The 134,016-nt window shown below is 44.5% G+C and overlaps 7 protein-coding genes across 8 annotated transcripts in view; 5 read left to right on the forward strand and 2 right to left on the reverse strand.

Moving 5' to 3' along the window:
* Window positions 1-330, forward strand: part of LOC117052024 (phospholipase A2 inhibitor subunit gamma B-like) — a 22,657-nt gene extending 22,327 nt beyond the window's left edge. Inside the window, exon 7 of the mRNA XM_033158751.1 lies at window positions 1-330. This exon is cut by the window's left edge and continues 28 nt beyond it. Within this exon, the coding sequence (XP_033014642.1) occupies window positions 1-181 (181 nt within the window). The 3' untranslated portion in view covers window positions 182-330.
* A 10,526-nt stretch (window positions 331-10,856) lies between these two features.
* LOC117051660 (phospholipase A2 inhibitor and Ly6/PLAUR domain-containing protein-like) lies at window positions 10,857-20,584 on the forward strand. The gene is made up of 4 exons (XM_033158237.1): window positions 10,857-11,060; window positions 15,849-15,945; window positions 17,234-17,350; window positions 20,217-20,584. Exons 2-4 carry the CDS (start codon window positions 15,897-15,899, stop codon window positions 20,405-20,407), a joined length of 357 nt encoding a protein of 118 aa, XP_033014128.1. The 5' UTR covers window positions 10,857-11,060; window positions 15,849-15,896; the 3' UTR covers window positions 20,408-20,584.
* Window positions 20,585-33,928: 13,344 nt separating this feature from the next.
* LOC117051659 (phospholipase A2 inhibitor and Ly6/PLAUR domain-containing protein-like) lies at window positions 33,929-45,086 on the forward strand. Its single transcript, XM_033158236.1, has 6 exons — window positions 33,929-34,064; window positions 35,239-35,331; window positions 37,551-37,667; window positions 42,207-42,359; window positions 43,505-43,645; window positions 44,743-45,086. The coding sequence occupies exons 2-6, from the start codon at window positions 35,283-35,285 to the stop codon at window positions 44,880-44,882; spliced, it is 600 nt and encodes a 199-aa protein (XP_033014127.1). The 5' UTR covers window positions 33,929-34,064; window positions 35,239-35,282; the 3' UTR covers window positions 44,883-45,086.
* A 3,295-nt stretch (window positions 45,087-48,381) lies between these two features.
* On the reverse strand, window positions 48,382-57,483 carry LOC117051658 (phospholipase A2 inhibitor and Ly6/PLAUR domain-containing protein-like). Of its 2 annotated transcripts, XM_033158233.1 has the most exons (6): window positions 57,418-57,483; window positions 56,443-56,535; window positions 54,432-54,542; window positions 52,958-53,110; window positions 51,621-51,764; window positions 48,382-48,726 (listed from the first exon to the last, which is right to left on the reverse strand). In XM_033158233.1, the coding sequence occupies exons 2-6, from the start codon at window positions 56,489-56,491 to the stop codon at window positions 48,584-48,586; spliced, it is 600 nt and encodes a 199-aa protein (XP_033014124.1). In that variant the 5' UTR covers window positions 56,492-56,535; window positions 57,418-57,483; the 3' UTR covers window positions 48,382-48,583. The 2 variants fall into 2 exon arrangements, with proteins under 2 accessions (XP_033014124.1, XP_033014126.1); XM_033158235.1 differs by lacking the exon at window positions 56,443-56,535 and having other exon boundaries at window positions 57,418-57,477.
* Window positions 57,484-88,421: 30,938 nt separating this feature from the next.
* On the forward strand, window positions 88,422-96,384 carry LOC117052025 (phospholipase A2 inhibitor and Ly6/PLAUR domain-containing protein-like). Its single transcript, XM_033158752.1, has 4 exons — window positions 88,422-88,482; window positions 92,529-92,672; window positions 94,587-94,748; window positions 96,106-96,384. Exons 1-4 carry the CDS (start codon window positions 88,422-88,424, stop codon window positions 96,321-96,323), a joined length of 585 nt encoding a protein of 194 aa, XP_033014643.1. The 3' UTR covers window positions 96,324-96,384.
* Window positions 96,385-115,107: 18,723 nt separating this feature from the next.
* On the forward strand, window positions 115,108-119,949 carry LOC117052026 (phospholipase A2 inhibitor and Ly6/PLAUR domain-containing protein-like). The gene is made up of 5 exons (XM_033158753.1): window positions 115,108-115,132; window positions 116,056-116,172; window positions 117,515-117,661; window positions 118,475-118,618; window positions 119,894-119,949. The coding sequence occupies exons 1-5, from the start codon at window positions 115,108-115,110 to the stop codon at window positions 119,947-119,949; spliced, it is 489 nt and encodes a 162-aa protein (XP_033014644.1).
* Window positions 119,950-123,005: 3,056 nt separating this feature from the next.
* Window positions 123,006-132,790, reverse strand: LOC117052027 (phospholipase A2 inhibitor subunit gamma B-like). Its single transcript, XM_033158754.1, has 6 exons — window positions 132,649-132,790; window positions 131,870-131,986; window positions 131,471-131,677; window positions 129,604-129,774; window positions 128,321-128,510; window positions 123,006-123,379 (listed from the first exon to the last, which is right to left on the reverse strand). Exons 1-5 carry the CDS (start codon window positions 132,695-132,697, stop codon window positions 128,362-128,364), a joined length of 693 nt encoding a protein of 230 aa, XP_033014645.1. The 5' UTR covers window positions 132,698-132,790; the 3' UTR covers window positions 123,006-123,379; window positions 128,321-128,361.
* Between the last annotated feature and the right edge of the window lie 1,226 nt (window positions 132,791-134,016).

Below are 134,016 nucleotides of genomic sequence, written 5' to 3' on the forward strand. Positions count from 1 at the left end.
GGGCTGCACTACAAAGTACACCTGTGCGGCAATAGAAAGTGAAACCACAAATTTCCGTCCCATGTCCTCTGAAGCTGTCCAGGTGGCTGAATGCACACCGGACCCTAATAGGGGATCTCGATCCTCCGGCCTCCTCCTGCCAATCTTTTCTGGGCTCCTGCTGCTGAAGATCATCTCGTGAAAGGGACCTGCATGGGATTCCATCTCCTCTGCATTCATTTATGCCTGTCTTTTATCCACTCGCCACTTTCTCTGAATGCAGTTTAACCTTTCCAGGAGGAATTCTCTGTTTTCCTCAGTGAAAATAAACACCAGGCGTAACAACAGTGACATGTGAACGTGTGGTATTATTAACAACAACAACAATAGTACACAAACATTTCTTTCTAACTCTAACTCAAAAGGTCCACAAACCACGGCAGAATAAAACAGCAGACAAGGCAACCCAAGCTTTCACAATGGTGCAGAAATCTCAATTAAGATCAGTACTTAAGAGTGAATGCATAAAATCAATGCAGGTCCTTGAAGTCTAACCTGAAGGTTGCCAGAGCATAGGCAGAAATTATGGGCTCTAATTCCCAGCGGGTCCTGGTAAGGCTGGGAAAATCTCTTCTCTGAAATAATGAAAAGCCACTAGATGGAGTGGTAGTGTAAAATCCAGTGCTCTTTAAAGGGCTTTAAAAGGCCATTCTCAGCCCAGCAAAGCTCAGTCACCCAGGATCCTTTTTCCAATTCATGGAGAGCTCCACTTGCCAACGAGCCCCATGTAATGCACCTTAATGGATGCTGCTGCAGTGACTCATTCCTCAGCAATGCTTTCCTGGGACTTGAGTTGCATTATCGTTGTTTTGCTGAATAAAAGTAATGGATTTCAGGAGGAAAGTGAGAGGAAATTCAGAGCCCGCACATGAATCAATTGATTTTTGGTGTTATGAGGGCGCGGGGCGGTTTGGTGCCACAATTAGGGACAGGTGAAATCTTCCAGTTTTAGTCTGCCTCAAGTTCTCATTTTTTCCAGTCTTTAACATTTCCACATCAAGTTTCATTTTTGAAAAAGAAGCAGCCATCATGGAGACAGGCCAGATTAATGTGGAATTGTAGCAAAATGAATTTAAAGGCAGGCTGGTCCCAGTTTAAAGTGCCGAAGGAGACCCTTATAGAGCCCTGAATTTTTGGAACCAGGGTAGTTGAAGGTGCAACTCCATCCGTATTGCAGCAGCCCCTAAGCTGTGGAACCTGAAAGCATAGGGCTTTCAGCTGTGGTCTAAACCACTGAGCCTCTTGGGCTTGCCGATCGGAAGGTTGGCGGTTCGAATCCCCGTGATGCAGTGAGCTACCGTAGCACTGTCCCAGCTTCTGCCAACCTAGCAGTTTGAAAGCATGCCAGTGCAAGTAGATAAATAGGTACCGCTGCAGTAAGAAGGTAAACGGTGTTTCCATGTGCTCTGGCTTCTACCACAGTGTCCCGTTGCCCCAGAAGCAGTCTTGTCATGCTGGCCACGTGACCCGGAAAGCTGTCTGCGGACAAACGCTGGATCCCTCAGTCTGAAAGCAAGATGAGTGCCACAACCCCATAGTCGCCTTTGACTGGACTTAACCGTCCAGGGGTCCTTTGCCTTTTTACACACACACACACACACACACACACACCAGAATAGTGTCCCAAATTTCATTCGTGTGCATGCACACTTCTTCAGATACACTGAAACAGAAGTGTATCTGAAGAAGTGTGCATGCACACGAAAGCTCATACCAGGAACAAACTCAGTTGGTCTCTAAGGTGCTACTAGAAAGAATTTTCGATTTTGTTTTGACTATGGCAGACCAACACGGCTACCCACCTGTAACCCAAATTTCATTGCTTTTCTCCCACGATTCTTTGAGTTAATAGGACTGCAAATGGATTTTATTTCTTCCTGGAAACAATTAGCCTGGAAATGAGTACTAAATTTCCACTCTATTCTGTTAGATTTCTGATAGTGGCTTTTATGGTATGCGAAAGCTGAAACATAACACATAAATTACAACAGCTAAGGAAAATCAGGGGTGCAGAACAAACTGCCTTGTGAATGCAGCTCTTGTCTCATTGCTGAACACGTGTTGTTGTTGTTTTTAAATAAAAAGGCGTGATTAACACTGGCGACTTTTTGCCTCCTCCCCTCCAACCACCACCACCACCACTGGCATTCAGTCCCTGATCTGGATCTGGACCACAGTGAATGGGCACAGCTAACACATGCACTAGGAATCCCCTCCTGATATCCCTACTGCAGGGATAGGGAACTTGTGGCACTACAGATGTTGTTTGACTCCCATAAGCCTCGGTCAGCAGATTCAATGGTCGTGGATGATGGGAGCAAGAACTCAATGGCAGCCAGAGTGCCACAGGTTTCTCAAAGCTGCTGTGCCCTCAAAAGAGGAGAGGGAGAACAAAAGTGAACCACACAGGCTCCTGGGATAGCTCAGTTGGCAGCGCATGGGACTCTTAATCTCAGGGTCATGGGTTCGAGCCCCACGTTGGGTAAAAGATTCCTGCATTGCAAGGGGTTGGACTAGATGGCACTCATAGTCCCTTCCAGGCCCTTGCAGAGCCAGGCAGAGGCCTGGGCCAGGTAGATAATGTGGCCCCCCTTTTTTTACCCTGGGGATTTTTTTTTTTTAAAAATCATATTTATTGATTTTCCAATATATATTTCCAATTACCAATCAAATTAAAATCCAAATTAATTATACAATTCCCAATTAAAACAATTCCAATTATGCCAAATTTTTATACTTTATGGACTTCCCATGTCTCGGACTCAGGAGCGATTTTCACATCTCTTTCAGTTGCATTCACAGTCCAATACTATCACAGCCTCTGATATATGCCAGCAAGCAGACACGATTATAAAAGTAATGTTTCTGTATGGATAAAGTCATTCTCATTCCAAATGTCACATTCCGGATGGCGCCATCTTCTCCTCCTCCTTCTTACAAATCAAACTTCTTCATACAGCAATCTCCACCCGTGCACATTCCAACCACACCTTTCCAGGAGAGCCAGACACCTCGTAAATTCCACTATCAATTGTCCATCAAAGCTGGCTTCTCCCTTTGAAGTGGTGTTCAGCTTCACGGGCTCTCCTCAACAATCAACAATCTTTGCTGCGCCATTACCAGCCGGAAGTCCTCCATTGCTATTAAATCATTCCAAATCTTGTTTCAAGTCCATACAGTTTGTTTATGTAAGGTCCAATTCTATCTAATTCACTCTCAGTCTTTAAAGTCTGCTTGCTATTTCCCTGTGAAAGTGGATTTTCTGGGGGAGGTTTCGCCCGTGTTAAGTAAGATATTGAGGCAAAACAAACGAAAGGTCCAGAGCTTCCCCCCCTTCTTCTCCCTCTTTCACATACCGATGTGAAGTCCACGTCTTCTTCCAGTTTTCATTCTTAACCGCTCAGGGCTGCAGTTAGCAACATTCTTCCCACTCCTTTGTCCGAGGCATGCCCAAAACCTTTAGCCAAATTTATATTTCCAGTTCTGGGGGTCGTGCATGAACGGGGCCGGCTTCCAGGAGCTCTATCCACACGAGCCCTATGCGCCCAGGCCCCCCCACTCGGTCCCGAAGGATCAAAGTGGGTTGAGGGGCATTCGCGGGCGAGGCAGCCCTCCCCATCATCCCAGGGAGGTAGGGAGGCTGCTTTACTCCCATCGCAGCCGCCAAATTAACTCGTGATGGTTAGCAGAGGTGGTACGGTCAGCCATTCTCCCGCTGTGCCCGCCGGAAGTCCTTTTTTACCCTGGGGATTTTTACCCTGGGGATTTCAAGGCTTGAACCATATCTGCATATAAAGGCAAAATGGAAAATATAGATAAACAATAGTGCTTTTTAAAAATACCTAGGGAAAAGGGTTATTTTAAGTATTTACATTTAAATAATGGTGAGCGATTGTGAATATGCTGACCGAGGCCCCCTTTGGAATCGGAGGCCTGGGCCAAGTGGCCCATATGACCCCCCCCCTCTGTTTGGGCCTGGTCCCTTCCAACTCTACAACTCTATGATTATATCACCCTTTCATCTACTCCAGCTCCAGCCAACACTTCTTGAAATTACTGTTCGTTCCATTTTTAAAGGATTTCATTTAAAGTTCCTGTTTTCTCTTAGAACATTGCTGCATACTTTTTCTAGTAAGAGAGTTTGCTTCACTGCAGAAAGAGAAACTGTTGGGTAAGAGAGGGAGATAATGTCTTCAAACTTTTTTTGTAGTAGCATTCATTTGGTTCACCATTCATCACCATGCTGGCTCTTAGGGGACTCTTCTTCTTCTCCTCTGTGCTTCTAGCGACAGGTAAACTCAAAACTATCTTGGGAATTGGGTTGTTCTGCTGTGAACAGTTCAGCAGAACCAGATCCAAGCTAGCATCGTACAGGGAGGCTTTTCAATGCAAAGAATTAAAGCATATTCCCCAAGGCGGCGGAAGGATGCCGTTCTTAGCAACATTTAAATTGTTAGCAATGATTCTTCTTAATTTTTTCAGACAATTTTAATAAGGTTGTGCAAGTCACCTGCAATTTGCTGGCCCAAGACGTTTCTTGGGCTGGCCCAAGACATTTTGACACTTGAGGAAAACCACAAAATGGCATCCCCCCAGATAGTGGCGGAGCTTCATGCTCCGGCACCGGGGGGTGGTGGTGGTGGAAAGCAGGCGGGGGCAGGGCTGGCGCATGCTCCGGGCCCGTCCTGGGGTGGGGTGCGCTGCCTGCGGGGGTGGGGCACCCAGCACTGGTGGGGGGCAGCCACGATGGCACCCGGCTGGGAGCACACTGCCAGGGGCGGTGCGCTCCCCCCGCACTCCTCTTCCTCCGCTAGTGCCCCCAGAGAAGAAGGGTGAGGGAAGAAGATCTACATCAGAAGGGTGGAATAAAGATCTACACTGGGATCTACAGCCCCTGTGAATCCTGCAGCCTGAGCCAGTCATTTCACCTTGCCTCCTGGGTGGGCTGGCCCTGGATTCAGCAATCTGGATCCAACGGGACCTGGACCAGACTTTATATTTGAATCAGGGCCTTTGCACATTCCTAATGCTTTAAAAACCACAACTAAACATGTGGTTATTGGTGAGGGGAGAGGGGGAAAGGGGATATGCAGATAATGTCTCTTGTCTGAAATATTTCCTTCTTCCCTTCTTCCCACCCAGTTCTGTCTCTCCCTATTTTGATAGCTCTGGAATATTCCAGGCGGATGTTGTGTCCGGAAGGAATCAGCCCAAATTATCCTGATATGGTTCAGGGACCTGGAATTTGTCCGGACTAGATGCGGTGCTAGTTTTTATGTCCTTTTTTAGAATTTTAAAATCTGTCATTTGTGGTTTTTTTAAATATAAAAAATGTGTTTGACACCCTCGGCTCCTTGGGGAGAAAGGATGAGAGATGGATTTAAATAAAAAGCTACAAGGAGGAGGACATCTGCTTGCTTAAGGCAAGTGCAGAACTGGAAGGTACCTAGTCAAACTTTCTTGTGTAAGAGAACCTCCTGCCCTCCAATTGTCCATGCTGTGAAGACCGTTCAAAGTAAGCTCAGGGGCTGAGCTCTAACGCCAGTGTTGCCCTGGAGCCTGGCAACATTTTCTCTCTGCTCCCTTGTTGCTAAGCCAGATACATTTATCAGGCCACACATCTAGTCTTGGATGTGGTGCCTAATATAGAAAGATCCCAATGAAAAAAGCAAAGAGAAGGCCATTTGTGTCTCCTACTGCCTGGCCTTAATGTCAAGGCTCTACAGCCCTATCTGTAAGGAGCCATGTCAGAAAAAGGACTCAAAACAGTACTGGAACTTCCATTAGTAAATTAAAGTAAAGGAATGGTGCAAATTTTCCAAATGTATTTAGTTTACTGCATACAAATGGCCCACTACTGAATTTTGTTTCAGCATAGAATCTACTGAGCCCTGGGTTCTGCAAAAATAGCCACAAGTGGCACACAGGTGCATTTCAAGCGGCGTTTGCCTACTTCCCCATCTGCTTTCCCCTTGTGAAACCTTTCCTCTCCCTTCCTCCAGAGGCCTTTCCTGTTTTGCAATGTGAGACTTGCAATGCCACCGGCATCAGCTGCACTGGCAAGAAGGAGACTTGTAGGGCTGATCAACACCTCTGTTTTGTCCTTTTAAGGAATGTGACAATAGGTGGGTAAGAGAGGTCATCAGCCAGTCCAGGCTGGAAAACAGGTCAAAGTTTTGCATGAGCTGTGTGCCCAGAGCGGGGAGGAGGGGCCTAGTGATCAACTTATAGGAGAAATTGCATATGGTACTGGGAGCAGTGACTCCTCCTCTCACCTTTACCTTTTGCTTTTCATGTGCAGGAAGGAACATTGTGCATTTCATTAGTAAGGGCTGCACCGCCAACTGTCAGCTTCCAAAGGACACTATATCTTGGGCTAGCAGTGTAGATTCGAAGATAGACTGCAACAACAAGGCTGCTCCTTCTTCTGGGTCTTTCTTCCTGGCTACTTTTGGATTTCTGCTGATTAAAGTTCTCTTGTAAATAATTCTTCATCATGATTTAGCAGTGAATAAAGGCCTCCTTGTTGTTTTCCTGTGACCTTCTCTGGATCCATTTTTCCCACCTGTCTGTATTTACATTGTGACGATTTTGCTGTGCATTGATGCTGTGATTTTGGTGCTGTTTTGTTGGGTTGTTTGACTTTCACTGTGACACATTGTTCTTTTCTCTCATTTTGTTCCATCCTTCATGCTTTTAAATTCTGAAACAATGTGAGAACTGAAACACAACTATCCAAAATTCACGCTTCCCTGAATTTTGCAATGTGGTGTGTACATGTGGACAAAAATGCATATACTATGGTAAAGTGTGCATAAGAATGCACCTGTTAAGGGAAGATCATGTGCAGAAATTCATTATATCAGGGGAAATGGCTTTGCAAAAATGTTCACTTCGGAGCATCTACTAGGCCTGAAAATTTCATCTATCTATCTATCTATCTATCTATCTATCTATCTATCTATCTATCTATCATCATAATCTATCTATCATCTATCTATCTAAGGTATGGACACATCAACCTCTATGGTGAATGAGGATGTATAAAGCTCAATTTTTCCAAAATGGGATTTGTGGCTAGTTCTCATGCCTAATTTAAAAGCACAAACAAATATGATTTTTTTTTTTTTGGTATTGATTAATTTTTAAAATTCAGATTAATATGGAAACAGGGTGGAACATAGTTATGAATGAAGTCATGCAAAACTGACATGGGAGAAAAACCGATCCATCTCAACAAATACTGTATGAAGCTGCAGTTTGAGGGACTAATGGTGTTACCATAAATCAGGAATGGAGAACCTGTGGTCCTCCCAATGGAGTTGGACTTCAGCTCCCATCAGTCCTGGCCAATATTGCCAATGGTCAGGAATGAGTTGTAGTCCAGCTATGTCTGGAGGGCTACAGTTTCCTCCCTGTTGCTGTAAATGTTTTGGAAATGGCACAGACTAGATCGCTCTGCAAATTATATTCTTTTCCATTTGGAATCCCTCCAGCTTTTTATTGCATTCAGAGACTGAATAACCTTCAATTAAGAGAAGAGTACATTGTGCTCAGTTGAAGTACATTAACAGAACTGCTATCCTGCCAAATCAGTGCTTATTGAAAATGTGCTATAATATAAGGATAAGGATGAGCACTGGAAGACAGATCAAAACTGTATTTGGTGGGGTGGGTGGGGAGAAGCAATGAAAGTATTGGTTGCTCTGGATAGAATCTAAGAGATGTTTGAACTTGACAATGTTCTTTAAATTTCCCTGTAAGTTCTACTGATTGGTTTCATTAAGCAATGTGTTAATTGAATTACACGCTCAAGTTCTGCCAGCTGCAATTCTGGATGCATGTTGCAAAAGGCCTTGAGGGGCAAAGATCTAGCACCTTTCCCCTCACTCAGGAATGGGGAGTAGGTTGGGTCCCTTCACAACCTCATGTGATAGACCTCAAGCAGTAGGTGAAAAAAGTCCACCTTGCCCCATATATTCCTGCTTGGCATCTGTAATACCCAATAGGAACACTGCTGCATCCTGAGCGCCCAAGGGGCCTATGCTCAGTGTGTACTTGAAACTAGGCTTTTAGTGTTACAGCTTCTAGTGGGACTTATAGTACAGTGGCACCTTGGTTCTCAAACTTAATCCATTCCGGCAGTCTGTTCCAAAACCTAAGCGTTCCAAAACCAAGGTGTGCTTTCCCATAGAAAGTAATGCAAAATGGATTAATCTGTTCCAGACTTTTAAAAAACAACCCCTAAAACAGCAATTTAACATGAATTTTACTATCTAACGAGACCATTGATCCATAGAATGAAAGCAATAAACAATTTACTGCAGTCACACAATCAATCAATCAATCAATCAACCAGTAGCTGAACTGGGTTACACACAGCCACAAAAACAAAACAAAAAGAGCCGCAAAAACAAAAAGGCAAAATAAATAGCAAAAACAGACAGACCTCAGCGTAACACTCAAAACAGAAGTGTGACACTCAAATCAGAAGCGTAACACTCAAATCGGAGCACGTTCGGTTTCCGAAAAAGGTTCGCAAACCGGCACACTTACTTCTGGGTTTGCAGTGTTTGGGTTCCAAGTTGTTTGAGTACCAAGGTGTTTGAACCAAGGTACCACTGTATCTGTTTTGATAGATAGCCTACATGTGTGTATGTGTAACTGTGTGTGAAAGGATATTGTCAGGGGAATTTGCTTACTCAAGACTGTATTCACCGTTATAAGCTTTCATTGTACTAGCCCACTCCCCCCCCCCCTGGATGCCCCCTGGGTGGTGCTGGAATGATCCTGGAAGCATAAATAAAGAAGAGAAGAAGAAAAATGAAAACCATCCGTGCATGTTTCATTTGTTGTGTAATGACGCACACCGCTGGGTCAGGCACCATTGCAGGATGGCAACAATGCTTCCCCTAGATCTGGTGGTTGTGCTGGAGGTGAAGCATTTTCCTGGGCTTGGTTGAACCCATTTTGGCTTCATCCAGGCCTTAGAAGTGGCTTGCACCATACTCCATTACACCATAACATCCTTCATTTAGTTGGTTGGTTTCACATTTTTTGCTCTAGCTGACATCTGTCAGTTTTGTCAGTTCTTTCTTATCTTGTGTACAAAGACATTTTCCTCCAACACTCCTTCTATCTCTGATTGATTATCAGGTTGTTTTGCCTTATCATGTGCCCTCACTCTCTCAGCTCAAACCTATTATCTCTGCTCTCAATGCACACCAATATAGTGTTGCACACTTCCCCAGCCTCAAAGTGATGTGAGATCCCCGGAATTCCAGGCATTTACCCAGGATTTGGTTTCCTTGAAATGAGAGCAACAGAGGTACACAGAGACTTGTCTGTTCTGTGCTGGGTTCAAAAGCTGAGTTTGGTGCTTCCCTGGGAACGTAACGGGGAGGACTGTTAATGCTGTGAGCCCCTCCATCCTCATGTTATGAGTTTGGGAGTGCCAGACCCGACCCCCAAATTCCTGCATCCAGTAGGAGTTTGAATTTAATCAATGCTTGGAATCTTAATCTGAGTGCCAGACAGGGATTTTTGTGCATGTTAAAATATAAGGCAGGGCAACTTCCTGAGTTCAGGAAATTGTCTGGGAGAAGAGCCATTAAGTGAACAAAAGGAAGGTAATGGGTGATTAACAAAGAAAAGTCTTGGTGCCAGACGGCAGTTGGGTGTGAGCCCCTCCTTCAACTGAAAGTTAGTCAGCCAGAAGACAATGCCAGAGTTTGGAGGGTTGGGTTTGCAGTGGTGGTTATATGACTTAGGGGAAGGAGGTTGCAGTTGGTAAAATGCGGCAAGCTGGTGAGGGAGAGAGCATGATGGCAGATTTCTTTTTGCATCCAAGGCTGCAGCAATTGGAGAAACCAGAACTTTTTGGAGTGTTTAATGCTGTGAGCCTCCCAATCACAGGCTCAGGTTGCATACATGCATGAACAAAGCATTAGAAAGACACCACAGTCTCTGTTGTGGCTCATTCCCAAAAGGAAACACAAACTCTAGGCAAGTACTTGGGACCCCTGGAATCTTGCACCGCTCAGAGATTGGAGTGGTGTGTAACACACATTATATATGTGTGTAAATAGAACCATATATCCTCAAGATACCACAGTCTCTATTCATCTTCATTCCAAGGAAAGCAGACAGCTGGGTAAGCACCCCCCCCCCAAGTCTCTAGGAGCTCATAGTCTGGAGTGCGTGCAACAATTTTCTCTCTCTGCAAGACACAGCCAATAAAGGAAGGGGCAGAGCCCATTATTGCTGGATCCAGTAATACATGCATGCCTATCCACCATCAATCCTGGTGGGCACTGGAGGAATAAATCACACACACACACCCCGATGAGGAGGTCAGGTAGACAGATAGTTGCTTTTAAAACAACCCAAGGTTTTAGCTAAATTGAATTGGCACGCGGTACTGTGGCCAGTGCCAAAAACAATTTGAAAACAGACCACTTCAGGAAGTCTTTTGTAGTTAGCAGTAAGCGGCGGTGAAGTGGGAGGCTCTTTCTCTCATGAACTGCAGAACCAAAATAATAAAAAATAAAAATGCAGCAGCCTCTGCACTGGCATTTTGGAAAGGATCCCAAGCTGGGTCTAGGCTGGGGAGGATGGGCATTGCTTTTGCATGTCTCCCAACATTTTCTCTGCTGTGTCCAAACCTCGACACTGCATTGGAGGTTTCCTGGAGTTGCTTAGCATCTCACCAGAATAGAGGAACACACAGCTTCCTCACTTAGGCCTTTTTTGTTGTTGTTGAGAAGCTTCATTGATACCGCCCTCATTTGGCCTGAGTCAATTTGATGGGGAGCAGGGACAGGGTGGAGGGCGGAGCAGCTGGTGTGTTGCTCCTCCCCCTTTCTGGGGAAGAAAAATACTTCTCTCCTTTATTCTGCAAAACATTCTCAGCTGCATCAGACAGTGGGAGGAGACCTTGGTGTAATCAAGGATTCCAAAGAAGCTCAGCTCCCAGCTCTGGACAACGTTTGGAATTGGCTTTGCCTCCTTCATAGCTGCTGGTGAGTACTTTAGACTGCTTGGTATGGAAGACTTTAGGGACTAAGGTGGGGTGGGTGGCTTCCAAGCCTTCCTGAAAATTCACCACATGCTACCATTAAAACCTATCTTCCTCTCCAGATTGCCCTCTCATCTAGCGTAGGAATAAGCAAGCTGTAGCACTTTCCAATTAGCAAATTGTTTAGCATCTCCCTGCTAATATATGAAAGCAGGAACAGCAGTGGTGATGTGTTGAGTGAAAACATATTAGCTTGGTCTCTGGTATAGCTTGTTGACTGGCACCTGTTAGCTACTGAACACACCCCAGCTGTTTGGGTGGGGCTGGAAAGAAGGGACTCTCCTTCCTTGGAGCTTTTTAAGCAGAGGTTGGAAGACCATCTGTCATAGATGTTTTAGCCAAGATTCCTGCATTGCAGGGGGTTGGGTACCTTCTAGGTCTAAGATTCTATGATTCCATGAATGGGCAGATACATTATTTTTTCCATGAAGGCTCACAACAAAGTGGTTGTGGCTGAATAGCAGAGCACCTGCTTTGTATGCCCCAAAGTCCCAGGTTCAATCCCTGGTATCTCCTCTGCTGGATAATCAAATACTTAAAAGGGTCTAATTAGTACCTCTGCTGATAATTCAGTTCATGATTGCCCAAACCCTGTGGAGCTGCTGTCAGTCAGTGTAGACAACACTGATCTAGGTGGACCAAAGGTCTGACTCAACATGAGGCAGCTTCCTATCCAAATCCAGTTGTAGGCTTTTGCATTTGGTTTGCAAGAAAAAAAGGGAGATCCCTCATTTGCTTCCAAGTGAATGCTGTTGCTTTTTAAAGGGGTAGATGACATTGTTTTACAGGCTGGTGTGGGGAGTTGCCAGCTCCCCGTTGCTCATCATGCACAGTTGGGAGTTTGTTCTATTAAAAAAAAAGAAATGCTGTAAGTTTCCAGCAGTCTCTGTGCACGAGGAGAAAATGAAACAATCTTGCACAGAAGACTGGCCTCGGAGAAGATGCAGGATGCGAAACATTCTTTGAGTTTCTGAATGATAATTGGAACGGAGTCTGTGGCTCGACTGGCTGTTTGTGAGGGTGGAAGAAAATGTGAAGGGCTGGGGAAAGAGAGGAGACAAAATTGCTGCTTGCAACCATGTTGGGGAACTTCCAAATACAGAGAGTTTTAATTCATAACCATATTTATATAGGAACCTTATGGGTGTCTGACCAGACTTTGGGGGGCCATGATATCTGGGGCAACACAAATCCGAGGTTCGAAATCTGGGAGTGACATGACATCATTTCAACACACAACTTTGGCCTCCTGGTGCATCTCAGCATTTGACTATTGGGGAGCCTGACCTTTCTGGTCTCTTCTAAGCAATCCCATCCAAGGTCCTTCCTCTCCCACCCAGGCCTCTTTTTTACTGATTGATGCCTGGATAAAGTGAGGGAGGAAAGAGCCATTTTACCCATTACGCAGAATGAGGTTTCTGACTGAGGTTGGAGCATGGCAGCTGGGGCGTGGCTGTGTGTGTGTGTGAGTTCCCCACTCCCTCATTCAGCTCAATTGTGGGTGCCCTCGGGGCTAGTCACTATCTCTCACGACAACCTACTTGCAGGGTTGTTGTGAGGATAAATTGGACAGAAATCACACGTGCTGCTGCCTTGAGCTCCTTGAAGGAAAGGGATGCATGTGTTGTTATTTTTTTTTAAAAAAGTGAATTTACTATCTCCCCTAACATGAAAACAAACCCACAAGGAGGATAGGCGAAAGCACCACCCATGCAGGAGACTTGCGGACAAGGGTGAAATAGTTCTGCGAAGCCCCTTCTCAGACAGAGCTGGCTCGTTGATAGGCATGGCACAAGGGAAAGAGCCACATAAAGTATAGAATGCAGCCTGTAAATCAGTGATGTGGTGGGAAGATACCATTTCACACTGAGGGGGCACATTCCCTTTTAGGCAACCTTCCAGGGGCCATGTGATCATGTTGGGTGAGGGCTCACACAGCCATGAGCAGTGCCATCAATGTGAGATTGAAGGGTGTGGCTTGGGGAAAGTCCCAAGGGCCAGAGAGAGAGAGACATGGAGAGCCAGCTGCATTTGACCCCCCCCCCTGGATGTGAGATTCCCCATCCTTGCTGTAAATCTACTGGGGGTGGTAATCATAGCACAAAGAAGATAGCAGTGAAGGCACAAGCAGTGTTCATCAATAGAAACAACCTTTTTTTAATATTTCTACATTTCAAGAACGTATTTATGGGAAAGCTTCATACTGGGGGGGGGCGGAGATTTAGGACAATAGTGCTAAAGCTCCCCCACCCTGACGGACCTCCTGAAAATTATTGGGGGTCTCAGCATACTACTTAATAAACTACTTTTGTCCCACAGATGGAAGGACATGCATGATTCATACTTCAATACCTTTCTAATGTGACGGATGTGGGTGTGTTTGTGAGCCAGGTTCTAGGAAGGCAGGACGGGGCAGAAATATTCTTGGCTCTTCGGCAGCCTTTTTTGTGCACTGCCTGAATGAAAGCTTGCAAGACCACAGTTTTAGGAGCAGTGTATTGTAGTGGTTAGAGCATTGCAGTGGGACTTGGGAGGTGCCCTTGATGTATCACAGCCTTGAACTCTTTGGAGGAAACAGGGGTTATACAAATAATAACAATCAAGCAAACCTCTGGCGTAGGATAGCCACACACTGGAAAAACTGGGCACCTTCCCCTTAATAAATGAATGGTCATCTCTAGAAGGGAGTAGGAGAGAGCGAAAACCATGGTTGCTTGGACAGAACCTTGTGCAGAGTTTGGGGACTCATCCTCCCTGATCATTGGCCATGATGGCAGGGGATGCTGGGAACTGGAGTCCAACATCGTCTAGAGCAGAGTTTCCCAAACTTAGGTCTCCAGCTGTTTTTGAACTACAACTCCCATCATCCCTAGCTAGCAGGACCTGTGGTCAGGGATGATGGGAACTGTAGTTCAAAAACAGCTGGAGAATCAAGTTTGGGAAACCCTGTTCTAGAGCAAGCATAGGCAAACTCGCCCTCCAGATGTTTTGGGACTACAACTCCCATCATCCCTAGCTAACATCTGGAGGGCCGAGTTTGCCTATGCCTGTTCTAGAGGGTCACAGGTTTCCCAGTCTAGGTCTCAGATCCAGTGTAGAATTTGGAGCAGGGGTGTCAACTTGAATAAAATATGGGGGGCAGGTAAGGCTCACCTCGCATAATCAATCACATGATGCACCACACACACATCATTTGAATGGCAATGCCTATCAACTTTGAGGGAGGATGGCCCTGTCAAATATTTGGGGGGGGGGCGGGGCTGAAGGGATCTCGGTCCCTAGGAGTTGGCTCTGGAGAGAGGTAGGTATAGCAGACCTTGACCTTCATGTGTTACGGATGTAGCCAGAGATGGTAGCCGAGGGGCAAAAATCACAGCAGTTCAGAGTTGATGGAGTCCTTAGACCTCAGTCCTGTTTCTAGCAGGGCTAGGCAAGGCCGAGGGAAGCTTTTTGCACCCAAGGGCTGCATTCTCTCCTGGGCAACCTCCCGTGGGCAACATATCAGTGATGGGTGTGGCAGAGGCAAAAGTAGCCAGAGCAATAAATGGGTTGTTGTTTTTGCCTTTGTACAGTAGACTACTTTCGACACACATTCACACACACACAGAGAACGAACTTCCTCTTATTTTAATTAACTAATGTCTTTCTGGAGGAGAGCTTCCCCCCCCTCCATTAAACCTCACTGCAGTGCTTCAGAGAGTGGTTTGGCAACCACTCCCTAAACAGCTTGCCTAGGCCGCCTGCCACCGCCATGGCTTTCTTGCCCACTTTCCTGCTGTTCTGTCATCACACTGAAGTTGGCCACCTACTTATGTCCCCGTGAACTGCCTTTTTACACACACACACACACACACACACACACACACACACACACACACACCTGATTCATTTTTTACCCACACTGTCATAAACTCTATACAAATGAGAGGTTGAGAGGTGCTTTCATTAGCTCAAAAACATACTGCTTTATATATCATTGATATTCATTGTTCCAGAACAGAATGAAAAATGCCAACCATTCCAGAAAGTTCATAGAATCGGAGAATTGGAAGATTCCCCAATGGTCATCTAGTCCAACCCCCCTTCAATGCAGGAATCTAAATGTAACAGGAATTTGCTTGCTTCTGAAATATGTCACCTTCACCATTAATGAAAGCACAAAAAACAATGTGCAGACTTATTCAGTTCATTTCTACTTGATTAGCATCTCCTTCCTCAGAAGTTTTTAAGCAGAGGTTGGGTGGCCATCTGTCATGGATACTTTAGCCAAGATTACTGCATTGCAGGGGGTTGAACTAGATGACTCTTGAGGTCCCTTCCAACTCTACAATTCTATAATTCTATGACATTGTTTTCCATAGTGAGGAACCTCTGAATAGGCTTTCCAATTCTGGAAGATCAGGGATTGTATTTGAGGAAAGGTGGACATGCCATATTTTTCCATCTATAAGATGCCCCCATGTATAAGACGCCCCCTATTTTTGGGGACTCAGATTTAAGAAAATGTGGGGAGATGGCCCCATGTATAAGACGCTCCCTAATTTTTGACATTATTTTAAAGGAAAAAACTTAGTCTTATACATGGAAAAATGCAGTATATATCAGCCAGCATAAGGACTTTGTAGCCATTCAGGGTTTTTCTGGTGCTTTTCAGTGACATCTTCAACTTCCTTCCTTAGAAATGTGCCTGCTCCCCCAATGAATGTCTTTTGTGTCATATTTTCTTTTGCAGACATTTTGGTCCAGGGAACGTCTTTCCTCAAACAGACTTTCCATCACCATGCAGGCTGCCCTGGGACTCCTCCTCTTTTCAGTGCTTCTTGCTGGAGGTAATTAGAGATTGGAGAGATATTCAGTCCATTTTCATGAAAACCAGCCCAATTTCAACTTCACAACACAATGTATGAACCAAACAGACCTAGCTTTCAAAATTTGACTGCGTGGGTCGCCACCCTCCACAATAAAAAAATCAGAGCATTGTAGAGTTGGAGGGAACAACAAGGATCATCTAGCCCAGTGTTTTCCAACCTTTTTCCAACTGTGGCCCCCTTCCAACCTTGTTTTCTTCCTGTGCCCCCCATGGGGATAGTCAAAGGGGGCAGGGGGTAGCAGCACCCCAATAAGTAATATATGAGAGAATTTTAAAAAGCAAGTGGTCCTCACTAACCTGGTGCAAAAAGATTTTGTCATCCAGAGGAGCCCTGGCTGCCTAGATAAAACACTATAGCCCCACATACCCTTATCTGGGAGTAGGGCCCAGTGAACTCAGTGCGGCTTTCTTCTGAGTAGACACTTAGTTATTTCCTAGATGCAAGTCAGCAGCACCAGATGACCCTGCAGGGGTGGATTATTCTGCTGTTCCTCTGAATGGGAAGAAGAAGAAAAATGAGCAATTTTTAGGGCATCATAATGTCTGCCATAATAATGTATGTATGTATTATGCACATACATAATAATGTATGTACTGGGTTGTTTTCCTGGAGGAGGGCTGGGATTACCATAGTAATCCCATAGTAAGATTACCATAGAAGGGACGTGGGTGGTGCTGTGTTCTAAACCACTGAGCCTAGGGCTTGCCGCTCAGAAGGTCGCCGGTTCAAATCCCCGCAATGGGATGAGCTCCTGTTGCTCAGTCCCAGCTCCTGCCCACCTAGCAGTTCAAAAGCACACCAGTGCAAGTAGATAAATAGGTACTACTCTGGTGGGAAGGTAAACAACGTTTCCGTGCGCTGCTCTGGTTCACCAGAAGCAGCTTAGTCATGCTGGCCACATGACTCAGAAGCTGTCTGTGGACAAACACTGGCTCCCACGCCTATAGAGCGAGATGAGCGCCGCAACCCCAGAGTCGTCTGTGACTGGACCTAATGGTCAGGGGTATCTTTACCTTTACCTTTAAGATTACCATACAGGATTTTATTATATTTTAGTGCAAATTAAAGACTTACCCCATTTCATTCCTAGTGGTGAGAAGAGGGGAAAGAACTAAAATATGTGAATGGTTTAGAGGGCACAGCATAATGCCATCACTCATCTCCCATCAAAATGCAGTTAATTGCTCAGTTGTGTTATCATTTGTGGCTTTATTTTACACACACCCTTTTTATTCCCTTTCCCCAGCTAGCTCTTTGGACTGTGAAGTATGCAACAATAACGCTAAAACTTGCACTGGGCAAAAGGTGACTTGTGACGATAAGAATGATGTCTGCTTACATATGGTGACAGAAACCACAGGCGGTAAGTGAGAGGGAGCCTAAGTCTTTCTCAGCCAATGGTAACACTGAGCTGTGCATTATCCTCGGGAATATATAAAGTGGCCTAGTGGGTGTAGCGATGGTTAAATGCAGGGAATCTATGGTCATCCAGATGTTCCTGAATTCGAACACCCAGCACCCCTTACCTTCAACCATGCTGGCTGAGGGTGATGGGAGCCTCAACAATACTTGTAAGGCCACACCTTCCCCATCAGTGAAGAAAGGACCACTGTGTGGTGGGTCCACCAATGTCTGGAAGGGCACTGACATATATGGATTCAAGTTTGGCTCACCTGCGTTTTGCTTCAAAGACATGTGCAATTTTATTTTTGAACATAGGAGGCTGCCTTATATCAAATCAGACCTTTGGTCTATCTACATCAGTATTGTCTGCACTGAGTGGCAGCAGTTATCCAGGGTTTCAGGTAGAGCTGTCTGCCAGCCTGTAAGGTTCTCGGTTAGTTGCTCATGAGTAAGCAGCCAGGACTCCGCTGTTTCCTTTAATGATTTTATTGTGCAAACTATATACAGTGCAGAGCTAAAAAGTTCATGTCTGTATCAAGCAGTGTCAGAATCCAGGAATGGCCCCTTCCAGTTCTGACCCCAACAAAAGAGTTTTAGTATACGAAAACCCTGCCTTCCATCCTTTCGTTTCACCCCACGACGTCTTTGGGGCAACAGAAATTGCGTTCCCCTTGTATCGCTCTCGGGACTGGGGGAATGTTGGGTCTCTCTTGCATCCCCAGAGCCTCTATTCCCTTTCCCCTGTGAACGCTCCTCCTCCTCACTGGACGTCTCGCCGCTCTTTTCGCTACCAGAGGAGGTGCTGGTGGGATTGGGGCTCCCTGTAGCATCCGGATAGCCCTTCCACCACCTTGTGCTGCATTGGGGACAGTTCCCTGACACAGCCCTACCTGGAGAAACAAGGGATTGAACCTGGGGCCTTCAGCATGCCAAGCAGATGCGCTACGGCCCTTCCCTGGGGGAAGAGGAAAATTTCAGAGCAAACTTTTCAAATGAAAAAAGAATTTGGAGAGAGAGGAAGGGGCTTATAATTGTAGTGGGGGCTTCTTTCCTCCTTTCTTTTTCTTTTTTCAGTTTAAAATTTTTAGTTTCAAAGTTTCAAAAAACCAAACAATTTTACACACACACACACACACACACACTTACATTAAGCCATATTCCATATCTGTACATTTATGGGGTTCCCTGAACCCCAGGACTTCTCCCCACCCCTCCCTTGGCTTCCAAAATTTATCTTGCTTTTTCACTGCATCTAATTACATTTCCAGATAGTCCATCATTATTCATTCTTATTTTGATGGGGTTCTTTCTTCTTTCCATCCCTGGGCAAATAACATTCTTGGCTTCTTTCCTCCTTTCATTACTGCTATCATGATCATTCTTACCATTCCCCCCCCCCTTGGTGGTGTAGGAGCAGAGATTTGGCTAATGCCACAGTTGTTCTGCTTTCCCGCAGAACTCTGCCTTTTGCTGCTGACAGCTTGAATGACACTTAAACGAAAAGAAAAGACAAGAAAGAGAAACCCCCCCCTTCCCCTTTGTCACGTTTGCAGTCAGTCTCCCCAACTGCAGACTCATTCCACACAAACACATAAAATGGAACTGGCACCTGTGAATGGGGAGTGATCCACAGCCATTAATAGCTGGAATTGATGTGGAAACATTTTCCCCACCCCATGACCACAAAGAAAGTACTGTAATGCACTTAAGGATCCTTTTATGGGATATTTATTAGCAACCTTTAGGGTCAACCCTTCTCAAACTTGCTTCCAGTAAGATGTCTCAATGCGCAATGCACCATCAATTTCAAATCCCAAAACAACAGCGCACATCTTAAATTTGCCCCATATGGGAAAGTTGCACAGTCCATAGTTAAATTCTGGGATTTGCTTCCATGATGCAGTAATGGCTACCAACTGGGACAGCTGCCCCATTTAAAGGGGGGTTAAGAAAATGCATTGTGCATCCAGCTTTCCACGGCTACTAGATATGAGATATATCTATTACCTCCAGTGTCAGAGACAGCATGCATCTGAATATCAGTTGCTGAGGACAACATGTTGGGAAAGTGCTGTTGCATCCATATCTTGCTTCTGGTCTACCCGTAGGAATCTGATTGGCCATGCCAGGAACACAAGGAAGGACTTTGGCTTCATCCAGCGGGATCCTTCTTCTGTTCTTACAATAAAAACAAGATTGATTTTGAAAAACCCATAACCAGCAGCAATATGACAGAAACACCCAACCCAATCTCAAAGTGGCCGGCTCACCCATGAGGCAAGGTGAAGTGACAGCCTCAGGCAGCAGACTCCACATGGGCAGCAGATCTGGCCTCTAAGGAATGCATCATCTGCTGTTGCCGCCACAGTGGTGTGTTTCTTGGAGGCTGGTTTTGCCGTCTCCCCAGCAGCCCCCTCCCAATGCCGCCTCTGCAGATGCCCATTGGTGAATAGGAGGCACTGCTGGTTTCCTCCTGCTCTTGTTCCTGATGTAGATCTTCTCTCACACCTTCTTCCCTGGCTGGGGGTGGGGGACACTACTGCCATTTTGTGGTTTGCCTCAGGTGGCACAATGTCTGTATGTCCCTGTTTTTAGAAACATCCTGAGGAGCCTTTGCCATAAATTCACACAAACACCATCATATCTTGCTGTGAGTAGAATAACATGTGTTCTTATGATTATTTCGTGCGACTCTGATTTTGTTTGCTGCCTTGAGCATGCTACTGAAAAGGATGGATGCCAATGGCATGGAAATGTATTGTCTGGGCCATAATGGCTCGGAACATTGATTCTGTGGATAACCCATCTTTCTTTTCTACATCCAGGGGGGTTCCGCGTCAATAAGAAGTGTGAGAAGAAGGCTGTGTGTGATTCTTTAACAAACCTGAAAGGGAAGCCTGCAACTGGTCAATATACAGGAGTAATTAATGAAGTTGTGTGTAGCAAGGCCCCTTCATCTTATGCATCGCTCCTCCTGGCCCTCTCTGGGCTCCTGCTGAAGAACGTCCTCTTCTAATGGACCACGTGCAGCAGCTCAGCATGAAACAACACTTCCACCGCTTTATTTGCTCGCATGCCATCTTCGTTGAACTTGCTCCTTTGGCTTTCCAACTGTTTTTGTCCTCCTGTATGATTGGCTGAATGGAAATGAATAAAAAAATGATACCGGGAGGGAGAAAAGAGTACCTAAAAACACCCTCTGTCTGCTTCTGTTCATTTGGGGATGAGGGGTAGGTGAGGAAGGAATTCCCCCCACCATTCACACTGGCTAGCTCAAGGCTTGTCAGTGTGACACCCTCCAGATGTACCACACCATCTGGGCTAGGGAATAACTGGCCCATCAGCCTAATTGGGACTGCTCCTTGCCCCTTCAAATGGTCCACAAGGCCATTTTGTTTTCTTTTTCTTTAAAAACCGTGCCCACCTGTCAGTCAGGTGACATTGCCTTTCAATCATCCTGGCCATCTGCTATTGACACTGATGATTTGTGCCTCACTGTGGTGTTTACTGGGCAAGTAGAGCTTCAGTCACTGCATTCGGTAGGGCTTTTGTTCTTCCTTTTTTTCTTATTTCTTCATTTGAAATACAGTCGTACGTTGTGTTACGAACACTGCATGTTGCGTTTGTCACAGGTTATGAACGCGCCGAACCTGGAAGTACCAGAACGGGTTACTTCCGGGTTCAGCAGTTCACGCATGTGTAGACACACAAAATGACATCATGCGCATGTGCAGAAGCGCCAAATCGTGTCGCACACATGCACAGATGCGGCGCTTCAGGTTGCGGACCTTTCAGGTTACGAACGGGGCTCCGGAACGGATCCTGTTCATAACCAGAGGTACCACTGTAGATGCATCCATTGCTAAGGTTGTTGTTGTTTAGTCATTTAGTCGTGTCCGACTCTTTGTGATCCCATGGACCTGAACATGCCAGGCACTCCTGTCTTCCACTGCCTCCCGCAGTTTGGTCAAACTCATGTTAGTAGCTTCGAGAACACTGTCCAACCATCTCACCCTCTGTCATCCCCTTCTCCTTGTGCCCTCAATCTTTCCTAACATCAGGGTCTTTTCCAGGGAGTCTTCTCTTCTCATGAGGTGGCCAAAGTATTGGAGCCTCAGCTTCAGGATCTGTCCTTCCAGTGAGCACTCAGGACTGATTTCCTTAAGAATGGATAGGTTTGATCTTTTTGCAGTCCGTGGGACTCTCAAGAGTCTCCTCCAGCACCATAATTTGAAAGCATCAATTCTTCAGTGATCAGCCTTCTTTATGGTCCAGCTCTCACTTCCATACATCACTACGGGGAAAACAATAGCTTTAACTATACGGACCTTTCTTGGCAAAGTGATGTCTCTGCTTTTTAAGATGCTGTCTAGCTTTGTCATCACTTTTCTTCCAAGAAGCAGACAATTCCACACCCTCTTCCTTCTTCCCATCTCAGGCCAGGAAAGGTCTTTGGAGAAGCAGTACAGGGGAGAAGATGCTGTCTTTGGATAGTTCTTTTTATTTGAAAGCAGCTCTGGTGGAACTCCACTCAGTTAAAACTGACATTTGTGTGTGTTCGTGTCTACATCTGCTAAAGACACAGCAGCACTCAAGTTGTGACTGAATTGTAGTGATTTGGTCCACATTCACACCATACATTGAAAAGCACTATGAGATCACACAGCTTCTCTTAAGAGGGCTGAAGGTTGTTAGGAGACCCCAATTCCTTTTAGAGAGCTATAATTTTCAGAGTTCTCCAGGAGGAGGGATTGATTGTTAAACTATGGGTCTCCTGAAAATTCTCAGCACCTGTAACAAACTTCTTTTCCCAGGATGCTTTTGGGGGAGGATGTGACTGTTTAAAGTGATACCTTTGTGCTTTAAATGTATGGTGTGAATGTGACCTTAATGAAGAGGTTTAGTTTAAAACACTTCCTGATTCTTTGTCAATTGTTGCCACTGCAACCTGATCTCAGCTAACAGCAGCAGTCCTATTATTTTGAAGCAGATTCCTCTCTCATAGAATCATAGAGTTGGAAGCGACCACAAGGGCCATCCAGTCCAACCCCCTGCCAAGCAGGAAACACCATCAAAGCATTCCTGACAGATGGCTCTCTATTCTGTAACAGGAGCTCAAGGCTAAATGGGAGGTTAGGAATGGGGCTTTATATATATTTTTGTATCACAACCCTGGTGTGAAATTCCATGTTGCGGCTAGATTCTGATTTAAACAGAGGCACTGTTTGATTTATTTTTATTTTTTTAACCTTTCCTCTGTTCCTGATGCATTTGGCAACAACTGGATTTTCTTATTTAATTGATTTAATCTAACAGAATTTATATACTGCTGGATAGTAAGAAAAACTTCACAAAAATACAAAATAAAAATTTAAAATTATTAATAAAACCAGGTATTTAAGAAATATTCAAAAGATGATTGAAATCAACAGAAGCTAAAATGAAATAAAACACATGTAACTTCTGCTTGCCTAAACAAGAAATCATGAGAGTTGAACGGTACAATTCAGACCATTTAGCCCAACCCACTACACAATGGCTCTATAATGAAAGATACAGTTACAGGAACTTAGCAAAGTGTCATCTGGCCTCTGCTTGAAGAGTCCCAAAGCTCCCAGGGCAGTCGATTCCCCTTCCTTAGCCTTTGGAAACATGGTGATGATAAGCCCATGGTGGAGTCTGGAGGAAGAAGGTTTGGCAATAGTTTGCAGCATTCAGCAAGTGCAAGTTTCGTCATCCAGGACCACGGACAGCTCCAAGGGAAGAGACAATTTGTGCTCTGTGTTAACTGAGCCATTATATATGTGAGCCTCCAGAAGTTGGGCTATTTTGCTGTGAAAACCAAGATGTCACTGCCTCCTTTCTACATACAGAAAATCCAGTTAGACTTCAGCACTGACAATGGGAAACATTTCCCCACAATTGTATCTGCTGCCACGTCTATCATCTGCTGCCTAAGGCTACATTCACACCATAAATTAAAAGCAGTAGGATACCAATTTACACAGTAATGACTTCCCCTGAAGAATTCTGGGAGCTGTTGTATGGGAAGGGTGTTGAGAGTTGTTAGGCGACACCCCCCCCCCATTCCTCTCTCAAAGCTGTAATTCTGAGCATTCCCTGGGGAAAGAGATTGATTGTTAAATTACTCTGAGAATGGTAACTCTGTAAGGGGAATAGGGGCCTCCTAATAACTCTTAGAAGCCTTAGCAAATAACAGCTCTCAGAATTGCTTGGGGGAAGCCATGATTGTGCAAAGTGGTATCAGAATGCATTCAATTGATGGTGTGAATAACCTATTAGTTAGTTTCACTTGCCATTGGCTCTGGGTCCACCTGCTGTGGGACACCCTGCCTCCAGCCCCACCAGTCCCAATGGGGACCAGTCACCACTATTAAAATGTTAATTGAACTGAACTTAACGTAACCCCCGTCCCTAGTTATAGTCACCGTTGTGCCTAGTTCTATTAATTTTAGGGGAGACAAGCAAGGAAGGAACTTTCTCCACCAATCTATTTGGTTAGGCACACAAGGTGAAACATGTTTGCATGCATTTTTGCAAGTTGAGGATATCTCCAGGAATCCATGACCCCCTGGAGGAAAACTCAGATAAAAAATGACCACATAAGGAGATGCAATCTCAAGTGCAAGGAGAGACAGTAATGGTTCTGGGTCTGCTGGAACTGGCATAGCAATTACACTTGGCTGTTTCCTTAGGTGGGTCATCTGAAGTTACAGGAAAGAGCTGGCAGGTTCTACATCTGATTTAAAAAGCTCATTTCAAGCAATTTCCATGTGCTTGAATGAGAACAAAAGAAAAGCCCAGCTAGATCAGGCCAAAGGGTTTTGATTCCAGCCTCCTTCTCCCACAATGGTCAAACAGATGCATTATACATGAGCAGAATGTCATTCTCCCACTCATGAACCCCAGAAGCCGCTATTCATAGAGGAGTTGCTCTAGCCCCTTGATAATTTTTGTTGGCCTTTTCTACACCTTTTGCAGTTCTACAACTTCAGTTTGTGGGTACAGTGACCAGAACTGAACATAGTATTCCCAGTATGGCTGCACCATAGATTTGCATAGAGGTACTGCTAGCGGAGAGGTAGCTCCTTCTGGGGTAGTTTGTCTATCTTTGCTCCCCACCCTGCATTCAGCTCTCACTTATGACTCCTAGAAGCTGTCAGCATGTGACAGTGGCTACACCACCGGGAAATGGCTTTAACTAAAAGCTAAAACCAGGGGTCAGCAACCTAAGGCCCATGGGCTGGAAGCGGCCTGCGGAGGTCATTTGACCGGCCCATGAGCCGCCCCCAAACCAAGCTGCCCACTCGCATGCTGCACTAAACTGGTGCAGCATGGCGTGGAGACTTGCTTCAGTGGGGCCGGAAATCGCATGCAGACACAGATGCCGACAACCATGGTTGTGCATGCGCAGATGCCGAAAATTGTGGGTGTGCACGCTCATGCACAATCCAGCGCATGGAGGGATCTCCACAGGACCGATCTGGCCCAGGCAAGATAAACTTTGCTGACCCTTGGCTAAAACAGGTGAAGGTAGGCAATGTTGGGAAAACACCCTGGGGGGGGGGCCCTGCAAGCCCCCGAAACTCTGAGCGTCCTCTGATGTTGCAGATGTGATTTACAACAATCTTATCTGCAGCATCGGAGGAGTGAAATTGCTAACATCCAATGGGTCTCAAACCCTTGGTGAGTTAGGGACTCACCCTGCAAGTGAAGACAGGCTCTGGTGGACTGAGTGGATGAGACCAATAGTGGGTCCAATGGTCAAGAAGGCAGTTTCTGCACATGCTGTAAGAGGGAAGTGGAGGGCAAACAGGGCTTGTCAACCTGGGAAGGTAGCCTATCTGAGAGAAGAAAAACTCTGATCCTAAACCTCCACTGCCTTGTGGAATATCTTCAGGAGAAGAAAAGGCTAAGGAGTAAACCCTACACAAATCCAGAGTGGAGTCCCTTGTGCCCCTCCTTCCAGCAAGTCCTGCAGTCAAGCTGGTGCCAAAAGTATTGCTCTGCTTTCTTTTACACCACATCAGCATGGTCGCCTAGACAGCTCAGGACCTCCATTTACACTGCCCAGGCTTGCACCCTGAGGAGGTCACTTCAGTGCTGCTAACACAGCAGTTTGACTTCACTGCCAGAGGCACACTCCATTGTCTCCCGAGGCAGAGGAATGCCAACAACTCTGATGTTAGTAGTTTTGTTTTTGGTTCCTTTCCTGATGATTCCCAGAAGGGAATCTGCCCTTTTCACAGCAGCCACACAGTCTGATTATACCAATAATCAGCTGATTATACCAAAAGTCAGCTGATTATACCAACCCAGCCAGGTCAAATCCTGCTTATTGACCCACCTTGTGACTCAGGTGTGGGTTTCAGAGCTTCACAGCAAAGGCTAACATCCGTGATGAAAGAGGATGTGGAAAGACATTGCCTGCCAATATACCCAACCTCACCCAGATACAATTTCCTAATCTATTTCTTCTCAACGAAAGCATATTTGCTGCAACAGGTTTGTGGTGTGTTTCCCAAGTTCCTCAGATGAGAGAGGACTTTTGTACTTGTTTATACTGAATTGTCTACTTCCTCTTCTTGGTTCTTCTTCTTCTTCTTGGTTCTTCTTGGTTCTTCTTCCTTCTTCTTCTTTCTTCTTCTTCCTCCTCCTTCTTCTTCTTCCTTCTTCTTCCTTCTTCTTCTTCTTCTTCTTCTTCTTCTTCTTCTTCTTCTTCTTCTTCTTCTCCTCCTCCTCCTCCTCCTCCTCCTCCTTCTCCTCCTCCTCCTCCTCCTCCTCCTCCTCCTCCAGATCAACCACTCTCTCAACCTGGGAGATAGTAGGTTGGAAAGATAGTAGGGTGGAGGTGAGGAGAGCATAGCTTCAGCAAGGAATCACTTAGCAAGAAACTGCTCAGGTTGATTTTGCAAGCTTTTATAGCAGGCAGCCCCACAGGACTGCCTCTCCAGGATGACCTGGTTTTCACCAACAACTGGTATTTCAGAAGCATTGCTGGCTCCGACCATGGAGGCAGAGCATAGCTATAATGGCTAGTAGCCTCCAATAGCCGTTTCCTCCACTAATTTGTCTAATCCTCTTCGAAAGCCAACTAGGTAGGTGGCCATCACTGACTCCTGTGGGTTCAGTTCAGTTTTGTGGGGTGGGCTCCATCCTGATGGCCACAGAAGGCTCCTTGTTTGTATCATGTATTCAGATGGCCACCTTCCAGGGCGATCAATGCAGTGGATTAAGGATATAAAGAAGCCCATAGAAAAGGTATCAAAATCAAGATGTTGAGTCCCAATTAGGCAATTGTATGCATACAAGGTTGCACCAACCAGAGTGGTCAGATTACATTTGCTGCGTAGAACAAGGATCCATTTGTTCCAGTGCAAAGGGCAAATATTTCCCAAGATTTTCAATAGCCAACCATTATACTTCTTTCTCGGTTAATTATTTCCTTCTCCCACTCCATGCCAAAACACTTCAAAGGCAACCCATACAGGAAGCCAAGCAGTCCATGTATTGGACAGGAAGGAGGTGGGTGCCTGGGATGTATGTATGTGTAGGTGTTAAGGATGCACACACACCCCTTGACCCAACCTGAGTTGACTTGGGGAACACCCGACCTGGTCCAAGGGGCAGAGCTAATGCTGAACTGGGTTTTGTAAGCCCTTTTTAAACGTATGAGATGCTGAATCACCTTCCACCGTCAGCCAAGAGCAGGAGGCTTCCATCCTGCTGGTGTCTGCTTCCTGAGAGCATTATCTGAGGGGAACATGCTAGCAAAGAAGACCCCTGCAGATTTCCTGCCCCATACTCCATCCCCCGACAGCCCTGAGACATTCTGTGCTTCCTAGCCCAATGCAATAAAGCACACCTGTTGTGGTTGGGGATATCTATTACTTGGTCAGAACAGCAGCAGCTGCTGGGGAACCCATCAAAAGTAGAGTCCACAGGCCTATAAATCACACAGGCTTATACAGAGGCATTTCCTCACCTTAGCTTTGCACAGGCATAGAAATTAAGTCCTGTAACAAACAAGAGGCTACAGTTGGGTAACCAGGGGCGCCAACTTGGGTCCCAGGTTATGGGTGCCCAGTGCACACGGCATGACAGGTTCCGAGGTCTTGCAAGGCCTCAGATGTGACTTCCAGTGCTTTGTAGGGCACCAGAAGTCATGTGAGAGGCTCTGCAGTGTCGGTGCTGAGCACCCACAACAATTTTTTGTGGCTGCCTGGGCCCCCAGGGCCCTCTATAGTTGGCACCCCTGTAGGTAACGGAGCAATAACTTTATCAGAAGAGTGAAAGTAACACCATAGGCATGGGCTGGAGGAAGAGCAAGGCCATAGATTCAACTGTCAGTGTCAGCAAATTCCTTCACACTTCTTCACAGACATCCTAGCTCTTTTACAGCATCCTTTCGTTTATTATTCTCTTCACATTTATTTTTACTGAATATGCCTCTTAGGCTATCTATCAATAGATAGGCATATCAATAAGTTTTTCATCATGGGAACATGCTGGCAAAGCAGACCCCATGGACCAGAGCACGCCAGGCACTCCTGTCTTCCACTGCCTCCCGCAGTTTGGTCAGACTCATGTTGGTAGCTTCGAGAACACTGTCCAGCCATCTCGTCCTCTGTCGTCCTCTTCTCCTTGTGCCCTCAATCTTTCCCAACACCAGGGTCTTTTCCTTTTTTTAAAAAAAAAAGAAAATTTATTAAATTTTAGCAATAAAACACACACAAAATACAAAATACAACAACAAAACTACAAAACTACAAAAAATACAAAAAACTTAACAAATAAACACTTATTTAACTTTCCTTATTTTATTCCTAACATTGTTTGGGGACCTCCTCACACCCTCTCTTCTGCGTTCATTTCTAATCTTCTTTAGTAACTTTATAACATTGTAAAATCTTCTTTCTCATCAAATCTTAATCTTTATAAACAATCATCATTTAACTTTAATCTTAATCCTAATAAAAACAAACATATCATATCTCTAACTACTTCTTATATCCTATCTTAATCTTACTTCTGGCATTACTGTAGCCTTATATATCCACTGATTCCAATTTCAAATGTCTATCTTTTCACGTCATTTCAAATAGTCTTTGAATTTCTTCCAATCCTCCTGCACCGTTTCTTCCCTCTGGTCTCGGAGTTTCGCGGTCAGTTCTGCAAGTTCCATATATTCAATCAACTTCATCTGCCAATCTTCCACTGTTGGTAATTCTTCAGTTTTCCAGTTTTTGGCTATTAAAATCCTGGCTGCTGTTGTGGCATACATAAAGAATGTTCTATCTTTGTTGGAGATTTCATAGTTGGTCATGCCCAGGAGAAAGGCCTCTGGTTTCTTACTAAATGTGTTTTTCAACACCTTTTTAAGCTCATTATAAATCTTCTCCCAGAAGTCCTTTACCTTTGGGCACGCCCACCACATATGAAAGAAGGTACCTTCTACTTGCTTACACTTCCAGTATTTATTACACAAACCATGATACATCTTAGCTAACATCTGTAAATCATTTTCATAACATTTTCCCTCAATACATTGCATGCAGTAAACTTAGTACCTTCCCTCCACAGTCTCTCCCAATCCTCCAACATTTGTTGTTGTTGTTGTTGTTTAGTTGTTTAGTCGTGTCTGACTCTTCATGACCCCATGGACCAGAGCTTGCCAGGCACTCCTGTCTTCCACTGCCTCCCACAGTTTGGTCAGACTCATGTTGTTAGCTTCGAGAACACTGTCCAACCACCTCGTCCTCTGTCATCCCCTTCTCCTTGTGCCCTCAATCTTTCCCAACATCAGGGTCTTTTCCAGGGAGTCTTCTCTTCTCATGAGGTGGCCAAAGTACTGGAGCCTCACCTTCAGGATCTGTCCTTCCAGTGAGCACTCCGGGCTGATTTCCATAAGAATGGATAGGGTTGATCTTCTTGCAGTTCATGGGACTCTCAAGAGTCTCCTCCAGCACCATGGCCTCCTTTAATTTACAGTGTCCACAGTTAACCATGGCTTATTACTGCTTTGCCACAGATTCTTGTTTATTAAAAAGTATTGTTTACATATTCACACTGAGCACAGGTGCAAGCTGCCTCTACACATGGATAGATGTCGTTTGAAAGAGTATACACTTGTTGATTTGTGCAGCTCAGTTGCTGTGTCCATGGGTACATACACTGCACACTCATTAAGCGTTTCACGTTAATAACTGTGTGAGTGTACAGCTCAGCTGTTTGTGTACACATGTTCACAGATTGTACATTTGTTGAAAGTAACACATGAACCTTTGTTCCGGTTATTGAGTTGCACCATACTTCCGCTGGTGGTGCAATCTGGTTTGAAGGGCATAACAAAAGCAGCCAAACCACCCTCTGTGAATTATAGAGGTGAACGGAATAAAAAATGCTGTATTTTCTAATTTTTAATCAGCAATAATCCACGAATCATAGTTGAAGTCTTAGAAAAAGGACAGCACCAGGACAGCACTTTATGAAAGGAAAATATTCAGATAAAATGTTCTGGAACAACGAGGTTTAAAACAAATGTTCAAAAGCACACAGTGATGGGGCTTGATGGAGTCCACCAGGAATCACAATCCAGGTTGGCACCGCCACCAAGAAGGCCCTGAGTCATGTTACTGCCTACTGCACCTCTGGACCACGAACATTACCAAAATCCCTAAGGAATTAGAAATTAGAAATATCATTTAAAACCATGCATACTTTCCCTCCATAGCATAAACAGTGTATTACTATACGGATTGGTTTTGAACATACCCTTGTCAGATCTTTAACAATACCATAATATTAAAAACTCTGTAGACACATTATTCTGTTCCAATACAGTCATATGAACTGGGGGACACCACAATAATTAATGTGTTATGACTTCTCCATTGTAGGCTTTTATTCTCCCAAAGTCTATCAATAGTTTTTTGCCAAGCAGTAATGAGGTCTACTTTGAGTGGGAGATTTAAGGAAAGAAATAGTAATGGGGGGAAGCATCATCATCCTAACTGTTGCCATCTTTCGCAAGCGTTAAGATTTTCTTTGAGCTGATCTTTCCTGGAATGTCCGGACTCCTGTCATTAAATTATCATGATGGCATTTTGCAAGCTTTTCTAAATCTTGCATTATTTATATACCCAAATACTTTTTAGGGGAATCTTTCACAGGCCATTTAGAGCAACTTGCCATTCTGTTCACATTTCTATCAACGATGCCCCAGATTCTATCCACGGTCAGGAACAGCTCAAAATATTTCACGGAGGACAAGGTCACAAAGATATACACCCCGTTCCACGTACCATATTCAGTCAGATTGGCAGCTGAATTTCCCTTCAGCACTGCCAACAGAATATTTTCCTCCAGTAAATCTACAACACAGAGGGAGTTAGTTTAGGGGGCTCAGAGGGAATGGCGTGTCTCTGTTGTGGGGGGAGGGAAGCTGCTGCTTCCACCCCACTCCCCAGTATTCATAATCTGCCACCATTCACCACTTTAGGCAGTTGTCCAGTGGTATAGGATAGCCTGTCCTTGGGATCTGCAAGTTGGGCTGCATATGCACAGTGCTGTCAAGTATCCCGTTTTCCCCGGGAATCTCCCTTATTTCAAGCAGTTTCCCGCTGCCTTCCCTTATTTTTTATATCCCTTTAATTTCCCGTTTTTTCAAAGGAAGCAGCTCCTCTCCCTCCCCCTGCTGGCCAGGGACTAGGAAGACCTCACCTCCTTGCAGCCTCAAAGCAAGCGGGAGCCATTTCCCGCGCTTACAGGGGGGTGTATTTGACCCCCTGCACCAGCCCCTATCACCTGCCGCCGAGCCCCTCAGCTAGACAATAGGGTTAGCTGGGGGAGGGAGCCTGGTTGCCTTTGAAAATGGGCGGCTGGTGCTTTGAAACGTTACAATACGACGGAGCGGCGCACGCTTTGTATCTTTTTATCCAGAGCTCGCTGAGCAGCCGAGGCATCGTAGCGCACGGGCAGCGTTTCCAAAATACAGTAAGCCTACTGCGCGCGTTCACACCAGTGCCACCCACTTTTGCTTCTGGCTCCGCCCACCACTGCCATGTGACTGTCCCTGGGATAGGTGAGGCTGCTGATCCCTTATTTTCAAATCCGAAACTTGACAGCTATGGATATGCACAGCTATAAAAAATGGTCTGAAAATGATCTTAAAAAACCCGTATTATAGCACAAAATGTAAAATTCCGATTTCAGTTCTACAGCACCATCTGGTGTCACATCTAAAACACTTTTAACTAATGTCCTCGCTCTGAGAAAGACTTCCATCTGAAATCTTGCCACTGGCATTCAACCTTTGCAAACCCAGGACTCACTTTTAGCCCAAACATGCAGGGGTGGGGGTGGGGGTGGGAAGCACATTTTAAGCTTTTAGCACCTATTTGTACGATGCTTGTGGAGACCAACAGCAGGGCCAGTACTGAGCTAGAGAGGCCCTTGGTGTGATTCAGCTCCCTATGGCTGTCTGGTCAAGCTACTGGCTGGTGCCCAGTGTCATTTTTTAAAGCTCATACGGGTTGTTTGCATTCACAGTTGGTTGTGGGTTGATAATAGTGCTTAAAAAACAACTTAGAGATGGAAAGAAGATAAAGTACCTACCAGAGAAGAATGGCAGATCAAGTTGATGGATTATGCTGAAATGGCTAAAAATTACTGGACGAATCAGAAATCAGGAAGACCAAATTTTTTAAATAAGGAATGGGGAAAATTTATAACTTATCATAAAGACCACTTGTCATAAACTACAATATCACTTGTAGTTTAATGGTGAATTTTGGATACAATGGAGAGATAAAAGATTTGGATTATCATAAAAGATGCAGGAGGAAATGATTAGCAGTAGGACCCACAAAGAGGATGAGGGAATGCCAATAGATTCCTTGGAATCTAGTTTTTATGTTGTATGTTGGATATGTGACTGCAAAATTTTAATGTGAAAAACCAAATGAATAAATTTAATAATAATATTAACAAATAACAATTTAGAAAGTGGAGGACATTACAGAGGCAACAATGAATGGGGCATAAAGGAGGACCTTGCAGGGGCAACAATGGATGGGTCATCCCCACCCCTCACCCCCCACTATTCAGAACAGGAGATCCTCAAAGTCAGAAGCTCTACTCTCAACCTCTAGGACAGGGGTCTGCAACCTTTAAGACAAAAAGAGCCACTTGGACCCGTTTCCGAAGAGAAAAAAACAACTGGGAGCCACAAAACCATTGCAGCCCACAAAAATATAAACACCCAGAAGCTCATAGCACAATTTAGACAGGTAATGAAGAGCAGGTAATGAAGGCAAAATGGCAAAATATCATGAAACGCTCCCCCCCCCCCAGCCAAACAACAAGCACTGTATTAAAGGAACCGTCCGAACGCCTGACGCTGCAGGGGCAAATCTAGAAGGGGAAATCCAACTCCCCAGAATACTTCCGCCCCATGAACAGCACAAATGCAACCCTAAAAGTTTAGCAAACTTATGCAAAAGCACACAGCATGCACATTGCCCCAATCACTATTGGCCAGCAGAGGGGCTGGGCAAGGCAGCTGAGAGGGGCTGAAGCAGGGGGCTGATCATGTCCCCCCTGCAGGCGCGGGGAAACATTCCTTCAGAATGGATAAAACCCTTCTTTCAGTCCATGGGACTCCCGCTTCTGGGGGGGGGGCAGGGGGCTTCTAGGGGGGCTGCTGCCCCCTCCTGCCCCCCCGTCGGTACGCCCATACTCGGGTGCGCCACGCTGCTTAAGGGAAGTCTCCTGCGCGCCCCCGAAACAGAGCCCGGGACCGGTCGTCCCCTGAGCTTTTTCCCGCGCCCATCTCATCCCGTTGGGCCGCCCTTAGCTGAACAGCCGGGCTTCCTTTTCCTTCCCAGACTGCCACGTGTCCTGGAGCCGGGCCCTTCCACTTTTTAAAAAGAGGGCTTCCCCCTCGCCCACCGCCCGCCGCCCCTGGCCCAGCCCGCAGCTGCCTCCTTACTTCGTCGAGTCGTCGCGCCTCGTCGAATCGCAGCAGCCGGCAGCTCCACCAGTAGCAGCCAAACACAAGCGCCGGGACAGGCGCCAAGGAGGGAAGTTGCTGCGGTCTGCTGCTGCGCCTGCGCTGGCACGAAACGAGGCACGCATGAGCAGCACAGCCGCCAGCAAGGCAGAGAAGTGGGTGGGCGCAGGCGGGCCAGCAGCGCGGCGCAGCACCCCCTACATTTCGGCGCTAAACGCACCGGCCCTGCCCAGAGCCGCGGCAAAGGTGCAAAAGAACCGCATGCAGCTCCGGAGCCGCGGGTTGCAGACTCCCACTCTAGGATGTACTTCCTCCTTCTCACTTGTCCTCTGACTTTCTAAAGCCGATAAGAAGTCACAAGAGCGACCTCTCTGCCTTCATTATTTGCCCTTCTTGTGCCAAGCTGTTGGCTGGCTTCCTTTTGTTTGCAGAATGGGGAGAGGATTGTGGGAGAAAGAGGAGAAAGCACAATCCTGTATTATTTCTGTGGGTGTTGTAAAAAAACAAACAAACCCTCCAGCAACATGGTATATAAGACTCCTATATTAGTGACAGATAAGGCAGGAGAAAAACAGAAAGCAAATTCTACAATTCGGAGCAGCTGTTCCCCAGAACAGAAAAAGCAGCTCAAGATATTTGGGTGAGTTCCTTGGTCTTTATCCTGCCTTGTCTTTAGCTAGAGTCCTTCTTCAACTCTATGGATATAAACTCTCCAATGTATTTAGTAACCCCAGTATCTGTCTTGCAATGTACAACATGTGCTGGTATATATTAGTTGGCACAGAAATTTACAGTGGTACCTTGGTTTGTGAACTTAATCCATTCCGGAAGTCCATTCTTAAACCAAAGTGTTCTTAAACCAACGCAACACATGCTTTCCCATAGCAACGGGGGACTCAATTTACAAATGGAACACACTCAACAGGAAGCGAAACATGTTCTTATTCCAAGGCAAAGTTCACAAACCAAAACACCTACTTCTGGGTTTGCAGCGTTCTTAATCCAAGTTGTTCATAAACTAAGCTGTTCTTAAACCAAGGTACCACTGTACTCTGTATCTGTGTCTTTTTTTAAAAAAAAATCTGATTGGCATTTGAATCACTCTATGCTTTTTATGCTTTGATATATGCTCTGGGTTCTGAGTCACTTTGTATAAATGAATTTCTGTTCTCTCATTCATTATAATGGGGAATCTAGACATAGCTAGAACTCCTCTCTCTCATTTGGCCAAAGTGAATCCTGTTTGCAGACACAGGAGCCACCTTGATCTATAAATTTTTAAATCTTCTGTCAGAACTGGATGCAATTAGCAGGCATGACCACCCCTTCAGAGGGGATGGAACGTGGGAAATTTCAGAATGATAGCTGTGGCCTTTACCATTTTGGGGTGTGGGTTGTTGTTGTTTAGCAGTTTAGTCATGTCCGACTCTTCATGATCCCATGGACCAGAGTACACCAGGCACATCTGTCTTCTGCTGCCTCCCACAGTTTAGTCAAATTCATATTGGTAGTTTTGAGAACATTGTCCAACCATCTCGTCCTCTGTCGTCCCCTTTTCCTTGTGCCCTCCATCTTTCCCAACATCAGGGTCTTTTCCAGGGAGTCTTTTCTTCTCATGAGGTGGCCAAAGTATTGGAACCTCAGCTTCAGGATCTGTCCTTCCAGTGAGCACTCCTGGCTGATTTCCTTAAGAATGGATAGGTTAGATCTTCTTGCAGTGGGTGGGTAAAATAGGATAAAAAAGGAGGGGGAGAATCACAGACTCTAAACATGATATCTAATAAACAGTTCATTGAATGTTGATATCATTACAGATACACCAGTCTCGCTGTCTCTTCTGTGATCTTTCCCCATCAACATGCAGGCACTCCTGGGATTTTTGCTCTTCTCAGTTTTAATACAGACAGGTCAGTAGAGCCTGGGAAGCACTCCTGTGGGAAATACTGTAGCTCCATTGGCAGGAGAAAATTATTTTCCATTCCCTGGCAGATAGTTTAAAAACTTTGCAAAACAGACTTAAACTGGGTCAGATAGGCAAATCTATCAATTTAGGTTCCTCTCAGTTTCTCACTTTCCCCATCTTAATTTGAATTCTACACATTTCCACATCAGCCAGCAATTGTAATTATTTTTAAGAAGTCTTCAAGGATACACCAGCATTTTGGAATGAAATATGTTTTGCTGTGCACCCCCCAAAGCAGTCACCCTACTGTAATGCATTTTTGTATGTTCTTTTCAGTAACCTGTGCATTTTTAATACACACTTAACCCCAGTACATGCGTCTTTACACACAGTACTTGGCCAGAGAACAGCATTACAAAATTCAGACAAGTACAGATTTCGGCGGATGGTGATGTTTCAGTTCACAAGTCATTTCAGAAAGTGCCAATTTGGGAGGTTCATTTTGAAATGTGAACTGAATTGGTTGTCTCCCCAATCCCTATGCTGACATCACATTCCATTCTGAATATGTAGTCCATCCCTTTTGCTAATGAGCTATAGGAACTGCAATTCTGCAAAGGGAGTTAGATTTCTAAGAGAAAGAATTCTCAGCAACCCCACCAAACTGCGTTCCCTAAGATTCTGGGTTTGAAGCCACAGAACTTTAACTGTTTATTATTTTGGGTATACTGTTGTTTTTTTATTGAAACAGTTTATATACTGCTTAGCTGCAATAATCTCTAAGCAGTTTAAAAAGATGCAATACAAACAATAAAAAATCAGTTAAAAGTAGATCAAACTTCAACTAAAACACCTGTTGTAACAACAACAACAAGTTTTCAACAGGCAGCAGAGGTTCAGCAGGGAGAGAGCCTCTCTGACCTCAGCCGAAAGGGATTTCCATAAAATTAGGTCCTTGACATCCAGTCCTCAGTTCCTGGTGGATCTGAGCCATGCAGCTGAGCCATAGGGAACCACTAACAGTGCCTCCCCTGAAGATTTAAGTGATCAGGCAGGAATACGGGGAATTAGGCAGTCCTTGAAGTCTCCTGGGGTGGACCTACACAAAGGAAAAAACCACTGTAAATAAGTCAGAAATTAAACTGTTATAACAAAACAAAAGAAAAAACCCTATGTAAAAACAGGATAGAAAATTTGTTTGCTCTCTGGTTCCATCTGGTGTTGCATGTTTATAATGCATTCAAAGCATTGTTGTTTTGACTAATGTAGCTGAGTCCCTAGACCAGTGATGGCTAAACTTGGCCCTCCAGCTGTTTTGGGACTACAACTCCCATCATCCCTAGCTAACAGGACCAGTGGTCAGGGAGGATGGGAACTGTAGTCCCAAAACAACTGGAGGGCCAAGTTTGGCCATCACTGCCCTAGACCCAAATTGTTACGGTGCTTGTAAAGGAACACAATAACCTTGAAGCTGACCCAATAGCATATGGACAGCCCCTGCCTACTTTTCAGCGCCAGAGTTATGTGCTGGTGATAGTCTGTCCCATACCTGTGGTCACACCTTGCCTTGTGAATGCATGAAGGTTCATGTTGCTGAAGGAAGTAATGAAGAGGCATGGCAGCATAGCTGTCAAGTTTCGGATTTGAAAATAAGGGATCAGCAGTCTCACCTCTCCCGGGGACAGTCACAGGGCAGTGGTGGGGGGAGCAGCAATGTAAACTCCAAGCAGGCTCGGGCTCAGAGCAAAAAGGAGGGCAGCCAGCAAAGAGGAGGGCAGCCATGTGCTCCGCGTGATGGAGCCCCATCGTCTTCTTGTCTGATCCCATCAAAACAGGACAGGAAGCAGCAGCTGCTCAAAGGCAGCCAGGCTCCGCCTGCCAGCTAACCCTATTGGCTGGCTGAGGGGCTCGGTGGCAACGGACAGGGGCTGATGCAGGGGGAGGAATACACCCCCCTGTAAGCACGGGAAATGGCTCCCACTTGCTTTGAGGGCTGAGGCTTTTCTCTCCAAGTAGGTGAGGTCTTTCCACCCAGTCCCTGGCCAGCAGGGGAGGAGCTGCTTCCATTAAAAACGGGAAATTTAAGGGAAATAAAAAATAAGGGAGAGCAGCGGGAAACTGCTTGAAATAAGGGAGAATCCCGGGGAAAACGGGATACTTGACAGCACTGCATGGCAGACCCATGCAAATGGGTATGACACTGTGTCACTTTCCCTCCACCAGGCACTTCTCTGGAATGTGAAGTCTGCAGTGGTCTTGGCAGCAGCTGTGCCAGCAGGATGAAGAACTGTGATGCTGGCCAAGACACCTGTGTCATTGCCTACACTGAAACCTCATTAGGTTGGTCGTCTGAGACAGACAAGTCCAGAAATGCCTCCTTGCAGCGAGGGTGGGCAGGGGAAATTGTTGTGCTCCCAGATATCTACAGCCTCTGTCAAGCCTACAGCTCAAATGAAAAGCAAGAGCTTTGCACACTTACAGCAAAGCAAGGACTTAATTTGCTCATTCAGAACAAGAGTTTGACAGCAACCAGCCTTATGCCTTTGGCATGACAGATCCAGGGACAGAACACAAAAATAGCATGACTCCTAACAGCTAATAGTTGGCAAGAGAAAGAGAAGGGATGCTTGTGTTTGTGTACCCCTATATACATAAAAATATACGGCTGTTGTCATGCTGCAGTTTGCTGGGAGGGGAGGAAGAGGGGAGGAAGAGGGACTTAAGGCAACTTGGGACTTGGAGTGAGTTGTGGGGCAGGTAGGCATGGGTGGTGTGAAAATGGAACAGGGGTTTAGTCAGATGTGGTGGAAGGGTGGTGTCAGGATGCTGTCAGCAGCCCCAGGCTGGTTGCCCAGGAAAGTATAAAGACAAGGAAAAGTTTCTTTCAGTCCTTTTTTATTTCAAACTTTACAGATAAAGGCTGTAGAACCCAGCATCTTGGATAATGGCATTGTCCCAAGTGAATCTCTACTCCCCCATCTCTCCCACTTCCTCATTCATCACCTCTATGGGTGCTGCTAAGTGCCCTCTGTCTCCGAGCTCTTTGCTCTCCTAGTTTTAAGGATCTCCGGGTTCTGAGAGATGGTGGGTCTGGAATGCTTTCTAGTGACAACATGTCAGCCAGCTGCTGCTCTGGGTCTGCCTGTCCCTCCTCTCTCATTATTTCCCAACTTTCCCCCACATCTGCCTCTGAGCTGTGACCTCCGGAAACCACTGTTGTAAATCTAGGCTGACTTTCTTTTTCTCCTCCCTGGAAGGGTCAGGATGGGGATGCGGTCTTTACTATTCCTCCTCCTCTGCCCAGTCCCTGACAGGTGGTTATCAAAGAGATAGGTGAGGTTGATGAGCAGATCAAGCAGGGGCAGCAGTCTTGAGTGTGTGCATGTATAAAAATTGAGGTACCAATATTCATATCTTGAAAGAAGAAAAAGAAGAACAAGAAAAAGAATGGTGCTGATAAGCTTTGAATCTGGACTTCCAGTTGGGAGCCATAGTGATCAGTCGGGGGAATTTCGCTCCAAGATTCCCTGATGCGGCAAGGGGGAGGGGAACCTGCAACCATGCTGCGGACCCCCGAAGAACCCCAGGAAGAGCGTCCTGGGGGCATGGAGATCCGGCGGGTGCTTTTAACGTCTCCCCTGCTCCCAGGTAAGCTCTAATAAGAGCTGCCGAGAGTGAGCGAGCTGGGACACGGAGCACTGTGGATCCAGCAGCTACCCTTGCTGCGTGAAGCTGTGACTGCTGATTGCCAGGAGTGCTCAATTTCTCCGATAAATTTGGATTGGAATAATTCGAACTGTGAGTAAAAAAAGTAGAATCATAGAACCATAGAGTTGGAAGAGACCACAAGAGCCATCCAGTCCAAACCCCTGCCAAGCAGGAAACACCATCAAAGCATTCCTGACAGATGGCTCTCAAGCCTCCACTTAAAGACCTCCAAAGAAGGAGACTCCACCACACTCCTTGGCAGCAAATTCCACTGTCAAACAGCTCTTACTGTCAGGAGGTTCTTCCTAATGTTTAGGTGAAACATTATAGTTATAGTTTTATAGTTTGAATCCATTGCCCCGTGTCCGCTTCTCTGGAGCAGCAGAAAACAACCTTTGTCCCTCCTCTATATGACATCCTTTTATATATTTGAACGTGGCTATCATATCACCCCTTAACCTCTTCTCCAGGCTAAACATACCCAGCTCCCTAAGCTGTTCCTCATAAGGCATCGTTTCCAGGCCTTGGACCATTTTGTTTGCCCTCCTCTGGACACGTTCCAGCTTGTCAGTATCCTTCTTGAACTGTGGTGCCCAGAACTGGACACAGTATTCCAGGTGAGGTCTGACCAGAGCGGAATACAGTGGTACTATTACTTCCCTTGATCTAGACGCTATACTCCTATTGATGCAGCCCAGAATTACATTGGCTTTTTTAGCTGCTTCATCACACTGTTGACTCATGTCAAGTTTATGGTCTACCAAGACTCCTAGATCCTTTTCACATGTACTCAAGCCAGGAGTCACCCATCCTGTATTTGTGCCTTTCATATTTTTTTGCCCAAGTGTAGTACTTTACATTTCTCCCTGTTAAAATTCATCTTGTTTGCTTTGGCCCAGTTCTCTAATCTGTTAAGGTCATTTTGAAGTGCTTGGCAGGGGGTTGGACTGGATGGCCCTTGTGGTCTCTTCCAACTCTATGATTCTATGATTCTATGAAGTGTGATCCTGTCCTCTGGGGTATTAGCCACCCCTCCCAATTTGGTGTCATCTGCAAACTTGATCAGGATGCCCTCAAGCCCATCATCCAAGTCATTGATAAAGATGTTGAATAAGACTGGGCCCAAGACAGAACCCTGTGGCACCCCACTAGTCACTTCTCTCCAGGATGAAGATGAGCCGTTAATGAGTACTGACCGAACCTGCTTTTAATCTCTCTAGCAAGCCTGAGTTCATTCTGTGCTTTAGCTTTTCTGACTTTGTCTCTACACGTGCTGGCTATTTGTTTGAATTCCTCTCTGGTAATTTCCCCCTTTTTCCATTTTTTGTACATACATATCCCTTTTAAATCTTAAATCAGTTAAAAGTTCTTTAGATAGCCACCCTGGCTTCTTTAGGCACCTTCCATGTTTTCGTCTCATTGGTACTGCTTGAAGTTGTGCTTTTAATATCTCCCTTTTAACAAACTCCCATCCATCATGAACTCCCTTCCCTTTTAGTATTACTGACCATGGGATCACACCCAGCATTTCCCTAAATTTTCTGAAGTCGGCTTTCTTAAAGTCTAGAATTTGAGTCTTAGTATTAATTTGAAGTCTTGGAATTAATTTGAAAGAAGTAAGGGATTTAAAATTATGGAGGTCGGTCCCTTAAGGTTGAAACTTAAGGAACAGTGCAACAGTGTAGTCAAGGCTGTTGCGACAAGTCCTGGAAAAAAGGAAAACTTCTGTGACTGTTTCCCCAAAAAGGGGGGAAGAGAGCAAAGACTTAATTATTGTAAATCTGGATTTGGAAAAGAGTTACCCTTTCTTTCTGAGGTCTTGAAAAATTTAGCAAGAAATTTGGACATTATGGTGGTTGTGATACAGTATAACGGATTGTTTTGACTACAAAGTTGTTTTTTGACCTTGAAAATGACAAAGAAAAGATGGTCCCATGCTTAAAAAAAAAGACTTTGGAATTGCTACAAGAGATGGAACAGACTCAGAGAGCTTCGAATCAGATGGCAGTGCCAGCTCCAGAAGAACTTCAGGAATCGGAGGGAAAAGAGAAATAAATAAAATCAGCCATAGACTTTTTGTTAAGTGGAGTACAATCAAAAACAGGAAGGAGTGATGTGGTACTTAACTCAGAAGGACTAGTTCGCAAAGATGAAGATACAGAGGAAGGAATTCTTAAAGTTGATTTGCTAACAGTTTGGATTGCACCACGCAAAGATGTTGTTTTGAGAAACAGTACACTGCAAAAGAAGAGAAGAGAACGGCAACCAGTATTGACTGACTGTCGGGCTCAGGAACTTGTGAGGGTTGGAGTGGGATAAAATGGATATACTTTGATTTGTTTCCCCCTCTATAATTGGTTTTACGACTGGATCTGGACTTTGGCATTAATGAAGATTATGTTAAAAAAAATTAGGATAGAGGTGGTAAAAATAGCTAAAATTTTTGAGACCGGAGGAAGGGAAGGGTGCAAAAAGAAGAAATTTAGGGTTAGAAAATTAGATTGAAATAAGGGAAATTTATAAGGATTTAGGAAAGTTTCAGAAGAAACTAAAAGCTGAGGTATAGAAAATAAAAGGAGCTAGCTTAAGTGGAAAGAGGATTGGTAAAATAAGAAGGAAAATGATTTTAGTGCTATATGATTTTGTGAAAAAGGGTAAGGAATTAGAAAGAGAAATGTATTATTGGGATAAAAATAGATATGTCTATGAATTTGGAAAGCTGAGAAAGAGAATAGATAATGGATTCAACAGGAGTGGGCCTGAGGAAGTCAACGGGAAAATGAACTTGAGGAAAGGATGAATATCTGGCCTACAGTAATGGACCAGGCCTAAGCAATGATCCTCAGTATATTAATTATTGTTAAATGTGAAATGTTAATTGTCTTTCCCGGTGAGAGAGGGGAGTAAAAATTTGCTTCTCCCAGTGAGAGGGGGGGAAGGATGAAAATTTAACGAAATTGTAAAGTGCTTAAAATTGTTAAAATTAATTTTAAAAATTGGGGGGGGGAAGAATCTGGAGGATCTTGTCCTGCCTAAACACCTGTAGGAACAACCCAGATGATCCCCCCCCCCCAGAGTAACTTCTACCAAGCTATACAAAGCTAATTTGCACAGGCATAGGATGAGAATAGTGTAGCTTTCTAAGCAAATCCCATTTTTCTTCCTGTGCAGGTGAAGCAAAAACACAGTCAGTCTCAAAGAGCTGTGCATCCTCAAGTGTCTGCAACAGCCCCCCAACGTACATGAATTTTGGGCAGGGGAAGTACATTCGGTCCCACATCACCTGTTGCGCGGGAGATGCTTGCAGGACAGTATCTCCTCAACGTAAGTATCCATGAGTTGCCAGTGATCATACAACTTGGAAAGATCTTCTGTCCCTTTTAAACAGATGTGGGGAACTGGACGTGACCAGTGGGCCATATTCTTATCTCCCCTACCCTGCTGTGGGCCAAATAATTATAAATAATTATGGCCAGACTCATGGTGTAGTCCACAGGGGCATCCCTGGGGCAAGTTATCAGTGCCCACGTAGCCCAGTGGTGTAGTGCAGGGATGGGGGGGGGGTTGTGGCCCCAGGCACATTTTGGGGAGGGGGTGTGACCTATGCTCCTATGTTGTCTGGAGATGTATCTCAGAAGTAGAGCAATTGCTTTGGATGCAAAAGATTCCAGGTTTGATCTCTGACATTTCCAGTTAGGTTTGGGAAAGTCTCCTGTCTCAAACCCTGGATAGCCACTGATTGGCAATATAGACATTATGAAGCTAGATGGACCAATGGCCCGATTCAGTTTAACATAGCTTCCTATGGTCTTCCATGTTTATGTGTTATGTTGGTGGGAAAACAAGCAGCTAATAAAACTCTTTTAAAATTCACGATATGTCTGCACAGGGCTGCACCATCAGAAATTTGGAAGCCATATTCAGTACTTTTGTTTTTAAATTGATTTTTATTAAGTTTTCAAAGATTTTAACAAATCGACATCCCATTCTCCCCTCCCTGGTTTGTTCCTATTCTTGGTTGCTGCCTTATACTTGTTACCAACCCACCTAATACCATCTTACCATTTTTTGTTTTATTTTTTCCGCCACTCATATATCAAATCTTGCTTGTGACTTCATATCACTATAATACTTCATCAGATCTCCCCCCCCCCCAAGGCCTCCAGTTTTCCATAGAAAGTTCATCATTTTTATCTCTTCGTTTTATGGTCACCATAGTCAGTACTTAGTGATGTTTTCCGAATGTCTTCATGGGCAGCCCCATATGTTTGTAACTTCCCATGTTTGTAACTTCCTACATTCGTAACTTTAAAATCCAGCAAGAAAATTAGATGTGAGAATTGGAAGTATCCACACATGTGTGCTGCCTCTAGTGGGGAAAGGAGGTAGTAGCTGAATTGTGTCAGCTGCCAACTTTGCTTTGCCTAACCAGCTGACCGTTTACCATTTCCCTCTCTATATGGTTTCAGTGCCACCAGCATTAAACAAACCTAATGGCAAACAATGCCCAGGCTGCTATTCTTTCTTACCTGGTGGTTGTGAAACAGAGACCGTGGATTGCATTGGAACTGAGGACTACTGCCTTGAAATGGAGGAGAAAGTCACATATGGTAATTCTGAATTGCAGGTCTGCGAGTGGAGATTAGCTGGAGTCCCTGGTCAAACTGCTTCAATGGTTACCTGCTAGTTCTGTCTGTAAAGCATAAGACTCTTAATCTCGGGGTTGTGGGTTTGAGCCCCATGTTGGGCAAAATATTCCTGCATTGCAGGGGATGACCCTTGTGGTCTCTTCCAACTCTACGATTCTAAGTCAATTATTTGAGGTCAGCTACAAAAAGCAACAAACGCCCCTTCATCAGATGCCCAATGTGTTATCTTTCGTTGCAACTACACACATTGGAGGGGGTGGGGAATACAAACAGTGAAGTCAAAAGGAAAGACAATGACCTTATTAAAAGTGACCATGAAACAGACATGGAGTGGAAATAGTTCATCTGCTCATCCCAAATTTCTGGGCAGGAATCGGGATCTTGTGTACCTCCTGGTGTTAAGAACATATAAGAATAGGCACTGCTGAATCAGGCCAAATGCCCATCTACTCCAGCATCCTGTTCTCAGAGTAGCCAACCAGATGCCTATGGGAAGCCCACAAGAGGGACATGAGCAGAACAGCATTCTCCCTGCTTGTGATTCCAAGCAAGCAGTTTTCAAAGCCTTACTGCCTCCAACAGTGGAGGTAGAACATAGCCTTTGTGGCTAGTCACCGTATATAGCCTTGTCCTCCATGAATTTGTCTAATCCTCTTTTAAAGCCATCAAATTTGTTGGCCATCACATCCTCTTGTGGGAACAAATTCCATAGTTTAACTAAGCACAGTACTTTTTTTTTTTGGCCACAAGGTTGGACCACACTTCCCACCATCCCTGACCATTGGCCATGTTGGTTGGGGCTAACGAAAGTTGGGGTCCAGCAACACCTGGAGGGCCACAGAATCTCAGATCCTGGGCTGGTGTTTTCTATCCTTTCATCCCTTGGTTGGTTTAGGATAAATTTCCTTGTATATTCAGTCTACTGGGTTTTGAACAAGGCTTCCATTGACATGGATAGGAAATAGCTACCATTGTGAGGCCATATTACTTCTCTATCCCTCTTTCTCTCCCGCTCTCTGTTTAGCTCTTTCTCCTGACCCTGAACTTTTTGTTTCCGGGTAAATTCACCTTCCACGTCATCATGAATGGCTGTGCTTCCCAACCCGCCTGTGCTGCGAAAGTGGGCAAATCGGCTACTGCAGGGGTTTATTCTGATATTACGAAAGCTGAGTGCACACCAGCTCCCATTTCAGCTTGAATGACTTCCTCATCAGCCACCTGACTTCCTCCTCACTATTGATTCTTATTAGAGATTGTGTTATATTCTTCCCGTACTAGGTGGCAAGGATGTCGTGCCTTCGGCACATGTAAAGATTTTTATAGATGTATTTAGATTGTATGTGTTGTATTGTGTTGGTCAGTGCAGCCCCACCTACTGGCCAGAAAGAATATTGCAACGGATGGCAGTTGCTGGCAGAGGTGTATGAGGGGAGGGAGGTTCCATTTGGTGAGAGAGCCTGAGGTATTTCTGTTACATGTTTTCCATCTGTGGAATTGCATCGTTGTTTTATCCAATACTTGTCCAATACGAATTAGAACAATAAATATTAATTATCCGGACATCGGTCTTAAATGATCTGGAATAGACTTGAAGAGTGTTACAGTTCAATAGAAGCTATAGAGAGTGTACTATTTAAAAGACTTGATAGCATTCCTAAGATACCTGCTAAAGCATACCAGAAACTCAGAGAATTGAGCGATTTACTAATGGAATTTCAAGTAGCTAAATCTGAAGGAGACTTATCTGGGCTTGCATTTTTCGACACAGCCAGAGGTGTCAACCCCATTGTAGAAAAGCTACCTTACAACCTGCAAGAGCAATGGATTGCACATGGTTCTAAATTCAAGAGAAAACACAACGTTCCATACCCTCCTTTTTCTGTTTTCATGGATTTTGTGAACCAGCAAGCTAAGATGAGAGATGATCGCAGTTTTGATTTTTTGCTGTCATGGGTTATTCCCCACGGACTTAGCAAGCACCCAATAACAGTACACAAAACTAACATGAACCCTCCAGATTCTCTTTTCAGGTCTGCCAACTCTTCTCTCATGGAGGCAAGAATTAAGGATCCTGGTAAACAGTGTCCCCTACACCACAAGCCTCACCCTCTGCAGAATTGTAGAACCTTCAGAGAGAAGCCTTTAGAAGAACGCAAGGCCTTCCTGAAGCAGAACAACATTTGCTACAAGTGCTGCTCAGCCTTTCGCTTCACTAAGGATTGCAAGGTCAGTGTGCAATGTCTTTAATCAAAGACAAGAGGGTTTACCTGCATGTCAAGCTGCACACGTCACCCGATACTGTAGTGAGGACAGAACAAAGGATATTGCTTCTAAGAAGATAAGAAGAGCCCCACTGAATTAGAACAAAAGCCTAGGGAGATGCCACAAGTTGTTCCCTCTGTGTTTGCAATCTTCTCTAACGTAATTTCCTCCCAACGAAGACATTGACTGCTGCTTTGTGATGACCAATAAAAGCAAGTTAAAGAGCAATGCAAGATAATTTCTCTCTCTGTACACCTCAGTCAGTTTTATATAGGGAAGTCCATTTCCGACCAGCTGCACGGATATTCCTCATGGCCTTTTTTATTACAGTGATGTACCTTCTTGGTTGGCTTTGGGTAGTACAACCTAAGGCATTGACTATCATTTAACACAAACTATAGCTTCATAGAGGCAGTGGCATAGGAAGCCGCTTGGGCACCCGGAGCGGCAAGCACAACTTGCACCCGGGGGTGGGGTGTCATTATGTAGAGCGCATGTGCAGCGTCATGACGTACGATGCATGTGTTGCTACATAGTAACACTGCGCATGCGCGCTACGTAGTGGGTTGCTGGCAGCGGTGCCGGCAAGCCGCAAGCAAGCCGCGGAACGAGGCTTTTTACTGGATGGTGGGGCAACGCTGTAGGCTTGGGGGCACGCTCAGTGTCACCCCCAGGGTGTCACCCAGGGCGGCCCACCCCATCACACCCCCTTGCTCCACCCCTGCATAGGGGTCCCTTGAAAGTGGACTGTCTGCACCAATCAGCTGATGGACACTGATAATGAGCCCTTCTGAGGTTGCCATCTGGCTTCATAATGATGGCAAGTGCTACTATGATTCATTGTGCTAGAGACATGGGTCATAATATAGAAACAGAATCATGGGGGAAACTGTGGAAATCAGATTTGGAATTCACAGGTGGCACCTAACCAAACAAATTGGCAAAGATGCATAAATAAAAATCAGGTATTTGCTGGAAATGTAAAGAAACAGAAGGCACATTTGGAGGTGTAGAGTAGCCAAGGGTTTCTGGGAAATGATTTATAATGAGAGAGTGCGCCGCCTGCACTCTCTCCCAGAGTGAAAGAGATACAGGATCCCATTTAAATTTCCCTGCTAGTACTGGTAGATCATGCCTGTGGTGGTTCCTTCCTGGCTCAGTTCCAGCTTTGATCTCCTAATTTGGACGTTTCGTCTTCCTGCCCCCTCTCATCAGAGGCTGGCGTGGGCGTCGTCCTCGCTATTTATGGAAAGGCAACAAGCAGGCATCGTAGAAATGCCTTATTTATAACCTGCCTGCCTGTTTTTCTTCTCTCTCTGCGCCACCCTGTCCCTTTCCATCCTCCTCTTCATCCCCTCCAAAAAACATAGGACATAAATATAAGCTCAGGATCCAGACCCATGCAGATACCTTCCCCGTTATTCCCTGATCCTTTTTAAAAATGGCTTTGTGTGCTTTATTCACTCCCTCTCTCATAATAAATAAATTAATAAATAAGCGCAAGGATTTGGGGGCAGGCAAGCAAGAGCTTGTCCTCGTTTGCACAAGCCGCACCTGCGTGCTGGTGGTGCAGATGGAAGCAGCAGAGAAATGGGATGGGGTGGATGAGGGGAGATTTCCCCCGGGGGAGCGCCCGGACGCCCCGGACGCATGGGGGCGCCGGAAGGATCGCCGCGCCATGGCGGCAGATGTGCATGAGACGCTCCCTGCGAGGAGCGGTCGCTGTGCCCAGGCGACCCCGCGCCCTGCATTTCTCTCCTCGCTGTCGGGATCCTGGCCCCGAAGAGGCAGCTGCGCTCCGGCTCGACGGCATCGTCGAGAGGTGCAGGGACGGACAGGTGCGCCTCTCCATCACCCCCACCTCCCGCTAACGCAGGCTTTGGCGGGGGGGGGGGGCGCCAGAAGGTGGTTCGCCTAGGGCGCAAGAAGCCCTAGCGCCGGTCCTGGTGCCAACTGAAGACGATTGGCAGTTGAAACTCATGGAATATGCCGAATTAACAAGTCTAAGTAGTAAAATTAGAGATCAAGATGATACTGTGTTTAAGGAGGATTGGAAAAATGTTTGTAGATTATTATTATTTAAATGTAAACAAGCTAAAACGCAAGTAGGTTTGGTGTAAGAACAGCAGTAAAATACATGTCTGAGAATACTTTGGAGGACATAATGTACAGAGGAACTATAATATGCCGCAATATTAGAAAATGTGGGGAAACCATGGATGGGGAGAGGGGAAGTCGAATACAAACTGAATGTTAATTGGAAAAAGTTGTATAATTCTTTTTTATTTTCCTTTGAAAAATCTCTCTATATAAAAAAGCATAATGATGTCAAGTGATTGACAGATGGGTGGCCCTGCCCACTTGTCACTTGACACCTGGAGGACCACAGGATTCCCCATCTCTGCTCCAGCTGAACAAGGGGACATTTTTCATATAAGTTATGATTTATTTGTTTCACTCAAAGAGGGGATCATTCTACCCCTGGGAGGTAGAAATCATTTTTGGATGAAGTTGCAGATAAGTGATACATAGGTGTTTAAGCAGGATCCACCCTCAAGCAGCAGCACACAGGTGGATCAGAATAGGTTCTTCAGTGGCAGAAGCCCCCAAATCCTAAGAAGGCAGCTGATGAAGTCATCATTCTGGCCGTGAGGCTGGCACACATTCAGCTTTTGTGACGCGAGAGTAAAAGCCTGATACGGTGGTTTCACCTAGTTTTAAACCATCACAAAACCCTTTAGTGGCACAGCCCTTCTGAACAACGTTGATGATGACAGTTCCTGGATATGGGAGACAATATGTATTCGATGAGTCCTGGATTCCACGAACAACTGCCATCTCTGCCCAAGTCCCAAGACATTTTCCATCCCTTGCACTATAAGAATTTGCAGGCGTGGTTTGGCCCATAGGATTATCACAGGCTCTCTTTCTTTCTCTTACGTTTCATGGCCACTTGACCACACCTCTGGAATCTGTCACCTGGTGTTGCTGTTATTGATGTCTTCCACTTTGTGTAGCAAAGGGTAATTAAAGAGTCTATTAACAGCAATCCTATAATGTACGTGTCTGCTCAGAAGAAAGCCTTATTGAGTTCAGCGGGAATTAGTCCCAGATGTATTTACAGCATTGCAGCATAACAGTGAAAAGAAAAAAAAACCAGACCAAAATAAGTCTATATATACTTATCAATGTAGCTGGCTTTAGACTACGTGATCCCCATGTAGCCATTTTCTGAAATCAAGTGGGTCTTCTGCATCTTTATGGTGAAAATACATCTTTATAAAGTGTATTCTATATATATAAAAATTCTGTGAACCGTCCTGAGACCTCTGGGTATAGGGTGGTATATAAATTCTAACAACAACAACAACAACAACACGCCAAGTCAGTTGCTAAAGGATCCCTGACACCCCCTTCCAATTCTCTTTTTTTTTTTTATAAGAATTTATTGACCTTTTTCTTATAACAACATATACCCACACCCACACCTACAATTAAACAAATACAAAACAAATACATTGATAAAACAAATACAAACAGTGTCAAGTTTTCTTGTTGCATCTTTTCTTTAAAAAGAAAATTTCTATTTCCATATCTTGACCATTGACTTCCCCTGCCCTTTCTCCTTCGAGTTCATATCCTTAATCTATTTTATAACCATTTCTCCTGAAATTCAAATTCAATTATATAGTTACACACAATTATATATTCAACATTTAACTAACAATGCATCATCGTAGTAATATCTCATCATAATTCTTCTTCCATTGAAATCTTCACCAATCATTTATATCATATCTATCTCTTCTATCCTTTAAACTGCTGCTAATAACATAGTAACTCAAAATATCTCCTTTCATATTCAAACAAAAAATAAAACAGAAAGATTGTTGACAGTATTCACCCTCCGATTTCAAAATTCCATGACAGGCTACTTCAAATTTTACTTAGTGTTTCACCCCACACCCCCTCTGTCCATTATTCTTCTCCTGGTGGCCTCAACACTGAATTTCCCTGTGGCTTCCCTCTCCAAGCGTCCACAGATCCAGGCACAGTCCAAAACTCTCCTTGCCACGAGCTCCAGGATGTCCATCTCGTCGTCTCTCAGCTTCTCCGGTTCTTTGTAGCATTCCTTTTCTTCTTGTAAAAACCATAATTCTCTGTCCCTGGCCCCCGAGCTCACACCTCGGGGACTGGATATAACAAATCTTACCGTCGCCTTGGGACTGCCACCCCCAAAAGGCGAGTTTCTTCTCCGAAGTAGCTCACTCATTTCTCTCCATCTTCCCAGACACCCTCTCAGCTCTTTGGCAAGACTTTCTTCCAAAGTGTTAAAAGTTTTAAAAGCCTCCTCTGTGGGCAATTGGTTCTCTTTCAGACCCCCACACAAGACTTTGACTTTCCTGTACAGCAGTTCCACCTTCAAAGCAGTGAGCCTCTGTTCGTCCGTTAGTCCAGAGTTCAGTACCAGTTCAAGGACGAAGCCCAGCATACTGGTAGAGGGGGAGGAAGTGGGTATCAAATTTCTACTCCTGCCTCTCTGTTCATCGCCATTTTCCTAAACTGGAGCGCAGATACCGCAACTTTAAATGGAGATATTTTCCACTAATTTACTTCCCAAGAAAAAAGTTTGCCAGTCTCATGTATCAATTTTAAGCACATTGTAGCAGTCCTGTAGCAGCAGTTGCTCAAATTGGTTAGCTTCTTTAACTCGAAGGGAAGAAGGCAGGCTGCCTTTCTCCTTCCCCCCGGATCGTTCCAAAAGCTCGATTTCTGGTCAAATTAGTTACTCACGACCACCGGGTTCCTTTGGCTCCATTCTTCAAAGGTAGAACTAAGACGCTCACCGCGGGCTTTGTCGCCGCATTTGCATCCCGGTTGGGGCATATCCCCGTAAGCCCGGCTCCGTTGTCCCTTCACCCCCACTCCCCCTTTACAGGGGGGGCAAGGGAAGGGTTCGGAGCCTCCGTGGGCGCAGCCGGGGAGCCCAGGGTGCGGGACGCTCTTCCCGCACCCCAACCGGAGCCCCGCTTTGCGGTTGCGGGGCTCCTAACCCCCGGGATGGATCGGGCGCCTCGCAGCCGAAGCAGCCCCGACCACCCGCTATGGCGTCGCCAGCCGGAAGTCCACCCCCTTCCAATTCTCATGTATTTTACATATACTACAAGAGATGCCCATATCCACTGAGTCTTTGCTCTATAATTTACTTAACCTAATGAGTAATTCAGTTCAGTAACCTAATAAGTAAGGAAGGATATCTCAGTGGATAGAGAATGAGACTCTTGACCTTAGGGTTGTGGGTTTGGGCCCCACGTTGGGTAAAAGATTCCTGCGTTGCAGTGGGGTTGGACTAGATGACCCTCATGGTCCCTTCCAACTCTACAGTTCTATGATTCTGTGGCTTCTTTAGCCTCAGAGAGTGTATGTGGCATGAGCTCACTGAATAGGAAAGATAAATGTTTTGGAGGGGGAGAAATCAGAGGCAAACTGTTGAGAGGGCTATGTAGCACCATGTAGTACTGACTCCACCAATGTATTTTATGCATATTTTTATGTACATGCAACTGATTCCATCAGTTGCTTTTCACCCTGCATTTCAGTTTGCCTGAAGAGAATAGATGTAGGACATTGACTCTCCTTCAATGGCACATTGTGTATGTGAAATTGGAATTACCATAAGAAACTGTCACAGCCATTTCAAGACAGTCATTCTGTGGTCCAACGCAGTCCACCGTCTCATTGGGATTGCAAACACCGGAAAGCAAAGAATAGCAGGCTGGGCACTGCTTCCCATTGGGTTGGTTGATGCGTGGAGGCACTGAAACCAATTAGTAAAAACTCATTGGTTGGGAGAGTGAAGCAAGCAAGGAAACTGATGCAGAGGAGAACATAGTTTTGAACTAGCAGTCCTCTATTTTACTAGGAAGTTGTAATAGTCACACACCCACACCCCAAATGTCAAAGGGATGGCATGATGGATTCTGAGAAGGTGGCAGAACAGGCGAAGGAATGAATATCCTCACCAACTGCTGATGGCACCACTTTTCCAGAAGCCCCGGTGCATGAGGAATCCATAATTTCTGGAGAGTATGCAAATCCCTATTCCTCCCTCATTCACGAGTGCAAAGGGAAAATTTCTACATCTTCTCCTTCTGAATTCTGAGCACAATTCAAAGTGTTGGTGCTGACCTTTAAAGCCCTAAATGGCATTGGTCCTGTATACCTGAAGGAGGATCTCCAGCCCCATCATTCAGCCCAGACACTGAAGACCTCCTGGCAGATCCCTTACTGCGAGAATTCATTTCACATTGTTCTGAATGGAGTTAATTGTTTCCTATCCTGTACTGGTGTTAATTAACCCCAAACTACCAAGTTGATAGTTTTAGCACCTTTGTAAAGGATTATTAAGCTTGTTTTGTATACGTTCCAGCTCTAACTGAATTGCCAACATCTATAGGTAAAGGTAAAGGGACCCCTGACCATTAGGTCCAGTCGTGTCTGACTCTTGAGGTTGCGGCGCTCATCTCGCGTTAGTGGCCGAGGGAGCCGGTGTACAGCTTCCGGGTCATGTGGCCAGCATGACAAAGCCGCTTCTGGTGAACCAAAGCAGCACACGGAAATGCCGTTTACCTTCCCGCCGGAGCGGTACCTATTTATCTACTTGCAATTTGACGTGCTTTTGAACTGCTAGGTGGGCAGGAGCTGGGACCGAGCAACAGGAGCTCACCCCGTCACGGGGATTCGAACCGCTGACCTTCTGATCAGCAAGCCCTTGGCTCTGTGGTTTAACCCACAGTGCCACCCGCGTCCCGCCAACACCTATACCTATACTTAATGCATTCATTTCCCTCTGACCTCCCTGTTTATTATCTCCACCATATGTTAAGGGTAGCACAAGTTGAGTGCTTAATGTATACAACAACAAGACATTGTGCATATTCACCAGGCCACCTCACCCTTCACCTCAGGAAGTACAATTTCTTGGGCTAGCCCTGGTGAAGTATGCCTTACCTTGAGGAGTTACAGTTTTGCAGGCATCCCCTACACAGCAAGCGATTCCTGTCCTTAGTTCTTGCCCTTGCCCAAAGTTGAGGAGTTGTGTTCTGTCTTTGCAGATGTTGGAGGATTCACAGCTTTTAGCTATTATCTGAGCTTGCATTCCACCTGCAGGGGTGGAATGAAGGATAAATGGTTAGGTTTTGCCTCTGCTAGTTTCCTTAGCCAGAAAATCCCAAACCCAGTTCTAATTTTAAAAGAAGATGTAAAACTCTCCTATATTTAATGCATTCACTACAACTATTTACAAGGTTCATTTCCAAGCTCAAGAGGGCTTAAAACTACAGCTAAAACAATTTAAGACACCAAAAATAGGGGATGTAGCTATCGTGGTTAGGAACCATTGTTAGATGAGGATAAGGCTATCATTCACTGCTAGACACATGAGAAGTGTGTTGCTGCATTGAGATTCTGATTGCAAGCTTTCCATGGGCATTTGGTTAGCAATGGTGAGAACAGAGTGCTAGACAAGATGGTCTTTTGGCCTGATCTGATAGTGCTCTACTTAGGTTCTTTTTTCTCCCCATAAGATTTTTATTAAAGCTTTTTCATAGTACAATGCAATTAAAGAAACTAATCTAAAGAAAAACAACTTCAGAGAAAGTTACAGGTAGGTAGCCATGTTGATCTGCCATAGTCGAAACAAAATAAAAAAATTCATTCCAGTAGCACCTTAGAGACCAACTAAATTTGTTATTGGTATGAGCTTTCGTGTGCATGTATCTGAAGAAGTGTGCATGCACACGAAAGCTCATACCAATAACAAACTTAGTTGGTCTCTAAGGTGCTACTGGAATGATTTTTTAAAATATTTTGTTTCAACATCAGAGAAAGAAAGAGATAAGAAAATGCAGAGTCATCTCTTAAAGGTATTTCTTATTCCTTGTCTCACACCGAAAATGGTGGACCCTTCCAGCTCTCACCGGGGAGCTTTCCTTTCTTCTCCCAGTCTCTCATGTGGGGAAGTGTTTCCTTCTTTGCCTCTTACTCAAGGTCCTTCCATCCAGGCCTCCACCACCTTCATGTGTGAGTAATCCTTGGACCCCAATAATGGCCCAGATCAAAGGATACCAACAGAAAGCAAAACAAAAGGAGAGACACAAGAAAGAAGATTAAAAAGAAGGGGGGAGGAGGAGAAGAAAAGAATAGAAAGGGGAAAGGAGAAACAGAGAAAAATAAAAGGACTTCCTATTTTTCATCTTTCAGTTGCATAAAAGAAATTATTCACTCTAGCCTGACATCCATCTGTTCTGCTTTCTTAAGTTCTTAATGCTTGCCAGGGGGATAAAAGCTTCACACAATTTTTAAAAAAGTTGCTTTTAGAATTGTACCATATGACTTGCCATCTTTGGTACTGCTGCTGCTGCTGAGTAAATATAGGGCTGGCTAAACTATTCACAGGCTCAGATTTGTGGTCCTTTTCACTCACCTACAGTGGTTTCAGATACAGAGATGGCGCAGGTGTCATTGTCACAGGTCTCCATGGGGCCAGAACAGCTGTTGCCACTGCCCATACAAACTTCACACTTCAAAGAAGCACCTGGAAAAGGGCAAACAGTTCATGCCATTCAGGAGGGTAGTAGCAAATTCAGAAGTGCAACCTCACATTTACGCCCCTTCTAAGAATGTACAACCTTCTATGTCCATCAACCTCACCAAGAAACTTGCACATGTACAGACTGACACAAGTCCATCAACCTTCTATGTTTATACAATAATCTTACAACAATGCAACATTTTTTAAAGGGACCCATGACAATGATCAATGCAGAGCTCCAGGTGTTCCCTTTCAGCTGTGTCTACTATTTTCTGTGTACACCTATGGGCAAATGATTTGGAGTGCTCCTGTATCTTTTTTTAAATATAGTGACTTAAGTGGTCTTGAAGTTGCACTGTATGTAACAGAACTTGCACACCATTCTCTTGAAATTAAAGCACCATGTGTTTAGGGTGTTCATAAATGCTTAGCTTTGGAGCGGACAAAACAACTCCTCTTCAGTTTTCTTCCCATGTGCCTTCTCCAGAGTGACCCTAGGAGCCTGTCCTCTGTGGCTGACAGAATAGAGGCAGAACAGAGCAGGACTATTACTTTCCTTGATGCAGCCTAGAATAACATTAGATTTTTTTGATGCTGCATCACACGGCTGATTTGTGTTAAACTTGTGGTCCACCAAGACCCTTAGACCCTTTTCACATGTACTACTAGTAAGCTAGGTATCCCCCATCTTATATCTATGCAGCTGGTTCTTCCTGTCTATGTACAGAACCTTACATTTGTCCCTATTGCAATTCATTTTGTTAGTTTGTTAAGGAAATTTTGAATCCTGATTCTATCTTCTCCGTCATTAGCTACCCCTCCCAGTTTGGTGTCACCTGCAAATTTGATGAGCATCCCCTCAATTCCTTCATCCAAGTCATTTATAGAGATGTTGAACTACAATGGGCCCAAGACAGACCCCTATGACACCCCACTTGTCACTTTCCCCCAGGATGACAAGTAACCATTAATGAGTACTCTTTGGGTTCGGTCAGTCAACCAGCTACAAATCCACCTAATAGTTACTTCATTCAGCCCACATTTCACCAACTACCTGCTGGTGGAAAGGCAACAAGGAGGATCAGCTACCGAGAAGGCCCTCTCCTGAGTTCCTAGCAAGCATGCCCTTCCATTTGAATGAGAGAACTGGTCCTACCCCCTCTTTGAAGGGGACCAGATTCAATTGTGGGGCTTGCATCAACATATCCAGTACTACAGTGACCTCCCTCTTGGTTGGTAGCTGGTGAGAAAGGATCTAGCACTAGGATGGAGTGTGTGGTCCTTCAGCCTCTTATCAGGCTGAGTCAGCATGGCTGGAGAACCTCAGGTTTCTACCCCTGCATATGTAAAATTCTCCCTTCCCCATCACACAGGAGCTATACTGGTTCCCATAAGAAGAAGAGTTTGGATCTGATATCCCACTTCATCACTACAAGGAGTCTCAAAGTGGCTAACATTCTCCTTTCCCTTCTTTCCCCACAACAAACACTCTGTGAGGTGAGTGGGGCTGAGAGACTTCAGAGAAGTGTGACTAGCCCATGTGGAGGAGCAGAAACGCGAACCCGGTTCAGCAGATTACGAGACTACCTCTCTTAACCACTACACCACACTGGTAACACCAGATGGCATGACCACAGGAGCATTCCTAACCTTCTGTGATGGGAGAGAAATTTGCTTCAGCTCACTTAAAAAAAATTAAAAATTAAAATGCAAGCCTTCTTCATTCATCACAATACACAAACTGAAACAACTACCCTTCAGCATTTGCACATCTCCAAATGCTGCGATGCAGTTTCAAAAGAGTGCATACAAAAATGCAAGCATAAAAATGGAAGAAACTGAAATGGACACATTCAGAACTTGGGAAAAACTGAAACCGACAGATTCTCCCATCCTTACTTACCTGTGGTCACAAGCAGAAAGCCGATGGACAGTCCCAGCAGGAACTTCATGGTGAGGCCAAATGCAGGTAAGTAGCTTCAGAAACAAACTGCCCCTGTAATGTAATTTGTTAGGTGGTGAAATATTCCGAATTTAACAAGCTTGGGGGGGGGCAGGCTGGGGAGCACACTCTCAAGTTACATATCTCTGCACCTAAAAAAATCACACACACACACACACACACACAAACACACACACACAAATACTTCCCCCCCCCAGTGGAAAATAAAGCAATTCTCATTTCAATGGATACAAGTGTTGTATAGTGGTTAGAATGTTGGACTATGAATGCGGAGATCCATGTTGATATCTGCTCTCTGTCATGAAATGTGCTAGGTGACCTTGGGACAGCCACCTTCTCTCAGCCTAACCTACCTCACAGCGTTGATGAATGGGGAAAATTGGGATGGGAAGAGATTTATGTGCACCTCCTTGTGCTCCTTTGGTGAACGACATGGTATACATGTGATTCAGAAACAATAATATCAAAGCATGTCCCTTTCATTACAGAGGGTTTGGGGGTTTTTTATCCACAGAAGGCTGCATGACTTGTCTAAATTCCACCAGATACAGAAGTAACATAAAAGCATAAGAAGAACATCAGGTTTCAAAGGCACAGCTAGTCCAGCATCCTGATCTCACTGTTAGATATTTACAATGCCTGAACAAGGCTAAATTAGATCAAACTGGGCAGATGACCTAGAGTTGTGTTCAACTAAGCATAGACACATTGAAATCTATGAACCTACATTTGCCATGCCCATTAACCTCAATGGGTCTACTCTGAGTAGGACCAACATTGAATGCCACCTCCAAACTCCAAGGTTCCATTCTACTTGGATGCTACCTTGATGGGCTTTCATATTAGATACAAATTTCGTAAGCTTAAGTTCAAGGATCGGACTAAGGACATATCAGAGGATGATGGTGGCCTTACCGAGAGTTCTCAGGTGTTGTCAAGATGGTGTCTGTAGGAAGAGGAAGAAAAGGCAGGCTTCGGATGTTTTCCTCTGTGTTTTCATTTGTTGCTCTCTTTATAAACAAGAATTTGAGGACATGTTTCCTAAGCTCCTCCTTCTTTTACAGATTTCTGAATCCCATTCCTTCAGTTTCTGGGCCGGTGTCCTTTCACTTCCCTATTTTGGTAGTGCTGAGAATCAATTAAAAAAACTTGTAGCCCAATCCTTCCTTTAGCCATTCAGCATCCGAAGTAAATTTGCCTTTGAAAGCCATCTAAGCTACAGGTAGCAATGGATGCATCTGCCAATTTCAATATCTCTTCTTTTCTTTTTTTCATTCTAAAGGTCAGTTTTCTAATTTTTCATCTCTCTCTCTCTCTCTCTCTCTCTCTCTCTCTCTCTCTCTCTCTTAAAAAAGAAGTCCTTGTGAACCTATATCAACATTTTAGTGCAAAATTCTCCCAAAATACACATTTGTATTAGCTTAACACACATATTTTTTGCAAAGCCTTGTTCCGCAATATGATGCACTTCTGCCTGCTTTTAATTATTTACTGAATTCCTTAATTGGCAGAGCCTCTAATTTTGTTATATTTCAAAAATGGAACCTTTCCCCCTATCCAATAAATTGTGTTGAGACTTCTTTCAGGGTTTGGGGGCAATTTGGGTTTCTGTGTTTTCTGCTATAGATTTCAGTGTTTTCAGGTCATATTTTTTTTAACCCACTGCATGACTCGGGTAGGAGCTTCAGTGTTGCGCAATGAGAGAGAATAGGGAAATGAATTATGCAAAGGCATATTTTTTTTGCCAATTTAAGTAGACCTCATCCAGATGCAGGGTCAGCACTGGTTGTCCTCAACAAAAATAGATTTGTTTTCAAGTATCTTACTTCCTCTTCTGATTTTCTTTTTAAATAGTTAGAACATTAGATGAACCCGCTGGATCTGGTCAAAAATGGCCAACCAGGTCAAGCATCCTGTTCTCTTCTCTGCCCTCCAGAAATTCCCAGCAACTGATCTTCGGAGACATATTGCCTCTGACAGGGGAGGTAGAGCATAGCCATTATGGCTGGTAGGCATTGGTAGCCATGCCCTCCATGGTTGTGCATGAAGGAAGACCTTGCAGGTCTTCGGAGAGGTCATGTGCCTCAAGCAGCAAAGGGAATTTAAGAACACAGGCCATTGGTTCCTCTAGTTCAGGGACGTCCAACGCCCAAGAGACTGTGATCTACTCACAGAATTAAAAAAAACCTGGCAGTGATCTATCACTTGGGGGGGGGGGTGTTTCAGGTCGAAGTTGTTGAGCTTTTTTAGGGAGGAAAGCCCCGTTTTTGAGAGGAAGATGTCAAAATTGAGTAAAGGGGAAGGGGCAAAAGTCGCTCAACAAAAGAGCAATAAGGAAAGAATGTACCTCACAGCAAAAACTCTGTCTTCCGTTCCAAAGATTAGGCGAAAATGGAGGATGGGGCAAGGGGGCGGGGCAGGATGCTCTTGTGACACCACAAAGGAAAAGGAGCCAGCAATTGACCACGATCAACCAGAACCTCCCAGGGATCGACCAGTCGTTCCCAATTGAGATGTTGGACACCCCTGCTCTAGTTAAATGTGTTCTACGCTGATTGCAAAGCAGATGCTCTACCACTGAGTTGAGGAACTTCCATACTGGGCAGGGTAAATCCAACATAAGGCAGTCTTCTTTTTAATTTATTAATTTATTTGGTTTTTCAGATTAAAATTTTACAGCCACATATCCAACATACAACATAAAAACAAGATTCCATGGAATTTCTTGGACTTCCCTCCTCCCCTTTGTGGGTCCTATTGTTAATCATTTCCTCCTGCACCTTTGATGATAATGCAAATCTTTTACATCTCCATTGTGTCCAAAATTCACCATTAAACTACAAGTGATATTCCAACCCTACTAACGATTTTAACTGTTTACAATGGTTTTTAAGATAAGTTATAAATTTTCCCCATTCCTTATTAAAATTTTGGTCTTCCTGATTTCTGATTCTACTGGTCATTTTTGCCATTTTGGCATAATCCATCAACTTGGTCTGCCATTCTTCTCTGGTAGGGACTTAATCTTCTTTCCATCTCTGGGCCATTGACATCCACGCAGCTGTGGTCACATACATAGTCTTTTCTGCTCCCTTTGGATTTCGGCACCTAGAATTCCTAAAAGGAAGGCTCTGGGTTTTTGTTTAGAAAAAGGTTATTTTAAACATTTTTTTCCCAGCTCATTATATATCATTTCCCAAAATTATTTTACTACCTTACATTTCCGCTACATATGATAAAAAGTGCCTTCTTTTTCCTTACCTTTCCAGCATACTTTGACCCCCTTTTATACATTTTTGCTAGGATAAGGCAGTCTTCAACACACCCAGGTTTAGTTGTATATACCACAGTCCAGAAAATAAAATTGGAGCTGGAGGGCTGGCTTTCTCCACTGGGCCTCAAACTTGGGATCATTGATGCAGACAATGCCAGCAACATTATAGGCACATGGTAAAAGTTGCAACATGTAGGGTGCATTGCCTGCTATCTTCTAATTGCCTGCTATCTTCTATATGTAGCATGATGGCACTAAATGGTTGCTAGTGCCATCATGCTAGCAACCATTGATAGACTTATCCTCTATGAATTTGTGCAATTCTCTTTTAAAGCCATTTAAATTGGTGGCTATCACTGCCTCCTGTCAGAGTGAGTGCCATAGTTCAACTATGTGCATTGTGAAGGACTTTATTTTATCTGTCCTAAATTTTCTGTCATTCAGCTTTCAAGACCACTCGTGTACCCCATATGCCCCAGCAGACCATTGTTTGCGAATCAAAATCCTATTTTATTGCTCTGTTCTTTTTCTGTTGGCAACGCTTCCTGGAAGCAAGAAAACTACTTGCTCAGTAATTTCACTGAATTTCGCTGTCAGCAATTTGGTTATTTTTTCCTGCTTAGTGTTTTGTTTGATATAGTACAATTTTCATACATGACAACTTTTTCATATCATGTCCACCACTTCCCCATTATCCCCCCCCCCCACTTTTTGGTGGTGGTGGTGGTGGTGTGTGTATGTGTTGCACATTTAGTACAATCAATAAACATTATCAGTCATATAGACTCAGATATTTTGTTTGCTACTGGGTTAGGGGCAAAAAGGTGTCTGTAATTACTTCAGGCTAACAGAGGAACAGGGTGCAGTTTCAAGCTTCTTGCCTTCAACAACATAATTGTGCAAACTGCTTGGAGATGTATTTATTTTTGACTAAGTGGTCTATACATTTTGTTAAATAAAGATTGTTCAGATATTTTTTTTGCTTGACAAAAAAGCAGGATCATCTAACCCCCCCCCCCCATTCCAGAAGCATAGTTATTGAAACCCAGGCAGCATTCACTCCAAACATTTAATGCACTATGATACCACTTTGAACAGTCACAGCTTCCCACAAAGAATCGTGGGAGCTGTAGTTTGTTAAGGGTGCTAAGAGTTGTCAGGTGACCTCCTATTCCCCTCTCAGAGTTGCCTGTGAGGAGGGATTGATTGTTAAATTTCTGTTCCCCACCTTGACTTTCTGAAATAATGTGAGAACAGAAACACAGTCGTTCTTTGAAATTTTCACTTTACCAAATTTTGTGATGCAGTTCTTCAATTAAAGGATGTTTACAAAATTGCAAAACGTGAGCATCAAAATGAATCAATTAGTGAAAATTAATAAATTAGTGATAATCACATGCAGAAATGCATTATATTCTGTAGGGTGTGTGCTTGCAAAATTTTGTACATTAGTACAAAGTGCATATGAAAAGATGTTTATAAGGAGGAATTTGTACAAAGGTGCTGGTGAATTTTCACGAGGATTTAATTACAAATTGGTGCAATATGCGGAGAACTGAACAGAAGATTGGGAACATGAGAAATCGAGAGAACCCCAAGGGACACATCTATCCATTTCTACCTTTGCGGCCTAGGGCCCTCGTATTTATGGGATCACCTCTCCTGGTATGCTCCGCAGAGGACCTTAAGGTCCATGAATAACCATAGTTTAGTGGTCCCGGACCTTAAGGAATTCAGACTGTCCTCCACCAGGGCCAAGGCCTTTTCAGTGATCGCTCCGACCTGGTGGAGTGCTCTGTCCCACAAGACTAGGGCCCTACAGGACTTAACCTCCTTCCGCCGGGCCTGTAAGACAGAGCTATTCTGCCTGGCCTTTAATCTGAACTCAGCTTGATCCTTTATTTCCCTTCTCTCCCCCCTCCCCGTTTTATGAAGATTACCCACTCTGGGACCCCACAGCTAATTATCCCCTGGCCTTCTAGCTGGCCCAAGTAGGACTAATTTAGCCAGCTAGCCCTGGTGACTATATAATGTTTATTGGATGGATTTTCCCCAAATTGATTTTTGCACTTTGAATTTTATTGTTATTCATGCTTTTATATTATATTTTATTTTATGCTGCTTTTATATTGTATTACAATTAAGTGTTTTAAATTTGTTGTTAGCCGCCCTGAGCCCAGGTTACTGAATCGGGAAGGGCGGGGTATAAATAAAAATTTAATTAATAATACCTGTACTGTAGGGTGGGCTGAAATTACAGAAATGCATGATGCCTGTAATCAATATTAACCTACAGTAGTTTTGAAATAAAGGCACCTATTAACTCTTCTTTGGTTCCACCATTTGTAAGGCAGTGGCGCAACTCTATTCAATACTGGTGATAGCAGGCAAATTCTGATGGAGACAAGATGATTGTTGATTGTCATACAACCTCCCCACAAGGAAATTAGAATGGATGCTCCAAAGTGGTTTAATAGTCCATCCTTCTTCCCAGGAAATTCTGGAAGATTCAGCCCTGTTTGGGGGAATGGAGCCTCCTAACAACTCTCCAAACCTTTAATAAACAACAGCTCCCATAATTCCTTGTGGGAAGTCACTACTGTTTCAAGTGGTATCATAGTGCTTTAAATTATGCTGTGCAGACTCTGTTAGCCCAGCAATGGAAAGAGGGTACAACTCCGACCAAAGAAGAGTGGCAGACAAAACTGATGAACTATGCTGAGAGTATGGAAGTGAGAGCTGGACCATAAAGAAGGCTGATCGCCAAAGAATTGATGCTTTTGAATTATGGTGTGGGAGGAGACTCTTGAGAGTCCCACGAACTGCAGGAAGATCAAACCTATCCATTCTTAAGGAAATCAGCCCGGAGTGCTCATTGGAAGGACAGATCCTGAAGCTGAGGCTCCAATAATTTGGCCACCTCATGAGAAGAGAAGACTCCCTGGAAAAGACTCTGATTTTGGGAAAGATTGAGGGCACAAGGAGAAGGGGACATCAGAGGACGAGATGGTTGACAGTGTTCTCGAAGCCACTAACATGAATTTGACCAAACTGCCGGAGGCAGTGGAAGACAGGAGTGCCTGGCATGCTCTGGTCCATGGGGTCATGAAGAGTCGGACACGACTAAATAACTAATAACAACATACCGAGATGGCAAAACTTACAGGAATAATTAGACACCAGGAAGAGGAAGTCTTTAGTAAAGAATGGGGAAAGTTTATAACTTATTTGTATTGTAAACAATTACATACATGGTAGGATTGACAGAAAACTTGTAGTAAAAATTAGAACTATGGATTAACAAAGGATTTATAAAACTAGAGTTATGAAAGAGATGCAGAGGGGGAAATCATTACATTAAAATCCAAAATGGGGGGGAGAGGGAAGTCAAAAGGGATTCTATGTTTATGTATTTAATTCATTTTTTATGAAAAATAGAAAATGCAAAAATAAAATTTATATGTTTTAAAAATCAAATGTAGGGTGTGAAAGTAGCCTAAATCACACTGCCGCAGAGCAGTCCTCATTCTAGGATGTGGGCGACCCTTAGGCAAGGTTTCCTAAGTCAGGGCCCCCACACTCTTGCCAAGGCATTGCATGCCCACTTACTTGCCCTTTCTTTTTGGGCCCAATCTATGCCCATTGGTGTCTGGCACTCCCTGGTACGGAGCCCAACAAGAGGTGGAGCCAGAACCAATGCCCAGCGAGACTAATTCTCATTTTCTCCCACTATCCTCCTTGCTGCTATGCTCTACAAGGGAAACCCTGAGCTTAAGCGGGGGGGGGGGGGAGAGAAGCTGACAGCCAGTGCCACCCCCTGCACTGGTTGTAAGGTATGAGGGCAGGCAGGAGGAGAGTTGACTAAGGCCAGAGTGAACCCCTTATTTCATCCTATGAATTCTGTTCCTGTTCAGTGAGTGAAGCAATATTGCTCCATTACATCAATGAGGGGCATAATTCAGAAGCCAAACAAGAAAGGAAGTATCTGAAGAAGTGTGCATGCACACGAAAGCTCATACCAAGAACAAACTCAGTTGGTCTCTAAGGTGCTACTGGAAAGAATTTTTTTTATTTTGTTTCGACTATGGCAGACCAACACGGCTACCTACCTGTAACAAGAAAGGAAAGGATACATGCATACATACATACATACATACATACAAGGACCTCCCCAACACACACACACATATTGGGGTTTCCCCCCTGTGGTCTTTGGTTCTGATTAGGTAAAGGTAAACGACCATTAGGTCCAGTCGTGGACAACTCTGGGGTTGTGGCACTCATCTCGCTTTACTGGCCAAGGGAGCTGGCGTACAGCTTCCGGGTCATGTGGCCAGCATGACTAAGCCGCTTCTGTCGAAACCAGAGCAGCGCACGGAAATGCCATTTACCGCCGGAGCGGTACCTTTTTATCTTCTTGCACTTTGACGTGCTTTCAAACTGCTAGGTTGGCAGGAGCAGGGACCGAGCAACAGGAGCTCACCCCATCACGGGGATTCAAACCGCTGACCTTCTGATCAGCAAGGCTATGAAGTGGAATCTGAGAGGGGAAAATCATCCTCTCCATGGAGAATCTTTTAAGGTAAGATGATTCTCTGTGGTGGGTACATGGGTGGGTTCCTCTTCTGGCATCTTGCTCCAGAAGCCTCTCAAATCTTCTCTATGCAGAATAGTAGAGTAGATACAAGGTGGGAAACCTCCAGCCTGGGTTGAAGTGCAGCCTGCTGGATCTCTATTTCCTCATCAGCCATACTACTTCTCTCTATGACACGCATCTTCCTTGAGGTATGTTTTGGCCTTGCTTGACTGTATCCTTGACCTCCAATAATGCCTCGTGTTCACCTGGTTAGAGCACAGAGAAGGGTGTGTGGGAATGTGTAGAAACTAACCTGCTGTACAAGTTGAAATCTGCATTCCTTGTTCTGACCACTTTTGGCTCTGCCCCCTCGCTTGCCTCTGGCATGTGGCCCCTAATATATTGCTCAGAGGAGAATGTGGCCCTTGGTGGAAATGTTCCCCACTCCTGGAGTGAAGTATTTGAGTTGGATTTTAATCTGAGCTGGAGAAGAATTCAGGGGTCTAAAAGGCTTGCATCTCACAAGTAGACTTTAAAAAAAACTATTTTTCTGTACTTGAGGAAGATTACAGATACTCCTGGAGAATAATTTTACATGGTATGAAACATGGGCACACCCTTCCTGCTTTAAGATAAAAGAACCTTGTTAAATTATTGTTTTTATTGTTCACTATCTGCTTTGGGAATGTGGTTTATTGAGGCTATCAATGACCAAAGTAAATAAATTCAAGCTTATGTCACTTACAGCAACTTAACCACACCTCCATAGGTTTAACTCTTCCTGAAAAACATGGATCTGAAGCTTAACTCTTACAAGGAAAAGTGCTAGGAAGAAGCTCTGGAATTTATTGTTTATCGTGTTCTGTTCGTGTTCTCATCCTTTGCATGTGGCATTACCAGGAACATAAAATTTTATTGCATTGTGATAATACAGGATTATTATATTATTCATCCTGCAATGTGTCTCATTTCCTGAAATGGAGTCATAAAACAGTATTTGAGATTAAAGGTCAGCCCTTTTACTTGCAGCGAGCAGCAACTGGTTAGCCATATCTATCTTAATCTCCCTGGCGTGGGCCTCCTGGAAACTTAATTAGGGAGCTGGGAGAACCTCCCACTGTCTACTGCAGATAACATCTGCCCCTGGATTAATCCATCTCACTCTGGCTAGGCAATCTTGGATGTGGTAAAACTGTCAGTCATGGTGCATGGGAAATTTTGTTCTCAGAATCCCCATGAACTGATTGATAAGTGAGAGATACCGTATTTTTCGTGCCATAGGACGCTTCGGACCATAGGGCGCACCTCGTTTTTAGAGGAGGAAACAAGGAAAAAAAATATTTTTCTGGTTTTCCTCCTCTAAAACCCATGGTTTTTTTTTTGAGAATCAGCTCAAAGTTTTACAGCTTTTTTTTTGCAAAGGATCAGTTCAGATTTGTGCAGCTTTTGCAAACAAACCAGTAAGCACCAGTACAAACCAGTACAGACCAGTAAGCACCAGTAGAAGCCAGTACGCACCAGCAAGTAATAGGAAGCAAGAGGAAAGCAAACCAGTAGAAACCAGTAAGCACCAGTACAAACCAGTACAGACCAGTAAGCACCAGTACAAACCAGTACGCACCAGCAAGCAATAGGAAGCAAGAGGAACACAAACCAGTATAAACCAGTAAGCACCAGTACAAACCAGTACAGACCAGTAAGCACCAGTACAAACCAGTACGCACCAGCAAGCAATAGGAAGCAAGAGGAACACAAACCAGTACAAACCAATAAGCACCAGTACAAACCAGTACAGACCAGTAAGCACCAGTACAAACCAGTACGCACCAGCAAGCAATAGGAAGCAAGAGGAACACAAACCAGTACAAACCAGTAAGCACCAGTACAAACCAGTACAGACCAGTAAGCACCAGTAGAAACCAGTATGCACCAGCAAGCAATAGGAAGCAAGAGGAACACAAACCAGTACAAACCAGTAAGCACCAGTACAAACCAGTACGGACCAGTAAGCGCCAGTAGAAACCAGTACGCACCAGCAAGCAAGAGGAAGCAAGAGGAAAGCGAACCAGTACAAACCAGTAAGCACCAGTACAAACCAGTACAGACCAGTAAGCACCAGTACAAACCAGTACAGACCAGTAAGCACCAGCAAGTAATAGAAAGCAAGAGGAAAGCAAACCAGTACAAACCAGAAAGCACCAGTACAAACCAGTACAGACCAGTAAGCACCAGCAAGCAATAGGAAGCAAGAGGAAAGCGAACCAGTACAAACCAGAAAGCACCAGTACAAACCAGTACAGACCAGTAAGCACCAGCAGGTAATAGGAAACAAGAGGAAAGTAAACCAGTACAAACCAGTAAGCACCAGTACAAACCAGTACAGACCAGTAAGCTCCAGCAAGTAATAGAAAGCAAGAGGAAAGCAAACCAGTACAAACCAGTAAGCACCAGTAGGTAATAGGAAGCAAGAAGAAAGCAAACCAGTAAGGACCAGCAAGTAATAGAAAGTAAGAGGAAAAGTAACAGAAAGCCCCAAATGGCTGAAAAACTCAATTTCCCAGGATCCTCAGCACTTGCAAAGGAACTACTATGCAAAGGGCCTAGGCGGGGCAGGAAGGGAGCTAGCTCCCTTATCTCCCTCCCAGATCTCCTGCAATCAGCTGTTGAGCGGGTTCTTTTCAACACTCTCTTTCCCTCTTGTTAGCCTTTAGCTCTTTCTAAAACAGAAAAAGCAGGATCTGCCTTTCCTCCCTGGGCAATTTGGCTCCAGGGACCATGCATTCGCTCCATAAGACGCACAGACATTTCCCCTTACTTTTCAGGAGGAAAAAAGTGCGTCTTATGGAGCAAAAAATACGGTAAGTGGTGTAACCAGAAGGCTGAAAAAGTGCTCACCAGGGCAGCTTATCTCAAAGGCCCTCTGTGGCAATCTCCCTCTGTAAAGGTAGGAGTGAGGTGTATATATATAGTGTCTGGAGAAAGTGTCTGGAGGGAGGTGCAACTTTTTTAAAACAGCAACAACAACAACAAACCAATTCTGAATATAAATATATAGCACCCCCATGTTAGGTGGCTGGAGAGAAACCAAAATCCTCTTCTATGTTCCATGACTTGCATTTTTTTTAAAAATCAAAGTGTGCCTAGATCAGGGGTTGGCAAGGTTTACCTCGCCTGGGCCAGTTCACTTGTATGGAGATTGTTCCGTGGGCAGGATTGCATCTGCGCATACACGATTTTCAGCATCTGTGCAAACACAATTTCTGGCACCGTGGAACCAAGTCCCCACTCCATGCTGTGCCAGTTTAGTGTCGTGCTCAGGGACTCGCCAAGTGGGTGGCTTGGTTCGGGGGTGGCTCGTGGGCTGTTTAAACAACCCCCATGGGTCGCTTGTGGCCCATGGGGCACAGGTTGCCAACCCCTGGCCTAGATAGCCTTTTCTTAAAATACAATACATCTGCTGGGGGAGTGGGTAATGGGTTCAATACTGGATTGGAGGAAAGGACTCAGGGAGTACTAATGGTCCACAGGTTAAGGGACACAATACTTGCTTTTCTCGATCTCTGGCAATCCACACTACACCACTGTGACTCTTAACCTGCTATAGGACACTACATTCCAGCCACTCAAAATCAGAAGAAGAGGGGATTTCTTTTGGGGGGAGGAGATGCAAGGGCCAGATTCAAAGGCATGTGTCTAGGTGCACATATATAATAAAAAGCAACATAAGATGTATGAGGTTTTATTTTGTTAAAAAAATGAAAAGTGTTTTCCTTACTGCAGTTAAGAGAAGGAGCTGGATAAGGAAGGCTCACTGGGCGCTGTGTTAGTTAGCAGACCCAGCTATATCTTATCTTGCATGCAATAAATTTGCTACCACACAAGTGAAACCTTCCATTTCTTTCCCTGTCCAAAGTTCTTTATCATCACAGCTAGAGTGCATCTTCACAGAAAGCAGAAGTACGAGAATATTCAAGAAGTCAGGGAGCTGGCTGTGTGTTGCCTTTCCTGACTCAGTCCATTATTGGCCATTATTTGATGGATCTGTTTCCTTCCTTTCCTTTTTATTCCCCAGCTCCGGCGCTCCCTTCTGCCTAATAATAATAATAATTTATTTATACCCTGCCCATCTGGCTGGGTCTCCCCAGCCATTCTGGGCGGCTTCCAACAGAATATTAAAATACAATAGCTTCCCTAAACAGGGCTGCCTTCAGATGTCTTCTAAAAGTCTGGTAGTTGTTTTTCTCTTTGACATCTGGTGGGAGGGCGCTCCACTGGGCAGGTGCCACTACCGAGAAGGTCCTCTGCCTGGTTCCCTGTAACCTCACTTCTCACAGGGAGGGAACTGCCAGAAGGCCCTCAGAGCTAGACATCAGTGTCTGGGCTGAACAATGGGGATGGAGATGCTCCTTCAGGTATACTGGACCGAGGGCATTTAGGGCTTTAAAGGTCAGCACCAACACTTTGAATTGTGCTAGGAAACGTACTATGAGTTAAATGGAAACCGTGTACAGTGGAGAGCTTGTTTCTACAGGCTCCCTGCAAGAAAAACAACCCCAACACTACCCCTTACACACACCAGCTACAGGCAGTTGTCATCCACCAAGGGGGTGAGGGGCAAGGCCAGTCAGCAGAGCTACAGCTCACTTGTTTGCACTTTCCCCACTAACATGCAGAGGTGCCATGGTCCAGGGTCATGGATTGGCTGGAGACCTGTTACGCTTTCTACAGCTGGGTCCCAGCAGGGTCCCTGTTTCCAGTATCCAATCAGAATGAAAGGGGAGCTTTTTTATCTACCGAGCAAAAAGTCTTGTCAACCTTTGTACTGACTGGAACCAAGCAGAGAGGAGTCAGCCACTGAGGATTGGCTCCTAGGGTCACTCTGGAAAATGCACATGGGAACTACACAGTGAAGGAGATGTAAAGGTATGTAGAGATGCAGGTGGCGATGTGGTCTAAACCACGAAAGGTCGGTGGTTTGAATCCCCATGACAGGGTGAGCTCCCGTTGCTCGGTCCCTGCTCCTGCCAACCTAGCAGTTCAAAAGCATGCCAGTGCAAGTAGATGCATAGGTACCACTGCAGCGGGAAGGTAAACACTGTTTCCATGCGCTCTGGCTTCTGTCACAGTGTTCTGTTGTGCCAGAAGCAGTTTAGTCATGCTGGCCACATGATCTGGAAAGCTGTCCATGGACAAATGCCGGCTCCCTCAGCCTGAAAGCGAGATGAGCACCACCACCCCATAGTCGCCTTTGACTGGACGTAACCGTCCAGGGGTCCTTTACCTTTTACCTTTAGGAGTTATGTGCCGTGTTTCAGTTTCCACCATTTTTCGGAAAGTGCAAACTAAGTTGTTTAAATGTAAACTGAATCAAATTTCTCTTCTGTTCCTTCCACACACACATACAGACACCTTTCAAACATGTGTTAAGGAGGCAGCTGCTGCTGCTCTGCTGTCTTCATTGGTTGCCTTGCATGAGCTGCTGGGGCTATGTGTAGCTCAAAAGGGCGGACCGAGAGGTGTGAAGGAGCCTAGGAACTTCAGCTCTCAGAATGAGAATGTTCTTGAGACCTGGTAGAGCCAGCTTGCAGGTACACATTTTATTTTTAATACAGCTCCTTTGCCTTAGACTCCACATAGGTGGGTCTCAATCCTCATGTAGGTGAAGCTTCAACACAAACTCCTGAGGAGTCACCCTTCTTCTATCCACCCAACCCTTTCCTGGAGGTTGCTTCTGCCTACTGCTTTTCTTCCTCTTTTGCTGCCATCTGTGTCCTTGCCCACCACGACCCACCAATTCAGCAGCAGCAACCTCCACTGCCACCTCCTCCTCCTCCTCTGCTTCCCCTTCCTCCGCCAGTAGCAGCTCCTTGGTGCCAAAGCACCATTTCGCCAGCTGTGGCTGACAGCTCTCCCTCCCTGTTTTTCTCTGTCCCCTGCAAGTGTGAGGGGAGGGAGCAGCTTTGCTGGCATGCCTGCAAGTGAGAGAAGGAAGCAAGAGAGGGAAGCAAGCGAGTGAGCTAATGTGGCCTGAGCAGTGTCAGAGCGTATGCAAACGCCGCTCTTCAAAATGGAAGCACCAGCAGCGTTTGGAGAACTCCTTTCGATGATATGCACACCTGCAAACTTCTCTTGCTTACCATCACGCTGGAAAAGAGCTCTAAGCAAGGATCAAAATGCAATTCAGCTGGCTTCTGTTGCAAGCCAGATTCAGCTGATCAAAATCTATCAGATGAACAACCTTTTTTTAGTTTACGTGACATGTTTTTTAATATGATTTCCCTCTAAGAACAGCAAGGTTCCATGAAAATGGGTCAAATACTGAATTTACACATTTTCACCTCCATTTTTTACCTCATAGCATGAAGGGCAAGTAAAATAATAGCAACAACAAAAGCTAATTCCATTGGTGGAAATGCATGCCTTGCTTAACCCCCTCACCCCAGATTTCCCCCCAAGCTTTTTTATTTGTTTTTACTGAAGAAATATAAAACAACAATTTCCTCTGGACAGACACATGGTCAGGTCCAGGGAAGGCTGCATGGATACAAGAATGAAACTCTTCTTCAGTGCTAATTTGATGCATGTGATTCATTAAAGGAGGATCTTCATCAACAGGAGCCCAGGGAGTGCCAGAAGGATGAATGGAGCTGCCTCAGAGGCCTTGTTACATTCAACCTTTGTAAGAAGCCCCACATCTTCAAAAACCTCCCCTATCTGTTTTGTTGCATTTCTGCATCCTGCTTCCGTAAGGCATAATTTCCTGAATGTTGTGATGTTGATGTTTGGTGCTGGATATAAAACAAAACAAAAGGAAAAAATAAAGACAAGTGATAAGTTGTCACAGTTCAGAGCCATTATGTCCCAATAAAATTCACCCATCCATTTTCTCACTTTCTGGACTGATATGGAACTCAGAACCCAGGGATCTTTGGGTTTTTTTGCAGCAGTTTTCAGCTCAAAAACAGTACAAAATTCATACAAAATGTACATTTTAGAATAAAAGGCAAACAAGAATGATGGTGCAAATTAAAAAATGCTGAATCTTTGGAACCCAAATTAGTGCGCTCTCTCTCTCTCTCTCTCTCTCTCTCTCTCTCTCACTCACACACACACACACACACACACACACACAGGAGCCACAGGAGTCCTGTTCAAGTGTTCATTTTGAATGTCTGAAAGATTAAATGGGAATTTGTGGTTTGAGCTCCTCTGGCTGAATGATACTATGCAAACTGGGTGTACTCCCTGGCCAAAAGTAGAATTGGCATTAGTCTAAAGAAGGCTGCCTGACTAGTCGATTGGGGACTTGGTCCATCAAGGTGCCTGATCATGTCTTGGAAACCTTACCCATGAATATGGTAGCCCATTTTGGACCAGCACTCATCAGAGGACTTGGGCAGGGCACACAATCCTCCTTCACATGTTCAGACTGAATGCTCTGCTCCACGACATATTCACAAAGAAGGATCTCAACTTTGCAGCTGAGCACATGCTTTGAAGGCTTGTTGTTTTAAGTGTCTCGGGCTGTAGGGCTGGGTAAGAAAACTGTCTGAGACCTCAAGAAGGGGCTTTTAGTCAGACAGTTCCAGGCTGCGCCATATAAAGAGAGCTTCATATGTTTGTATGATTTGTGCAACTAGAATCATATAATCTTAGAGTTGGAAGGGACCCCAAGGGTCCTCTAGTCCAAGCTTCCTCAAACTCAGCCCTCCAGATGTTTTGAGACTACAGTTCCCATCATCCCTGACCACTGGTCCTGCTGGCTAGGGATCATGGGATTTGTAAGCCAAAAACATCTGGAGGGCCAAGTTTGAGGAAGCCTGCTCTAGTCCAACCTTCTGCAATGCAGGAATCTCAGCTAAAGCACCCATGACAGATGGCCATCCAACCTCTGCTTAAAAATCTCCAAGCCAGGGAAGCAGAACCCACCACCTCTCATGGGAGTCTGCCCCACTGCTGAACAGCTCTAACTGTCAGAAAGTTTTTCTGAATGTTTAGTCGGAATCTGCTTTCCTGTAACTTGAAGCCATTGGTTTGAGTCCTACCCCCCAGAGCAGGAGAAAACAAGCATGCTCCCTCCTCCATGTGACAGCCCTTAAGATATTTGAAGATGGCTATCATATTTCCTCTCAGTCTCCTCTTTTCCAGGCTAAACTGGGGAGCTTATTCATTCATCTGGCCTGGGTTATGATAATTCTCACTCACGTGAAGGTGCATACAAATAAGTGGCACAGATATCTTCTCCAGCAGAGCAATCCACTTTATCACTGGAACATGTTTTCCCTATGGCACTGCAAACCTCACATTGCAAGGAGGCACCTGGAAGAGAAATTATGTTCAAATGTCTGTGTAATTGGTTTGGGGAATAGGAGTAAATCCTACCTGTGTGGATAATGAGAATACCCTGGGAATTTTACTTTACCCACTGTGGAACAGGCCTTCAATTGCTCCTGATCAAAATATGAATGGAGCAGGAGGTCAGGAAGATCTCCCTTGCCTTAGATGGCCTTTGAGTCCTTCCAGTTCAATACAGTGGTACCTCGGGTTACATACGCTTCAGGTTACATACGCTTCAGGTTACATACTCTGCTAACCCAGAAATAACGCTTCAGGATAAGAACAGAAATCATGCTCTGGCAGTGCAGCAGCAGCGGGAGGTCCCATTAGCTAAAGCAGTGCTTCAGGTTAAGAACAGTTTCAGGTTAAGAACGGACCTCCGGAACAAATTAAGTACGTAACCAGAGGTACCACTGTACATACCTTTGTCAAGACAAGCTATCCCATGCAAAATGAAAGGATTCCAGCTTTGAACTTGTTCCACCTTATTAATTCCTTCAGGACAATTCCCCTCTGGGGTGTGGAAAGAAAATCAACTACTAAGTCCTCACCAGTAGCGAGAAGCAGGTAGAAGAAGAAGAGTCCCAGGAGACCTTGCATGGTGAAAGAAGTGCAATGTTGAAGACTCAGTTGATGAAATAGATTTTCTGGGCTAAAGGATCTGCAGAAACATTCAGAGAATCAGCATGGAAGCACTTTCAAAATTAGAACTCACTGGAGTTTCTAAAATGCCAGTTCATCATTGAGGTGGTGGAGTGATGGCTTTGCTGACGTTTCCCATTTCCTCATCTTCTAGCGGTAAAGCATTTACATGGTATGGGGAATGGTGCTTGTCATCTCCTAGTACAACTAAGGCACTCACAGAAATAAAAAATCAGTGGTCACTGGTGTTTGGTCCCCGCTCCTGCCCACCTAGCAGTTCGAAAGCAGGTCAAAGTGCAATTAGATAAATAGGCACCGCTCCGGCAGGAAGGTAAATGGTGTTTCCATGCGCTGCTCTGGTCTGCCAGAAGTGGCTTAGTCATGCTAGCCACATGACCTGGAAGCTGTCTGCGGACAAATGCCAGCTCCCTCGGCCTATAGAGTGAGATGAGCACCACAACCCCAGAGTCATCCATGACTGGACCTAACAGTCAGGGGTACCTTTACCTTTTTACTCTGGAAGTGAGCTAGAGTTCCTCTCTGACATGAGAATTTATTAATTGTTTTAAAAATTAGTTTATTAAATTTGTATTCCACCCTTCCCCCGAAGACCTCAGGGCGCTTCATAGATAAAAATACAAAATACATACCGGTAATAAAGGGAAGAACAAAAACAAAACAAACCCATAACCCTCCTCCCACAAACACATTTAAAAGGACAGAATTTTAAACAGGCAAAAACCTGGCAATGTTTTTGCCTGAAGAGCATTCCACAGATGGGGAACCACTGCATAAAAGGCATGTTTTCATGCAGCCACCCTCCAGACCTCTGGTGGAGAAGGCACACAAGAAGGGTCACCCATGATTCATATGGGGAGAGGCAGTCTTGCAATGTCATCTAGTGGACTCAAGGGACAGCCCATGATATCATGTGCTGTATTCACTACCCTCTGTAGAGACTTTCTGTCTGTGGCTGTCAGGCCAGCATACCACACTGTGATACAATATGAAAGGACACTTTCTATTGTGGACCGGTAAAAGGAGTTCATCAGTTGTTGTTTAACATTATTCTTTTGCAAGACCCTGAGGAAATGGAGTCTCTGTTGGGCCTTTCTGACCACCTGAGTTATGTTGATTTTCCAAGTGAGGTCCTCACTAAGGTAAACTCCCAGGAATTTAAAGGAGGAGACTCTCTCCACACCACCCCCAATATACAATGGGGCAGGTTCCTCTCTCTTCCTCCGAAATTCCAACACCATCTCCTTTCTCCTACTAATATTTAGGTGCAAGTTATCTGTAAGCACCATGTGCAGTAGATACTTTTTGAACCTCTCCCCTGTACACTGCTTCATCTCCACCTGCAATTAGGCTCATCATGGTAGTATCATCTGCAAACTTAATAATTACTGTAGATGGATCGGATGATATGTGTACAATGAGTACAGGTAGGGACTTAGCACACATTCCTGTGGAGTGCCAGTGCTAAGCTTCAGGGAGGTAGAGGTAACAGATATAGGCACAGCTGGGCCACCAGGCGAAACTGATGGAAGGCACTCTGCACCATTGAGGCTATCTGAGCCTCAAAGCAACAGCAATGGATCAAGAAGGCTCCTGCAAGCTACATACTCACTCCTTCCAAGGGAGGGCAACCACATCAAGAACAGGCAACCTCCCATCCATCCAGGCTGGGGAAGCACCCACTAACAGTACCTCAGTCTTATCTGGATTGAGCTTCAGTTTGTTGGCTTTCATCCAGTCTATTACCAAGGTGAGACACCAATCCAGCACATCCACTGCCGCGCCCGTAGATGTACAGAAGATGTACAGCTGTGTGTTATCAGCATATTGTTGACAATGTACTCTGGATAGCCTCACACAGTGGTTTCATGTAGATGTTAAACAGCATAGGGGATAAAATTGAACCCTGAGGAACCCCACATTGAAGGCTCCATGGGGCTGAAGAGCACTCTCCAAGCATCAACCTCTGGAAACGACCATCCAAGTAGGACAAGAACAACCACAAAGTGGTGCCACCCACCCCTAACTTGAACAGCCTTTCCAGAATGATACCATGGTTGATGGTATAGAAACCCACTGAAAGGTCAAGGAGAATTAACAAGGACACTCCATGTGTTTGCCTCAAATGGGCCAGAACCTTGGTTAAAATGGATCTAGAAAATTAGTTTTCTCCAAGAGTGCCTGGATCTGGTTCACAACCATTCACTCAATAACTTTGCCCAAGAAGGGGAGATCGGCAAATGGCTGGTAGTTACTTAGATTTTCTGAGTCCAGGGAAGGTTTCTTACGGAATGGTTTTGCCACTGCCTCCTTCATATTCAGGAAGCAACACAATATCTTTGTGTTAACACTGGAGAAAATCATTACAAACTGCTTTATCAATGGTACATGTGTAAAATTTTCACTGTGTGATTATTTAAGTGTTTAATAGGTGGATATTTGAAGGTGGACATGGAAGATATTTCCAGTATTTGTCCAATTATTAAAATCTTTAGAGGAGAGGTAGTAGAGATAATATTAATAAGAACTTGCACATTGCCATTGGGCCCCGGTAATTTTATTAGAGTATTTTGACCCACAAATAAAGAGTAAATGCAGAATCTAAGAGTAGCTGCTGGCATGCTCTTTGGGGGGAAAATGGGAAAACAGTGAAAGGAAATAAAAATAAATGGTATCAATAATGGATAATGTTACAGAACTGATTATCGTTGCAGAAAGTAGACAATAAAGATGGGTTTTTTAAAAGGGTAAATAGAATCCACTTACTGCATTTGCAGAATATAAATGTAACTTAAATATGGACAAATATAATGTTTTTTCTATGTTGTACAACATTAAACAAATTATTATAATATATCAATTATATGTAGGTATTTCGCTCTTTTCTGTAATTATTGCATATATATCTGTCATATAAAAGGGATGGTTGAACTTACCACAATTTTTCAGGGAGTGCAGGTAGGGTGTTTCTCAGTGCAAGGTAGAAAGGATGTCTTTCTCCAACACCCCAACATCAGGTACGGAACTCAGATGCCAACCTTTATAAAGTGAGTCATTGTGTGGTTGGTGATTCTTTCAGTTTCTTCCTCTTAGCTATTCTCATACCTATTGTTAATCATTACACAATTTAGTGTGCTCTCAGAGTTTCCATGAACATGGATCAAATCTTGCATGTGCACATGCATACAACAGGATTAATCAATAAATAGGGCCCTGGTTGCACACAAAGGAACATAACCCTTCTCCTCAGCTGACCTGATAACCAGGGACGGGTCTCTTCTAGCCCCCCATCAGGCCACTGCCATTACTATGATTTTACATGTTAAAATGCTACTTTGCTTCCATGGGATGTGGTGATGGCCTTATAAGAGAATAAAGCAGATGGGTGGAGGATAGGGCTTTCAATGGTTATTTGTCATGAATGCAATGGATTGCTTCCAGAATCAGAGGTAAGATCAGAGGAAGAACTACAACCGACTGCCCTCCCCGTGGGCTTCCCAACAGCACCTGCAAGCCTTCTCTGGAGGCTTACAAGTGAATCTCTATCAGGAGCAACAGCCAGAGTGTAAGTTAGATGGTCAATGAATCTTTCAACAAGTGTTTTACATTGAGATCTTTCCCATTCTGCATCTGTATTGGAATAGTTTTTTTATGATGCTTTGAAGATTGTGTTCTTGTCGTTTTACAGTATCACTTCGCCCTAATGTCCCTGGGCAAGTTACAACAATTTAAGCACAACATGAATATTAAACCACAATGTTACATAAGATCAGGGCCGGATTTAGGTTTGATGAGGCCCTAAGCTACTGAAGGTAATGGGGCCCTTTATATGTCCAGCTGTCCTTTGTCAACAACAAATTGTCGCTTTTTGTGTTGAATATATGCTATATTGTAATTTATGGACCTAATAGGTATCTAAAGCCATTTGCACGTAACAAAATATGTATTTTATCAAATTAATTGTTGAACTGAAATACAATTTTGGAAATGTACATCCAGTTTTTTTTCCTTTAATTTTTTTTGGGGGGGGCAAGAGAGTGGGGCCCCAAGCTATAGCTTGTTTAGCTTATATGTAAATCCAGCACTGCATAAGATTAAAACTGTTTTTTTAAAAAATAAAATAAAATATTGAAGTACAGAAATAAGTTGGGTCCTAAAAACTACGTCTCAAATATAAAAAGCCAGGGTTAAGAGGTGTTTCTTCAGAATTCAACAAAAGGTAGATGATGAAGGTGCCCAATACATCTTTGTGGGGAAGGAGTTCCACAGTTTAGGCGCTGCTACAAAGAATGTCCACTCCCTGACCACCACTCCCTGACCACCACTCCCTCAAACTTCTGAGGGTAGTGGGACACCCAAGAGGACACTACTGAAAATGTATAAATTACTATTGGAATAATACACTAAGAATGAGGAGGTTAAAGGGGTGATGATACAATGGGCTAAAGATTTTGGATATAATATTCAGTTAGAATCTTGGGAAAGGTTGTGGAAAGAAGGCATTAATTTTACTGCATGCAGTGCACTTAAAGAAAATGTTACAAAAATGATGTATAGATGGTATTTAACACCAGCTAAACTTGCTAAAATGTACAAGACAAGAACCAATGAGTGTTGGAAATGTAAAGAAAGGGAAGGTAACTTTTACCACATGTGGTGGACTTGCAAAGCGGTAAAGGATTTCTGGGAAATGGTATATAATGAGTTAGAGAAAATGTTTAAAAATACTTTTGTTAAAAAAACAAAACCAGAAGCCTTCCTATTGGCTATAGTGGGTGAAGAGATACCAAGGGAAGATAAAAGACATCATCCAAATGTCAAGGACTAAATGGAGAAAACAGCACGCAGACCTAGTGTGGGAGGAAAATATCCTTAAATAAGAGCCATGGGGGAATGATCAATGGTCTTCAATGTCTGTATACTAATGCACAGAGCATGGGAAATAAACAAGATGAACTTGAGCTCTTGGTACAGAAAACTAAATATGACATAATAGGCATCACTGAAACCTGGTGGGCTGAGTCTCATGATTGGAATGTAGTAATAGAGGGATACAATCTATTTCAGAGAAATAGACCAAACAGGAAAGGAGGAGGAGGAGCGTTATATGTCAGGCATGTGTATACCTGTGAAGAGATCCAGGATTTGAAACTCCAAAGCCAAGTTGAGAGTATCTGGGTCAAAATTAAGGGAGAGAAAAATAACAGAGATCTCACTGTGGGAGTTTACTATAGACCCCAAAAGCCAAACTGAGGACACAGATGATGCCTTCCTGGAACTGGTATGAGCTTTCGTGTGCATGCACACGAAGGCTCATACCAGGAACAAACTCAGTTGGTCTCTAAGGTGCTACTGGAAAGAATTTTTGATTTTGTTTTGACTATGGCAGACCAACACGGCTACCCACCTGTTCCTGGAACTGATGGCCAAGCATTCAAAAGGAAGTGAGACAGTAGTAATGGGGGATTTCAACTACCCTGATATTTGTTGGATGTCAAACTCAGCCAAGAGCATAAGGTTGAACAGATTCCTCACTGGCCTTGCAGACAATTTCATTGTCCAGAAAGTGGGAGAAGCAACAAGAGGATCAGCCATTTTAGATCTGGTCCTAACCAATAGTGATGACCTAGTTAGTGGGGTAGAAGTGGCAGGATCATTAGGTGGGAGTGACCATGCTCTACTGGAGTTTATTATACAGCGGAAAGGAGCAACCAAGCATACTAATACTCAAATTCTAGACTTTAAGAAAGTTGACTTCAGAAAACTTAGGGAAATGCTGGGTGAAATCCATGGACGGAAATACTAAAAGGGAAGGGAGTTCATGATGGTTGGGAGCTTGTTAAAAGGGAAATATTAAAAGCACAACTTCAGGCAATACCAGTGAGACGGAAACATGGAAGGTGCCTAAAGAAGCCAGGGTGGCTATCTAAAGAACTTTTAATTGAGTTAAGATTTAAAAGGGATATGTACAAAAAATGGAAAAATGGGGAAACCACCAGAGAGGAATTCAAACAAATAGCCAGTACGTGTAGAGACAAAGTCAGAAAAGCTAAAGCACAGAATGAACTCAGGCTTGCTAGAGAGGTTAAAAGCAACAAAAAGGGCTTTTATGGGTATGTCCGTAGCAAAAGGAAGAACAAGGAAACACTGGGGTCACTTAGAGGAGAAGATGGTGAAATGCGAACAGGGGACAGAGAAAGGGCAGAACTCCTCAATGCCTTCTTTGCCTCAGTCTTCTCCAAGAAAGAAAACAGTGCCCAACCTGAAGAATATGGAGCAGATGATTCAGCAGGGGAAACACAGCCCGGAATGAGTAAGGAAGTAGTACAGGAATACTTGGCTAATTTAGATGTATTCAAGTCTCCAGGGGCAGATGAACTACATCCAAGAGTATTAAAAGAACTGGCAGAGGTGATTTCAGAACCACTGGCAGTAATCTTTGAGAATTCCTGGAGAACAGGCGAAGTGCCAGCAGGCTGGAGGAGGGCAAATGTTGTCCCTATTTTCAAAAAGGGAGAAAGAGAGGACCCAAACAATTACCGCCCAGTCAGCCTGACATCAATACCAGGAAAGATTCTAGAGCAGATCATTAAGCAAACAGTCTGTGAGCACCTAGAAAGGAACGCTGTGATAACGAAAAGTCAGCATGGGTTTCTGAAAAATAAGTCATGTCAGACTAACCTGATCTCATTTTTCGACAGACTTACAAGCCTGGTAGATGAAGGGAATGCTGTGGATATAGCCTATCTTGATTTCAGCAAGGCCTTTGACAAGGTGCCCCATGATATTCTTGTAAAGAAGCTGGTAAAATGTGGGCTAGACAATGCTACCATTCAGTGGATTTGTAACTGGCTGACTGACTGAACCCAAAGGGTGCTCATCAATGGCTCCTCTTCATCCTGGAGAGAAGTGACTAGTGGGGTGCCACCACAGGGTTCTGTCTTGGGCCCAGTCTTATTCAACATCTTTATCAATGACTTGGATGATGGGCTTGAGGGCATCCTGATCAAGTTTGCAGATGACACCAAATTGGGAGGGGTGGCTAATACCCCAGAGAACAGGATCACACTTCAAAATGACCTTAACAGATTAGAGAACTGGGCCAAAGCAAACAAGATGAATTTTAACAGGGATAAATGTAAAGTACTACACTTGGGCAAAAAAATGAAAGGCACAAATACTGGATGGGTGACACCTGGCTTGAGAGCAGTAGCTACATGTGAAAAGGATCTAGGAGTCTTGGTAGACCACAAACTTGACATGAGTCAACAGTGTGATGCAGCAGCTAAAAAAGCCAATGCAATTCTGGGCTGCATCAATAGGAGTATAGCGTCTAGATCAAGGGAAGTAATAGTACCACTGTATTTCGCTCTGGTCAGACCTCACCTGGAATACTGTGTCCAGTTCTGGGCACCACAGTTCAAGAAGGATACTGACAACCTTGAAGGTGTCCAGAGGAGGGCAACCAAAATGGTCAAAGGCCTGGAAACAATGCCTTATGAGGAACGGCTTAGGGAGCTGGGTATGTTTAGCCTGGAGAAGAGAAGGTTAAGGGGTGATATGATAGCCATGTTCAAGTATATCAAAGGATGTCATATAGAGGAGGGTGAAAGGTTGTTTTCTGCTGCTCCAGAGAAGCGGACACGGGGCAATGGATTCAAACTACAAGAAAAACGATTCCACCTAAACATTAGGAAGAACTTCCTGACAGTAAGAGCTGTTGGACAGTGGAATTTGCTGCCAAGGAGTGTGGTGGAGTCTCCTTCTTTGGAGGTCTTTAAGTGGAGGCTTGACAGCCATCTGTCAGGAATGCTTTGATGGCGTTTCCTGCTTGGCGGGGGGTTGGACTAAATGGCCCTTGTGGTCTCTTCCAACTCTATGATTCTATGATTCTATGACTGTTTATGTATGCAACAATTGCTGCAAGAATTCTTTTAACCCAAAAATGGAAACAACAAGAAGTACCAACGAAAGAAAAGTGGCAGATGAATATGATGCACTTTGCAGAACTGGCAAAGCTGACAGGAAACATCCAAAACCAGCATAATCAAGTATTCCAAAAGGACTGCAGTAAATTCATACGATATCTGACAGATTATTGTTGTTGTTTTTTAATAGGAATTTTATTGGCTTTTTTCCAAAACAAAGAACGACAAAACACGTACAACACACAAACATAACAATCAAAACATAATAAAAAACAAATATAACCCCAGTAAAACACCAATAATTCTTTTTCTTGTTTAAGACAAAAAAATAATAATAATTCTTGTTCGAATCAATACTGGGTGACTTCCCCCGTTTTCTCTCCTTTGGTTCCAATTCCCATTTACTTTAATAACTTCTCATCTCTAAAATTCAAATCATCCAAAAAAGAAATCTAAACATACTTCTCAATAATTAATTCTAGTTCAAATTAACCTGTTACTTCTTAACTAACATCTTACATCTTATTTCACTTAAACTGCTGCAAATAAAAGAATTCAGATATCTCTTCTCTAGTTCAAAAACTTAAAATCTTAACACACCGGCTTCAGGGTACCATAATAAACCATCCTAATTATATTTTAGATATTTCACCCTATCCCTTTTCTAACCATTTTCTTTATCCATCTCGGGGTCTCCCCCCAGACATTCCTCCATCTTACACCAAGACCATTTTCCAGAATGTCCTCTTTTCTTATAAGTCCACAGTTCCAGACGCAGTCTATAACAGTCCTTACAGGGAGCATCAGGGTACACGAATCATCACCTTCCAGCATCTCCGCTTCAAAATTCCGTTCATCTTCTAATAGTAGATATATAAATCTTTTCCCCATCATTCCTGGGCTCTCACCCCAGAAATTGGATATAAATTGTCTTCTAATCCTGGGTCTCTCACCCCAACAGGATTTTTCATCTTCTCGGAGTTGCGTAATCATTGTACTTTGTACTTCAATAATTCCCTTAAGTTCCCTGCCAAGGTTTTCTTCCATTTTAACCAAGTTCTTAAGAGTCTTTCCTGTGGGATATAACTTTTCTGTAACATCCTGGTTCAGCAAAGTTAATTTCTGGTTTAGCAATTCTAAGTTCAAAAAAATAATCCTTTGTTCGTGAGTTAGTCCAGAGTCTAAGACCAGCTTGAAAACGAAACCCAACATGGTCGAAGTGGGCATAGGGTATCAGGTTTCAGTATTTTTCCATCTTAGTCACAGTACTTTCCCATCTTAGTCATAAGTCTCCGCAGCCATTTTCCCTGGAGTCAGGGTGAAAAGATTACATTCTATCCACTTCAAGAAGAAATATTTCCACCAACTTAGGTCCCCTAAAAGGGGTTTAACCAATCTCACTTGTCAAATTCAAAACATTGTATCCACCACTGCAACAGCAGTCGCCATCAAAAGTAGTTACTTTCTCTCCACACAAAGGGAAAAAAACGGGCTTCCTATCCAACGTAGCTCCCGGAGCGCCAAATGTCAAAATTAAATCCACGGCCAACGGGTTTCTTCTGTTTTCCTTCTGACAGGTAGAACGATCTTGCTCATCGCGAGCGGCGGCCGCCGCTTCGCCGGTCCGGTTGGGGCATGCCTCCACAGCCTGGCGCCGTAGTCCCTTCACCCCCACTCCCCCTTTACAGGGGGAACGGGAGAAGGGTTCGGCGCCATAGCGGGCTCGCTGGAGAGCCCATGCCACGGGACGCTCGACCCGCGGTTTAGCGGAGCCCCGCTTTGCGGTAGCGGGGCTCCTACCCCCGGGCCGGCCTGAGTCGCTTCGCTGCCGAAGCGACCCACGACCGCCCGCGATGGCGTCCTCGCCGGAAGTCACGATATCTGACAGATTATTGTAAGCAATTAACATCACTAGCAGGGTTGTCTGAGGCGGGAGGGAAGGAAGTCGACAGGCTCTAAGAGCCAAGGTGGTATAGTGGATAAAGATGACGGGAATGTATAATATTAAATGAAAAATAAATAAAAATCACACACACACACACACATATTTAAAAAGTTGTGACATCTGATAAAACCAACAACTCAATAGCACTGACAGAGTTAACTAAGAAGGAAATCTTTGTCTCTATCCAGATCCAAATGCACTTCCTGATTTAATTGTAACTGCAGTTTCATGCCGAATCTGCCCTTTGAAAGCCCTTTATTCAAGATGCCCACCTTTAGATCTTTGGCAGTGCCCTGGTAGGTTGGAATGTTTGGAGCTGTAGCCTTAGTGGTACAAAGCATCTGCTTTGCATGCAGAAGGTCTCAGGTCTAATCTTCAATGGCATCTCCAGTTAGAGCTGGGGAAAACCCTACCCTGAAACCCTGGAGAACCTGGGGCTGATGGAAGTTGGAGTCCAAGAACATCAAGAGGACTACAGTTTTTCTCAGCCCAGGCACAGACAACGCTAAGCTAGTTGAGCCAATGGGTGTGGCCAGTGGCGTAGCTAGCTCCTCAGGTGCCTGGACATGGGGTGGGGCAAGCCAGGGCAGGTCGCGCTGCATGGAGCCAGAGACTGCATGGAGTCTGCAGTTAGTTTCCTTTGCACCTATAAATACTGCTCTACTGTTTAATGAATACAGTCTTCCCACTCTGGGTGGTAACTTACTTGCATCCATTGATTTGGTTGCAAATTGACTACAGGTGTGTTTGTCCTATGCAGAATTGCAGAAGTGGACCGCTTGCAGATTATGACATTTATGGAGAAGAACAACAGCAGGTGAATGAGCCCCTGATGTCATCGCTGACATTATTAGGCCCTATAATAAAGTTGCCAAGGAAGGCGTGGGAGCAGAGTAGGGCATTTGGGTTTATTTGCTGGGGATGTTTCTTCCGTCTGTGTGTCTGTTACGCATCCTGTTGCTTCTGATGAGTTGTTGTTTCAGAGGAGGTGATCTAGGAATTACAAGGCCTGTGAAAGGGGACAATATTATCCAGGATCAGTTGCAGATTCTGGATGCTAGTGTCATAGGCTGGGCTGGACAGCTCCTGTCGAATTGCACAGAATGTCAGAACAGCCTACTGTAGCAGGCCAGAAGTCCAACTCATCCAGCATCCTCAGAGACACCACCTACAGTAGATGTCTGTGTGAAATCCTTGAGAAGTGCACCAGCACAGGAGCACTTCCTCCCCCCCCCCTGTGGTTTCCAGCAACCAATATCCAGAGCATTACTGCCCCTGACTCTGAAGGGAGAGCATAGCCATTCGGGAGTGAAGTAAAAGGTTGGAGAGTTTACAGTGTTTGCTGTGGCTGCAGAGAGCAATATGGGGGAGACATGTTTTGTTGCAGCTGGGGCAGATGTAAGCATCTGGTTGAGCTGATGCAGATGTGCTATGGTGTTTCTTCTTTCAGCGCTCCTCCCAGTGGCAGTTCCTCCTCTTGTTAAGCCAAGCCCAATTCTGACTCCCCCAGTTTAAAAATAAATAAATTCAAGTGTTGTGATTTATATTGTTCTAGGGTTGGGGTTGGGCAGATGCTCTCTGGGAGTCCCTTCCAATCGTATAGTTTTACAGCTATAAGAGGTGAGTCTGCAGAAGAGAATGGGTTGGGTTGGGTTTTTTTTAAATGGTCAAGCCAGTGTCTTTTTCTCAAGCAGATAGTCTGGCACATAGGTAGCCCAACACATTCCCTTTTGTTTGAGAGGATCCCTGTGGTAGCTCTAATTTGAATGGTTACTAGCTGCATTTCTGGCATTTCATTTCATAGAATCATAGAATTGTAGAGCTGGAAGGTACCCCAAGGGTCATCTAGTCCAACCCCCTACAATGCAGGAATCATAGCGAAAGAATCCCTGATGGATGGCCACCCAGCCTCTGTTTATAAACCTCCAACAAAGAAGACAACATAACAAGACTACAGGAAGGGTCTGGATTAATAATAATAATAATAATAATAATAATAATAATAATAATACTTCTGCCCCACTCATCTGGCTGGGTTGCCCCAGCCACTCTGAGCAGCTTCCAACACTTATAAAAACACCATAAAGCATAAAATATTAACATCTTCCTGATATAGGGTTGCCTGTAACAACAAATTGATCTTATTTCAGATAAATCCCCAAATCCATGTTTGTATTAATTTTTGTGTCAGGCTTGTTTTATTTGTTGTGAGCTGCCTTGAGTCCTGGTTCAGGAAAAAAGACAGGATATAAATAGATGTAGCAACAACATCATCATTTTTGGGCTCTGGCTCTGGTCATTATCAGCCCTGGTCATTGCTGGAGTGCGGCCCCTGACAGATCATTCCTGAGGGAATATGGCCCTCAATAGGGGGCAGGGAAGGTTTCCAACCCTTATTTTGACAGTTGTGGAGGAAGAGGGAATTCCAAGAGTCATGTGACTGCCTGACCATCTCTCCCGCAAAGCTGCCAAAGGCCTAAGAATCCTGTTTCACCTTCATACTGTGTCGTCATAGCGATGATGTTGCTATGGCGCCAACAGGTCTTTTGCAGTCAGGATTCAGGTTCATATATTGATTGTTGCAGCCTTCTAGGGCACAGTAGATATGGACTGATTTGCTGATTTAAGAAAAGGCAGGTAGGGCTTTCTAAGACTTTCTGATGTCATTTCATGAGAAATGTGTTTTTGTTTGTTTGCTGCTTATGGAAGGGAAATAGAGGTTCTGGAGGTCCCTAAGGTACCTTTGACCTATGTTGTTCTGGACTTTGTAAATGAATACATGCAACAACCATTTTAGAAGGGGACGACAGAGGATGAGATGGTTGGACAGTGTTCTCGAAGCGACTGGCATGAGTTTGGCCAAACTGCGGGAGGCAGTGGAGGATAGGGGTGCCTGGCATGCTCTGGTCCATGGGGTCACGAAGAGTTGGACACGACTGAACAACTGAACAACAACAATATGTGCTTGAATGTGCATGTATGCATCACGCCAACCCCGGAAGTGACCCAAAAACATCACAAAAAGGGGCAGGAAGCGGAATGAGGTGTTTTCAGGCTTTTTCAATATGCTTTCCAATTATTTGCAATTTCACCTAAGTGCACGGTGCCTGTGGAACTGAAGTGTTTAATAATTCCCAAAGAAGAGAAATGACACATCCTCCAAGGAGGTTGCTAATTGCCATTTATCATTCCCTCCATTTCTGACATCCACACTGTGAATTGCATTGGTTACATGGTCAGGACAGCAGAGCCTAGAACACCCACCAGCAACGTAAGCTTAACTGTCTACACCACCAAGCGGATCTGTTGGACTCCTCCAAAGAGGGCATGACAATCGGACTTGCCTCAGAGTAGGAGCCCCATACAGGTGGCACCTTTCAAAGCTGGGGCTTCACCTGGAGCTGGCAACCACTATATAGAGTTGCCATATTTTGAAGAGCAAAAAGAGGATGCTATGACGACTCTCATTTTAAATACCCCTACTATATGTAGGCTATAGAAGCTGTGATATATTGATGAGGGGGGCAGATGAAGAGAAGAGGAAAGCAAGTCTTCAGCCATGTCTCACCCATAAATTATAGCCTGAGACATTTTGGAAAATTTTGAAAATCTACCCACACAGAAATTTTACCCCTGAAAAAGAGGACGTGCCCTGGAAAAAGAGGACACATGACAATCCTACTTAGCAGACAGGGACTGAAGCAGGCATTGATGAGGGCTTCTGCAACTTCCATCTCCATTTGCTGTCTGCCCTAGCTCCATGTAGCACCACCTCAGAGCTAGGTGAGGGGAATTATTTTGTGTAGCCTCAGCCTGTTCCCTCACCTAAATAGTGCTGCCATACAGGCCCTCCAACTTCTGGCATTGGAGAAAGAAGATGTTAGACTTTCAGTCAACTTCGGCATGTTAAAAAACAAACCAGTTCTTGATCTTGCAGCAAAGATGTATGCAAACTTAAAACTTTAGTTTGCGTTCTGATTTAGGTCATTGTCAGGAAGGGCTGGTGCCATGAACCTGGATGGTGCAGAGGGCATAGCAGCAGGGAGGTTGGGGTGGCATGGCTACACTGGCACAGCCAATCCAGTGCTCCTTTTGGTATGCCCGCTGCAACCACACCTTGCTGCTGCTATGCCCTGAATGTCTGTTCACCTTTCACGGTGGGCAGTGTTGCGGCCAGGAATCCGGTTCCTGGCAGCGATCCAGCTTGGGGGAGGGAAGTTGACTCCCCCCTCGCACCAACTCCCAGCTGCGTGACGCCTAGTGGCTCCATCAGCCAAACATTGCTGTGGGAGATTTAAACTGCAGCGCAGCTGGGGGGCTTTCCTCTTTGACATCCTCACCGGATTTGCCAAGCCATCCACCCTCTTTTTATGCTTTGATATGACAAAACCTTGCTATGGACAAATGTTGGCCGCCATATTGTTGGGGCCGGGTAGGAATTTTACCACTTGGTGAATTGGCTCCAGCCATTTGGTTTTCACCTACCTTGTAGCCTTGTGAAGTTAAGCCTTCATTTAATGGAGGGGAGGTTGTAGCCTCCATCTGCCCTTCCTCAATCAGGTTATCCTGTTAAAGGGATCCAGGGTGTGTGTGGATTCTGTTTGATGCCTGGATGTGGGCTAGGGCCATGCCACAACCAATTGAGACCCCTCAGGGTCCCCCTATTTGATATAAGTCATAGGGCTCCCCCTATTGGTGGTTTACCTTTAGTTGGACTCCCTGCTGATGGGCAGGAGTCGAGATATAGCCTGGCTTCACCCAATGCCTAAGCCGAACTGCTCACTTCTGTAACCAATAAAGTTATGGCCTATTCTATCCCATAAACCTAAATACTCGTATCCGTGCATTTATTAATCACTTGGGAATTGTGGGGCACGGAGCTTGGCACGCAACCACACTGTCTGGGTAAGTGTCAGTGATACTGGTGCCAAGAGGTCCATGGTGTCAAAAACCTCCCCACCGGCAAGTCTACATCAGCCTGCATGTTAATGAACCCCCCACTTTCCAATCCTACATCAAATCTAAAGCAAAAATTCAATCAAATTGATTTATCTATTACATGCTTTACCTTCTTATTGTTGTTGTTGTTTGTTTTTTGAGGGTGGGTGTAGGCATTCCTGCAGCACTGTGTAACAAGCTGTATCAGCCCCAATTCCCTCTTCTGCAAAGTTACCAACAGCCCAGAAAACCTCTCCATTGATGCATTATCTCACCCTGCACTGGTTCTATATGGGAATGCTGCTATTCCTGGCACGTAAAGGTAAGCAAAGCAGGACCCTTACATTATTAAACCAGGGCTCTGAAATGTAAAACAGGGCAGCTTGCAAATTTTAACTTTTAAAAAGCTAATTGTGCTAAATTACATTTTTATGAATGCGAATAATTGGAAATGATAGTTTGTGTGTCACAAGGTGAACAACTAGGCAGGGGTCTATACATCACCATCACCATCACTCCCTCTAATAGGAGCTATGTAATGTTGAGTGCAACTTTGGAAAAAATAACCCTGAAAAAGGGACAAGAGTCAATTAGCTTGTTTGACATACTCACAGCTTATAATTATATAAAGTACTAGCAATCTCTTACACAGCATTGCTCAGGAAACCCAAATCAGAGCAGTTTTCAAGTTAGCAGTTAGAATTAGTGAAGTTTTGAAAGGTGCACCCTACCATCTTGTTTCAAAGCTGCATCAGATTGTACCCAAGCACTGACACAAAAAACCCCTGCTCTTCTCAGGAACCCACCATACAAAATTTGGGTGCTGTCCTACTGCAAATGACACCAAATTCAGTAGTCCCAAATTCACACACAGGGGCAATCAAAGAAATCAAGTTCTGGCCATAGTCCAAACTCAAAACACAGGAACACAAAAGGGAAGGTCCAGAAATATTCTGATGTGGGGAAACCCCACGTAATGTTAATTGCACAGTTGAGTCCTTTACTCACTAGCAATGAAGTGTGATGCCTGAGAATTCTCCAAAAGCAATGTTTTTTTTTTCTTGCTCAGCAGGAAAGGTTACAGAAAGCAATAAGGAAAGTGATCAGAGACTGGAACCCTGATCTCTGTTTATGCACCATTTTTATAGTCATATAGACATGCAAGGCACCCAGTGATACAGTCTTACTGCCAGCTTAACTGTGACGACAGATGTTTCCACACCTCAGCTAGCTAGGCATTTTCCTGTTTAAAGGCCAAGCCTTAGCATGCTTCTAAAACTTTCCTTTACACATTTTATTGTAGCCTGCTCTTTTTATGTTCCTCTCTAAAGATTGCATTTCAGCATGATTACAATAAGAATAATTGATTATGATATATCAAAACGGTGTCTGTCTGGCCAGTGTTTGGTGCCCCCAAATGGATCTTCTCAGTTACAGATCTTCTCAATTTTGTGCCCCCTCCGCTCGGCACTGTGTGTAGGGGAACTGCCTAAAGGTAAAGGTAAAGGGACTCCTGACAGTTAAGTCCAGTCGCGGAAGACTCTGGGATTGTGGTGCTCATTTCGCTTTACAGGCTGAGGGAGCCGACGTTTGTCCACAGACATTTTTTTCTGGGTCACTTGGCCAGCATGACTAGTCCGCTTCTGGCACAACGGTACACCGAAACCAGAGCAGTGCACGTAAACATCATTTTCCTTCCCGCTGGAGTGGTACCTATTTATCTACTTGCACTGGCATGCTTTTGAAATGCTAGGTTGGCAGGAGCTGGGACCGAGCAACAAGAGCTCACCCCGTCATGGGGATTTGAACTGCTGACCTTCTGATTGGCAAGCCCAAGAGGCTCAGTGGTTTAGACCACAGTGCCACCTGCATCCATGGGGAACTGCCCACATCGCCCTAAATCGGCATTGGCTATACCCTCATTGGCCCAACTTTACCTCTTCCCTGGATGGAGGACAGAGTGTAGAATAATATGTAGAAACTAGCCTACTGATTACAATAAGAATAAATGATTATGATATATCAAAACGGCATCTGTCTGGCTCACGATGGCATTCATCAGTTACAATGGAGGTGGAGGTGGTCTTGCTTTGGTTACAACAAGCCCAAGGTCAAAACAAAGGAAAGCTCAGTCACATGTCCGGCAACTTGTGCAAAGATATTGTTCCAACACTCCGGCAACTGGAGTTATTTGGCCATGAGCCATCAGAGCCCCACCCAGAGCAAAGCAACTAAATGGCAGCAGATGGCAGCAGCCAACCTGGATGATTATTGTTATTTATTTTTAGCCACTTTCTCTTGCCCAAAGCAACTTACAACAAACCAGCCAATCATAGAAGCATAGAATTCTAGAGTTGGAAGGGACCCCAAGGGTAATCAAGTCCAACCCCCTGCAATGCAGGAATCTCAGCTAAAGCATCCATGACAGATGGCCATCCAACCTCTGCTTAAAAACCTCCAAGGAAGGAGAGTCCACCACTTCTCGTAGGAGTCTGTTCCACTGCTGAACTGCTCTTACTGTCATAAAGTTTTTTTCTTGATGTTTAGTTGGAATCTCCTTTCTTGTATCTTGAAGCCATTGGTTTGAGACCTACCCTCCAGAGTAGCAGAAAGCAAGCCTGTTCCAGCCTTCATGTGATAGCCCTTGAGATATTTGGGGATGGTTATCATATCTCCTCTCAGTCTCCTATTTTCCAGACTAAACATACCCAGTTCTTTCAACCGTTCCTCCTAAGGCTTGGTTTCTAGAACCTTGATAATCTCTGCACAATCAACCAAACCAGAGGCCCAAATCACCTGTGGAGTTTGATCTACTCATGAGGAGGAGCTTTTCTCAATCCCAGAGAGACCTGGTTCTTTAGGCTGGCACTTCAATGTCTGGCACCTGACTGTGCCTGCACTTTTAGGAGCTATTGCTCACCTGGAATGGAAGCAGTTTGCTATTAAAATAAAAATGATGTAATGATGCTATGTGTTTAAGTACAGCCAATTCAGATATTAACCTTAGAAAAGGTAGCAAACAACAATAATGGATCTTGTTGGTGTTTCTTCCTCTCCTCCTTTTAGGGCTGTCTCTAGAGTGCTGGATTTGTAATGACATTAAACTGGATTGCATTGGAACTTTGAATAATTGTTCATCTATTTTTGACAGTTGTGCCATTGTTCAATCATACAACCTTAGAGGTATGTGCAAGAGATCAACAACCACTGACAGGGTTCATTGACCACTGGTCCTAATACTGCAGCTGTGATATTAAAGGGTTCTTACCTCACAGCTTGGGACTAAGATACCTTAAAGATTGTCTCACCTATAATATAACCAATGCAATACTGCGCTCTGCAGGAGAGGGCCTCCTACAGATACTGTCTTATCAGAAGGTCTGTTCTGTAGAATATAAGAATTGGGCATTCAGTGTGGTGGCACTTTGAAATGACACCCGAGCTAGATATGGCTCTATTATTATTATTATTATTATTATTATTATTATTATTATTATTATTATTGAAGTGTCCAGAACAAATGCCCCTGAACTTATTTGCCTGTACTTTGGCAGGCTTTTTTCCCTTCAGGAAGGGCTATGATGCAAGCAAATTTCATCCATTTCTGTCAAATGCAGGAAAGTTATAGCCATTTTTACTTCCCAATAGTAAAAGTGGGAGATGATTGAGCAGATCCCAAAGCTATAACAGCTGCCCTGGGAGGGGGGGGGGAGGACTACTGCAGCTGTCCTTCTAAAAATTTGCCAGGATTCATGCCCTTGGAAAGGGCAGCCTTTGCCTGCAAATTCCATCCAGTTCTTCATCAAAAGAAAAAAAGAGATATTCCCTTTTAAAATAAAGTAAAATAAAGTAAAGGTGTGCAGCACAAATTTCCCCAGACTTATTTGCCTATAATTTGACAGGCACTATCTGCTCTGCAGGGGCGACCATGCCTGCAAATGTTACCCACTTCTGTTGAAAGTGAGATGCTATCATTGTTTTGTTTTTGTTTGTTTGTTTGTTTTTTAAATCAATAGTAAATTGGGAAAGGCAAAATGAAGTGGATTCAGATAAATAAGTCAAAGCAGGCAATCTATGGAGCACCTTTAGCCAAGGCAGCCTGTTCACAAAGTGCCTAGATTTGAACCAAAGCTCAGTGGCCCCCTCCCCAATATATATATAAAGATATATTAGATCAACACAGATAATGCTTTTGGCATTATGAGCTCCTGCACTTAAACATTTACCACTACACCACTGATCAGAGCCTGTGCACATCATGTCCTCCCCTTCGGTTTAAAATTCTCTCTCTCTCTCTCTCTCTCTCTCTCTCTCTCTCTCTCTCTCTCTCTCTCTCTCTTTCTCTCTCTTTCTCTCTCATCCTTGCAGGACAACAATATGTGTTGAAAAGCTGCAAGCAATCCACTAGCTGCTATGAAGACCTCACAGCCATTAAATATGGTGAAGGAGAAACAGTGTTCACCAAGGTTTCCTGTTGCAAGGGGAATGGCTGCAATAAGGCTACTCCTTCATGTATTTTATGTATTTATATACCCCTATGTTGCCCAAACTGTGTATCATATCACCTTAAACTGCTTCATTTGTTACCCTCCAACTCCTCTCTGTAGTTAGGAGGGGTGCCAATGTTTTGAGGTGGGAATTAATTTTTTTATGCTATTTTATTCTCTCTGCATATGCCCCTGGTAGTTCATCCTGAAACACAGGCATCTGAGGACAAAGGGTACATAAACTCCTGCATTCTAGTTGTAATAAGCTGCATAGCTCTATCTTGAGATCAAGCAGGCAGCCTCACACTGTACTCCTGACAGTGCCTGCTGAAAACAGCGGCATCTACCAAGATGCTTAGAAAGTTGAGGTAGTTTTAATCTGCTTTAGTTTGTTTTAAAGTGGGGTTGTAATTTTCCACTTGATGTTATTGTTTTATCTTTATGTAAAGCACTTTGAGGTCCCCGCCCCCAACCAAGTGCTGCAATATTTAATGAGATAAAATATATCAGCAGAAATCTGCACCAGAATGAAATATTTTTTTAAAAAAATATTTGCACATTTTATTTGAGAATATGTAACAAGGAATTTCGGTGGATTCTATCGTGGTTCTACTGCATATGTAGTGACTGCTGACCCCCCCCCCTTTCTTTGGATGATGCCATGGACTTTGGCTAGCACAATAAAAGTCTATGCATTGCTAAAATAAATTCAGAAACTGATGTGAGCATGTGGAGAACTGAAATTAAGACTGGAAAAATAAGAAATAGAGAGAATTTGAAATTGACAGCTACACCCATCCTTATTCAGAACATGCTGCCTTAGACAGTGGATGCAATGCAAAGTTATAATACGTAGCAGATGTTAAAATCTCCAAAAGCAGCATTCTGAAAGGCAATGAGATGAGACTATTGTCCTCTTCAGGAATTTGGGTGGATACATGTGTGCATGGGGACTGTGGCATGCACAATGACATGGCCCCAATGCCTCCATGTGTGTGGCCGCATTTACCTTCCCACCACAGTGGTACCTATTTACTTGAGCAGGTATGCTTTCGAACTGCGAGGTTGGCAGGAGCTGGGACAGAGCAACTGGAGCTCACCCTGTTGCATAGATTTGAACCGCCAACCTTACAACCAGCAACCCAAAGAGGCTCAAGTGCCACCCGCACTCCAAATTCTAACCGCATTAATGAGTGCAATAGCAGTTTCCCGCAAGGCTGACAAGGCTGCAGCCCTATTCCTGCCTCTGATAATGATATGAGGACTCCAAGTGTTTTAGGGTCTAGGAGAGAGCTAGCTCACCAGCACCTCCAGCAGGGACCCCCATGTACACTGTTCCAGTGTGTCCTCTCTCAACCTCGACACAGTCAGTGCAAATGTCAAAGGGGGCTCAAATGGCATTCAACTGAACGTAGTTAAAAACTTCCTGGCAAGTAGGAACCCTACATAGGAATCTGACAGAAGGGAGGATACTCACTAGCCTGCTGTAATAATAATCTCCCTGCAGACTTTTGTGATCTAGGTCATCATGCCTGCAAATGTTGGGACCATAGTTTGAGTCCTTGCACATTCAATCAGTTCCCTGAAGAGGTTTAACCTCAGAGACTATAGGTAGGTCATTGCCACCCTTGTGCAGTCACAGACTCTTCTCTGTAAAACACGGTTTGTGGCCTTGTGGCCCTTAAGTTGTTTCTGGAGTACAGCAACAGCTTGAGGGAGACCAGTTCCCCATCCCTGCTATGAAAGCTGTGATATTCCCAAGTAACAAAGCAAATGAGGCAGAAACTGGCATAATGATCATGGACATAATCTCTCCTAGCATGGAAGGGACTGGGAAAGGAGTCTGGTTGAGCAAGCATTTGATGCCTGCAATTTTCCTCCTTGCCACTTTTGCCTGTTCTCCTTCTAACCCAATTCTCTCCGTTTACCCCCCTCACAGTGCCAGATGTAAACATGACAGCCAACGGGAAGAAATGTAAAGGGTGCTTTGCTATCAACAGAGGTCAATGCAATTCTAAAGTGTTTGCCAACTGTGAGGGAGACCAGCACTATTGTTCCGATGTGTCTGGCTTCGCAGAGTTTCCATCCCCTATATTTGCTGGTAATTCATCTCTTCCTCATCCCTACCTCCTTTCACCCAGACCACACTCAAGTCCAGAAATTTTCTTTGGTACAGAACATATCTACCAGGGTGTTTGTGAGGATCTGTCTTCTGGAGCTATTAGTGTGGCATGTGCCTTCCCCAAATCCCTACCAAGCTCTCTTCCAAAATCCTCAAAAAATCCTCCCCTTGCCACAGATTGTCTGCCTCTCTTTTACAGAATTGAACAATCAAAACTTAGCAATGCTAAGCAAAAACAGAAGCCAAACTCAGTGAATCTTGGGAGAAAAAGAGGCTAGGCTGGCATACATGGGAATATTGGGGCCACACATTGAATCCTCACACATTCAACCAGAATCTTGAAAAAGGTTCATCTCAGACCCCTGTAAGGCAGTGCTGAGGAGTTGGATTTGGCTGAAGGTCTGCATCCAGAAATGGTCAGCCCCTCAACAGGTCACTTTGATGGGTGGGTGGAGTCACTCATCTGTCATATTGCCTGACATCATGTGACATGAAGTAACTTCAATCTGTGGCTGAAAAGGAAGGATCTTCCATGCTTGAATTCAAGCTGCAGGAAGAATCAGGAGGGTACTATATGTAAACCTGCAGTTCTTCATTTGCAGGCAAAATTGAGTCCTTTTTAAACGTGGCACCTTTTTCTGTCACCATGCATAGCTGGGACTCTTAGAGAAACTAGGCACTCCAGTTTCCCCAAGCCAGATGACATAATGTCCTTAATGAGCTATTTCAGGTGGATGGATTGGGTACATTTCCATTCTGCGTGTATTTATTCTTAAGGCTGTCTGTTTCTTAGATGAGGCCTGTATCCCAACTTTGAGAGAATTGCTAAATTTCCAATGGACTCATAGAACCATAGAGTTGAAAGGGGCCCAAGGGGTCATCTAGCCTAATCCCCTGCAATGCAGGAGCAGCCAAGCATGTGGGGCCCAGAGTAACAGGCCCTGAGGATGCTAAAGTCCATGCTGGATTGGTTGCTGCGGCTTCTGGGCCAGCCTTTCACCAAGACGGACTTGGAGGTGGTAGAGCTGCACTGCTCAAGTTCTCCAAAGAGTGCCAGACTCTGCTGACCCTTCCAGTTTCACAGGGAGCGGGGAACTGGTGCATGTACAGACAGGACTCCTCAGCAGCCTCCATCACAAAGGGAATTGACCCTGCCCCTTCAGAGGAACCACCCTGAAGAATCAGATGAGTCACCATCAGGGTAGTCATAGGTTGTGAGAGCAGGGAGCTCCAGACAAGTGCCTTGGTTGTTTTCCCTGGTTTTTTTAGATAAACTCAACCTTCATTGAGTGCTGATACAGGTGCTGATTGCCTTCTCCTTCCTTTGTATCTGCAGGACCTCCTTTCTTGGTGACTGTAATTGCCTTCAAGGGCTGTGCAAACAAAGCTTTCTGCGATGCACATTATGAAGGTGTTTTCCATACTTCCATGCTTGTTGTGACTGCAAGAGGTCATTGCCAGCTTGCTTCTCTTATGGTTCGTGCCGCTCCACAATACTTTGGACTCTTCCTTCGAGCCTTGGTTGGGCTCCTCCTTGCAATGAACTTTGCTTGATTTCCCTCCAGCAAAAGGGTCCAGGGGAACCACACTTAAATAGTCCGTCCTTGCCATGTGGCTAATGAAAACCCATAAGCAGACCAAAGGCTTTACAGGGAAGAAGACCTCAGATCTCCCAAAGTGTGAAAGTGCCCATGTATTATTTTCCACTGCAGTGTCTAGCAGTATCAGAGCATGGCAACATCAAGCAGGAATCAATGGAAGCTGGAACTGGGAGTGATTTTGTTTTTACTATTTTATAATTTATTTATTGCATTTTCTATTTTACATAAACAAATGAATTATATTCATTTAAACAAAAAGGATTATATGTTTATGTATTTAACATATAATCCTTTTTGACACCCCCCCCATTGTGGATTTTAATGTAATGATTTCCCCCTCTGCATCTCTTTCATAGCTCTATTTTTATAAATCCTTTGTCAATCCATAGTTCAATTTTTTTACTACCGGTACAAGTTTTCTGTCAATCCTACCATGTATGTAATTGTTTACAATACAAATAAGTTATAAACTTTCCCCATTCTTTACTAAAGACTTCCTCTTCCTGGTGTCTAATTATTCCTGTAAGTTTTGCCATCTCGGTATGTTGTTGTTTAGTTATTTAGTCGTGTCCGACTAAATGGGGTCACTTAGAGGAGAAGATGGTGAAATGCGAACAGGAGATAGAGAAAGGGCAGAACTCCTCAATGCCTTCTTTGCCTCGGTCTTCTCCAAAAAAGAAAACAATGCCCAACCTGAAGAATATGGAACACATGATTCAGCAGGGGAAACACAGCCCAGAATAAGTAAGGAGGCAATACAAGAATACTTGGCTAGTTTAGATGTATTCAAGTCTCCAGGGCCAGATGAACTACATCCAAGAGTATTAAAAGAACTGGCAGAGGTGATTTCAGAACCACTGGCAGTAATCTTTGAGAATTCCTGGAGAACAGGCAAAATGCCAGCAGACTGGAGGAGGGCAATTGTTGTCCCTATTTTCAAAAAGGGGGAAAGAGAAGACCCAAACAATTACCGCCCAGTCAGCCTGACATCAATACCAGGAAAGATTCTAGAGCAGATCATTAAGCAAACGGTCTGTGAGCACCTAGAAAGGAACGGTGTGATCACTAAAAGTCAGCATGGGTTTCAGAAAAATAAGTCATGTCAGACCAATCTGATCTCATTTTTTGGCAGAATTACAAGCCTGGTAGATGAAGGGAACACTGTGGATGTAGCCTATCTTGATTTCAGCAAGGCCTTTGACAAGGTGCCCCATGATGTTCTTGTAAAGAAGCTGGTAAAATGTGGGCTGGACAAGGCTACCATTCAGTGGATTTGTAACTGGCTGACTGACCGAACACAAAGGGTACTCATTAACGGCTCCTCTTCATCCTGGAGAGAAGTGACTAGTGGGGTGCCACAGGGTTCTGTCTTGGGCCCAGTCTTATTCCACATCTTTATCAATGACTTGGATGATGGGCTTGAGAGCATCCTGATCAAGTTTGCAGATGACACCAAATTGGGAGGGGTGGCTAATACCCCTGAGGACAGGATCACAATTCAAAATGACCATAACAGATTAGAGAACTGGGCCAAAGCAAACAAGATGAATTTTAACAGGGATAAATATAAAGTACTACACTTGGGCAAAAAAAAAAAAAATGAAAGGCACAAATACAGGATGGGTGACACCTGGCTTGAGAGCAGTAGCTACATGTGAAAAGGATCTAGGAGTCTTGGTAGACCATAAACTTGACATGAGTCAACAGTGTGATGCAGCAGCTTTAAAAGCCAATGCAATTCTGGGCTGCATCAATAGGAGTATAGCATCTAGATCAAGGGAAGTAATAGTACCACTGCATTCCGCTCTGGTCAGACCTCACCTGGAATACTGTGTCCAGTTCTGGGCACCACAGTTCAAGAAGGATACTGACAAGCTGGAACGTGTCCAGAGGAGGGCAACCAAAATGGTCAAAGGCCTGGAAACGATGCCTTATGAGGAACGGCTTAGGGAGCTGGGTATGTTTAGCCTGGAGAAGAGAAGGTTAAGGGGTGATATGATAGCCATGTTCAAATATATCAAAGGATGTCATATAGAGGAGGGTGAAAGGTTGTTTTCTGCTGCTCCAGAGAAGCGGACATGGGGCAATGGATTCAAACTACAAGAAAGATGATTCCACCTAAACATTAGGAAGAACTTCCTGACAGTAAGAGCTGTCTGACAGTGGAATTTGCTGCCAAGGAGTGTGGTGGAGTCTCCTCCTTTGGAGGTCTTTAAGCGGAAGCTTGACAGTCATCTGTCAGGAATGCTTTGATGGTGTTTCCTGCTTGGCAGGGGGTTGGACTGGATGGCCCTTGTGGTCTCTTCCAACTCTATGATTCTATGATTCTATGGTTCTTCATGACCCCATGGACCAGAGCACGCCAGGCACTCCTGTCTTCCACTGCCTCTGGCAGTTTGGTCAAATTCATGTTAGTGGCTTCGAGAACACTGTCCAACCATCTCGTCCTCTGTCATCCCCTTCTCCTTGTGCCCTCAATCTTTCCCAATATCAGAGTCTTTTCCATGGAGTCTTCTCATGAGGTGGCCAAAGTATTGGTGCCTCAGCTTCAGGATCTGTCCTTCCAGTTAGCACTCTGGGCTGATTTCTTTAAGGATGGATAGGTTTGATCTTCTTGCAGTTCGTGGGACTCTCAAGAGTCTCCTCTCGCACCATAATTCAAAAGCATCAATTCTTTGGCGATCAGCCTTCTTTATGGTCCAGCTCTCACTTCCATACTCTCGGCATAGTTCATCAGTTTTGTCTGCCACTCTTCTTTGGTCGGAGTTGTACCCTCTTTCCATTGCTGGGCTAACAGAGTCTTCACAGCATAATTTAAAGCACTATGATACCACTTGAAACAGTAATCATCCCATTAATTTCATTGGGTCTGCTGTAATGACCCAGGGTACAGATTATAAAATTATTATTATTATTATTATTATTATTATTATTATTATTATTCACATTGAATATAGTGTCTGTGTGTGGGTGTGTGTTTCCTTAACCTTTATATGCAGTTCCTTGCCTCACATCCAGTTTGCCACACCCACCCCAGTAAACCTTATAAAAACATGTAATATAGGTCAGCTTTACTGTCATCTAGCAGCTATGTGGCCACAAGGCGGATAATTGCCTTGGTTTGTTTGTCTCAGTGCTTTTATATCATCTCCTTCCTGCAACCTCAAGCACAGGGTGGCTAATGGCAAAGTACAAATAAACCATAGAACAAAAGGCATTGTTAAAACTACAATATCATAATAAAAACTATGGCAAAACCAGCTGTAATTGTGCCAATCAAACCACACCCAAATGTCCGTGGCCCAGCTTGAGACCTAAATGATAGGAAGTGATGCAGTTGAAAATCTATTCTTATACATAAGTGAATCAAAACATAATATATTCAGTATTATTAATACATACCACCAGGAGATTATAACAAGGAATACCATAAGTATATCAAAGGTTGCAAAACCCCTTCACAATATGGTGAGGCATACTCTTTCTGTTGTGCCTTTCTATTTCTTCAACATGACAGAATGTGAATAATATACATAGGTGAAATGTTATAATCTCATTGCACTGGAAATAACAGTCTACAAATCATAAACATATGGTATTTACAAGATGCTTATTCATACCAAACACAGCTTTCTAATATTGTACTACAACGGTATTCCAAGAAACTGTGTAATGTGCTAGTCTTGCAAGCAGTAATTTATACAAAAAATATAGTATTAGTTCCAGGTGTATGCAATTAACCAACAGTTACATCATTCTTAAAGTGATGATGCCAAGAGATGAAACCCCAGTTCTGCAAAGCTACTAATAATGCCAGTCATTTAAATTATAAAAAGCAGCTAAGATCCAATTCCGTATTAAGACCTGAAGGTGTTAATGTGTTTAATAAAAAAATAAATCTGGTTTCCTTTTGTAGGAGAATTTTCTTGGCTAGTTCCATGGGCCCATGATACGACCAAATGACAAAAAAAGATAAATCCTCATCCGTATGGGATGCTTCAATAAAATGTGCAACCAAAGGAGCATCAGTTACATTGTTTCTTATTCTGGAACGGTGTTCCGAAATTCTAACTTTAATGGGTCTAAGTGTACACCCCACATACAGCAGACCACAGGGGCATCTGATAACATAAACCACCTTAGACATGACACGTGTGGCAAAGGACTGTACTGTAAATTTAAAGCCCTCCAAGTTAGTGAACTCTTTAACCTGTAATGCAAACCTACATGAAATACAATGTCTGCATTTATAAAAACCGCGGGGAGGATTGGAAAGAACTTGTTGTGTTGAAGCGAGTTTAAGATCTGTATGTACTAAGGTATCTTTAAAGGATCTAGTCCGTCATTTGGCAAATACAGGAGGTATATCACACCCAGGAATATCTTTTAAAATATGCCAATGGCGTTTAATGATGTTCTCAATCTTAGAGGTTGTGTAATTATACTCAAGAGAAGCAAAAATACAAGATGGGTGTGTGCGGTCCTGTGTACTGGATGTTAACAGAGTTGATCTTTCTCTAATCTGGGACTTCTGAAATGCAGAGTTAATCACTGAGTGAGAATAACCTCATTGTGCAAGAGATGTGGATAGATGTCTAGAATGTGTGATGAAATCTTGTGGATTTGAGGAATTACGTTTGAATCTTAAAAATTGACCCAATGGTAAATTGTTCCTTAGATGTTTGGGATGATAGGATGTATAATGCAATAGAGAATTTCTATCAGTGCCCTTTTTATACGGTCGTAATTTAATCCTCACTTATGTATAAGAATAGATTTTCAACTGCATCACTTCCTATCATTTAGGTCTCAAGCTGCTGAAGAAGCCGAGAGGTGAAACAGGTTGATTTTATCCCGGAAAACCTTGTTCTGCTTACAGCACCTTATGGATTTCTTATTTCATTTTATGGGATCCATACGCATTCGGTTCCTTTTTGTATATTTGTTATAATTTTTATAAGTATTCATGTGACAGAGTTGTTGAGTATTACTGTATTTTACTATATTGTTCACCCCGGTGTGGAGATAAAATTAGATATTATATGCTATATTTTCAGCAGGTTACGTTTGTTGTGGTTTATGCTTATAGCAAGTTAGACCATTGATCCATATAGCTCAATATTGTCTACACTGATTGGCAGCAGCTCTCCAGGATTTTAGAGTCTCTCCCAACCCTACCTGGAGATGCCATTGTAAAAAGTTCTTAATTTTTTTGATTAATATACATACATGATATACATCAATATAGCCCAGGGGTCTGCAACCTTTAAGACAAAAAGAGCCACTTGGACCCGTTTCCGAAGGAAAAAAAAAATCCGGGAGCCGCAAAACCATTGCGACCCACACCTCCCCATTCAAAATCCCCTCCCTCTCTGGGAACGCAAAGGTGTCTGTATTCTCCTGCTCTGGGGCTACAAAAGCAGCACAGCAAACGCCCCCCCTACCCCATGTCCCTTCCTGTCAAGCTGTTTCCACTGCACAGCAGCAGCTTCCCTGCCCCCCCATCTCCTCCCCACCCCCGCAGCCTGGAACGGGCAGTGGCTGAAGGAAGGAAAGGGTCATAGGGTGATAAGGGGGTGGCAGGAGGTGGGGGGGTTGTAAGACAAAGCCGGAGCATCGCTAGCCAGGATGGGGGGCTGCAGGAACCCGAAGTGTCGCCACTCAAAGTGTCGGAAGTTTCATCAAGACAAAGGCGGGTGGCAATAGCAAGCACTTTGCTGGATTTAAAGGAGTCCACGGAAGGCAGGCAGGCAGGCAAGACAGGCACGAGCCCGGCTCAGCCCTTGGAAAGGCTGTGGGGCTCTCACGCCTGCCTTCCTTGGGCTCCTCCTTTAAAGCAAGCACGGAGGAGCCCACGGAAGGCAGGCAGGACAGGCGCAAGCTCGGCTCAGCCCTTGGAAAGGCTGCAGCGTGTCACCGCCGCCACAGGCTACAGCCAGCAGTAGCCAAAGCAGCAGCAGCTCTGGGATGAGGCGCGGCCGGGGGCGCGCACAGCGCATGGTGGGGCCGACTCGCCGAGTGGGGCTGCCGCCTGCCGGACTCGCCCTTTCCTGGGCGGGGGCCACTGGATGCTGCGGGTGCTCCAATTCCGCCGCGCCGTGCCCAGCAGAGGCAGCGCCATCGCCGCTGCGCACAGGAGCGCGCCCGCCGAAGCGGAACCAGCGGCAGGGAAACAGGCGCCGCTTCCTCAACCATTTTTAAAAAGAGGGCTTCCCCCCTTGCCCTCGCCCACCACCCGCCGCCCCTGGCCCAGCCCACAGCTGCCTACCTCGTCGTCGCCTCGACGCAGCAGCCAGCAGCAGCTCCACGCCAGCAGCAGCAGCCACACCTCCTATACAGGTGCCAAGGAGGGAAACTGCTGCTGTCTGCTGCTGCGCCTGCGCTGGCAGAAATGAGGCACGACGCATGAGCAGAGCAGCACAGCAGCAGCACCCTCAGCCTCCGGAGCCGCGGCAAAGGTGTAAAAGAGCCACATGCGGCTCCGGAGCCGTGGGTTGCAGACCCCTGATATAGCCCATCCAAAGTGAGGCGTGGGCATTAGAAGGGCCTGATAATATTCTGCCATTCTTGAGAAAGGGAAATAATAAAAACCACACTTCCTTGAACACACATTTCTTTGCTTCACCTCTGACCACTCGTCTTGAGTTGTGTAGGATGTTCCTAGCAGGTTATACCCCAGACATTAATGAACCATGGCCCTGACTCCCATTGTTGAGCAAGGACCATTTGAACCACCTTAAGTAAAAAACAAGACAAGATCTTTATATTTTGCTGAGTTACTGATAATTGAGGAGCAATTCATTCCTTTATTCTTCCATGTTTTCATTTGGCAGGTCTTTATGAAAAATATTGTGATGTGTTTTGTCTTCTGCTGGATCTTCTCTTATACATGATTTTAATGCTCTTTTTTAAAAGAAAGAAGAAAGAAAGAAGAAAGAAAGAAAGAAAGAAAGAAGAAAGAAAGAAAGAAAGAAAGAAAGAAGAAAGAAATTGTTTTGGTTGTATGTAGATTTTTCTGTCACTTGTTATAATTTGCAAATTTTCATATATTTTGTAAAAAAACAGGTTCTTTGTGCGTGTGTGTCATATTAAGGTCACTTCCCAGGGATAACAGTACTAAGGAAGGGTCAAGCAGCAGAGGTTGACCCATAAGTACTTGCATCAATGGAGGATGAAGATTGTGTGTCTCTGTGCGTAGAAACCTCTGACTTTCCTATGGTTGGAAGATTGCCTACTTCACAAAAGAAAGTATTTGTTCCACAAACATTGGGCTTTGGCCCTGCCCACCACTGGCTGGTGACCCCCCCCCCCGAAGGTTGCCATGAGGAAATATATAAATATATCACTCAGGCTGGGGGGGGGGGGAGGTTCTCCATCTCTGCTCAGTCTCATTGACCAACAGATCTTCTATGGACAAGTTCATTCTCATTTATTTTTGTTTTATTTCCCCCCACAATTCATTGCAATTCAGTAAAATAACTAGGAAAACAAATCATTCTGAAAAACCAAATATAGAGAAGAACATGGAAAGGAAGGTCTCCCATGGTGCTGAATAACCAGGGGGGGGGGGTCATTAGAAGAGGATCTTCACTGCCAGAAGCCCCAACAGGGCCAGAAGGGGAAATCTCGATGATGGAGGTGCCTTATTGGCTGGTTCACATTTAGCATTTAGTGTTTCAGAAGCAGTAACATTGAAGGTTGTTCCCATCATTTCTTGCACAGCTGCACAGTAAGACTTGGTAGTGCAACCTTTCACGATGATTTCAACCGCACCTGGAAATGGAAAGCAAAGACTACAGTTTAAACCCACAAACCAGGAAAAGGGAAAGTTCTCAAAATTAGGAATTCATTCAGTTCATTTCTCACAGCGGGCCAGGCAACCTGAAGCTCCTGAACATTTTAAATTTATTTATTAGAACACATCTTCCAGACAGATTTTATGCACTTCTCTGGACTTTGAAAGGCATTTGCAACACATACAAAATGTGCTTCTTGCTGGCGAGTTCATTGAAAAGCATGCATTGTTTCCAAGCGGATTCTACTCAGAGTAGACCCACTGAAATTAACAGAACTAAGTTAGCCATGTCCATTCATTTCAATGGCTCACGTTGTGGTTAATATTGGCTACAACCCTGAAGAGTTACAGAAAACGTGCACATTTCATGTAAAACGTAAATGCGAAATGAGCAAGCAGCTGGACAGAGCAGGATGGAATGGAGCCCTGTGACTGATTGCCAGCAAGACCAAAATGGGACAGGACTTGCTGCTCAGCCAATCCCTGCTCATAATCAGCAATATCAACATAGCAGATCTTGATCAGAATTACCAGATTTGAGGGTAGCATCCAGACAGTGGTCCTCATCTCCAGTACATTCTACCTCCTCTGTAGAGCACGGGAAATATAGAGTAAAGCAGGATGGACATTTTTTCCCATTGGCTTTACTGCTGATTGGTGGCACTATTGGAAAAAAAAGCAGAGACACTGTCAGAAAAGCAAATTTACTGGGGGCAGGGACCATTTTCCAGCCCAAGGACTGCGTTCTCACCTGGGGTGCACACGTCAGTCGTAAATGGGGCCTGAAGCAGAAGTGCGTGGAGCAATGAATGCTAAGCCATACTTTCATACAGTAGGCTAGTTTCTCTGCCTTGGCAAGGGAGAGATGTCATCACAATTTACATTTTGGCCAGGGAAAAACATTCAATGAGGTTTGGGCCTCTCCTTTGAATGTTTTCAAACAGAGGTTGGATGGCCATCTCTCATGGATGGTCAGGTGTTCCTTGAGGTATTGGGGAAACATTTTTATGTCCATATGTACACACACACACACACACACACCATGGCACAACCTGGCCTCTGGAGCACAGAGCAGGAAAAGAGGATAGGAGCAAAACTATACCTACCTTGAGGAGAAACAGATGCACAGTCACCCCCCTTACAGCAGACAGCCCTTCCCCTGCCATTAAATATCTTGCCCAAATTCAGATAAAATGGTTCAAGTCCACAGATGTGAGGCGATAGACAGCCTTTCATTATTTCTTGAGTTGGTACGTCAACTGCAGAGAAGGAATGATAATGATAATGATAATTTCTCATTTGTATCCCACCCTCCCTGGCCAAGACCGGTCTCAGAATGGTTAACTTCATAAAACCCTCCCACAAAACATAACTTTAAAATAAGCAACCTAGGTCACAAAAGTAACATTCAACAATCATTAGGATAGTATAAAATAATAATATCAACATATAAAAGTTAAACAGAAATCCACTCAACAGTTTCAATAAATAATTTCTAAACTATAATCAATGAAACAATGGCAAGCCACGGTACATAAAATAATACAATACAAATTGAGAAGCAGAGACTAGAGGGTGAAGCAAGGCAGGTGGAAGGAGGCCTTGCCTGATGGAGTCTCTCCCCTCACAGTTCTTCCTCCAGGACCAGCTCCCTTATGAGGACTCCTAGTTAAGCATTTAGGGCAGTGTCCTACAACGTGCTGCCCCCTTGGCGTTGCTGGGCTACAGCTCCCAATGTTTCATTGGGCAAAATGCCCTTCTTTTGAGCTACGCCAATAAAATTCAGAGACTAGAGGAGCTTGGAGTCCATTTTGTTTTCTTTATTGCAAAGCAATAAGGGTTACAGTCGAATCGTTTCTCAAATCTGTAACCCCGCCCAAAGGTCTGGGCAGGAGTATTTATAACATTTCAGACAAAGGATTTCAATTTAACCAATCATATTTCATTACCTCATTTCAGTTTAGTATTCATGTACATTACCTACACATGCGCAATAAGCATTGCTAACTAAACCTTGATTCTCAGAGATTGTTACATTCTGTTAGTGTGCAATCCATGGGAACCAGTGTTACGTGTAGCCATTTTCATGTATCAACTTATGTTCTAGTTTATGAATGCATCTTTATGATCGAATATTTGCTTGTTCTTCTATCTCGGTGTGAGACGGCATCTTGCCAAAATCACCGGTTCCTTAAAGCAGCAAGTTACCATAATTCTCTATAGAAGCATATTAAATGATTTTCTGGGGTTCACATTATCATATTTATTATGGCCCTTTGGGCCACTGCCACACCATCAGTCCTTGCCAGCACAGTGAAGGGACAGGAATGATGGGAACTGTAGTCCAGCAACATATGGAGGAGCACCAGCCCTTGACCACAGTCCCAAGGTACCTCAGGCTGCAGGGGACTGGAAAAGTGAGCTCTGTGCTTGAAAACCTAGAGGCCGTGCTCTCCAGATGTTTTTGAGACTACAATCCCCACCAGCCACAGTCAGTACTGCCAGTGGTGAGGGGTGATGGGAGTTGTAGTCTAAAGCATTCGGAGGCAGGACCGGCGCATCCATTAAGGCGAACTAGGCAATTGCCTAGGGCACCAAAATGGAGGGGGCGCTGGCCAGGCTTGGGCGGGGGGTGGGACAGGCTAGCAGCAGCTTCTCCACTGTAGCGGAGAGGTGCTGCTTGCCCCCTACACCACCCCCCGGCTCCCGCTAAAGCAGGCTTTGGCGGGGGGTGGGATGGGCGAGCAGCAGCTTCTCTGCTACAGCGGAGAAACTGCTGCTTGCCTCTCCACCACCCCCACCTCCCGCTAAAGCAGACTTTGGCGGAGGGTGGGGGGTGGGGTGCGCCAGAAGGTGGTCTCGCCTAGAGCGCAAGAAGCCCTAGCACCGGTCCTGTTCGGAGGCCCCTAGCTTTGGGTGTGCTGCATTTAGAGCGCTGCTAGCAATCTAAGCAGTCACCGCTGCAGGTGAATGAATGAATGGCCTGGTTCCAACCAGGGCATCTTGACATGCCTTTTTGCAAACCTATGGCCTATGGCCTGGGCTGGATTTGGTGGAGATCCTTCTCACTCACCTACTGCGATTTCAACAACAGCAACACCACAGCTGTCTTCAGCAGCACTGCAACTCTCCATCTTGCCCGTACAGTTCAAGCCTAGCCCTCTGCAGGTTTCACACTCCAAGGAGTCACCTGCAGGAGAGAAGATGCAAGGTTTCCTAAGCAGGGTCCATTCTACGTTATCTGTCTGCAAAAGGGTCCAGGATCCCATAAACGTGTGTCAAGTGCAATGCTGTTCCTGCTCTGTGTAATGTGACAATCACCAGCTTGAAGGTGATATATTGGTTTCCACCCTAGTCAGCTCTTACAAATTTCCCAGCTGGGATCTCCTTTACTCCCAAGCATCCCACTGCAACACACACCAGCCCTAGAAGATTACTACTCACCTGGAGTTAGAAGCACAGAGAAGAGAAGAAGTCCCAAGAGAGCCGGCATGGCACTGGGGAAGAAATGATAGGTGGAAGTGAGTGCAAAAGTTTTTTTTCAGCCTGGTGTGAATTTTGAAAGAGAACTGCATTTTTATTCCTATCACTTCAATGAGTGTAAATTAGGTAAACTGGTCTCTAAATACAAACTGAGTAGGATTTCACCCCTGTTGTTGCACACTGCAGATACAAATCCCCTGGCCAATTAATCCTTTGAGAAGTTCATGGGATCAAGCACATATTGAGGGAGGGGGTGGGGTGTGTGGAAAACTAAATTATTCTCCCCCATTTCAACAAATAGTTTTAAAAAATAAATAAATCTAATAAGTAACCAATTTTAGGAGCCAAATCAATCCAGGGAGGCTATAAGGCTCACCTTAAATTATATCAGATTCCTGCTGTCATGTGGAGGTGCTCAATGTATGTGCCAGTGGAGCTCATAGCGGTTAGGTGCACTGCCATTTTCTTCTCAGTTCCACCCGAGAGTGGTGTGTATATGTGTGTTACGTGTGTGTGTGTGAGAGAGAGAGCGTACACACACACACACACACACAAACTCCTAATAACCGGGGCTGGGATGACTAAACCAAGTGAGACAAAACTTAGCTCCTTTTTAGATAGAGTTACTCATGTGGTAGATCACAGGAACACCTTGATTTCAGCAAAGTATTGGGTAACTGTAGTTTGTTAAAGTTTTCCTAGCAATGTTCAGCTTCCATAGTTGCCAGGATTCTATGGGAGAAGTAAGCTTACTCCCAAGTAAGTATGGCAATGAGCATAGCCCAGCAAAAATTGCCTGACCAGCTTCTCTGTCTTCAACAGACAGAATAAATGTCCCTTCATTTTGAGGGTAGCAGCAACAGAAAGGGACATTTCAGTGGTGGCCCCCTTTCACATCCAAAGGGCATGGCACCTACCCTCCTATTCTTCAAGGGCTGTAACATTTAATGTTGTTTTAACACCATATAATTTTAATCTGTTTATAGTTACATATTAGTTTTAGCTTTGTTTAGTTTTTATATATCACCCTTTATATATCCTCATTCCTCTTTCAGTGGCACAGGAAAGAAACATCTTTTTAAAATAAAATAAATAGCAACCTAGCCATGAGTGGTAACCCCTCCTACAGAACATTGCCATTTCTCAGAAATACAAACTAGTATTATTTCTAGATTTAGGCCACATTCGCACCATCCATTTGAAGCCCTCTGATACCACTTTAAACAGTCACAGCTTCACCCAAAGAATTCTGGGAGCTGTTGTTGTTTGTTAACGGTGCTGAGGGTTTTTAGGAGTGCCTCTGTTGCCCTCCAAGAGCGACACATCTCAGAGTTCTCCATGAAGGCAGATTGATTCTTAAACTATTCTGAAAACTGAAGCTCCAGGAGACATCTAGTTGGGTCTCTCAACAACCCTTAGCACCCTTAACAAACCACACCTTCCAGAGAGTGCTTTAAATGGATGGTGCAAATGTGATCTAAGAGTTTGCCAAGTCTAGAGCTCCCAAACGGATGTGGTATGTGACTTACCACAAGTTGTGAAGGACTGCAGGGCAGGTGCTCCTCAATAAGGATGTCTTCCTCTGGCTGCTAAAGGTCACTTATGGCACATCTATTCTGGAATACCTTGCCTTATGTAGGAGCCAAAGGCTTTGGAACGACACATAAGAAATATTTGCATTTCATGCTATATATGCTAGTGCTGCCTTGACGTTCCTCACTTTTGCTCCACCCATTCACCAGTCAAGGTTTGTAAATTTTTAAATATCCCTATAAATATATATACATACACACTCACACATGAAAAGGTAGAACAAAGTCCAGTTTGGTCAAACAGCTTAAACCCGCCCCACCCCCCCACCCCTTAAAAATGAAGTGGAACATAGGATAAGGATCAATCATAGAACAATGAAATAAAATGAGACAATGGTGGTGGGAGGGAACCAAGGTAAAGAAACCAGATGTCATCAATGTAGAAAGACACATCTTATTCTGGATATATCACTTTCAGGTTCATGTGGAGATTGGGATAGATGAATCTGTACATTTCTGCTTCTGATTCTTCTCATTGTTTGCCCATATCCCCATAACGAAGAACCAAGAGACATTGCATTGGATGGAATACTTATATTCATTATATAGCAAAAGAAAAGAGCTGCAACAAATAGAACTGCTTTGTGAGTTAAAGGGCAGGTGGAATTCGGACCAGCTGGTGGGAGGTGAAAGAAAGTACTTCTTCACACAGCACAGAGTTAAACGATGGAACTCGCTTCCACAGGACGCAATGATCGCAACCAGCTTGGATGGCTTTAAAAGAGGAATGGACAAATTCATGGAGAAGGCCACCAATGGCTACAAGCCATGATAGCTATATTCTGCCCTGATGATTGGAGGCAGTAATGCTCCTTAATACCAGTTGTTAGAAGACACAGGAGGGGGAGAGAGCTCTGGTGCCTGAATCCTTCTTGCGGGTTTCTGAGCTAGATGGGCCATTGCACTGATCCAGCAGGACTCATTTCATGTCCTGAAGTTCTAAAGCTGTGTGAATGTGTGATTGTGAATATTTGCTGCCCACATATTTGTAACATGCTGTCTAAAACAACGCCTCCGTAAACTCTGCCTTTCATTTCCAGTCAGTCTTGAGGGCCAAATGCTGGCATCCAGGCCTCCTTCTTGGGCCCTCAGAAAACATGCAATAAACCTGGCCAAGACCGTGGTCCTCTCCACAGGCCACTCCACTTGCTGGTTCTGCTTCTCATCCTCTTCAGGTGGTTGTGCCTGTCAATAGTGCATCCTTTAACTGTAATAATGTCTCTTGTTTACATCACTGGAGAATGAAGAGGGTGTGTCTCTCTTGCAGTGCTATTTTTCTAGAAAAAGAGATGAAGGAACACCATAAACACTTCCCTTGTTCTCTTGCAATGGCAATGGCAATGGCGCCCACCTGAGAGGAGCCGGAATTGAGATCTGGTGAGTTCTGGCTGAAAAAATGCCCTGCCAACAACCTTATGTCATAGGTTCATCTGAGAATGAATGAGATACTAAGGTATCTTAGTAAGCACTATGGCTGAGTGGGAATCTGGTTTCTTGTCTCCCTGCTTGCTACAGAAACTGTAGCTTTCACTGCATTTCAGGGGCTTGGACTAGAACCAGCCTTTCTCAACCTTGGGTCCCCAGATGTTTTTGGCCTACAAATCCCATCATCCCTGACCACTGGTCCTGCTACCTAGGGATCACGGGAGTTGTAGGCCAAAAACATCTGGGGACCCAAGGCTGAGAAAGGCTGGACTAGATGAATCTTAGGGTCCCTTCCAACTCCACAATTCTATGATACTAAGTTTTGTGGGTCTTTAAAACTCCATTGGGCTGCTGTTGTGAATAAGGCGTTAAGATTTTTAACTACCATATATTCCGGCGTACAAGGCGACTGGGCGTATAAGACGACCCCCAACTTTTCATGTTAAAAAACAGAGTTTGGGGTATACTCACCCAGCCCGGGCGCCATGGTGGCTGAGGTGGCGGCAGCAGCAGCTGGAGCGGCAGGGAAAGCCTCCCCTCTCACCGCACAGTCCAGGGGCGCCAAATTGCCCCGCACCTAGAGGGGGCCCAGCATTGTGTGACATGGCGCACACATGGTGGAGACAGAGGATGGAGTGTGCAGAGGGCAATCTTCAACCTCCATGCATTCTGTCCCTGCCCAGCATGTGAGTGCTGCCTGGCGGCAGCAGGTATAAAAAAGGGAGGCCCCTCAGTATTAGGGGGGGCTCAGCCCCCTACTCACAAATATTGAGGGGGCTGAAACCCATTCTACCTCCTATAGTTGGTGCCCCTGCTTCAGTCAGCTCTTCCAAAATCAACAGCTTAGATCTGGTTTACTCCCAGGTATCCCACTGCAACACACACCAGCCCTAGAAGATTGCTGCTGCTCATCAGGAGTTAGAAGCACAGAGAAGAGAAGAAGTCCCAAGACAGCAGGCATAGTTCGTGAGAAGAAATGTGCGGTGGAAGCATGTGCAAAAAGCTTGTTTCCTCGTGAAGCCATTTTTCCAGCCCCACTGTCTGCAAAATTAATAAATCAAAAGCCAGATTGGAAGCATGTATGATTTATTTATTTTTTAATACCCCAATTTCTCAGTACAGTGAGATGCTGGAATCTGGACACCATACTGTAGATACAAACCCTCCTCTCCTGTGAATCATCTGAGAAATCCATGGGATAACAGAGGGATCTCATCTGGTGATGATGCAAACACGTACAGTCGTACCTCGTGTTACGAATGCTTCAGGATGCATACAACACAGGTTATGAACACACTGAACCCGAAAACGCATTACTTCCGGGTTCGGCGGTGTCAAATGACGTCACGCGCATGTGCAGAAGCGCCTAATTGCATCGCGCACAAGTGCAGATGCGGCGCTTCAGGTTACGCACGTTACAGATTACGAATGGGGCTCTGGAACGGATCCCGTTCATAACCAGAGGTACCATTGTATTGGCAAGGTTGGGAAACGAATCCATTGACCCAGTATTCCTGAAGGAGTATCTTCACTACCATCATTCACCCTGGACACGGAGGTCCAGCTCCAAGGACCTTCAGGCTGTTCCCTCCCTGAGAGAAGTGAGGTTGCAGGGAACCAGACAAAGGGCCTTCATGGTAGTGGCACCCCGCCCTGTGAAACACCCTCCCATCAGATGTCAAGGCAATAAATAACTATCTGGTGTTTAGAAGACATCTGAAGGCAGCCCTGTTTAGGCAAGTTTTTATTGACTGATGTTTTAATGTATTTTTAATCTCTTATTGGAAGCCACCCAGAGTGGCTTGGGAAACCCAGGCAGATGGGCAGGGTATAAGTAATAAATATTATTATTATTATTATTATTATTATTATTATTATTATTATTATTATTATTTGCCCTCACAGTTCAACAAAAATCTTTATTTGCTCTAAACTTGATTATGAACCAGGGGTCAGCAACCTTTTTCAGCCCTGGGCCGGACTATATTTTGAAAATAATAATGAATGAATTCCTATGCCCCACAAATAACCCAGAGATGCATTTTAAATAAAAGGACACATTCTACTCAAGTAAAAACACGCTGATTACTGAACCATCTGTGGGCTGGATTGAGAAGGCGATTGGGCCGCATCCCGCCCCTGGACCTTAGGTTGCCTACCCCTGTTATAAACCAAAGCAAGGAAGGAGGGGTTAAAATTCAAGGCAGAGAGGCAACCAGGATCCTCCCACCTCCATGTAGAGCCGTGCTGTTCATATTCCTCAACTTGTGCATAAGATCACTTCGCATGTGTGCTGGGTGTGTGGCCGGTGGGGGCCATAACTGTCAGGTGCCTTGATCATGGTGTGGCAGGATTAGCCTGTGCACCCTGACAATTCCTTCACACATGCTTTCAATGTAGGCTTTGGGAATGCATATGTTTCCACATGTTGGATTCCAACCCTCATAGCCTCTCCACTCATAGGTGGAGTTGAGCCAATTATGATGCAGCAAAGGAGGTACAGCCAGTGAGCACCAACCCCACTTCCTGCCTCACAGAGAAGCGAACTCCTGAAGACCCGTGGTGATGCTGAAATTTGATAGTTTTATTGTGCATTTCCTAATTTGTTTGTACTGTTAATTCCTGATAGGTGTCAGCGGCCCCGATAACCTCACTCAAGGAGGAAGGGTGCACTCATCATGGGTTTATGTAGTCAGCACTTTTGTACACGAGTCTCAGAGTGACTTAGAATAATATGATTCAGCACAGTCCATGCAATGATCAGGTAGTTTTTAATCAACATTTAATAAGTTCCACAATGAATGAATAACGTGTCAGGGCTGCAAGATGCACACAGTGGCAGAAGCACTAGGGTGGCTCTGCAGTTGTTTCTGCACAGCCCCGATCTCTCCATCATGCAACCTGGACACAACCCCATCTAGGTGAACCTGAGAGGGTATCAACGCAGCTCTGTCCCATCACAACAGCCACTACTGCTCTGCTACACCCCCCCATGACTAACTCTGTAGTTTTGGCTGTAAGGAGGAGGGCAACAGCAGCAGGAACAACAGCAAGCAGGAGAAGTCGCTCTAAGAAAAGGGGTCAACTGCAGGCATCATGCCCAAAGCGCCGAAACCAAAGCCAGCTTGCGCCTAATGCATCTCCAAACACTCAGCTAACTGGCTCACTAGAGACATCACAATAGCCTGCATCAGAATAGGAGTTCATGCTCATCAACTGACATCTTTTTTCAACAGAAGCTCAGGAGTGACAGCCACTACTGGCATGCGGATGTTGAATCACACCTGCTGAGGACTTCCACTGCCTCTGGCCCCATGTGCTATTTGTCCAAGCTCAGTCCACTCAGCTGCCACCACTTTTCAGGGCTGTGTGTGCCTGCCTATCTCACTTGAGATTTGTAGAGGGGTTCATCCTCCCGTCGGCTTCCTTAAGTGGTCGCTCCTAGTCCTTCCCATGCCCAGCAATGGAGAGAGGAGGAGCTAAATATCCAGGCACTTTGGGCATGGTAAAAAGAAACCTTCTTTATTTATTTATACCCCACCTTTTCCCCTGAAGGGACTCAAGGCTGAACACAGCACACTTCTTGAAGGAAAAGATGGGGAGGCAAAGAGGTTGGAGGGGATGAAAGGAGGGGACAATGCCAGTAAATGTATAATGTTTGTGTGATTTGTATCAAAAAAAATAAGGGAATGTAGTGGAAGCTTATTGCTCAGTTCCATGTTAATTGCTTTCAGGGAAAAAATCCATTTGCAATCCTATCAATCCAGAAATGGTGGGAGTAAATTTATGAAATTTGAGGGAGTATACAGCTATATGATTCTTCCCAACTGTTTTAATAGATAAACAGAAACATGCATGTGTGGGAAAAGGGGAGGGGAGAAGTAGTGTTGTTCTCCAATGAGAGTTATCATTGTCTCACACCACAACGACTGGCATGAATGGAACAGCATGACATGGCTGTTCATTTGTTAAAAAGACTAGCCAATTCATTATGGCATAATTTAAAGCACCAGTGGAGGGTGGTCCACTGTAGTGGGCTGTAGTCATCAGGTGCTGGTAATTTCAAGCACGTGTGCCTCCTTTTATCATTGACAGAAGTGGAATATTTGTTGAGAGGGTGGCAACAACCACACAATCTGAGAACCTGGCTGCAAAGCTGACATTTTAATATCAGCCCAGCTCTAGGTCAAAGTAAGTCAGACTGAATTCTGAGTCCATGGCTTCCGTTTCTCCATATCTATTCCCTCCCCACGAAATTGGAGAGGGAGCCAAAGCGATTTATCACTGGCATGCATCTCTGTGTACCTTGCCTTTACTCTTTGAAGGGTGAGTCATGCCTGACCTCTCTTGCAGCGCTGTGATCCCACAAGCTTCCAGAGACTCACCTAGGGAACTGGGCTTCTCTGATGCATGTTTTTGCCCTCTGCTGGTTTCATGCAGGAATGCTACTATTCCTGACAAGGAAAGGTAAGCGCAGGTGGACCCTGGTGTTATTAGAATCATAGAATTGTAGAGTTGGAAGGGACCACAGGGATCATCTAGTCTAGCTCCCTGCAGTGCAGGGGTCTTTTGCCCAAGGTGGGGCTCAAAACCATGACCTTGAGATTATGAGTTGCATGCTGTAACAACAGAGCTATCTCTAAATCATGGATTATTCAGGGATTCAAATTAATGGATATTAACATTGTGAAAGCTCCCCCATGCTAAATGAAATGTGTTCCAAAACTGAGGGAGAGGCTACTGATGGCTACTTAGCCATGATGGCTATATTTGACTTTTTCTTTGATTTTTTAAAAAAGCAACCTTCTGCTTCTAATGAGAATATCTTAAGACCTCAAGGACAAGGTCCTTCTTCATTTTTATAAATAAAGCAAATTAATTAATTAATTAATTAATTAATTAAATCCTACCCACCCCTCACCATCAAGAATTATTGTTACTTATCCTAGGAATTGTGAATGAAATGACTTCAATTGGCATTAAAAAAATTATCTGTATTTGATTTTCATTAAGTTGCATCGTTTTACTTCTTTAGATTGCTATGTAATTGAATTATATGTTCTTGATTAAATAAGTCAAAAGAAATGTATACACCTCCTAAACCAATGGTGAGTAACCTGCAGCACATGGACTTTCTAATTAAGCATAGCAGGACTCTCCATTAGCCTATGATGTCATCCTCACCTGCCCCATATAGCTCCTGAGGTAAACCCTCCTAGTGTTTTTTAGACTCCAACTCCCATCAGTCTCAGGAATGATGGGAGCTGGAGTCCTCCACCACCCATCCACCCAATGAGTATTGTGTTGGCTCTTAGGGTTAAAGGATGCCCTCCGGGGTCCTGGCCACAGTGAATATGCCTTTTGTCTGCTTTTTCTTGCTTCTGCTTTAGGGGAATGTCCACCATGTGAGTCATGTTTCACTGATGGGGACAGTTGTAGTGGCAATAAGGCCATTTGCCCTGGTGTGCTCAACAGATGTGGCACAGCACGAACTGTGAACACAACAGGTGAGTTTCATAAGATGTTACACACCTACAGGTTCCAGCAAATAGGATGGATGGCAGGAATGAGGCAAGGCTATAGTTTTCTTTTCAATGGACTGGGTGGTCTTACTGACCAGGCCAAGCAGATTTACTCAGAAGTCAACCATATTGAGTTTACCTAGGCCACATGAACACCAAACATGCTATGGTAACCACTTTAAACTGTCAGTTTCCTCCAAGAATTCTTGGAGCTTTGAGTTTGTCAAAGGGGCTGAGTGTTGTTAGGAGTTTCCTATTCCCCTCACAAAGCTACAATTTCCAGAGTGGTTTAACAGTTGAACCTTCTTCATAGGTAACTTTGGGAATTGTAGCTCTGTGGAGGGAAAGGGTGTGTGTTTCTCCTAAAAACTCTCAGTCTTAACATACTACAGCTCCCAGAATTCTTTGGGGGAAGCCATGACTGTTCAGAGTTTTATCATAGTGCTTTACATATATGGCGTGAATGGGACTTGGGTCAACATCCACACCATACATTAAAAGCACCATGATACCACTTTCAACTGTCATGGCTTCTCCCAAAGAATCCTGGGAACTCTTGCTGATTGAGGGTGCTGGGGGGGTTATGTTGGAGTTTGGTAAATATATTACAGCTGTATGCAGAAAGAAATAGGCTGGTAAGACTGCTGGTTGAACGGATAAAGAAAACAAGGTTTATTACAGGTAGGTAGCTGTGTTGCATCCGGGCTGGCGCTGCTGCTCCTGCAGCAAGCTGGCGAGTGAGTTGCGGGTCATGGGGCTGCCCCATCCATGCTGCTTTATGGCTCGCCAGCTCATGGGGCTGCCCCGTCCGTCCGCAAAGAAGCATGGACGGGGTGCCGGGCAGCGGGGGAGTGGCAGGAGGGGCCGGGGAGTGTCATCCCTCTCCCCTGGAACCTGGGGCGACCCGCCCCCTATGCCCTGCCCTTCCTACGCCACTGAGAGGAAGACCAGACTGCCTTTCTGTCTGTCACCCCCAACTGGATCAAGTTACTTGTTGCAAGCATTGTTGCCTTACTCTCAATTGGGGACTTACATTCCTCTCACAGAGCTGCAATTCTCAGAGTGGTTTAACCATCAATCTCTCTTTTCAGGACACACTGGGACTTGTAGTTCTGTGGTGGGGATAGGAGTCTCTTAACAATTCCCAGCACCCTCAAACAAACTACAGTTCCCAGGATTCCCAGGTGGAAGCCATGGCTTTGAAGGTATACTCAAAAATGTAGCATAAATTTTCTTTCCAGGTCAGTATAATTTGGATTACAGGGCTAATCATTTATGCCAGGGATCTCTTTTCTGATTAAAACTTTCTCTTCCTTGATCCCAACAGGACCAAGGACTATTCGCAAGTTTTGCTTCCTCCCCAGTGACTGCATCTACAAAGGCCCTTCCACATTTAATGTGGGCAAGTCAGGAATTGTATCAAGCCGGCTTTTCTGCTGCGACAAGGATGAGTGCAATAATTATATTCCTGATGGTAAGTCACTGATGTATCCTTCTGTCTTTGTCCATTCTATCATTCCACATTCTACAGTGTCATTTTTAAAAAAACCACCAGCTTCCTACTTGGGCTGGGGAAGAGTGATTCGCAAAATGGATCTCGGTTCTATCACCGAGCTACTTCCTTACTTCTGTGTGTTTGTTTTAACAAGGCCCAGAGAGCACTGTTGAAGAGCTGGTCACTGAATCATAGGACCATAGGAAGGTGTCTTCTACTGAGTCTGACCATATTCAACATTGTCTAAAATATTGTCCACCCAACTCAATATTGTCTAAAATGACTGGCATTGCGGAGGGTTGGACTAGATGATCCTCGGGATACCTTCCAGCTCTATAGTTCTATGATTCTATGAATCAGGTGTCTGGATAGGCTTTCCAAAAGCAGGAAAGTTTTGAGCAGGAATCAAGAGAAAAATATTGAGGGCTCTGCCTGAATGCCCAAAGGCAGGGATTTCCAAAGCGCAGGAGTTGCCACACGAAAGATACCATTCTTTCCAAATGCATATAGATATTATGTGGCAATTGTAAAAGTGCAAGTTTTGCACATCAAAGTGCTCTGATAGGTACAGCAGCATTTTCCCCACTGAATTCTCTGGTACTACAAGAATATCAAGGCAAAGCAACCAAAGACTGTTGTATTGTAACAACTCAGTGGATTTATAGAAAACCTGGCTTGCACTTACTAGCCACTCAGCTCTATGGGAGAAGGTGGATTTGTGATTTCCATCCTTGTGTTTAGAGCTCTCTTCTTCCTTCCTCCCAAATCTGGACTGTCTCTTCTTTCTCCCAGTCCCACCTATAAGCACTACATTCAATGGAATAAAGTGCCCAGCCTGCTATGGTCTGGAGAACTATACATGCAATGAAGAAGAGATTGCCAAATGTACTGGAGACCAGTACTATTGCCTTGACATGTCTGGGACTCCAAGGACAGGTAAGTAACCACATAAATGGCTCTGCTGGATCGGACTGGAGGCCCAGCCATTCCAGAATTCATAGAGGTGAACCAGATGCCTACAGGAAGCCTACAAGGGGTGCATGAGTACAATAGCTCTGTCCCACTTGTGATCCGCAGTAGCTGATATTCAGTTACAGAAGTTAATAGAGCTATCATGACTAGCAGCCATTGACAGCCACATCCTCCTGTCCAAACCCCCTTTTAAAGCTCTCCAAGTTAGCAACCATCAGCACATCTTGTTCAGTATCATAGTTCAGTTTATGGACTGTATGAAAAAGTACTCCCTTATGCTGCCCTGAACTTTTCACCATCCAATTTCATTGAAACACATACACAAACATGCATACTGATTTTCAGTGGATTTACTCTGAGTATGACTTATTCTAATCTAACTATGTAAAGTACACACACACACACACACACACACACACACTGTATTTATTTAAAACAAAATAAAATTTAAAATTCCTTCCAGTAGCACCTTTTTTATTTTATTTTGTTTTGACTATGGCAGACCAACACGGCTACCTACCTGTAACTGTATTTATTTGTACAAGACAGTTGTCAAGGTGTAATTCACATGGCCACAGACAGATGGCACTAACCCTGTGAATGACACCATGATAACAGTTACGGTAGGAGGAGGCAATGACAAGGATTGGAGGAGGAAAGGAGGCTAAAAGCTGAGGCAGAGGAGGAAGGATGGATAGAAAGATAACGAGGAGGATGAGGAGGGGAGACAACAACAAAAGGATTTTTTTTCATTCTGGGAAAACCTGACTGACTATGACAGCATGGCAAAAATCTGTTAATATATGTCTCCCACTGGGACTCATTTTTCTAGGATATGAATTAGGGTAGACTTACTTTATAGAACTTTGCTTTTCATGAGATAATTGACCCAAGAGAATCTTGTTCCATTTCCCCCAGTCTTTTTCATTTTTAAAAAAGTCTAATTTGCAAAATGGTGCAATGATGAAATACAGTCATCACACCATGTCATCCATTTATGCGTGCACTATGAATTCATAACTTTCAAAGAATGAAAAGGGGTGATCCAAGTTGTCTTGGCAACAACAACAACAACAACAACAACAACAACAAATTATTTATACTCTGCCCATCTGGCTGGGTTTCCCCAGACACCATTTCAGAAATACGGAACTGCATAATCTGGAGCAGAAACCAGTTAAGATGGATTCAATTTCCAGCCTAAATGCTGACTGTCCTTTCCTTTTATTTCCTCTGCAGGATCACCAGTGGCCATCAAGGGCTGTGTAAACAAGGTTGTCTGTGATGATTTTTAAAAAGGGGTGGTATTTTTTGCTGGGGTTCATGTACAAGCAGAAGGCACTTGCCATCTCATGAAGGCCATCTCTGGGAAGGCTAGCCACACTCCAGAGTTGTTTGCACTTTCCCTCCCAGTTCTTGTTTGCCTTCTGCATGTGAAGATCCTTCCTTGATTTTCTTCTGGCACAAAGACCAAGAGATCCTGCCTGAGCCCTTCCTCTTTGCTTACTTGCTTTGTGGCCCTTAGTTATTTATAGGCATTGGGCTTTACAGTGAATTAAGAGCTCAAATTGCCCAAGATACACTAGTGTCTATTTTTTTATGTTTCACCATGACCTCCAGCAGTAGCAGAGCATGGTGGCACTCAAGTGACGTCATCAAGCAGCAAGCAGCCAATAATACTGGTAGGTGACAAATAAAATACATCAGCTGTAGCTGAAGAGTATTGGCACTGGAATCCTGCTTCTGGGTGGTGAGGAGTGCTTTCTATTATGGGCTAACAGACTGGATGGGTACGCTGGGTGCAGCCAGAACTGCCTATCCTGTTTTAGATCAGGTTTTAGGCCAAGCACTGCTTTACGCAGCAGATCGTTAAGCTATGGAACTCACTTCCACAGGAAGCAGCAATGGTTTTAAAAGAGGATTAAACAAATTAATGGAGGAGAGGGCTATTGATGGCTACTAGCCATGATGGCTTTGCTCTCCCTTCATGGTAAGAGGCAGCAATGCTTCTGAATACCAGTGGCTGGAAAACCACAGGAGGGGAGAGTTCTCTTGTGTTCAATCCTGCTTGTAGGTTTCACATAGGCATCTGGTTGGCCACTGTGAGAACAGGATGCTGGTTTAGATGGGCCATTGGCCTGATCCAGCAGGCTTTTTTATGTCCTTATGTTTCAGAATCCAGAGTGCTAAGCAAATGGTGCCAAGACAAAAAAAGCAGGACCATAGACAGCTCCAAGTGGAGCTAAGGAAATTACAAGCTGGATTCCATGGAGGGGAAAATTGGCTCTGTATGAAATATGACACACAAGTGAATTGTGGTGTGTGTGTGTGTGTGTGTGTGTGTGAGAGAGAGAGAGAGAGAGAGAGAGAGAGAGAGAGAGAGAGAGAGTGTTTTACTTAACCAAATAAGATCACAATGTCAGCAAAGTCCTTTGAGTTGCAGTGATTAACCACCCCCAACAAAGCTTCATGCCACACTATTCACCAAAAATCATCTAGTCATCAAAAGAAGTCACATAATTTTTTGTTGTGGTGGCTATTAAAATCAAAAGCAAGTTGACTATAAGAGAAATGCCCTGATGTAACTTGAGTGAAGAGAGAGAGAGAGAGAGAGAGAGAGAGGAAGGAGGAGGAGGAGGAGGAGGAGGAGGAGGAGGAGGAGGAGACAGGTCTAGCTTTCAATGAGAAATAATAATTTTATCAAGGTTCTTCAATCACTGCGCTTTGGGGGAATACTGGAGTTGGTAGATCCTGAGACTCTTAATCTCAGTGTCCTATGTGGGGTTTGTGCCCCACCTTGGGCAAAAGATTCATGCATTGCAGGGGGTTGGACTAGATGACCCTTGTGGTCCCTTCCAGTTCTTCCATTCTATGATTCTTTGTTCATGGAAATAGTTGGCTTGGTGGGTTCATTCATCGCTCTTTTGCAAAATCTGTTTCTTTGGAGCAGGATATTTAGAAGAATGCTGGACTAGTTTGAATCCCCCAACCCCACCCTTTCTGATCCATTTCTGATTATCAAAAAGCAATAGCCTGCATTCATTATTGTATTTTCATCATGTCACCCCCATCTTTATTGTGTTTTTTTTTCTCAGTTAGCATTTATTTGTGCCAGGTTTTAGAGTTAGCGTGTTAAGTAGATTGTTATAAGAATGTAAGACGAGCCCGCTTGGATCAGGCAAAAGTCTCATTTAGTCCAGCACCCTGCTCTCACAGTGGCCAACCAGATTCATGTGGAAAGCTTGCAAGGACAGCCTGAGTGCAACAGCACTCTTCGCTCCTGCAGTTTTCAGCAACTGGTATTCAGAGGCATACCGTTTTGGCAGTGTGTGCAACCATTGTGACTTGAAGCCACTGAGAGCCTTATTGTCCATGAATTCATCTGATCCTTCCAAAGTCCTCTAAGTTGGTGCTACATCTTGTGGGAGAAAATTCAATAGTTTAACTATGTGCCATGGGAAGAAGGACTTCATTTTGTCTGCCTTGCATCTGCTGACATTCAGCTTTATTTGATGGCCTATTCTGAGTAAATGGGGTCTACTCTGAGTAAAGCATAGTTTAAAGCCATCTTCTCTATCTATATTCTCCACACCCCTGCATAATTTTGCACACCTCTGTCGCTCTACGTAATCCCCACAGGGGTGTAGGGCTGGTGGTGTAAATTCCTTTGCTCTCCCCCTTTTTTATATACCTTTTGCTTCCTCTTCGTAATCAGTTTTGAAGAGTCCCAGCACAAAAGGCTTCCGATGCCTATCTGTCTGCAGTTTGGCCCTCCCCAATCCACCAGTATTTTGTTGCAGAGAATTTGCACTGAAAATATTTCCCTCTTAAGTTGGGACATTTCCTTCCATAAATTATTATTAAGTCTCATGGCTACCTTTGATTTGTTGGATCAGTCCATCAACCTCAGATGGATGATTTAAAAGGATTGGGTCCAGCATCACTTTCGCTGAATGTGTGTGCCAGTATCCATACTCAGCAGAGTTACATCTCAACGCAGCTCCTTCCTTGGAAGGATCTTCAGGGTTGAAGGTACACACAGTAGACAATAAACACTCATGGATGCCTTAAAGATTCAGTCAAGTGTGGAGGTTTACTTGACAGGCATAAAAAGCATATTGGTAGCAAAGATATACAGACATTCACCACTGCCGCGGTCAAGGCAGGCTTAGAGTTCAACAAGAGTCCAAGACTCACTCTCTGCTTCTCTCATCACAAGGCGTAAGCAAAAGACTCACAGCAAGTTACAACAAGTTACACAAAACCGTTTTTATCAGTGCTTCCTGTCACACTGCGCATGTCCAAAGAAAAAGCTCGCACAGAAAACGTCCTGGCATAGGCAAAACAATCTCAGCTATCTGCTGCTTCTTGAAACTTCTTCTCTGTTTCTGGAACAAATGATTTTCGCACACACAGAGAGAATATCCAACGTGATTCCCTGTTGATCTGGTCATTTACCCACTTGATTTTTAAACTCAAGGAAGAGTTTAAACTGCCATACAAAAAAAAATCTCCCTCTCTATTATATTGGTGGATTCTTTCTAAAGGAGCATATGCTGTCTCAAGTGGTAGACACAGGTATTGCACTGCAAGGATGTATTTATAATCAAGTTCTTCAGTTATTTATTTATTTTTTGATTTGATTTGATTTTGTGAGAAGCTAATCAACTACTCAACAAGAAAGTCAGCATGTGAAGAAGGGCAAGCTATTTAGATAAGAAAGATGTTTTGTGGGTTTGTCTTTTTGGGGCTGTGTGTGATTAAGTTTGTGTGCTTAATTGTTCCTTATTTGTTTGTGTGCTTGTTTTCTAGGGCTTCCGCCTCTGGGAATTGTGGGACTATCCAGGCTTGTGTGTGTGTTTGTTTCTGGCTGTTTGTTTCTGGCTGTGTGTGATTAAGTTGGTTTGTGATTAAGACTAGCTGTGGGCGGAGCTAGTCAGTGCCTGGAGGGCAGCAGTTGAGGAGGGAGCACAAGGTGAGCTGAGCTTCAGGGACACACTGTAGGTTTTGTGGGTTTGTCTTTTTGGGGCTGTGTGTGATTAAGTTTGTGTGCTTAATTGTTCCTTATTTGTTTGTGTGCTTGTTTTCTAGGGCTTCCGCCTCTGGGAATTGTGGGACTATCCAGGCTTGTGTGTGTGTTTGTTTCTGGCTGTTTGTTTCTGGCTGTGTGTGATTAAGTTGGTTTGTGATTAAGACTAGCTGTGGGCGGAGCTAGTCAGTGCCTGGAGGGCAGCAGTTGAGGAGGGAGCACAAGGTGAGCTGAGCTTCAGGGACACACTGTAGGTTTTGTGGGTTTGTCTTTTTGGGGCTGTGTGTGATTAAGTTTGTGTGCTTAATTGTTCCTTATTTGTTTGTGTGCTTGTTTTCTAGGGCTTCCGCCTCTGGGAATTGTGGGACTATCCAGGCTTGTGTGTGTGTTTGTTTCTGGCTGTTTGTTTCTGGCTGTGTGTGATTAAGTTGGTTTGTGATTAAGACTAGCTGTGGGCGGAGCTAGTCAGTGCCTGGAGGGCAGCGGCGCGCGCCTATCGGCGCGCGCAGTTTGACCCATCCTTTAGATAAAGGGTAACTGGTCTCAAGCGTTTATTGGGGCAGTCCTAGGTTTCCTTTTTGTCCTGACTTAAAGCTTTTCAGGATGGAGGGTGAGGGGACAACCGTAGTCACCTGCAATTCCTGCGCAATGTTTGTCTTCTTGCCAAAGGATGTAGGCAGCTACACCTGCAGCAATTGCAAGTTGGTTGCCCTACTAGAAGACAAGGTCCAGCAACTTGAGGCCCGTATATCTACACTTCAGAATATTAAGGAACTGGAGCTTTTCATGGATACAGCAGAGCACACTGTCTGCACCAAGGGGGAGTCAGGGCACATCCCTGAGGAGGAGGACAGTTCCCCAACACAGGAGCCAGATGTATGGAGGAACGTGACTCAAAGAAGTAGAAAGCCCAGGGATGGCTCTGAGTGTTTGGAGCTACGCAATCGTTTTGATGTGCTCTCCCTTGGCATGGAGGATGAAGAACAGACTTCATTTGAGGACCTCTCCCTCATCACAGTTGATGAGGAATATGAAGACGAGCAGCACAGTCAGTCCTCCGGGATTGTGCAAAAGACTTTGGAAGGGACTGCACATGGAAGAATCCCAACCAAGCCTAAGAGGAGGCGTGTAGTGGTGATAGGGGATTCCTTACTGAGGGGTACAGAAGCGGTGATCTGTGGGCCTGACAAGATGTCTCGAGAGGTGTGCTGTCTCCCCGGGGCCAAGATCCAAGATGTAACAGAGCAGCTGCAAGGAATCATAAAACCCACTGACAAATACCCCTTCCTTTTGGTCCATGTGGGAACCAATGACACTGCAAGCCACAGCCTCCAGAAGATCAAAAGTGATTATGAGGCTCTGGGCAGGAAGTTGAAGCAATTAAATGCACAAATCGTCATCTCATCTGTCCTCCCAGTTGAACGGCGTGGTCCAGGGAGAGAGAGAAAAATAGGGGAAGTGAACACCTGGCTTCGCAAATGGTGCCAGCAGGAACGGTTTGGATTCTTAGATCACGGTCTGAAGTTTCTTGAAGATGGACTTCTGGCAAGAGATGGGCTGCACCTCACAAAGGTTGGGAGGAATGTTTTCGCCAACAATCTCAAAAACCTCATCAGGAGGGCTTTAAACTAACTTATGTGGGGGAGGGAGATAGTGGTCCTGAAGGTAGGAGTCTATCAAGTGCTGAAGATGATCATCCAAATGTCAAGAACCAAATGGAGCAAACAGCATGCAGACCTAGTAGTGGGAAGGAAAAATCCTTAAATAAGAGACTAGGGGGAATGATCAATGGTCTTCAATGTCTGTATACTAATGCACAGAGCATGGGAAATAAACAAGATGAACTTGAGCTCTTGGTACACCAAACTAAATATGACATAATAGGCATCACTGAAACCTGGTGGGATGAGTCTCATGATTGGAATGTAGTAATAGAGGGATACAATCTATTTCAGAGAAATAGACCAAACAGGAAAGGAGGAGGGGTGGCATTATATGTCAGGGATGTGTATACCTGTGAAGAGATCCAGGATTTAAAACTTCAAAGCCAAACTGAGAGTATCTGGGTCAAAATTAAGGGAGAGAAAAATAACAGTGATCTCATTGTGGGAGTTTACTACAGATCGCCAAGCCAAACTGAGGACACAGATGATGCTTTCCTGGAACAGATGACCAAGTATTCAAAAGGAAGTGAGATAGTAGTAATGGGGGATTTCAACTATCCTGATATTTGTTGGATGTCAAACTCAGCCAAGAGCACAAGGTCAAACAGATTCCTCACTGGCCTTGCAGACAATTTCATTGTCCAGAAAGTGGGAGAAGCAACAAGAGGATCAGCCATTTTAGATCTGGTCTTAACCAATAGTGATGACTTGGTAAGTGGGGTAGAAGTGGCAGGATCATTAGGTGGGAGTGATCATGCTCTTCTAGAGTTTATTATACAGCGGAAAGGAGCAACCAAGCATACTAAGACTCAAATTCTAGACTTTAAGAAAGCTGACTTCAGAAAATTTAGGGAAATGCTGGGAGTGATCCCATGGTCAGTAATACTAAAAGGGAAGGGAGTTCATGATGGATGGGAGTTTGTTAAAAGGGAGATATTAAAAGCACAACTTCAAGCAGTACCAATGAGACGAAAACATGGAAGGTGCCTAAAGAAGCCAGGGTGGCTATCTAAAGAACTTTTAACTGATTTAAGATTTAAAAGGGATATGTACAAAAAATGGAAAAAGGGGGAAGTCACCAGAGAGGAATTCAAACAAATAGCCAGCAAGTGTAGAGACAAAGTCAGAAAAGCTAAAGCACAGAATGAACTCAGGCTTGCTAGAGAGGTTAAAAGCAATAAAAAGGGCTTTTATGGGTATGTCCGTAGCAAAAGGAAGAACAATGAAACAGTGGGGTCACTTAGAGGAGAAGATGGTGACATACGAACAGGAGACAGAGAAAGGGCAGAACTCCTCAATGCCTTCTTTGCCTCAGTCTTCTCAAAAAAAGAAAACAATGCCCAACCTGAAGAATATGGGGCAGATGATTCAGCAGGGGAAACACAGCCCAGAATAAGTAAGGAGGTAATACAAGAATACTTGGCTAGTTTAGATGTATTCAAGTCTCCAGGGCCAGATGAACTACATCCAAGAGTATTAAAAGAACTAGCAGAGGTGATTTCAGAACCACTGGCAGTAATCTTTGAGAATTCCTGGAGAACTGGGGAAGTACCGGCAGACTGGAGGAGGGCAAATGTTGTCCCTATTTTCAAAAAGGGGGAAAGAAAAGACCCAAACAATTACCGCCCAGTCAGCCTGACATCAATACCAGGAAAGATTCTAGAGCAGATCATTAAGCAAACGGTCTGTGAGCACCTAGAAAGGAACGCTGTGATCACTAAAAGTCAGCATGGGTTTCTGAAAAATAAGTCATGTCAGACCAATCTGATCTCATTTTTTGACAGAATTACAAGCCTGGTAGATGAAGGGAATGCTGTGGATGTAGCCTATCTTGATTTCAGCAAGGCCTTTGACAAGGTGCCCCATGATATTCTCGTAAAGAAGCTGGTAAAATGCGGACTAGACAATGCTACCATTCAGTGGATTTGTAACTGGCTGACTGACCGAACCCAAAGGGTACTCATTAATGGCTCCTCTTCATCCTGGAGAGAAGTGACTAGTGGGGTGCCACAGGGTTCTGTCTTGGGCCCAGTCTTATTCAACATCTTCATCAATGACTTGGATGATGGGCTTGAAGGTATCCTGATCAAGTTTGCAGATGACACCAAATTAGGAGGGGTGGCTAATACCCCAGAGGACAGGATCACACTTCAAAATGACCTTAACAGACTAGAGAACTGGGCCAAAGCAAACAAGATGAATTTTAACAGGGAGAAATGTAAAGTACTACACTTGGGCAAAAAAAATGAAAGACACAAATACAGGATGGGTGACACCTGGCTTGAGAGCAGTACATGTGAAAAGGATCTAGGAGTCTTGGTAGACCATAAACTTGACATGAGTCAACAGTGTGATGCAGCAGCTAAAAAAGCCAATGCAATTCTGGGCTGCATCAATAGGAGTATAGCATCTAGATCAAGGGAAGTAATAGTACCACTATATTCTGCTCTGGTCAGACCTCACCTGGAATACTGTGTACAGTTCTGGGCACCACAGTTCAAGAAGGATACTGACAAGCTGGAACGTGTCCAGAGGAGGGCAACCAAAATGGTCAAAGGCCTGGAAACGATGCCTTATGAGGAACGGCTTAGGGAGCTGGGTATGTTTAGCCTGGAGAAGAGAAGGTTAAGGGGTGATCTGATAGCCATGTTCAAATATATAAAAGGATGTCATATAGAGGAGGGAGAAAGGTTGTTTTCTGCTGCTCCAGAGAAGCGGACACGGGGCAATGGATTCAAACTACAAGAAAGAAGATTCCACCTAAACATTAGGAAGAACTTCCTGACAGTAAGAGCTGTTCGACAGTGGAATTTGCTGCCAAGGAGTGTGGTGGAGTCTCCTTCTTTGGAGGTCTTTAAGCAGAGGCTTGACAGCCATCTGTCAGGCATGCTTTGATGGTGTTTCCTGCTTGGCAGGGGGTTGGACTGGATGGCCCTTGTGGTCTCTTCCAACTCTATGATTCTATGATTCTATGTGGTGCGGCAATGACATTCTGCGATGTAAGAGTCAGCTGGTTACAGAGCTTTGGTGGAAAAAGCTGCATTACATTCAGCCTTAGTCAGATCCACACTGATTCCTGCAAACATTCTTGGCCCCAAATTGAGCATGGTACAGAAAGCCTCATTAGCGCATCCCTTGAAGGAAATATCCATGGTCTGAACCGCTGCAAGAAATGGCCAACATGTTGGTCAGTATCAATCCTGCAATGAACAGCTCTCTCTGCCTACTATATTTGCCACCACCCTTTTAAAATGAAATTTTGGAGAAAATGTGGATTAGCAATGGATGGGTCAATTTCTGGTTCATGCCATCATCCCATGTATTCATAAGTTTATTTTATCCTGTTTCTGTGTCATTCTGCAGATCTTTTTCAATGCATTAGAATTCAAAAAATATATATCTGTATGAATTTTACCCTTAAAAACTTATTTCCAGTACTTTTATTTTTTAAGCTGAGGATTATATGCAAAATTTGGAGAAGCATGAAAACTGGAGAATAGCTGTTTCAACCCACATGTTAGTCTAAAAAAGATAAAGGTAAAGGACTCCTGGCAGTTAAGTCCAGTCGTGAATGACTCTGGGGTTGTGGCGCTCATCTTGCTTTACAGGCCAAGGGAGCCAGCGTTTTGTCTGCAGACAGTTTTTCTGGGTCATGTGACCAGCATGACTAAGCCGCTTCTGGTGAACCAGAGCAGTGCACAGAAACACCGTTTACCTTCCTGACGGAGTGGTACCTATTTATTTACTTGCACTGGCATGCTTTCGAGCTGCTAGTTGGGCAGGAGCGGGGACCAAGCAACGGGACCTCACCCCGTCGTGGGGATTCGAACTGCTGACCTTCTGATCGGCAAGCCGTAGGCTCAGTGGTTTAGACCACAGCGCCACCCACATTCCAAATCATGTTAGTCTAGGAGGTACCAATAAAGCTGGTTGACTTAAACATGTGCAGTGCATGAGATGCTCAAGCATCTGTCCCCTGGATCAAGCAGAGAGCCCAGGGGATTTTGAGGCAGGGCTGATGGGAGTGGGCATCCAAAACATTCAGAGGCTACCATTCAGAGGTGGATCTGGAAGCATGGGCTCAAATCCCCACTGAGCCATGGAAACTCAAGGTGTGCTTGGCCCCGTCCTTCTCTCTCAGCCTAACCAGGTGGTTATGGAGTTGCCATGGGGATCACTCTGGTTACCCTACTCTAGAGCGCATTTGAAGATCAGGATGATTGAAAGACAATTTTGAAAACACTGAATCTCTCTACCTGTGATGCTCCCAGCAATGTTGATGCACTTGGTCTCTTCTCCATTGCAGGCAACAGGCTTTTCATTGCACTTGGTGGAAAACATCCCAACACAGCCAGAACACTGGAGACCATTGGGTTTGGTGTCTGATGGTGGCAGCACTATGGAGAGAAATGGAAGGTCAGCCATCAGATGTCAGCCCTGGCATCTGTTACCAGTGCCTGATCTCAGCTCTGAAACAATGAAAAATAAAGCCTGAAGGAATTAAATACTAAATAATAATGTTCTGAATTTGTATGCTGAAAGATTCAGGACATATAAAATGAAGCACTTTTTCATGGAGCACTGTTAAAAAGGTAAAGGAGGTAAAGGACCCCTGGATGGTTAAGTCCAGTCAAAGGTGACTATGGGGTTGCGGCACTCATCTCGCTTTCAGGCCTAGGGGAGCTGGTGTTTTTCCACAGATAGCTTTCCAGGTCATGTGGCCAGCATGACTAAACTGCTTCTGGCACAACGGGACACTGTGATGGAAACCAAAGCACACAAAAACGCCATTTACCTTCCCACCACAGCAGTACCTATTTATCTACTTCCACTGGTGTGTTCTTGAACTGCTAGGTTGGCAGAAAGTAGGACAGAGCAACGGGAACCCATCCTGTTGTGGGGATTCAAACTGCTGACCTTCTGATCAGCAAGCCCAAGAGGCTCAGTGGTTTAGACGACAGCGCCACCTGCTGCCACAGGAGACAGTGATGGTCATCAACATGGATGCTTTTAAAAGAGGATTGGACAAATTCATAGACCACAAGGCTCTCGTGGCCACTAGCTATGATGACTATGTTCTATCTCCATCCTCAGAGCTTCTGAATACTATTTGCTGGAAACCACAAGAGAGGAGAGTGCTCTTGTGTTCAGGTCCTGCTTGCGGGCTTCTCATAGGCACCTAGCTGGTAATTGTAAAGACGATGGATGGGCCATTTTCTTGATCCAGTTGACTCTTTTTATGTTCTTAAGATTGTATGAACTAAAGCCCCCTCCCCACTGAGAAGTGACAACAAACAAGCACAGAGTTACAGCCAGGGTGGAGAACCTGGGGTCCTTCTGGTGTTGCTGGACTACAACTCCTAACATCTCTGACCATTGACCATGCCCATTGAGGCTGATGAGAGTTGAAGTCCAACTTCAACTGCAGAGGCACAGTTTCTCCATCCCTGGGGTTAGGGGGCAGAGCATTCAGATCAGAGTGTATTGGCAAATTAGACACCTGTCTCAGTGTGATGCCCCAGTCTATTAAATTTAACTCCACTGGGCAGTTTTAATTTAATTCCACTAGGCAGTTGAGTTCCTGTTTTGCCAGTCAGTTCTCGGTTCAGTGAAAGGAGGCTTACCATGGCTGCTGAGCTCTTAAAGATGGCTCCAAAGGTGTAAGGCTTATAAGCAGAAGTGGCTGCAGTAGGAGGGTGTTGATGTGGAGCCATCATCCCCAAAGTGTTGTTGATGATGCTTACTAGTATTGTGCAGGGCTGGTGGGTCAGGGTTGTGGTGAGGTTGGGTCTGTGAAGATATACCAGGAGAACAAGCCTGTGCTCCCCCATCAGGGCACCTGTACCATCCCAACCTACATAATATAATGGGCTGAGTCCATTATTCTTCATGGGAATCTAGGGTTCCATCTGCACTATACATTTAAAGCAGTATCTTACACTTGAAACAGTTGTGGCTTCCCCCAAAGAGTCCTGGGAATTGTAGTTTCTAAGGGTGCTGAGAGTTGCTAGGCAACTTCTGTACTCCCCTCACAGAGCAACAGTTCTCAGAGTTCCCTAAGAAGAGGAACAGACTGTTTAACCACTCTGGGAATTGTAGCTATGTTGGAGAACTAGAGGTCACAATTAGAGGGCAGCCATTCAAGTTTCTTGATCTTATAGACAAGACAGTACATACCAGGAAGTGAGGCTGTTCCACATTGATTATCCTTGTAGCAGACCCTATTTGATCTCAACCACACTCCACTCCCAAGATTTATCTCTTCAGCACCAATTTTGCAGAAGCTGGATGAGCCGCAGTCCTTAGCGACAGATGTGATTGTCATGGGAGCTGCACATGTGATTAAGAAGGGAAAGGTTGAGTCAAGAATAGGGCAACCCCCTCCTGAAAATGTTGAAGAAATTTCTACACAGAGACAGTTTTTGTGAGGGGTTTGCTTCATCCACATCCGCCCAATGAATATGAAATTTTCAGCACAGCACCTATGTGATATCTCAGCCCAAGACTCTCAAGAATACCTACGTTGTAAATACTCCATCAGACTGATAATGCAGGTATCTTGACCAGCACCACAAGTCTTCATTTCTCCAGTACAGTTGCTGCCTCCACCATAGCACACCTCACACTGAAGACAAGTACCTGGAGAAACAAACACTTAGCTGTTTTTACCATTCATAGAATTGTGCCCACCACAATTTAGATGATTATTTTTGCCATTATTATGCAATCCACACTTTACAGAATGTCACGGATGAATGACAATCCACACTTTACAGAGTGTCACAGATGAATGACAAAAGAGGAAGAATCTGGCAAAAGAGAGGAACACAAGCAAGGCCATGTGTTTTTTGGCTTTGTTTTAGCCAAATATTTCATGACATAGGTGGATCTGGAATGCGGGTAGCCAGTGTGGTGGCACCTCCAGATGATTTAGACTAAAACTCCCATCATTCTGGATCAATTACTAAGCTGACAAGGGTTGATGAAAGCTGGGGTCCAGGGATATCTGGAGAGCACTTCATTGGTGCTGTTGGTTGAGAACTTGTAGGTTTTCTATCCAGCTCTCTGGTCCCATTCCATGTTCGATCACACCTGGGAATAACATTCAAAATATACAGAATGGTGGCTAGTTTCTTGCACAGATTTCTGAGAATGGGTCGAGATGTTAGTTTTATGCCACCAGCAAATCTATTTACTCCGGAAAAAGAAGCATTGGCTTTTGTTGTTATCTCAGGAGCTACCAACTCTTGCAGAACCCAGAACCCAGAACAGTTCCATAAACTGGTAAGACATCTCCTCACCTGTGGCTAGGAAAGCACCGAGGAGGAAGCAGCCAAGGAGAGACCACATGGTGATTTTTCTGTTACAAAGAGGTGCAAAACACTCAGTTCACCAGAGCTGCCTAGAAGGGAGATCAGAAATAAATAGACCATGCAACCAATTATTTATATATAAACTCTATGTACCATTTTTTTTAAAAAAAGTTTAATTAAAGCATAATGAATTGAAGCTAAAAACTACAGCAGGGGAGCGTTACATTGTGCCAGAGAAGGAGAAGGAGAAGTGGTAGCATACCATTATAAATCAAGACACTCACATTTCCTGAGCATGGATGGGTGAATGCTATCCAAAGCATAAGAAATAAAATCCCACCAGGTTTTGTGTGCCATCTTTTCATTGTGTGCAAAGTGCTGCACAGCAGTAACACCTCAGTAGTGACACCCAGATCCATAAAAAAAAAACCAAAACAACTTATTAAATTCACGGGAGCATGGAGCAATGGTGGCCCCCTGCTGGTGATTGGAGCTGCATTTGCCGTGATGTCACAGAGCAGCCACAATTCGGGAGAAGCTCCAAATTTGCAGCCCATGGAGCTGCTGCCACCAACCCAGAGATCCCCCTGCACTCGCACTGCCGTGACTCCTCCCTGTGAATTTATTTGTTTCTTTAACTGTTTATAGACTGCACTTTCATAGAGCAAGGTGGTATGCAGCCTAAAAACGTAATGCTGCAATGAAAAGAAAGAAAGAAAGAACACCAAACACATCCGTAAAAGCTGCTTGCAAAGAATCTCATGTTCAGAAGGCCTGTATAAACAGTATGGTTTTCAGCAGACATTTGAAAGTAGACAGCGATGCTGACAAGGGACTCTACAGTGAAGGGACTCTCCACACTAAGGGTTTGGTCCCTGGTAAAGGCCAGCTGGCATGTGGGACCACCCAAAGTGCGCCAACAGTAGACCTTAAAGATCAAGGTCAAACATAAGGAATCACATAGTCCTTAAGGTACTTTGGGACCAAGCTGGGCCAAAGTTTTCTAGGGCTTTGTGATTTAACTCAATAACCTTGAACCTGGTCTGGTAGCAAACTGGCGACCATGCAGCCTAAGCTACCCCCAAAGGGTAGTTGTGAGGATAAAATGCAGGGGGCAGGAGTGAACCATGAGTTCCTTGGAGAAAAGGAAGGATATAAAAGAAAGGGAGAGACAAAGCTCAGTGGTAGAGTGCATGAAAAGCACGAAGAAAGCCTCAAGATCAGTCCTCAACATTTCCAGGGAGGTCTGGGAAGACCTCTGCTTGAAAGACTGGACAGCTGAAACCAGTCAGTGTAGGGAATACTGAGAGATAAGGCAGGTTCCTTTGTTCCTTGGAAGGATGAGCTTACCTGGGG

This window comes from Lacerta agilis, chromosome 8, assembly GCF_009819535.1.
Source record: "Lacerta agilis isolate rLacAgi1 chromosome 8, rLacAgi1.pri, whole genome shotgun sequence".
In the NCBI taxonomy this organism is placed as follows: Eukaryota; Metazoa; Chordata; class Lepidosauria; order Squamata; family Lacertidae; genus Lacerta; species Lacerta agilis.

Coding starts and splice junctions, on each gene's coding strand:
- LOC117052025 (XM_033158752.1), top strand. CDS start 88,422: ATGCATTATCTCACCCTGCACTGGTTCTATATGGGAATGCTGCTATTC. Junction 88,483..92,528: donor GCTATTCCTGGCACGTAAAG/GTAAGCAAAGCA, acceptor TCATCCTTGCAG/GACAACAATATGTGTTGAAA. Junction 92,673..94,586: donor CAATAAGGCTACTCCTTCAT/GTATTTTATGTA, acceptor CCCCCCTCACAG/TGCCAGATGTAAACATGACA.
- LOC117051658 (XM_033158233.1), bottom strand. CDS start 56,491: ATGAAGTTCCTGCTGGGACTGTCCATCGGCTTTCTGCTTGTGACCACA. Junction 54,543..56,442: donor CTTTCTGCTTGTGACCACAG/GTAAGTAAGGAT, acceptor GCCCTTTTCCAG/GTGCTTCTTTGAAGTGTGAA. Junction 51,765..52,957: donor CAAAACTGTAACTCCTCAAG/GTAAGGCATACT, acceptor AATTGGTTTCAG/TGCCTCCACGCATCAACCAA.
- LOC117052026 (XM_033158753.1), top strand. CDS start 115,108: ATGCTACTATTCCTGACAAGGAAAG. Junction 116,173..117,514: donor ACGAACTGTGAACACAACAG/GTGAGTTTCATA, acceptor TGATCCCAACAG/GACCAAGGACTATTCGCAAG. Junction 118,619..119,893: donor GTCTGGGACTCCAAGGACAG/GTAAGTAACCAC, acceptor TTTCCTCTGCAG/GATCACCAGTGGCCATCAAG.
- LOC117051660 (XM_033158237.1), top strand. CDS start 15,897: ATGCAGGCTGCCCTGGGACTCCTCCTCTTTTCAGTGCTTCTTGCTGGA. Junction 15,946..17,233: donor TTCAGTGCTTCTTGCTGGAG/GTAATTAGAGAT, acceptor CCCTTTCCCCAG/CTAGCTCTTTGGACTGTGAA. Junction 17,351..20,216: donor GGTGACAGAAACCACAGGCG/GTAAGTGAGAGG, acceptor TTCTACATCCAG/GGGGGTTCCGCGTCAATAAG.
- LOC117052027 (XM_033158754.1), bottom strand. CDS start 132,697: ATGTGGTCTCTCCTTGGCTGCTTCCTCCTCGGTGCTTTCCTAGCCACA. Junction 131,678..131,869: donor TCTGATGGAGTATTTACAAC/GTAGGTATTCTT, acceptor TCACATGTGCAG/CTCCCATGACAATCACATCT. Junction 129,775..131,470: donor TGAATGGCTGCCCTCTAATT/GTGACCTCTAGT, acceptor AGGGCTGACATC/TGATGGCTGACCTTCCATTT.
- LOC117051659 (XM_033158236.1), top strand. CDS start 35,283: ATGCAGGCACTCCTGGGATTTTTGCTCTTCTCAGTTTTAATACAGACA. Junction 35,332..37,550: donor CTCAGTTTTAATACAGACAG/GTCAGTAGAGCC, acceptor TCCCTCCACCAG/GCACTTCTCTGGAATGTGAA. Junction 42,360..43,504: donor CAGGACAGTATCTCCTCAAC/GTAAGTATCCAT, acceptor ATATGGTTTCAG/TGCCACCAGCATTAAACAAA.